We start from the raw sequence: 142,677 nt of genomic DNA, 5'->3' as shown, positions 1-142,677 counted from the left end.
TAAAAGAGGTGTGGTGTTCCTGGCACCTTGCAGCCCCTAATAGGGCACACGTGGAACAAAATCGAGTACGCTTCTGTCCTACGAAGTCTAAATCTACTTCAAGCTGTAACACGACACACGGAAGAACGTCTCTGCCCTAGGTCAGTCCGTTGGCTTCGCCACCTGGCCAACCACATACGGTTTTGAAAAGTTAAACTCTCTTCATACTCACTAGGTATTAAGAGTCACAGCTGGAACAGGAGATACAATGATAACTAGGATCAAAGCAGAGGGACTGGGTCCTAACGAACCGCTGCTGCGGTGTTCTGATATTGCACAAAGGGCTTCGGCACTCTCTCTGTGATGAGGACGTGATACCCCAGCTGCTAACCCACAGGTCAGATGACGGGGGGAGGGAGCAGAATCTGTGAATGGTACTGGGTACATTCAGCAATGATGCTGGGTACATCAGAGGGAAGTGAAGAAGTCCTTCAAGTGTGGTGTCAGGTCTGATGTGGCCATCATAACATCTGGGTAGATGTACTGGCTTTATTTATAACCCGAAACGCACCGTGCAAGACACTTCACCCATGAGTTCAAACTGAAGCCTTACGGATCGTGGAAGAGAAACATCATGGAAAGCTGCTTCCTGCAAAGGATTCTATCTGAGATCAAGACTGTCTGGCACAAAAGCCAAAAATAAAATATTTACCGTTCCTGAAAGGTAATGTCCTTTATGACATATTTGTGAAAGTCCCTCCACTGAAAGGGAGACAGCTCTGATCTCTTTCCTTTCCGCGGAAACGACCGACTAAGGAGGCGCCTCGGTGGCTCAGTCGGGTAAGCGTCCAACTTTGGCTCGGGTCATGATCTGGCAGTTTGTGAGTTCGAGCCCCACATCGGGCTCTGTGCTGTCAGCGCAGAGCCTGCTTTGGGTCCTCTGTCCCCCTCTCTTTCTGCCCCTCCCCTGCTTCTGCTCTCTCTCAAAAAAAAAAAATAAGTAAATAAAAACACTGAACGATAAAGAAATGCCCGACTAGGACTTGTGCTCATGGGAAGGTGCAGTAGCTGTACTTCTCTCCGTTCTTCCCACAAGTGCCAGGAAACCCCACACTGTGTGTCAGGGAAACAAGTGAAGACTCTGAAAGACTGGCTAGGGCCATGACAAGGGTCTTCCTGTTGTCTCGGGGACCTCGGCCTTGGAACTGAGGAAGCCAGAAGCCTGGACACACCAAGAATTCGGCAACAGGAGCCCCGGCAGAGCTGCTCTCTTGACCCAAGGACCAGGGAGGGGGAGCCCAGAAAGACAGAGCTTGAGGCAGAAGCTGCCAGTCACCTACGGAAAGGGCCGCGGCCACAACCCTGCCCCCCGCCCAGCCAAAGACGGGGAAGGACACCTGCAGGTGACAGAATCCACGGACCTCCAAGACTGGCAGAGAAACAGAGAAGACCCAAGTGACGGATACCAGGATGGAAGGGGGGTTCCATCCTGCACACATCCAGACGACAGGTAGCAGGAGAACACTGTGAGCACCTCTAGACACAGACATTCGACAGCTTCGAGAAACGGACCAATTCTTCAAAACACAGAATACCACACCTCAGCCAGTATGATAGAAGCATTTGAGTAGCCCTATCCGCTATTAAGGTAAATTGAAATCATAATTTAAAATCTCCCCCAAAAGAAGTCTCCAGGCTCAGATGGTTTCACTGGAGAATTCTACAAAATGTTTATAGAAGAATTAACACCAATCCCACGCAACGTTTCAGAAAATAGAAGAGGGAATTCTTCCTAATTCATTATATGAAGATAGTATTATCCTGGTGCAAAAATCAGACAAACAGTGCATAAAAAGAAAACTACACACCTACAGCCATGGATATAGGTGAAAATGTTTAAAATTATTGCTAGTTTAGTTTATTTAAATTCCATTTAGTTACCATACAGTGTAATATTAGTTTCAGATATACAGTGTGCAACTCAACACTTCCATACAACGTGCCCATCACAACAGGAGCATCCTTCACCCCCATCGCCTCCCCCCTCAACCTCCCCTCTGGTGACCCTCAGTGTGTTCTGTATAGTTGAGAGTCTGTTTCTTGGTTTGTCTCTCCTTTTGCCCTTTGTTTTGTTTTGTTTTGTTTTGTTTTGTTTCTTAACTTCCACGTATGAGTGAAATCATATGGTATTTGTCTTTCTCTGACTGACTTCACTTAGCATAATTCTCTCTAGCTCCATCCACATTGTTGCAAATATCAAGATTTCATTCTTTTTATGGCTGAGTAATATTCCATTGCATATATCTACACACATCGTCTTTATCCATTCATCAGTCTATGGACATTTGGGCTCTTTCCATAATTTGGCTATTGTTGATAACACGGCTATAAACACAGGGGTGCATATATCCTTTTGAATTAGTGTTTTGTATTCATTGGGTAAATACCTAGTAGTGCAATTGCTGGGTCATAGAGTTCTACTTTTTTTTTAAGTTTATTTATTTTTGAAAGAGAGAGGATGCACAAGAGGGGGGGGGGGGCAGAGAGGAGAGACAGAATCCCAAGCAGGCTCTGTGCCATCAGCGCAAAGCCCGTTGCAGGGCTGAAACTCACAAACTGTGAGATCATGACCTGGGCCAAGATTAAGAGTCGGATGCTTAACCAACTACACCACCCAGGTGCCCCTAGGGTAGTTCCATTCTTAACTTTTTGAGGAACTTCCATATTGTTCTCCAGAGTAGCTATATCAGTTTGCATTCCCACCAGCAGGGGGTTCTCCTATCTCTACATCCTCGCCTTGATTTTAGTCATTCTGACAAGTGTGAGATGGTATCTCATTGTGGTTTTGATTTGCATTTCCCTGATGACGGATGTTGAGCATCTTTTCATGTGTCTGTTAGCCATCTGGATGTCTTCTTCGGGAAAATGACTATTCATGTCTAATGCCCATTTTTAACTGGATTATTTGTTTTTGGGGTGTTGAATTTGATAAGTTCTTTAGATTTTGGATACTAACCCTTTATCAGAGATGTCATTTGCAAATATTGTCTCCCATTCCATAGGCTGCCTTTTAGTTTTGTTAATTGTTTCCTTTGCTGTGCAGAAGCTTTTTATCTTGATGAGGTCCCAGTGTTCATTTTTGCTTTTGTTTCCTTTGTCTCAGGAGACATATCTGGTAAGAAGTTGCTACCACTGATGTTAAAGAGGTTACTGCCTGCTTTTTCCTGCAGGATTTTGATGGCTTCCTGTCTGACATTAAGGTCTTTCATCCATTTTGAGTTTATTTTTGTGTATGGTGTAAGAAAGTGGTCCAGGTTCATTCTTCTGCACGTCGCTGTCCAGTTTTCCCAGCACCACTTGCTGAAGAGACTGTCTTTATTCCATGGGATATTCTTTCCTGCTTTGTCAAAGATTAGTTGGCCATACATTTGTGGGTCCATTTCTGGGTTCTCTATTCTGTTCCATTGATCTGAGTGTCTGTTCTTGTGCCAGTCCCATACCGTCTTGATGATGACGGCTTTGTAGTATAGCTTGAAGTCTGGGATTGTGATGCCTCCTGCTTTGGTTTTCTTTTTCAAGATTGCTTTGGCTATTCGGGGACTTTTCTGGTTCCATACAAATTTTAGGATTGTTTGTTCTAGCTCTGTGAAGAATGCTATTAGAATTTTGATAGGGATTACATTAATTCTGTAGATTGCTTTGGTTAGTGTAGGCATCTTAAAAATATTTGTTCTTTCAATCCATGATCATGGGATGTCTTCCCATTTCTTTGTGTCATTTTTTAAATTTCTTTAATTGTTTTTTAAATTTTTTTTATTTTTTAGTGAGAGAGTGAGAGAGCATGCACATATGGGGGAGGGGCAAAGGGAGAGAGAGGGAGGGAGGGAGAAGAGGGGAGAGAGAGAGAGAGAGAGAGAGAGAGAGAGAGAGAGAGAGAGAGAATCTTAAGCAGGCCCCATGCTCACCATGGAGCTCGAGCCCACGAACCTGGGATCATGACCCAAGCCAAAATCAAGAGTTGGATGCTCAACCAACTGAGCCACCCAGATGCCCCCTTTCATCATTGTTTTATGGTTTTCAGAGTATAGGTCTTTCACCTCTTTGGTTGGGTTTATTCCTAGATATTTTGTTATTTATGGTACAATTGTAAATGGGGTTGTTTTCTTCATTTCTCTTTCTGCTGTTTCATTATTGGTATATAGAAATGCAATAGATTTCTATATGTTGATTTTAAATCTTGTGACTTTGCTGAATTCATTTATCAGGAATAAATTGTGTATGTTTGTATGCATGTATGTATATTTGTATGTATTTTTTAGAGAGGGAGAGCAGAGAGAGGTGGAGGGAGAGAGGATCCCTAGCAGGCTCCATGCTATCAGTGCGGAGCCCAACACGGGGCTCAAACTCATGAACCCTGAGATCATGACTTGAGCCAAAATCAGGAGTCAGAGGCCTAACTGACTAAGCCACCCAGGTGCCCCAGACTTCATCAGAATTTTTAAACTTTTGCTACGTGAACGGTCTTGCTAAGAAGATGGGAAAACAAGCTACAACGTGGAAGAAAATATTCCCAAATCATGTTTCCAACAGAAGACTGGTGTCCAGAATATAGACAGGAAGCTGGCAGTTCAACAGGACAAATGAGTAGAACGGAAGAGAACTTCAGCAGAGGATCTACAGATGTGCCCCCTTGTTAGCCATGAGGGAACACAAATTACAACCACAGTGAGAGATTCCCTGTCAGAATAGCTAAGATAAACACCAGTGACAACCCCAGGGGCTGGGAGGATCAGGAGTCATCCTTCCACAGCTGGCGGGAACGTGAGGGGCGCAGACTCTGGAGAAACCAAACGTGCGGCTCCCCTGCACTCGAGCACCTGCCTGCCTTGCATTCTTCCCAGAAAAACGACGACTCCTGTGCTCACACAAACCCGCATGCGAATACTTACAGCGGCTTTATGCACAGATCCCATCCTGGGAACTGCACTGGAATCCTGAAGAAGGTAAAGGGCCAAACACACACAAACGTTCCTCGGAATCCCGCTCGCGGGACGGGGATTGAACACGATCCAGGCCACAGCCCAGATGAGTCTCCGGGCAATCGTGCTGAGTGAGTCACATTAGTCCCCAGAGGTTACAGAAAATGTGATTCTATTTATATAACATTCTTGAAATGATGAAACTGCGGAAGGGGAAGCCAGATGAGTCATCGTCAGGGCTGAGAAGGGTGTGGGGATACGAGGGCCACATGGAGGACACTTTGGTGGCAGACGTTCTGTGTCTGGGCCGTGGGCGTGTTCACGACCTCGTCAAGGCTGGACCACGCTCAATGAAGCACACACTGGACCATCTGTGTTACTTCTTTTTTTATTATTCTTAAATTTAAAAAATCTTTATTTGAGAGAGAGAGTGTGTGCACACGCACACACGAGTGAGGGAGGGGCAGAAAGAGAGGGAGAGAGAGAATCCCAAGCAGGGTCCGGGCTGTCAGCATGGAGCCCAACGTGGGGCTCAAACTCATGAACCATGAGATCACTGCCTGAGCCAAAATCAAGAGTCGGATACTTAACCAACTGAGCCACCCAGGCGCCCCTGTATTATTTCTAACCACTGCATGTGAATCTACAATCACCTCCAAAATTAAAACTTTAATTAAGACGCTAAATGGCCAGATCTCTATTTATGAAAACGTGTCTCACCTAATTCTGAAAGCAAGTAGGTCTACTGGAAACATCACCTACACTTCCTCTCTAGAATGTTATGTATATTTCTTTACTCTGAAGACCTTAAGGTGCTTTAGGGGTCAACACTGGGAACATCAGTTCTGATGCCATTTTTAAAATAATAAGTAATAATGACAATAATCCTGAGCTTCGTGCTGCGTCAGAACTCACATAAACGAGGCAGCCATATCCCCGGTGCCACGGAAGCTAGAAGATGCAGCAATCCATCTCTCCGTGGGCTCGTGTTTGTCACGGCGAACTGTAATGGATGGATGCATCTTTAAAACCCACACGCCATCCTCACCTGGAATGTGCTGGAAGGCAAAGCCATCTCAGAGGAGAGACACTGTCCCCAAGTGCACAAAGGGCCATCACAGAAAAGAGCCGCCTTCTTGCTGCAAATGGGGGGGGGGGGGTGGGGAGAGGCAGGGGGGCGGGGTTCACAGGAATGGAGATGTTTTCTTCTCCAAACAAGAAAGCTTGGCACAGCTAGAGCAGCAGCGGGGGACATGAGCTCACAGCGAGCGAGGCCAGGGCGATGGCGCTCTCACAGCCCCGCTGTCCCCGCTCCCCGGCCTACGCCTGTGCTTCTGGAAACCTCAGCAGCCAGGGCACTACTGTCCGTGGCCACGCTGAGAGCCCCAAGGGCAAGATCCGTGTCTGTCTGCGGGTCCGCCTCAGGCTCCTACACTGGGTGTGTAACTGGGCAAATGTTATTTCTGCCCCCGAGAGTCCTATGCAACACCCAAGTCATGGCCTCATGAGCACAGCTCCCCCCACCTGCTGGCCGGCTCCTCTCCCCTTTTTCCCGAAAGAGGAAGGCATTGTCCACGGGAGCATCTCTGAGCTGGTCTCGGGGGTCTGTCCCCCACCCTTAGTTCTCCACCACCCTCCCCAAGCGGCGCTCAGAGACACACGCCTTCCATCCAGCAAACACTGTCTTGCTGTTAGGGTGCACCCATGACGCCGTGTGGCAGTCAGGATGGCGAGGTCCGAGGGGCTGCTACACCAGGCCCCCAGTGCAGAGAGGTGGACAGTGTTCCGTGTGGCCCTGCAAGGAGACAGCGGGTGCGACCCCAGTGTTCTGCGTGTGCGGGTTCTGTTTGTCACGGGCGGATAACGCCCCACGTTCCTCATAGGATCAGGGGACGCGTCCAACGAGCTGACGCAGGTAAGGGTGTTTGGGACGAGACCCAGAGGGCAGGTGGGTTGTTGCGGTGCAGCCGGAGGACTCCACACGCACAGACCCTCGCCCGTGGGCTCTCGAGGTGACACAGTACAGAGGTAGCCACAGGCCACGCCGGAGGCCTCGTGCCGTGGTCGGAGAAAGCACCTGGCAGGACGGGGCACTGGGCGGTGATGCAGACAAGGGCTGAGCAGGGGCTGGACGTGTCGCTGCCGTCTTTCCGCTGTGCCAGGGCGGCGATCTCGTTACGAACGCTGGTGTCCATTGCCTTTCCGAGGAGAGGCTTCCAGAAGGCTCGTGTGACCGTGCTGGTAGACGATCGATTCAGGGCTGGACTTCATCCAGCTCTCCGTTCGCACCCCATCAGGCTTTGGTCAGAGCCCCCGTCAGGCACCTTGAGGGGAAACCAGCCAAACTCAGAGCCGGGCTGTTCAGACCGTGGGTCTTGCCTGGCGTTTCTGAAATACTAGACCGAACAGATGATACGAAAGCACAAGCACAGCTTGTGGTAGTTACGCCGGGTCTTGACGTGGGATGGTTTTCGTGGCGCGCTTCGCGACCAAGAGGGTTCGAAGCCACTGCTCCAGGCTCTGAGTGTTTATTTAGAGCGGTGTCTCTGTGGCTGGTGTTGGGAAACTGCCCGCCCGAGGGCCCATCCAGAGCTCCCGACGCCCTTGGAGCTGCGACAGGGATCAGGGTCACAGGGCTCCCCACCACTGAGGTCTCGAGTGGGTTCCCCGTCAGGGTCCCCGACCTTCCCAGTCCTCCTGTCCCTGCTCTCCTGGGTCCCGGGGGACAGCCCTCCTTCCATCCACAGGTGATGGAGAGGCTGTGGGGCTTTGAGGGACACGTCTCAGTAGAAACCTCGTGCCTCATGATGCAGCCTGGGGGGTGGGGGGCGAGGACAAAGTGCTTGTGGGGTGAAGTGGTCTGGATGCTCAACAAAAACCTGTCCTGTCGGTCTCTGCAGCTACAGCTTAAGTAAATGCCACCGCTTGTTCACCTGTGCATGGAGGGCTCCATCTAAGCCCTCCCCTTTCCTGCCCTCCCATGCCGCCTCCTGCCGAGCCCTGCCTCTGTCTCTTTGTCTCTGTGTGTCTTGCTGTGACCCCCTCAGAGCCCGGGGCAGGGCAGGGGACCTTCACCTCCGTAAGTGTCCCTGTGAGCCTGCCACGCGGCCCCTCCCGATGCCTCTGTGAACCTGCAGGGAGGGGGCCTCGGAGCACGTTCTCTCCTGCCTCATTCCCTCTGGGGGCACTGGGGGTGCCGTGTCTCCTTCCCTCAGAGCCAAGGTCGCAGAGGAGGCTGGCCAACTCGCAAGCCCCCCAGACAGCCTGGCCCTGTCCTCCCACAGGGCGCACTCTGCTGCTTTTTCTTCTTTACTTCATTTGCTCACTCAGTCGTTCAACAGACGCTCACCAGTCCACGCTGTGACACGCGCCCCGCTCTGGAGGACGCCACACGCTGGGGGAGTGGGCGCTCCTACGTGGACTCCGGTGGGATGTGGTGGTTGGGGAGGTGGGCGCAGACTCAGTCCCACAGGAGTGACTCCGGAAGACCCCAACCCCAGGCAGATGCTGGCAACCGTCAGGATGCGGTCTCCTCAATTCCCAGCCTCTTGAGCAGGGCTCACGGTGACACCGATGGTCCCCAAGCCCCCTCACTTTGCTAGGAATATGTGGCCCCTCTGGTTTTCCTGGACCCTCTCGGGGTCCCTGGCTGGGTCAGAAAGTTAAACGACAAACTCCCAGATCTCCCAGATCAACGGGAGAGAAGCGCCCAAATCTTATTCAGTTTGGACGTGTGCACGAGGACGGTCGGGGGGGGGGGGGGACGCGGCCCCGTAGGAGAGGCCTTCAGACAAACACACACTAAATCCGGGAACAAGTTATGAGCGGGGTTGGGGCTCAGCCTGGTCAGTGGTCGGTGGTCAGCTAGGAGGATGAGGGCCAGGTCAGCAAGGTGAGGCTCGGAGGTTTCTGGCCCCCATTTCCCCGTCTCCCTCCCCCTGGTCCAGGCTGGCACTTCCCCGGGGGTCATGACTGGTTTCCAGGTGGTGAGAGGCACTTCCCGCCTCTGTTTCCTCAAACTCCTCTAGCTTCCGACACTCGGTGGGTGTCCCAGGCGCCACGTCCTGAGCCCCTCAACCTCTCTGCCCCCTTCGCCACGTTCCACTTCCCCGTGTCCACTGACAAACGGCCAGCACAGGTGCCCCGTGGGGGTTTGCTGCCCTGGAAGGAGGAGGGCCCACGGGAGAGGAGGGAAGGCAGGCGGGGAGAGCTGGTTCGGGGGCGGGCACGACGGTAGATACATTTTGAAACATGAAAACAGAGAAAGAAGCATTTCTGGCCGCAAACAAGAGGTGCGTGGGTGATAGGAGAGGTGGTGCTGGCGGACGAGGCGGCCGGTAACCCGCCGGGGCCTTTCTGCAGCAGGTGGGTGGAGACTGCGGAGAGGAGGCAGGCCCGCCAGCGGGGGGTGTCCTCCCCAGAAGCCCCGCGAAGGACGTGGGCTGCGCCAGGTCAGAGGTGCGTGGGCTGTGCTGTTGGGAGGGGCCGCGGGTGCTCGGCGGGGGGACACTCCCTCCGTCCGTCGCTCTCCTTTGTGGTCCCGCGGGGGACGGGTGCAGTGAGGGCGACGTTGGCAGGACACTGACTTGCTGCCAGATGCGACCGACCCGGCCCCACGACCTCCAGCAATTCCCCAGGTGCGACCCCCCGCCAACGTGAAAACTTCCACGAGGTAGAAAGCAACGTGGCCCCACGCGTTACTCGTTTCTTAAGTAGAAGTTTGGGAAGTAACGACCACGATCCCGCACGGGCACTGGCCGCCGCCTCCGATTCCGGGGCGATGCCGAGCTGTTTCACACGTGCAAACCCAACCACGTGCTGCCACTTAAAGCACGACTGTTCGTGTCACGCTCCTTCAGGTAAGACTTCTGAAAGCCCGAGGGGAGCCCCAGGTTTATGATGAAAGATGGCTTCCTTATTGTCAGTGTCTGCTCCCCGCTATTTTAGCGGCTTCCCTCGGTTTGCTCCGCGAGGCTGAAGAACATGTGGCGTTTCGTGGTGTTTTCACGTGGACACCTCGCCTGCTGCTCTCCTGGGAGGGAGCGGAGAGGCCGTCTGCAGGGCGGGGTGTGGGCGAGCGGCGTGGACGCCCGTCTGCGAGCTGGTGGCCTGCACGCGCCCTTGACGGCTGGGCCCCAGATGCCTCCCCCACCCCGTTAGGACTGCTGCATTCTCCCTGTTTGCCCCACACTTGCCAACGGAAACCTGGGGCGCCCCTCCACAAAGCCGAGCCCTGGGGCCAGCTGGCGGCCCCCCTTCTCCTTGGAGTCACCCCAGGTGGTGGCCGCACCGCCTTCCTGGCGTCGTCCTCCCTCTGCTCGGAGCACATCCTGCGGCGTCGGAGGAAGGGCTTGTGTGACCCTGTCCCTCATCCCCAGACCCGCTGTCCAGATGCACGTTGTCCTCTGGCTCCCCGAGTTCCCACGTGCTGTGAGTGAAGACGACGTGGCACCTGTCGCCTGGGTCCCCACATTCGCGGGGCTGTGTGCCTCTGAGCTTGTGGCCGGCCGTTCTGCAACTTGGGTGTGGTTTCTGTGAGGTCCCCTCTGACTTCTGGGTTCTCTCCGTATTTCCCCCATGGCGGGTGCTGGACTGTCTGGGTGGATTCTGTTTCTTTTGTCTTTTCTCTCAAATTCTTCACGTATGTGTTTTTATGTCCAGGATATGTGAGCACTTCTTACGTCCAACGCTTGTGCTGAGTCATTGACTCCTGCTGGACCTTAACTCCCAGAGGTCTGCGAATGCAGTTTCGGTCTCTCCATTTGGTGAGACAGCTGCCGTTTCTGAGAACATTCTGGGTTTCTTTCTGCCCTCCGTGGACTCTGCCTCCTCCAGGTGTCTGGGTTCTGACTCGTGTTTGGACCTGTCCGGACCTCTGTCCTTTGTCCTTTGTCCTTTCACACGGACTTTCCCGGCTCCTGCCAGGGCCCCTGCAAGCCTCAGCGGGCTCCCCAGTGGGGCCAGGCTGGTGGGGAGGCCACTTAGGACCAGGGTCTGTCCGCATTGGTCTCCCCATGTGACAGCGTCCCTCGGCCGAGGACCAGCCCCCTGTATGCTGTCCCAAGTGTGTCACACGCATCCCCTTGGTTCAGGAGGTGGTATTGCCCGTGCAACCCCGACACTTTCCATCCTTAGTTCCTTTTCAATGACGGCTTTCACTGTTGTTCCTTATTCGCGGTTTCCCAAATTCACCTTGGCTCACCGTGGACACTTAAGACCAAGGCAGCGAGAGCCATTTGCAGGGCCTGGGGACTCACTTGCCAGCGGTCCTTCCCACGGAGTGATCCAGGTGACCCGATGCCCTTGTTGGAGACAATGTGTTTGGGATCTTCCCTCCGGGCCGGTTCTTCTCTGGCCCCACCTCAGGGGGGTCTCAGCACTCAGCAGGTGCCACCCCTCACCCCACCCGCGGCCCCTGGGGTCTCTAGGTTTCGGCCAGGGGCCCGGACTGACCTGGCTGCAGGGGCCAGGGGGCATCTCTGCACCCTTGTCAGGAAGCTCTCGTCTTCGTGCTACCCCTTAACCTGTTTGTGCCCGCCCTTCCTGACCCAGCTCGCTCCACCCTCCACCCTGTCCCTCGGGCAGGATAATCTGTCCTTCCCCCAAATCAGAGACTCAGCACCTAAAACGTGGGAGCAAAAAAGACTTGAGAGACAGTTTGGTCCCGTGGCCTTTAATGCAGACCCCACCCCAAAACTTGCCAGCGACCTCATGTTGGTGCGATGTGAGTCCCGTCCCGAGACGGAGGACAGATGTGAAGAACGAAAAGGTGAGGGAGACGGGCCGTGCTGGCTGGGTCTGGAGGGGGAGGGACCCCTGCCAAGATGTGTGTCTCGGGAAGACAGGCGGAAGAGGGCAGGGGAAGCAGGAGAGCGTGATGGCTAGTTTTTATTGGTGCCGTAAATATAATTTCCTCCTCAGATCTTGGGAGCGGATTCGGAAGAGCTTTACTTGGCCCTTCGTCTACGGGCCCTTCTCTTGTTACTGTTACTGTGTCCTCAGGGCTTACTCCTGTGCGCTCACAGACAGCCCGTAAACTGCCACTGGTTGCGTCTCAGGGCCTGGCGGGTGTAGCCCCTGCTCCTCTGACCCCCTCCGGACAGGGCCGACTGCTGTGGTGACCGCCACGCTCCGTTCCCCGATGGCCTCTCACGCTGGCTCACACCGAGCAATCCCATCCCGTGACAGGTGAGGGGAGGCGCACGATAAAACGCACTCGGCTACTCGGGTCAAAATACTGGGGACGCGGCAGAGACGCCTCACTTAGTATCTGGAACATTCTCTCCCCTCCGATGGAGATACAGCACAGAGAGGGCATGGGTAACGGTCATTTACAGCAAGATGTAAAAATTGCCAAGACCGTCTTGTGTGTTTTCTCTCTCCCCTTTCGTGATTTAAATAAACCAAGCTGTGGGAACGCAGCAGGCCAGGCTGTGGCACACTGATGGCTCCCCCAGGGACAGCTCATCGGTCCCGTTGTTCTGTGCATGGAGGTGGCCAAGGGTCTTTTCCAGCACGAGGGGTCCAGGACTCACGGAACACTCAGCTCTTGGACAGGGGTCGGTTCCTAGCAGTTGTGGGACTGGAGTCCCTGGCTCGTCACCAGCTGTCCCCCAGGGCCACTCTGCTCCTTGAGGACACCTGTGTCCCGTGTCACATGCCCCCCACTGCTACAGCCAGTAACGTATGCATCGTCCTCCTCATGCCCTTGGCCTCTGACCTCCCTTCTGCCCCCACCTGGGGACCCTCTGCTCTCAGGCTCCTGTGAGACCAAGCCCACCTGGACCATCTCCCTGCCACCATGTAACCACGGAGCACCACAGGGGGCACAGGGGACATCCTGACTCCCTCTTGTCACCGAAGCCATTACCATCCCTGAGCAGAGGAACAAGAGGGGAAGTGTGACTGCCCACAGCACGGGAGCTGCCATGCTCTCCCAGGACGGGCAGGGACCGGGCCCTGACCTTGCCTCCTGCCTTGCTGAACCCTGGAAATGCCGCCCTCGGGTCGGCCCCCTTGCAGTAACCATAATGAGGGAAGGACACGAGGGAAGGACAGGAGGGGGCAGGAGTGAGCAGCGCCCCCACCGCGGGTTTTATGCTGCCGTGAACACCAGCATCTCTGTCCTCCATCACTTCGGGGCGTCAGTGGCTCGTGTGAAGTGCCTGGTTGTTTCAATTGCATACCGTGCTGCCTCACCAAATTGTCCTATCGCTTGAGGCACTTTTTCAGCTGGTTCTTCCAGACTCTCCAGATTAGGAAAAGAAAATCGTCCTGGTTTTGTTATTGCCATTTTTGGTGGTAAAACGCACAAAACATAAAAGGTGTGATTAGTGGCATTTCGTACATTCACTACACTGTGCACACGTCACCCCATCTACTTCCAGGACTCTCGTGGCCCCGAGAGGAAGCCCTGAACCCATGAATCAGTGTCTCCCCGTCCCCAGCCCCTGGTAACCAGCAGTCTGCTTTCTGTCTCTGTGGTTCTGCCTGCTCTGCACGCTCCATAAAGTGGAATATTACGTGTCTTCCGTGTCTGGTTTCTCTCCCCTCTCATCATTATGTGTAAGGTTCCTCTGTGTGGAAGTCGTACCTTGTTCCTTCTGGGGTGAAACAATATTGCGCTGAATGTTGTACTGCCTTCTATGTGTCCTGTCATCAGCTGATGGACATTTAGGTTGTCTCCACCCTCTGACTATCGCAAACGGTGCGGTCGTGAATGTCCGTGTGCAAGTTTCTCTGAACGCCAGTTCTCAGTTCTCTGGGGAATGCACCCCAAAGTGGAACTTGGGGCCACCTGGCAGTGGTACATTCACTCACTGAGGGGTCATCCAAACTTTCCCACGGCAGGAGCTCACGTTTCCACTGGCAGCGGACGAGCATCCCTGGTTTGCCACGGCCTCGCCAACGCTTGTTACTTGCCTTTCTCAGAGAGCGAAGCCGCCATACTGGGTTTGGGGCAGAATCTGGAGCGGTCTGGATCCGCGCGTCCCTGAAGCCGAGTGATGCTGAGCAAATGTTCACATAATTGTTGGCCACCTGAGTGTCCTCTTTGGAGAGATGTCTGTTCAGATTGTTTACTTGGGTTGTTTGTCCTTTTGCTGTTGAGTAGTAAGAACTTTCATGTCTTCCAGATCCTAGACATAGTCTGTCAGATACGTAGTTTGCAAACATTTTCTCTGATTCTGTAGGTTGTCTGTCCTTTCACCACTCTGGTTCTGTCCTTTAATGCGTTGAGTGTTTTATTTCAGTGAGGTCTAATTCATCTACTGTTTGTTGTTGTTTGTGTTTGGATGTCACATCTAAGACCTTTACCAAATCCAAGGTCATGAAGATTTAGTCCTGTGTTTTCTTCTAAGAGTTTTATGGCTTTAGCTCTTTAGTTTTTGACTCATTTTTAAAATTTGATTTATTTAGAGAGAGTGAGCACAAGTGGGGGAGGGACAGAGAGAGGGAGAGAGAGGAGACAGAATCCCAAGCAGGCTCCACGCTGTCAGCAAAGAACCTTATGCAAGACTCTATCCCCAGAATTGTGAGATCATGACCTGAGCCAAAGTCAAGGGTTGGATGCTTAACCGACTGAGCCCCCCGGTGCCCCGAGAAAACTTCTGTTTATAAAGAGAATTTCCATTCATATAGGTTGTCACCTGCCTTACCCTGGACTCTGGACAACCCTTCTCGATGGGGAGACTCTGGCTGAAATCTGCCTGACAAACCCAGCTGAACACCCTTGTTCTCCTGCTGTTCTTGGTCACCTTCCCATAGCTGCCTCGGTTTCCTTTCTTTTGGCCCAAGGTGGTGCGTAAGCCCACGCTGTGATGACTGCTCTGGGTTACTCATCATGTGCGTGTGAACATGCGTGTTAACAGACTTCTTTTTTTCTTGCCACTCTGTCTCTTGCCAGCCTGACTTAAGGGTCCTCAGAAGGCAAGTTGAGTAGAGGGAAAAGACCTTTTTTCTGTGACTGAGATCTACGCACCGCATAGCGGTGCACGAGTCCCGTGGTGCATGCCATGTGCAAGCTGCCCAGCTCCCGGCGTCGGGGTGCGTGCAGGTCGGTGCCAGGGATCCTGCTCATGCCGGCATCGCTGTGTGATTGCCGCATTGCTCCCCACACAGGAGGGGGGGGGTTGGTCTTTGAAAACCCTAGTGAAACAAATCTGTCTTATTTGCAAAGTACTATATCTTATGTGAAGGAAAGTAGCTTTAAAAATGAAATCCCTGGGCGCCTGGGTGGCTCCGTCAGTTAAGCGGCCAACTTCAGCTCAGGTCATGATCTCACAGTTGGTGGGTTCGAGCTCCACGTCGGGCTCTGTGCTGACAGCTCGGAGCCTGGAGCCTGCTTGAGAGTCTGTGTCTCCCTCTCTCTCTGCCCCTCCCCTGCTCCCTCTGTCTCTCTCTTTCTCTCTCTCTCTCTCAAAAATAAATAAACATTTAAAAAATGAAATAAGATAAAAATTGAGTCCCAAAGTATCGAGACTAAGGAGAGTATCTGCACTTCTCAGGGTCCCAGACTTGAGCGCGCGTGCACAGCTATCACCTAGAGACTCTGGAGTTGCCGTAGGAAATCTTAGATGTTTTTCTGTCCCTGTTCACGGACTTATTCCAGGCCTTTAGCATAGCATGTAATATAAGCCGGGCACTTAATACCAGCTGAACAGTCTGCCAGTCCAGGTAGGGTAAAATGATGGGGACCAAAGGGACAGATTTTTGAGATGAGTGAGATCCACGGGGCGTCGGACATTGTGATGCCCGTGTGCTGTGAGAAGAAGCAGATTGCGGGAGAGGAGGGAGAAAACCCTGTGTTCAAGAGGAAGTGTGCAGTGCTCCCGTCAACCTCCCTCCCTTCCTGAGTGAGGAAGGGATCTTCTCAGAAGGTCCTCTGTGCCCCAAATCGCCTACAGAACAAGTCACAGTCCAGTGAAATTAGAGAAAAGGAGAACCGGGTAGAAGATAGGATTGAAAATAGGTGTGTGTGGCCTTCCCAGAGGAGATGGCAAGGTCATTGGTCAGGGGCGGGGCTCAAGGAGAGAGGGGGGCATTCGTGGAGTGTGTCGGGTGTGGGGGAGGTGGGTGGAAGAAATGGTAGAATGGAAGAATCGTCTGCAGTGGGCAGCGTGAGTTAGCAACAGAGAGAACCACCGCTGGGTACGGTCCTCCCACGCAATGGTGGCCACGGCACTGGAAGATGCCGGCGGGCCAGGGCCTGGCAGAAAGAGAGGGGTCACAGGAGTGTGGGGGTGCAGGAGCCCACGGGCAATCAGTGGGGCACGGACTTTGAAGGAAAACCTGACACGGGACCTTGTACGTGGCACCTCACTCGTGGAGGTGGGAGCCCAGGATGTGACTCCACTGGGGACGGCTTGCACACTCACAGCGCTCACACACTCACAGCACCCAGGGCATCCACACATTGCATAGGGACGGCTTGCACACTCACAGCGCCTGGCCGTCCACACGTCCTGTGGGAGAGCGGAAGACTGAGGTCGGGAGGAGCAGCTGGGGCTCTGTTCCGTGTTTTCCCGACCTCAGATGTGCTTCCTCTCAGGAAAAGATCCTGAGACCTCACTGGACCAGGCCTTAAACCCAAATTCTGTTCCCCTTAATCCTCATCAACTTTAATTTGTGTAGTTGCGACCTAGTGATAAATTTATTTTTAATAAAGTTGTAAAGTTGAAAAAAAATGTGTCGTTAGGTTTTGGTGGGGAGTTTCCAGACAACGGTTTTTTTCTCTCATCCTTGAGGCTTCCTGTCCCCTCCCAGCCACCACCAGAGCCATCTAAGCTGCCAGCAGTTCCCCACAGTGGCTTTCTGGGGACACTCCAGCTTACAGCCAGCCGTGGCACTGAGCAGGACCGCTCTTGCTGCCCCGGGCAGCCTGTGGTACCCGTGAGGCAGCGGGACGCACCTGCCACCAGCAAGGTGACAGACACCTGCCTCCATGTCCTGGGATGGCCTCATGTGTGACCCCTCCCTCTGAGTGCAGAAGGTCCACTAACTGGTGTGGAAACAGCCGGGACGCACCGCGGGAGGACCGGCAGGGGCTGCTGACTCAGAGCCTGCTGTCCCAGGGCCGTCAGCCGGCTCACCTGCCTCTGGAAGAAGGTCACGGGCAGGCACAGGAGCGGGGCCTCCGCCGGGGGGAGGGGGAGGAAGGTCCGTGTCCTGACGGAGGCTGTGGGCGCCGTGAAGTCGGGCCTGGGCAGGCCTGGAGCGTCGTCCTCAGAACTGGTTTGGGGAACGTGTTTGGCTTTCTGTGGTTGGTCCTAAGAGGGAAGCGGGGACAAAATCGGGGAAGCTGTCAGTTACTGATCAAGTTCTGGCTGTGGGGACAGCTGTCCCAGCATGATTGTTGGGCTTCCTGGATGGGTTGCTAGAGACAGAGGTCTGACTTCCTAGAGACACGTCTGGCTTCAGCAGGCTGGGCCCGCAGGGCTGGTGACCTCTGAGGACAGGGCTGGGCCCCCAGGGCTGGTGATCTCTGAGGACAAGCTGGGCCCCCAGGGCTGGTGACCTCGGAGGACAGGCTGGGTCCCCAGGGCTGGTGACCTCTGAGGACGGGCTGGGACCCCAGGGCTGGTGACCTCTGAGGATAGGGCTGGGCCCCCAGGGCTAGTGACCTCTGAGGACAGGCTGGGCCCCCAGGGCTGGTGACCTCTGAGGCCCGGCTGGGCCCCCAGGGCTGGTGACCTCTGAGGACAGGCTGGGCCCCCAGGGCTGGTGACCTCTGAGGACAGAGCTGGGCCCCCAGTGCTGGTGACCTCTGAGGACAGGCTGGGCCCCCAGGGCTGGTGACCTCTGAGGATAGGGCTGGGCCCCCAGGGCTGGTGACCTTGAAAGATGGGGTAGGCCTCTGGGCTGTGACCTCTGAGGACAGGACTGGGCGCCCAGGGCTGGTGACCTCTGAGGACAAGCTGGGCCCCCAGGGCTGGTGACCTCTGAGGACAGGCTGGGTCCGCAGGGCTGGTGACCTCTGAGGACGGGCTGGGCCCCCAGGGCTGGTGACCTCAGAGGACAGGGCTGGGCCCCCAGGGCTGGTGTCCTCTGAGGACAGAGCTGGGCCCCCAGGGCTGGTGACCTCCGAGGACAGGGCTGGACCCCCAGGGCTGGTGACCTTGAAAGATGGGGTAGGCCTCTGGGCTGTGACCTCTGAGGACAGGACTGGGCGCCCAGGGCTGGTGACCTCTGAGGACAAGCTGGGCCCCCAGGGCTGGTGACCTCTGAGGACAGGCTGGGTCCCCAGGGCTGGTGACCTCTGAGGACGGGCTGGGCCCCCAGGGCTGGTGACCTCAGAGGACAGGGCTGGGCCCCCAGGGCTGGTGTCCTCTGAGGACAGAGCTGGGCCCCCAGGGCTGGTGACCTCTGAGGACAGGCTGGGCCCCCAGGGCTGGTGACCTCAGAGGATAGGGCTGGTCCCCCAGGGCTGGTGACCTCTGAGGATGGGCTGGGCCCCCAAGGCTAGTGACCTCTGAGGACAGGCTGGGCCCCCAGGGCTGGTTAACTCTGAGGACAGGCTGGGTCCGCAGGGCTGGTGACCTCTGAGGACAGGCTGGGCCCCCAGGGCTGGTGACCTCCGAGGACAGGGCTGGGCCCCCAGGGCTGATGACCTTGAAAGATGGGCTAGGCCTCTGGGCTGTGACCTCTGAAGACAGGGCTGGGCCCCCAGGGCTGGTGACCTCTGAGGACAGGGCTGGGCCCCCAGGGCTGATGACCTTGAAAGATGGGCTAGGCCTCTGGGCTGTGACCTCTGAAGACAGGACTGGGCCCCCAGGGCTGGTGACCTCTGAGGACAGGCTGGGCCCCCAGGGCTGGTGACCTCAGAGGATAGGGCTGGTCCCCCAGGGCTGGTGACCTCTGAGGATGGGCTGGGCCCCCAAGGCTAGTGACCTCTGAGGACAGGCTGGGCCCCCAGGGCTGGTGACCTCTGAGGACAGGCTGGGCCCCCAGGGCTGGTGACCTCTGAGGACGGGCTGGGCCCCCAGGGCTGGTGACCTCTGAGGATGGGCTGGGCCCCCAAGGCTAGTGACCTCTGAGGACAGGCTGGGCCCCCAGGACTGGTGACCTCTGAGGACAGGCTGGGCCCCCAGGGCTGGTGACCTCTGAGGACAGGGCTTGGCCCTCAGGGCTGGTGACCTCTGAGGATGGGCTGGGTCCCCTGAGCTGGTCACCTTGGAGGATGGGCTGGACCCCCAGGGCTGGTGACCTCTGAGGACAGGGCTGGGTGACCTCTAAGAATGGTCTGGGCTCTCAGGGCTCATGACCTCAGAGGATGGGCTTGGCCCCCAGCTGATGATGTCATCCAAAACTGGGTTCTCCTCTTGGTGGATATCCAGCCAAAGAGAATAGGAAAAGGAGGGTTTTACTTGCAACCAGTAAAGGGGAACCCGGGGATCTTTCCAGAAGCAGCATCCCCCCAACAACAGACCTGGGGAAGCTATAAGCCAAGGGGCACACATACCCACAGAGAGGCTTGCTCAATGGGGAGTTCAGCGCCGAACTGGGGCAGAAGTCATTCTAAGGTGACTGCGTCCAGGTCAAAGTCAAGAGCCGCTGCTGGTGGGGGATCTGACTACTCAGAGGGGGTTAGATCTAGATCCTGCAGAGATCAGCAAGCTATGTGAGAGGCCAGTTGGCCCTTCTGAATACGGTTAGGTGTCTCCTGGCCTCATGGTGGCTGTTTGTTCTTAGACTTTCACAAGATGTCCAGAGGCCTGAAATGACTTTTGTTGTGTTAGGAAAGCTGTATCTATCTTTTTCCGGGGATCCCCCCAACTCTTTCTGCCTACGGTGACGGTGGGGGATGGACTGGCCCCCCAGGGCTAACTGGGGGCGGGGGAGATTCTCCCCAGCCCCCAAGGGCTGCGCAGTTCTACATCCTGTTCTCTTCCATGGTTCCCCGCCAGCCCCATGAGGTAAACTTTGTGGCCAGGGGGCCTCGAATCCGCAAAAGGACGTGCATGTGACCATGACGGTGCTGGAGGGAAAATGAAAATCAGGCCTGTTTGGAGTTCGCCGCATCCCAAACACTGCCTTTATGAATGAGAAATTCACCCACAGGTTTATAAAGTAACCCCAATCGCCTTACAGACCAAACAGCCCTCTTTCCTGTGCTCTGCAGGGAAGGCATTCCAGGAGTTTTTGCTGAGCGGTGGTGGAGGTGGCGGGGGGGGGGGGGGGGGGGGGGGGGGGGGGGGGGGGGGGTCCAAGCAAACCTTAATCTCCAGAGCTTTGCACTTCAGTGCTGTCTGAGGGTCCACATTCTGTGTCCTTCTAGAGAGGTGTCTTGTTTATGGGTAAGCCAAAGCATTTCTGAATGAAAAATAGTAATGTTTTCACACCAAATTAGCCATTCAAATGGTAATTTGAAAACCTCCCCAAAATTTGACCATGGATTTTTTTTTACTCACTCTGAGGCTACAAGTGTGTTTTCTGAAGGCTCAGAACTCGCTGTGTGATGGGGTCACTCGACTCAATGTGACAGATAACGAGGGAGACACACAGGCGGGCAGGTGCCCCCAAGGAGGTGGGTGGCAGCTGGCAGGAGTGAGGAGGGGAGGGCAGGGCCATCAGGGACCTCAGACCAGCTCGCCCATCAGAGGGTTTCAGTCCGGAAGGGTGAGATCCTGTCTCCATTGAAGGAAATGTAATTATTACCAAAGTCTTTGATGCCTGGATTCCCCAGACAAATAACCGTAGGGGGGATGCGGGGGGGGGGGGGGAGGTTAGAGAGAGGAAGTCATTTTGTGTTCAGATGGAAATCCTGCCTGGGAACAAGATCCAGGGCCGGGGTCCCCTCTGGCTGGACAGAGTCCTTGTCCTAGACCCTCCGGGACACAAGCCTCTCAGACGCGAAGCCTGTTTCCAAGCTCTGAGAAATAGCTCGTTTAGAGACAAGAACAGAGATTTAGGGAGGGCAATCAGGCCCAGTAGTCTTTCTAGAACAAGAACACAGCAAAGATGAATGTATTAAGGGCTAACAGTCCACCGCTGTCTGGTGCCCCGGCAAAAGCTGTGTTTATTTTCAAATGGGGACTTCCGTGCCACACCCAGATGTTTCTCTTTTACCGCAATAGGTAGGTAAACTGGGCCTCTGAGAGGTCAAATATTGTTTTTCACTTCCTTTCCTCATGTGAAAATCAAGAACTCTTGCTAACACGTCTATGTTGTAAAGCCCTGGTTGTACTTTGAGACACGGATCTTCTGCCAACCGCGGTCAGTAAACGGTCGTGACAAAAATGACTTCTGGTTTTCCTCCTTCTTGGGCCATGGCTCCTGTCACAGAAGAAGAATAATAAGAAATTATGTTTTTTATTTACTTTTTTCTAATTTTTTTTTAATGTCGATTTTTGAGAGAGAGAGAGAGAGCGCATGAGTAGGGGAGGGGCAGAAAGAGAGGGAGACCCAGAATCCAAAGCAGGCTTCAGGCTCCGAGCTGTCAGCACAGAGCCCAACACAGGGCTTGAACCCACGAGCCGTGAGATCATGACCTGAGCTGAAGTTGGACACTTAACCATCTGAGCCACCCAGGTGCCGCATTAGTTTTTTTTATTTTTATTTTTTTTAATTTATTTATTTTGAGAGAGAGAGAGAGAGTGGGGGAGGGCAGAGAGGGGGGAGGGGCTGAGAGAGAGACATCGGGAGGGAGAATCCCAAGCGAACTCCAAGCTGACACAGCACAGAGCCCGATGTAGGGCTCAAACCCATAAACCGTGAGATCATGACCTGCGCGGAAATGGAGAGTTGGACACTTAACCAACTTTCACCGTAATTCCTGCCTATTTTAAAATCTGTGGGCACCCAGCGGGCCACCCATTTGAAATCGTGGTTTTCGCTGCACTCATCATGTGGAATTACGGGCTCATCTATCTAGCGGGGTCAGCGCTAGGGACGTGTCTGCTCTGAAGATGCCCCTATAACTGGCCTGTCCTTCCCTCAGGTGGACCTTGATGTGGTTTAACCTCAGGACTGAATTAACTACAAAATCCACCGGGCAAATACATGCAGAACCAAGAGACAGGGAGACAGACAGGGAGGGAGAGACAGGGAGGGAAAGACATAGGGAGTGACAGTGAGGGAGAGACAGAGGAAGAGACAGGGAGAGACAGGGAGAGAGAAACAGAGGAAGAGACAGGGAGGGAGAGACACAGGGAGAAAGACAGAGGGAGAGACAGGGAAGGAGAGACAGGGAGAAAGAGATAGAGGGAGAGACAAGGAGGGAGAGACAGGGAGAGATGGAGAGGGGAGGCAGGGAGGGAGGGCTGCTGAGGTAGGGTCAGTCACCCACTAGTAAGATGCTCCTGAGTAAGGAGCCCCCTCCTGGAAGGGGTCTGCATGGCCTTGGCCAAGGGGCCAAGGGGCCCACGTGCTGCCCGATGTGGGCACAAGGTGATCGACAGGAGCTCCTGGCTCTGGAAAGAAGGAAGGACACACAAGGGCCCGGCTCAAGTCCGCCTGTTGGGGGTGGGAAGGGGGCTGGGAACCCCTGGACCCAGGGGGCCCTGAGGTGGGGGTCTGTGCAGGTACAGGGGCCACGGGGGAGGGATCGGAGCAGGCAGGGCCTTGGGGGAGGGGTGGCATTATGGTTTAAAACCGCAGCGCCCTGTTGGTCGTGCATTTCAAGTGCCGAGTCGCTGGGCATGATTGCTGAGCTATTGCAGATTGGATAATTGCAAAAGTCTCGTTACTCTGTGCTTTTCACTATTTACCAATTGTGAACGTGTGTTATTCTTGTAAGCAGAAAAGATACATATTTTTTTAAAAGTATTGAATATTTGCACATGAGTATAGCAAATATATTGCTGTTAAATTGAATGAGAAGGAACAGGCAAATTGTGTAAGAAGACTTTTAAAAATACAGTTTAGGGGCACCTGGTGGCTCAGTCCATTTAGCGACTGACTCCTGGTTTCCGTTCAGGTCAGGATCTCATGGTTTGTTGGATCGAGCCCCACGTCGGGCTCTGTGCTGACAGGCAGAGCCTGCTTGAGAGTCTCTCTCTCTCTCTCTCTCTCTCTCTCTCTCTCTCTCTCTGCCCCTCCCCCCATAAATAAATGAACAAATAGTACAGTTATAAAAAGAAGAACAAACCAAAGAAGAGAAGGCAAAGAGGGGAAGGAAAAGGAGAGTGTGGCATCATGACATGGTCCAGGCTCGGTGGGGGGGGTGTGGGCCGTGAGTGTCCCCCACCGCGAACACCTCCCTTCCTGGGACTGTGGGCCCAGGGCTTTCTGACCTGACCTCCCCCCGCCACCCGGTCAGTGCTTCACTCCTCTGGGTTTGGAGTTTGCACAGGGGGGAGGGGGGAGTCAGCAGTCCTCTCTCGAAGGCTGTAATTACTGTCCTGGTGTTTTTCTCCTTTAAAACATTTTTTTTTACATTTAACATCTTTAAAAAGTGACAGATCCGATGGTGAGTTGGGATTTACTCAAGGGTCAACGAAAGCTAATTATTCCCTCAAGTTCTTTGCTGGAGACCATCGGGTCTACCTGGTTCTCCTGCATAGGGCCTCGTGAGCACAGTGTAGACGGGCGGGTTTCCTGTACTTCCAGTGTGTGTGTGTGTGTGTGTGTGTGTGTGTGTGTGTGCACATGCACCCGTGCATGTGTGTGATGTGTGTGCGTGTGTGAGTCGAAATGGGCAGCCGGCCCTGTGTGCTGACACCCTGCCAGTGAGCCGGGCACCCAGTTGCCCCAAGACCGGACACTCCCCCAGCCCTGTCCCCAGGGGAGTCCTTACGGAAAGTTAACTGAAGGAGTTCAGGACACAGCACCCCAAAGTTGACGCTTGAGTCTATTGATTACTTTGAGCAGAGGACGATGGAGAACCAGCAGGTGCCTGGAGGGGCTTTCTGTGAATGCTCCCCATCTGCCTGCACATAGACGCCCCCCAGCCCCCCTCTGGCCCCCCCCCCACCCCCAAGGAAGCACTTGGTACCAATCCCATCCCTGGAGTCTGACCCACTGGGAGGATGGACGCTTGTCACAGGCCCCACCCCACACTGTTACACATGGCCACACCTCCCAAATGCCCCTCCAACGGCCCACATCCCCTGCAGTCATTACTCTCCCCGGGAAAAGGGGCAGGGGCCTCAGAACAGCAGTGTTCCCCGTTCAGGAACTCACACACATGATCTCCTGTTGTGTTTGTTTCTTGGGTCCAGCTCTGGAACCCAGGAGGGCAGAGGGGGGGACCCTGGAACCCAGGAGGGCACGGGTGGGGGGGCTTCCTCCCCTACAACCCCCCGAGACCCTGAGACCCCCAGGGAACTGGCCAGCCACAACTCTAACCCCTTCCCCCTAGGCAGCCTGGCCAGCATCTGTGTACTGGCTCAGGAGCAGGCGTTACTGCCCTGGTAGCGACAGTGGAACGCTCTCCGTCCTCCAGGTGTCATCCCCCCAGCCCTCCCACCCCCTGCAGCCTTTCTGCTGGAGCAACCCCAGGGCCCCTGATGCAGAAGCAGCTTCCCCGGGGTTCCAGTGGCCCAGTGGCAGGGGTCCGCGGGGACGGAGATCCGTGGGGACAGGGGTCGGGGGACGGGGTCCGTGGGGACAGGGGTCCGTGGGGACGGGGATCTGTGGAGACGGGGGTCAGGGGACGGGGGTCCATGGGGACGGGGATCCGCGGGGACAGGGGTCCGTGGGGACAGGGGTCTGTGGGGAGGGGGGTCCGCGGGGACAGGGCGCATGCATGGGGTCCAGGGCGCGGGGTCCACGGGGACAGGCCGCGGGGACAGTCTGTGGGGACAGGGGTCCGTAGGGACGGGAGTCCGCGGGGACGGGGGTCGGGGGTCCACGGGGGACGGCCCGTGGCTGAGGCCGTCCCAGCTCCATCTCTGGGTCATCCTCCTCTGGGCTTGGCTGCGGGCCTTCAGGGAGACAGTCTGCAGGTTCTCTGCACTAACTGCGCCCCAGGCACGACTTGAAGGTCCCCGAGGTACCACATGATATCACACCTGTCACTGCTCAGGCCTTACTTACCTGTGAGGGCGGGCCAGGCACAGAGAGGTGACGTGACTCAACGTCACAGAGGAGCAGCTGGGGAAGCTGTCCCTGGGTCGGCCGCTTGGGCTGGCCTCTGCTCTCCTGTCCCTGATAACAGGTTCTTTAAAAATGCATGTTTAGGGAGCCCTGTGGGGGCTCTGTCAGTTAAACATCCGACTCTTGGTTTCAGCTCAGGTCACGATCTCACAGTTCATGAGCTCAAGCCCTGCTAGGGTCTGTGCTAACTGCTTAGAGCCTGCCTGGGTTTCTCTCTCTGTCTCTCTCCTTTCTCCACACCCCTCCTCAAAACAAATAAACATTGAAAAATGCATATTTATGAGTTTCTGTTTCCATATTTCAAAAACGTATAGATATAACTATTTAAATATAGAAAGCCTTTTAAAATGACTGTAATTTAAAAAGGAATAAATACCGCCCTTGTTAACTAAGACACAGGAATGACTCAGACGAGACATCAGATACAAACTGCTTTAAAAATGAAGGATGGGTGGAGGGTGAGGGTGCTTCGTGGCCTTCTTGCCACTGTCTTGGATGATTGCACTCTTACCACCCCCTCGGGAGAAGTGGGGACTAAAAGGTGCTGGCCTTGGGTCTGGTGACGGCGGAGGGGCACTGGGTGGTTGGCTGACCCTCCAAGGTGGCCCTCAGTCAGGGACCAGCGGCAGGGAGGGGCTCGGAGGCAGGGTGGGGCTCACTGTTTCTGTGCCTTCACACTTAGTTTCAGGGTGTGAGGGGTGAATGCTGTTCTAATAAAGGCTGTGTCCCCACCCTTGGCACCTCTGTTTAAGAAAGGTTATTCTGACATGAGGGCTAACGGTGGAAAGGGGCTCCATCTGGCGACCAGTGGGTGGGGCCCAGTGGGTGGGGTGTGCACCCCAGAGCAGGTGGGGCGTGGAGGGACACCACTACGCAGAAGCATCAGGGGCTGGGGGTTCTTCCAGACGGGTTTCATGCTGAAGGCGGGCCAGGCGATCGGACTCACCTGGGGGGCGGTGAGGAGCCTAGTCAGACACAGAGCTGGGGGCTCCCTGAGACTGGGCGACACAGGCCCCACAGGGCCGGCACTAAAGGTCGGAGAGTGAGGGTCAGGGCCCTGGAGGAGCCTCCCTGGAGTTTGGTCAAGGGTAGCATTTCTGTCGCCTCACACAGGGCTTGTTAAGTGACCGAGTTCTGACTCAGGTCACAGAAGCAGGTGTTTTGCCATTTGTGTTGACCCAGAGCCCGCACCTGAGACCCAGAAACTGTGTTCCGGGGGGCTTTACAAGCGAGTGGGAGGTAGAGGAATCATGCTCAGGCTACAGATGGAAATCCAAGGCTCAGAGAGGGTAAGTAGCTCTCCCAAAGCCTCACAGCAAATGCACGTCGCATCTCGATGCGTCAGCAAGCCTTCCAGATTCCTCTTTCCTCCTCGGTTTCTTTCCTGTGAGGCATTCCCATTCCTACCCCACAGCGAGTTGTAGTGCAAAGGATGAAATGGCATTTGCCAAGGGATTTTTTAATCTGAAAAACAGAACAGTACCAGAACAGAAAACACATTTCACATGAATATGTACATGACTATTCATAATATATATGGTATACATTCGGTTTAATTGCAGGAATGTGAGTCTTTATGTATCATTATGTATGTGTTTGGATGCAGTCGCTGAGGTTATTGTAGGGTTTTTTTATGTGAAAAATAGGAAATAAATTAGAACAAATCAATTATTTGAGTTTGTTGTAAATTCCCTGTCTGTTGCAATGTGTGAACTGTTTATAGTTCACAAAGTAGATTTCTTTTTTTATTTTTTAAATTTAAAAAAAAATTTTTTTAATGTTTTATTTATTTTTGAGACAGAGAGAGAAAGAGCATGAACAGGGGAGGGGCAGAGAGAGAGGGAGACACAGAATCGGAAGCAGGCTCCAGGCTCTGAGCCATCAGCCCAGAGACCGACGCGGGGCTCGAACTCACGGACCGCGAGATCGTGACCTGAGCCGAAGTCGGACGCCCAACCGACTGAGCCACCCAGGCACCCCATTTTTTAAATTTTTTAAATGCTTATTTATATTTGAGAGAGAGAGAGAGCACGAGCAGAGGAGGGGCAGAGAGAGGGGAGACACAGAATCCGAAGGGCTCCAGGCTCTGAGCTGTCAGCACAGAGCCTGATGTGGGGCTTGAACTAACGAACTGTGAGATCATGACCTGAGCCGAGGTCAGACGCTTAACCGACTGAGCTACCCAGGCCCCCCTCACAAAGTAGATTTCTTAAAAAATCAAAAGAGCAAATACTTTTTGAACACTTTGCATACATAATTCATAGCAGATAAATAACACACGAGGCCCACACATGGTGCGTGACATATACAAATCTATGGTAACAACTTCTATAACTATATAAACCAAAGTGGAGTTTCCTCACTCTGCCCCCAGGCTTACTCCCCACGCATGACGAGCATGCATTTTGGTGAAACTCTCTCAGGTCTTGTTTTTTCTAAGTAGAGCTAGATTTCTAATCCAGGTCAATGGGCTTCAAATGCTGTGTTCCTTCCATTAAATGAGATAATGTGTATAAAATACAACCGCACGCCTCGTGTGCAGTAAGCACTCAGTAAATAGTAGCTGCAGTTTCCAGCATTATTTCTATGTGTGCTGTTGAGCTGAGAGAATGAGTGGATCGATTCGTGAATATTTATTTGGCCCACAGTTTGTTCTTGGCACTATGCTAGGAATGCACACGTGTGAGGGGTACCTGAGAAGCTCCGGAGAAGGTGTGATGGGTATAGAACGTTGTGTGGCTCTGTACCCACAGTGAAGGATCTGGAGCTCAGGCCGTTGGACACTGCCTCTGTGGCTCCCAGGCCGTGTGAGGAGTGAGTCCCAGACAGGAAACGCAGCTCACCTCCCTGGGAACTGTGGTCTCCAAGTCGGGAGGCGGGGGGAGGCATGCACGCTCTCCTGAGGCAGTTGCTTTAGTTTTCAAGTAATTTTGCTAGAAAGTTCTATGTGGTACCATAGGCCGTACTTTCATTTGAAATTAATTTTGCCAGGGTAAAATCTCACTAAGTTGAGCCTTCAGGCAGAAATGGCAGACTCGACCTTTAATAAGTAAAAAGTGTTTCTCCACTAGTGAATTTTCAGGGGCTCTAGGAGCCAGCAAGGGCAATTCAGGCTAAAGTAGCTTCCTCCTAAGGGCGGTGGGGCTCATGGAAGGTTTTTTAACCATGTCTTTCTGGACACAGAAACAAATTGTTATGTGTAAGGTTGTCTTTGTGACACCGAATCGTGTGCAGTGCACCACGTGTGAAGTTTAATTGCACGAGTTAATTTTATAAAAATCCTAAATGAGTGACTAAGTGATGGCAGGTCAGAGGCCTAGAGCACGTGGCGAGTGCTTCTCAGATTCCCAGAGGCCAGGGGCACCTGGGGGGCTCAGTCCGTTAGGCGTCAGACTCTCGGTTTGGCTCAGGTCATGATCTCTTGGTTTTGTGGGTTTGAGCCCCACATTGGGCTCTGTGCTGACAATGTGGAGCCTGCTTGGGGATTCTCTCTCTCTCTCTCTCTCTCTCTCTACTCCTCCCTTGCTCACACTGTCTCCGTCTCTCTCAAAAATAGATAAATAAAACTTTTTAAAAAGTATATAAAAAAAAGAATTCCAGAACCCTGAAGCCCCAAACAGGCTTCTCTCTGTTCCCGCCTGCATCAGGCTCATGCTGGGGCTGCTGCGTTTCACCTCCTCCGGTCCTAGATGTCCTTCCCTGCCGTGCTCTCCTAGAAATGACACGAATGCTGTTTAAAATAAACTGGAATTTAGCATTTTTTATTTAGCAAGTCTGGCCTTCTTTTCCAGACTGTCCTGGATTCGCAGGGGGTTACGGCTTAACTTAGAGTGAAGATTTTCAAAGCAAAGAAATGTGGCTCTAGCGCCGAAAGGAAGCCCCTGGTCTGAGCACAGACCCCTCTTGCATGAATATAAGGATCTGGGTTATTTGTTGAAGTGTTCTGACTTGGTTTTCCACGTTTTGTTTGTAGCGTCCTTGAAAGGACTGTGTTTGGATCCTGGCTTTGTTTTGTAACCTCTGCTTTGTGGTGTTTGACTTTTATCAGTGTTTGTGCTTGGAGTGTGTTTATTTTGACAGGACCCCATGGGACCTGGGGTATAGACTGACAGTGTGTTCACAGTTCATACCGTAAGCATTGCCACATTGTCTATGCATATTGCATTCTTCAGCCTTTCCAGTCCAAAGGCCGAGCTGGTTGGACCTGGTTTGAAGAAGCGTGTGTGTGTGTGTGTGTGTGTGTGTGTGTGTGTGTGTGTGTAAAATTTTAACATTCTTATTTGGTCAAGGAAGCAAGAGTTCCTAAATTTAATACCTACTGGTTAATCTGTAGTGGTCTGTTGTGTTACATGATTGAAATATTTGCGTGTGGTGGGTCTAGAGATCTTTTGGGGTGGGTATGGGTAGGTGCGAGTCTGTGTGTGACTATTTACCTCATGATCCTCGAGACTTATGGAGTATGTGAGGATTTGTGGGTTACCAGATGGTCTTGCTTTCCAGGTAGCTGGCTGCTATTTAAAATTTGGCTTATGCTGCTCAGCAACTGGGTCCCTTCAACACTAACCCTAACCCTTACCCCAACCCTAACATTAAAACTAACTCTTACCCCATCCCTACCCCTAACCCTAACATTAAACCTCACCTCAACCCAAACGCTAACCCTTACACAACCCTGACCCTTACCCCAACACTGACCCTAATGTTAACCATGACCCTGACCCTAATCCTAACCCTAAACCCTAATTCTTATCACAACCCTGACCCTGACCCCAAACCCAACCATAACCCTGGCCCTGACCCTTACCCCAACCCTGACCCCAACCCTTACCCCAAACCTGACCCTGACCCTAACCCCAACCCTAATCCTAACCCTTACCCCGACCCTGACCCTAACCCTGACCCTGACCCTAACCACTAACCATCACCGTAACCCTGATCCTGACCCTAGCCACTAACCCTGACCCTACCCTAACCACTAACCCCACAGGGGCCAGCATGCCTGTCTCCAGTGGGTCTGTTCTCAGGGCTCCTGCAGACCTTCCCCAAAGACAGATTCAGACCCTCTTTTCATTTAAAAGAATGCTGCGAATCACTTCTGAAAGAGCCAAAAGATGCCCTTGATTATATTATTATTTTTAGAGTAGTAAAGTTACAAAGCTTAAGATCGTGTTTACGGTTCTGGATTCCTTTTATGAAATATATTTGTAAATTATTCAAGGAATATATGAATGTATATTTAGTGTGAAAACACAAGCAATATAGAAGTATATAGAGTAAAAAGTTTCTCTATACAAGTTACTTTGCTGGGTAGGAGGGTATGCATATTAATATTTTATTTATTTATTTATTTATTTATTTATTTATTTATTTAATTTATTTTTTACTTAGGCTCCACACCCATTGTGGAGCCCAACACAGTGCTTGAACTCATGACCTTGAGATCAAGACCTGAGCTGAGACCAAGAGGCAGTGCTTAACCAACTGAGCCACCTAGGTGCCCCATTAAACTTTTGAGAGCTATTAGCAAATAGATCAAACTTGCCTTCTAAAATTTTGTACTGTCACTGCTGCCAGCAGCCCATGAGGGTTTCCCTACACTGTTCCCAACACTACATATGTCTTTATAAATGTTTGTTACACCCACTTTGATGGGTGGGTATCTTTTTAATTAAGTTTTTAATTTTAATTCCAGTATAATTAACATAGTGTTGTTAGTTTCAGGCTTATAATATTGAAATTGAATAACTGTGTACACTACTCAGTGCTCATCACGACAGGTGCATCCTTTGTCCGCATCACCTGTCTCCCCATCCCCACCCACCTGCTCTCTGGTGACCAGCAGTGTGTTCTCTGGAGTTAAGAATCCGTTTCTTGGTTTGTCTCTTTTCTTTGTTTTGTTTCTTAAATTCCACATGTGAGTGAGATCATAAGGTAACTGTCTTTCTCTGATGACTTATTTAGCATCATACTCTCTAGCTCGTTGACAGCTGGACATCTCAATTTGCACTTCTGTGATTGCAATGGAGTTGAGTATATTTTATTGTTTGACTCTTTGCAGAGACAGGAAATAAAAGTCATTTTGTACTTTGAGATGTGTGAAGTGTCTCTCCGATTTCTGACTTTATGGGAGGGGCAAGGACTCCTCAGCTTCAGATGGGTCCTCTGACTCTCCAGGTTGGGGTCCAGGCGGGTTCTGTCACACTCCTTATGACTGTGACTGTGACCTATCTTAGCTTAGAAAAAGTGTTACTTTTTAGACTGTCAAGATGCCTGTAAAAGTACCTTCAGGTGGTTGTCTGTAACCTGCACCCTGTCTGGCACATCCACACCTCTTGTTTGTCAATAGTCAGGAAACCCTGAAAATCATTTACACATTCTTTTGCCCCAGAACTGCAGCACTGACTAGTCAGGCTTCGTGAACGCGAGGGGCCAGTGTTGACGCAGGTCGGCTGAGGCCCAGAGCGCCGCTCCAAGGCCCGTGCGGGTTCCAAAGTGGCTAGGGGCTGTTTGACTCTGACCAGGCTACTAGACGTCTAGCTGACTCTGCTGCCTTTTTCCGGACCTCTCCCACCACGGATCCCTCTAAAGCCGCCCCCTCCTGTACCCTCCCGCGCCCGCACACAGCGGTCTGCTTCAGTTGGCTCTCAGACCCGGCTAGCCTGGCGGCGCGCACCTGCGGCCGCGCGCACCTGCCGGAGCCGGAATGGGGTGGGTGCGGGGGCAGGCAGGTCACTTGAGCCGCCGGGTGGGCCTGCGCGCGTGCCGAATCCTGGGCGCGGCCGCGCCCCGGGGCACCTGTGACCCCGGGGCTCCTAAGTCGACAGCAGTCGCCCGGGGGCCGAGTCCTCCCGCAGGGGTCACTGCCGCGCGCGCGCCGCCTTTCCTTTTGGGGGCGGAAGCCCGGCGGGCAGAGGGCAGTGGGCATGCGCACTGCGCCCGCCCCGCGTCCGGCGGCCGTTGCCTTGGTGACCGCGGGCCGGCCGCCGGGGCCCCGCCCCCGCGCCGCCGCCCGGCGGACCTGGCCGCGCCCCACGGCCGGGGTGAGGGGTCTGACTGGGTTGGGGTTCCGGGGACTAGGGGGTGGGCTCGGGGTGAAGGGGAGGCCCGGCGTGGGGGGGTCCTAGGGTAAGGGGGTCAACTCGGGGTGAGGGGTCGGCCCGGGGTGGGAGACGGGGTAGGGGTGAGGAGTGCGGGCTGTGAGGGGGGCCGAGATCAGGGGTGCGGGGAGGGGTGAGGAGGCCAGCCTGGGGTGGGGGACGGTCTGGCCAGGGGTGAGGGGGCCGGGGTGAAGGGGTCCCGGGTTGAGGGAGGACCCGGGTTGAGAAGGGACCGTGAGGGCTGGGGGGAGCCGGGATGAAACAGGGTGGTGAGGGGTCCCCGAAGTAAGAATGTCAACCCGGGGTGGGGGTGGGGGGTCGGACGAGGGTGGGAGTTAAGCGGGAGCGGCCCCAGATGAGTGGGGGCCAGGGGGAATGACCCCGGGATGAAGCTGGTCGTTTTGGGGGCGCCGGAGGTGAAGACCTCCGGGGGACGTAGGCTGCGAGGGGCGGGGTCTTGCGGAGGGGGCGGGGAGGGGGCGGGACCCTCGCTGGACTGAGGGGGAGCTAGGTCCTGGGGGTCTGAGCCCGGCCCCCGGGGGCGGGGCCCTCGGCCGGGGTGGGGGCGGTGACCTCCGGTTGGGGGGCTTTAAGGAGGGGTTGGAGGCCGGCGGGGGTAGGCGGGTAGCGGCCTGGTCAGGGGTGGGGGCGCCTGGTTGGGTGCGGGGAGCCCGGTGCCCAGTGGACCTGGGCCTGGCCCGGGGTGGGGGCGGGGGCTCAGGCGGCCCGGGGAGGGACGGGTCCCCGCGGGGTGGGCCGGGCCCCGCCGCCCGGCCCCGCCCTGCCCCACTCGCCGCGTCCCGGTCGTGCAGGAGCCGCAGCCCGAACGTCCGCGCGCTGCGGGCCGGCCGACGAGGGGCGCGCGTCGACGCACGCACCGCGGAGCCGCCTCGGAGCATGTGGAAGCTGAGCCGGAGCCGGGTGCTGCTGGACGAGCCCCCCGAAGACGAGGACGGCCTGCAAGGGGGGCCGCCGCCCGCCGCCGCCTCCGCGGCCTCCGCGCAGGTAGGGGAGGAGGCGGGGCGGGGGGGGGCCGGCGGCGGTGCGCGCGGGAGGCCGGAGCCGTGCGGAGCGAGAGCCGTGCGGCCCGTTCGGATCTGGGGCTCGTCCGGGGGCCCCGGTGCTGTGGTGCTCGCCGCCCGCCCACCCCCACCCCAGGGCAACACCCGGGCGGGAGGGCGCGGGGCGCGCACACCCCGGAGCACCCCGGTCCCGGCGCGCTGGCCTTCCTGCAGAGTGGAGGCTGCAGTCGCCGCGCTGGGCGGTGGGGGGCGGTGGGGGCCTGCCCCGGGGTCGCGGCGAAGTGGGTATTTCCTTCTCTTCAACCTTTGCCTGCCTGGAGGAAGAGGGCAGGTGTCCTTCATGCAGAAGATCGAAAGCCGCTGGCCTTACGAGTTCGGAGATATGCTTGGAATGTTTAGAATTTTTTAATTAAAAGGATCCCAGGTGGGGCCTGTGTGTGTGACACATATGTTCCCCTCCCCCCCCTTTCCAGTGCATAGTTCTCTTCCTTGTCTCATGAAATTTAGGTCAGAAATTCAGCTTTTTTTTTTTTGTTTTAATGACGTAGTCCTAAAATTTGTTGTTGTTGTTGTTGTTAAATGTTTGGAAACTCCTGCTGCTGTTAAAGCTGTTGTGGAAGTTCACGACGATCTGTATCTGTCTTCTGAGGACCTGGGAACGTTCTCGGGACTGTGTCTTCCTGGCCTGCGACCTGAAGGGGCTCGTGCCGGCGGCTGCTGGTGTCGGGTGCCCGCCCCCGCCCGGAGAGGGTCTCATGCAGCACCTGGCTCGCTTCCTAGTTAGCTGCTCTCGCATCATTTACTTTCTGGTCATGGAGCGCCCGCCCTCCGTCTGACTTTTTTCATTTCAAACTTTTACGGTTGCTCTAAGCAGCAACCCTCCTGAACATAACGATGAGAATTTACATGTTGCTTTAAGTGGCAGCAGAATTAGTTTATACTGGAAATAATTATTGCTGTATCGTTCTTTCTGGAGGAACTCAAAAACTTTAAGCTGACCTTGCTATGTTCTCTGCTCCCATTTCTCTTAATGAATCGTAAAACCCCTTTTCTTTCTTCTTGCAGAATTGTCACCTTAGCTAACAGTGTATTTTTTTTTTCTATTTCAGTAAACTTTATTCTTTAGGTACCCAGCAAAATTGAGTGGAAAAGACAGAGCTGGCATATACTCCCTGTCTCCACACACGCTCAGCCCTCCCCCACTCTCCGGTCCCTTTTGTTACAGTCAGTATCCAGCGCTGACGCCTGCGTGATCTGGTGATCTCGGAGTCCATGCTGTGCATTGGAGTTCACTCTGGCTGGGGTGCGTCCGATGGGTTTTGACGAATGTAACATGAAATACATCCGCCATTAGAGTACCGTGCACACTACCCTGAAAACCTCCCTGGTCTACTTATTCATCCCTCCCTTACAACCGCTGATCTTTTCTGTTGTGTCCGTGGCTTTGTCTTTTCCAGAATGTCATACAGTTAGAATCCTCCAGGGCGGAGCCTTTTCACACTGGCTTCTCTTATGTAGCCAAATGTGTTCAAGGCTCGTCCATGTCTGTTCGTGGCTTGGGAGCACATTTCTTTTTAGCCCTAGGTGATTTTCGTTGTGTGCTTGTATCGTTTATCTCTACCTACTGAAGGGTGCGCTGGTCACTTCCAACTTTGGGCGGTTATGAATAAAGATGCTTTGCTATAAATGCCTTGGTGCATGTTTTTGTGTGGATATAAAGTTTTACTTGGTTAAATACTGAAGAGTGGGATTGCTGTGTCGTAGGGTAAGACGTCCAGTTTTGTAAGAAACCACCAAACTGTCCTCCAGAGTGGCTGTGACACCCTGCATCACCTACAGCGGGAGAGGGACGGCTTCCGTCGCTCCGCGTCCTCGTTCGCCAGCACTTGGTGTGCTCAGTGCTCTGGGTTTGGGCTGTCTTCACAGGTGTGGGTGGCGTCTCCTTGTCTGAATTTGCGTTTCCCTGATGACACGGGGTGTGGTGCGTCTTGTCACGTGCCTTTGTCCACCGTACATCTTTGGTGAGGGGTCCGGTCTTCTGCCCCATTTCTTCACTGGGTTACTTGTTTCTTCCCGTTGGTGTTGAAGAGTTCTTTGTGTATTTTGGATAATGGTCCTTTATCAGAGATGTCTTTCTCCAGTATTTTCTCCTAGTCTGTGGTTTGTCGTCCTCTCTGGCCGATGTCTTTCACAGAGCAGAAATGTTTTATTTTATTTCATTGTGTTTAGAAGTTTTTGGTTTTAACGTAGTCCAGGTTGTCAGTTATTTTTCTCATGGATTGTGTCTTTCATGTAGCATCTCAGAAGTCACGGCCACACCCAGAGTCACCTGGGTCTTGTCCCGTGTCCTCTTCTAGGGGTGAGAGGTGACTGGACTGTTGCGTTACTTTATCAAGTGTATGTGTGGTTTGATGTGTGGAAACTCTGCTCTAGAAAACAGAGCCGTGTTTACTCGTGATGGGTTAGTCCCACTCCACAGTTAGTTCCTGCAGGAGGGTTTGTCCCAAAGCCAGCTCTTCTTAGAATGAAATGTGAAAATTGAAGGCCAGTCTACTGTAGAACTTCTGCCTCCAAACATGGGAATTCCCAGGCAGGAGGGACTGGGGGATCGTGGCGGGGGGGAGGGGGGGGGCCCGTTGGTGGCCTGGGGTCGGTGGCGCGGGCCGGGGATTGTGGACGGGGCGTCTCCCGAGCAGGAAGCTGGTGCAAGCTCTTCCCGGCTGCTGGGTGGCAGAGTGCCGGCTAGGAGTGCTGGCCTCACTCTAGAAGGTGTTAGCATTCCTCTCTGGAAAATCAGGTCATGCGGCTATAATCCGCGTTTTGTGTAAAAAGAAAACAATAGCTTAATGTTAAGTTTTAATAAGTTTGAGATTTGAGGCCTTCAAAATCAGTCCTTGGAGTCGAGTAAAGCCTGTTAGTTTTTACACCGTAGAAAAAAACTTTGAGCAGCTCTTTGCGCCTTGGCCTTTGTTGTCCTGAACACAGGCTGTTTTGCATCAGAATACAGTTAAGGTTTATAAAGCGAGTTCTTCAGTGCAGTCACTTAATAAGGAGAGACGAGTTTCTTTTTTTAATAATGTATTTTTTTTAACTTACATCCAAGTTAGCATATTGTGCAATAATGATTTCAGGAGTAGAATCCAGTGAGTGTCCCCTGCATATAGCACCCAGTGCTCATCCCGGCAAGAAGGAGAGACAAGCTTTGATGAGTCTAATGTTTATTTTTAAAAGCCTGCTATGCATATAGGGAGAGATTTCTGCACATTCCACGTTGGCTCTTCTTCCCACCTTCCCACAGGAAGTATCGTCACTTTTTTTTGTATGGCTATCCACGAGAAATATTTATGCACACACACAAACACATTTCCTACTGTAAACATCTTTCTGCATCTTCAATTGTTCCCTCAGTAATGTGTGTCTCAGGGAGCACTTCCTGTTTAGGTGCAGTGGCTGAAAACAATCTCATTTTTAAGGCTGCATTTTTTTCTTAGAGAGTGCATCAGCGGGGCAGAGGGGAAGAGAGAGAGAGAGAGAGAGAGGGAGGGAGGGAGGGAGGGAGGGAGGGAGAATCAATCCTAAGCAGGCTCCATGCCCAGAGTCGGGGCTTGACATGGGGCTCGATCTCAGGACCCTGGGATCATGACCTGAGCTGAAATCGAGAGTCGGACGCTTGACTGACCAAGCCACCCAGGCGCTCCTTATTGGACCTCTCCTGACGGACATGGAGGCTGAGCCTTTTCCGAAATCCCTGCCTGTCAGTTTTATGCAGTAGCAGAGGAGGGGCTCGGAGCGATACTACACTGTGGGAGTTTAGACCATTCTTGGGTTGCTTTGAGCTGGGCTGCAAAGCGATTTAGCTAGCTTTAAGTTAATGCCTTTATTTTATTTTAAAGGTTTTACTTTTAAAAAGTGTTTATTTTGGAGAGCAAGAGAGCAAGCGACCAAGCAGGGGAGGGGCAGAGAGAGAGGGGGACGGAGGATCTGAAGCAGGCTCCAGGCTCTGTGCTGACAGCAGAGATCCCGATGTAGGACTCAAACTCACGAACTGTGAGATCATGACCTGGGCCGAAGTCAGATGCTTAACCACCTAGACCGCCCAGTCGCCCCTGGCTATGTTGACTCTTAAGAAAGCAGTCCTCTGTAGATGACCTTTAGGAGGTGATTTCTAGTCCCTTTCTGTTACAACACGCAGCATGAGTCATTTCACGTGTCTGAGGTTACATTTCTAAAAGTGGGGCTACTGAGTCCGGGGGCATATACTTCTGTGATTTGATGGCTGTCTCTAAACTGCTCTCCCAAAGAGGCCGCACGGATGCATGTCGGCCGTGCGTGACCCAGCCTGTCACGAGAGGCGTGTCAGTACGGTATAGTGCAGTGTTTGCAAAGTTTTAGACCTGATGGGTGAAAAGTGGTATCTTTTTTTTTAAGTTTATTTATTTTGAAAGAGAGAAAGCGAGAGAGCGAGAGCGTGAGCAGGGGAGGAACAGAGAGTGGGGGAGAAAGGGAGAATCGCAAGCAGGCCGTGCACTGTCAGCGTGGACTCATGAACTGTGAGGTCGTGACGTGAACCGAGGATCCGACACTTAACTGACTGAGCCACCCGGGAGCCTAGAAAAGTGGTGTCTTAATTGGGTTTTAATATTTTTCTCATGGATAATATTAAAAAGCTTTTCATATGTTTACAAGCCTGAATAAGAGAGAACTTACTTAGCTTGTGAGAACTTCCTCACCAGTCCTGCCACCACATCATCAGATATGTTAAGCTATAGTCAGAGTAATTGCATTTCCGTGGAAATGTAGCCTGTTATTTCAGATTTGGACCCTGGTTTCTGACGTACTTTGCTTGAGTCTTCCTCTGCCGTTTGTTCGCCAGGTGACCTTGTACGAGCTACCTGACCTAGCCAAGCTCCAGTTTTGTTTTTCAACTGAAAAATTGGGACAAGGGTGCAGTAACACCAGCATTTGTCATCTGTCGTGTTAAGGCCTTGACAGGGGTAGTGCGAACGTTTGCCAGATGGAGAGGCCAGTCACAGCAGGAAGGTGATCTGGAAAGGCCATATAGCTGGTGGGTGGTGACAGAGATTCTCCATGCGGGGACTCCTGGCTGGCCGAGTCGGTTAAGCATCCTACTCCTGATTTCAGCTCAGGTCATGATCTCACAGTTCATGGGTTCTGGGATCGAGCCTCATGTCGGGCTCTGTGCTGACAGTGCAGAGCCTGCTTGAGATTCTCTCTCTCCCTCTCTCCCTGCCCCTGCCCTGCTTTCTCTCTCTCTGAAAATAAATAAATATTAAGAAAAAAAAAAAGACTCTTCTTGACTAAGCCTCAGTCAGGCTCATCTGAGCCCTGTCTCCAGGTCTGAGAACATTTGTTAGCACTCAGATGGGCTTGTGCACGTCAATTCAGCTGGTGGGGCGCAGCTTGACAGGGTGGGAAGGTGTGATTCTACATGCCAGGACAGCTGGCTTTGTGCTCACGATGGAGGCTTGTTGCATTTTACTTATTGTCTCCTAGAGCCCTCTAGAATCTAGACAGCACCTCCTCAGAGAAAGGACTTCATGTCTGCTGCTGTGTCCCTAATGCCAACAAGAGTGCCGGGCACCTAGCTGGTGTCGTCAGTCAGTACTTGTGAAATGAACGGTGTGGGCACAGGGTTTTCAAGGGACACCGCCACTGACAAATGCTGCTCAGAGAATGAAGTCGGGAGGGAATCCGAGAATAGGATGTGTGCTCACTGGACGTGGAAGGAGAAATAGGAGTCGCCCAGCCTCAGAAAATCTGATTCATTTTTATTTTTTAAATTTTTTTTAATGTTTATTTATCTTAGAGAGAGACAGAGCAAGAGCAGGGGAGGGGCAGAGACAGAGGGAGACACAGAATCCAAAAGACAGGCTCCGAGTTGTCAGCACAGAGCCTGATGTGGGGCTCGAACCCACGAACCATGAGATCATGACCTGAGCTCAAGTCGGCTGCTTAACAGACTGAGCCACCCAGGCGCCCCTGATTCATTTTTAGATACAGATTCATTTTGGGGGAAGCAGGTACTTCTTCGTAGGGTTGACATATTGGACACTCATATGAGCTAACTTTTGTCAAGTACAAGTAACTGAGAATTATGTGTGGGAAGGGGAAGAAAAGGCAGAGTTAGAAAAGAAGGAAGAGAAGAAAGATTGTAGGTAAAGCAGTCCCTCTCCCTGGATTCATTTGGTTAGCTCATTTTTTTAAATTTTTTTGAAGTTTATTTATTTTTGAGGTAGAGAGTGTGCACACAAGAGTGGGGGAAGGGCAGAGAAAGAGGGAGAGAGAGAATCCCAAGAGGTCTCTGCTCTGTGAGTGCAGAGCTCCATGTGGGACTCGAACCCAGAACCCACGAACTGTGAGATCATGACCTGAGCGGAAATCCAGAGGTGGGCGCTCAACTTACTGAAACACCCAGGTGCCCCTGAGTTAACCCATCTTAAAAAAAGAGTTGAGGATTCTTTCACTTTGGTGCTGCCTTAACAGAAATATAATGCAAAACTTTTCTAGTAACCATGTTAAAAAAGTTTTAAAAAAAGGTGAAATCAATTTCGGTGTAATTTTCAAAATTTGGTGTGTCTAAAATATTGATTGTATCAATATGTAAACAATATAAAAATTTGTGAATGAGATTTTTCTTTCCCATACTAAGTCTTTGAAATCTGATACGCATTTTATACTTACCAGCATGTTCAATTTGGATGCTAACTTTTCATCAGAAATACTTGATAAATATTTAGATACTATAAAATTCTAAGTTGAAAAAGTAAACCATTTATCCAGGTTGTTCCAAACACACTGAAAAGTTTTCCAATAGCTGAGTTGAGTATCTGTTTTTAAGCTGACATTTAGGGGCATCTGGGTCACTCAATTGATAAAACATCCTACTCTTGATTTCAGTTCAGTTTATGGGATCGAGCCCCACACAATGCAGAGCCTGCTTGGGATTCTCTCTCTCTCTCTCTCTCTCTCTCTCTCTCTCTCTCTCTCTCTCTCCCCCCCCCTCATTCCCCCTCTCACTCTGCCCCTCCCCTGTGTTCATGCTTTCTCTCTCTCTCAAAATAAACAAACATGACAAAAAACAGACCTTTGGATACTTACAAATGCAGTTCCTCAGCTGTGCTAGCCTGTGTCCGTCCTCCGCACCCTCACTGTGTTTAGCTGGGGTTTTGAAGGCACAGTGCAGCTCCAGAGCTCTCCCAGATTCAGGTGGGCTCATCCGAGAGGGTCTGTGGGTTCTTGTGCGTGCCTGGCCTGCCCGGCACGGGATGAGGCCCACGGCCCTGTCCTTCGGCACAGTGAGCGAGGTGAGGACAGAGCCGTGCATGCTCGATGTCTGTCTCTCCCCGGCCCCAGCACACTGCTGCATAATGTTCACCCGGAGATGCTAAGGTTAAGAATTTAGATGAAAATTGTTACTCCAGGAGTTTAATATCCTGATTGATAAGTTTACTTTCACTGGTTTTTACTAGAGCCTAAGGCAGCATGACTCGGAATATCCTGGAAAAATCGCCACTCCTTGTCACGTTTGCGTCGGACGGTGCGGGTTTCCGTGACAGACCGGAAGTCACTGAACAGAGTCCCGCTTACGTCTCCTGCTCTGAGGGCATCTCGCCTCACTGAGCCCTTCCTTGGTAGGTGACCCCACAAGGCCAGTGGTGAGGTATTTATCCTGCCTTTATTGGGTCATCTGGTGGGAAGCATGGCCTTCTTTGCCTTATGTGTGGGGTTGGGGTTTGGGGCTTGGGTGTACGAATAGGGGCTCATCAGCCCCGGTTATAGGATTAAAAGCCAAAGACCAAATGAAACTCAGGAGGGCCTTCACCTGTTATTTGAAAACCAATCAAGATCCAGACCAGGGACAGCGACGAGCGTTTCGTAGACTGTTGTTTCCCTGTCTGGTCATGCATCCCACACCGAGGGAGTTCTTCTTGGTCTGAGAGCTGTGGATGGTCAGATAACAGAGTTTCTTCTCCCAGAAGTCTAGTCTGAGGAAAGACTGGCTCTTCTCACTTCTGTGTATCTCGGAAATGGACGAGGGACCCCAGCAGGCAGGGTAGGAGGGGAGCAGGCAGCACCTGTCCCGTGGGGCCCTGATGTGGGCTTTTCACCTTGCGCGACGGTAACAGGTGTCTGTTAAGGGAAGAAAACTAACGGAGCAGACGGGAGTGCGTCATTCTGTGCAGAATTCTTTTTTTTTTTTTTTTTAATTTTTTTTTTTCAACATTTATTTATTTTTGGGACAGAGAGAGACAGAGCATGAACGGGGGAGGGGCAGAGAGAGAGGGAGACACAGAATCGGAAACAGGCTCCAGGCTCCGAGCTCTCAGCACAGAGCCTGACGCGGGGCTCAAACTCACGGACCGTGAGATCGTGACCTGGCTGAAGTCGGACGCCCAACCGACTGCGCCACCCAGGCGCCCCTCTGTGCAGAATTCTTATCGTCCGAACTGAGTGGCTGATATGAATCGGTTCTACTGTTTGAAAGATACTTTGAATCCTCTTGTGAGTGCTTGCTGTGATGTGTAGTAAGTGGGGTTCCTTCCTCAGTAGGGGTGGTTTCTAAAGTAACTGACCCTGTCTCGGTTCCCACCGTGTGCCGGACACTGCGGTGAGCACTTAACATGTGTCACTGCAGATCCTCACAGTGGCCCTGAGAAGTGGGCACACGCAGCCCTTGTTATTTGCAGACTCCCCTCCTCACCGAACTGTATTCGGGACCCCAGCGCCAGTCCTGGCTGTCACGGTCGTGTCCTGCGCACACGCAGAGGCTGACCGGGCGCTGCTCTGCCTTCTTGGTCCAGCTCTCGCACTGCTAACAGGTGTCCTTTCTGCAGTCTTTTTGGTGCCTCGTTTTAGTGGGTTTTTTTATTGGTGAGTTTGCTTGGCCCTAAAGTGCCGTCTGATGTTACTGAGGGCAAGAGGGCCGTGATGTGCCTTACAGAGAAAACACATGTGAAGTAAGCTTTTGCCCAGGCGTGGGTTACCGTGTGTGGGCTGTTAGCTCAGTGGTAATGAGTCAAGATATGTTAAATAAGAGGTCTTTATACAGAAACACATAAAACAAGGTTATGTAGTGATTGATCGATGGCGATGTGGCCAGAGGCTCACAGAAACCTGGCCCTGTCTTTCCCCCAAGAACAGGGATTTAGTAGCTGCTAACTCAGTGTTCAGGACCACTTTTACCGCAGCCCTACCTCAAATGATGACAATCCACAACACTTTACGTTTGAGGAAACTCGTGTGGAGTTATGTAGTCACTAACAGGAATTTGAGTGCTGATTCCTCTGTGTGTGTGTGTGTGTATACAGATATTTGTGTCCATGTATATGTATACGCATATGCATATATATACATGTATATATATATTTTTTGAGTAGGTTCCATGCTCAACATGGGGCTTGAACTCATGACCCTGAGATTCAGAGTTGCTTGCTGTACAGACTGAGCCTGCCAGGCACCCCAAGTTTATATTTTTTTGCTACACTGTTTCTCTTACCTTATTAGGATATCATAAACTCGTGATATCATTTTTCGTTTTGCAAATATTGATATATTTTTTCCCTTCCCCTCTCCCAAATATTGGTATTTTATATAAAGAAAAATTTTAGGACTTCAGAGATCAGTGCCTAGGAACGGATGAAATTGTGTTCTGGCTCAAATTCCAACGTGGCAAACCTCATAGTACAGTTTTGCTTTTTGCTGTCCTGATGTTTTGTAATAACGAGTGTACTGATAGAAGTGTTGTGTGGGGGTAAGCAGCCCTCTCTGGTGGAACGTGCTGGAACAGGGTGGGAAGAGAACTGTCGTAGACACCCACACTCTTCTGCATCCGCCCCTCTCCTCGCTTCGTTACTCACTGCGTTGTTTGAGTGGGAGGGTAGGAGTTCCTCTGGCCTGAGGGAACTGACCGAGGCCCCCCAGTGCCCGTTAGTTGGCACGGGAGGTGTGTACGAGGGAGGGAGGGTGGGAGGGCTGCGAAGCCTCGTGCAGGAGTTTAGACAAACAGTCACGACACTTTACAAAGAATACATGTCTCTGCAGGAGGGAGTGCGGGCGGGCGGGGTGCGGATGAAACAGGAAGGATCCCAGCGCAGCTGTTCAGAAGCGAAATCAGAGCCCGAATTTCAGATTGAAGGGGAGTGAGCTGGTCAGTGAGCCTGTGCCTTGGGAGGTGAGGGTCAAGGGCTGAAGGGCAGCTGGAGGGAGCAGGACAGAGCTGTCACCTGTGGCTTTGGGGGCGGTAGGGGGCACGTCTGACCTGAGACTGGAGAGTCTGGCAGGTGACGCGACGAGGGGCAGAGGCCCAGTGCTCATCTTCGGCCCCACTCTGGGAAGTCCGCGGCAGCGGCTCCGTTCAGAAGTCCGAGTTCCGTCGGTCCGTAAGTTGGAGCCAGGGAAAAGGGAGGGGGTAGCGAGGTGTGTTGACAAAGTCCCTGTCCAAGAGTGGGCAGGCAGATCTGGGTCCCAGGTGTCTCTAGAATTTTGTGACCTGAAGCAAATAGTCATTCTGTGTCCCGAACCCTCCCTTACTGTAAAGGGCACATAGGAAATGGTTTAAGCTTGTCCGTGGGCAAGATGGTCCGGGTCACTTCTCAGCTTTGCCCTTGCGGCAGACGGACAGCCATTGAACATGTAAACGAATGAGTGTGGGCGTTCCAGTGAAACTTTATGTATAAAAACCTGGGTTGGTCTGCGGGCCATTGTTTGCTAACCTCTATTTATATTTTATTGATGTGCAGTCGATATAAAATATTACACTAGTGTCTTGTGTACCATACACTGATTCAACATTTCTGTGCCTTGGGAAGTGACCCCCACTGTGAATCGAGCTCCCAGCTGTCACCGTGCGGAGTTGTTACAGTGTTACTGGCTGTATCCCCTGTGCTGTCCTCTTAATTAATCTGTAACTGGAAGTCTGTACCTTTTATGCCTTCCCCTGTTTTGCTCATGCCCCCCCACTCCCCCCCCCGCCCCCCGCAACCACCAGATAGTTCTTTGTATCTAGGAGTCTATTTTTGTTTTGTTTGTTCTTTTTTTTTTTTTTTTTTTTTTAGATTCCACATAGAGGTAAAACCATATGACATTTGTTCTCTATCTGACTTATCTCACTCAGTGTAATATGCTATAGTTCATCCATGTTGTTGGAGCTGGTGAGATTCCATTCTTTTTTTTTTTAAATAGCTGAATAATATTCCTGCGTATGTGTGTGTACATGCACGGTGTCTCCTTTATGTGTTCATCAACCAGTGGACACTTGGGCTGCTTCTGTAGCTTGACTATTGTGAGTAATGATGCAGTGAGGATACAGGTGCACGTGTCTTACTGTATTTACACTTAAGTAAGCTTATTCGCTCTTAGTCATTATTAGGGATAGAACTCAGGAACAAGCACAGGGAAGAGGTGCGCGGGCAGGGTGTGTGTATGTTGCAGGGGCGGTGGGGGGCGGGGGTCCAGAGCTACCTTGCCCCCTGTGGACAGGCCGGCCTCCTAGCACAGGAATGTGGTCACCACCCTGGAGTCTCCCAGAGCCCTGTCATTTAGGAGATTTTATGGAAGTTCTGTTGCTGGGGCCTGATCAATTAAATCACTGGCCAGTTTCCAGGGCTCTCCTACCCAGAGGTCAGGGGAAGGGAAGGGGGGGCTGCAAGTGCTGCAGGGGTTGGCTTTTCTGGTGGCCAGCCCCGCACCGGGGCTCCCTGGCCCCCTCTCCGGTCCTGCATCGGCATACAAAACGCTATAAAATTCCCAGGAAGCTTTGTGCCAGGAAACTGGGACAGAGACCAAATATTTTTTAGTCTACCACACCCAATATTTGATGTGTTATAAATACGCATGGATTTCAAATTAGACATTTTATCAAGATAGGTAAATGATTTCTTTAAGAACTTTGAAAGTGATAAAATCTCTGTATTTCTTTTGTTTTTTCCTTCTTGCTTTTATGCTTAGAAAGGCATTTCCTTCCTTGAAATCAGGTTTCTTCCAGTTCCTTTATGGCTTCATTTAAAAGGAGTAAGTCTTTCACCTCTGCGGACTTCATTTTCCTGTCTGTTGTATAAATAAGGATTGAACTCCCCCCCCCCCCAAAATAGATTACCGGTTGTTTTAAATCCATTAAAAATTTGTTCTTTCACCCTCTTTTCATGCCACTTACTCTCTACTGAAACTGATGAGGTCTTTTGGGGGTGAAGTGGGGTCTGTGGGGTCCGGAGCCAACGGCCAAGAAAGAATTCTCAAAGATGTTTTTGGTGCAGAAAGTGATTTTATGGAAGCCCAGGGGCAGGACCTGTGGGCAGGAAGAGCCGCCCTGGGACCCTGAGGAGAGACTGGTTATATACCCTGGGGCTGGGAGAGGTGAGGTCCAGGGGAGGTTTCCAGTGAGACTTTTCCCAGATACTGGAGGCCTGGCCTTAGTCAGGCTAAGGTTTTTCCCTCCAGCAAAGCATTAGCATTAGGACAGGAGGGAGACCTGGAGGAACTCTGCTCTGCCTCCAGTGTCTGTCAGTGGGCTGCAGGTCATGAGGACATTTCCTTCTACCTGCCACTTCCTTCTGCCTTTGTTCCCACGTCACATTGAGTGAGAGTTCCTGTTTCTGCACATCTTTGTCAGCACTTGGTGCTGTGAGAGTGTTTTGCGTTTTGGCCGTTGTGACGGCTGTATAATGGTGTCTCGCTGTCATTTCAGTTCCTTGATGACGTATGATATTGATCTTTTCCTGCGTTCACTCGCCATCTGTATATCTTTAGTTAATGCTTAGTTTTTTTACTGAAATCAACGTACCACGTATACCCCCTGCTTTGGATGAGCATAGACGGCTTCCCTAAGACCGGATGCCAGCTACAGCCACGTTCCACATTACCGTGTTTGCTCACGGAAGTGGAGAACAGGGGCTCCTGCGTGGCTCAGTGGGTTAAGCATCTGCCTCGATTTCAGCTCAGGTCATGATCTCACGTTTCTTGGGATCAGGCCCCATGTCGGGCTCCGTGCTGAGCGTGGAGCCTGCTTGGAATTCATCCTCTCTCTCTCTGTCTCTGTCTCTGTCTCTGTGTCTCCGTCTGCCCCTCTCCCCTGCTCATGCTTTCTCTTTCAAATAAATAAACAAAAAAAAAGTGGAAAACAGACCTGTTTTTGTATGACAAATAGGAATTCACCCCTTCGGTTTTAGTCTGTTTATTTTCTTTGATGAGATGTTTGTGTAAGTCTTTTGGACCCATTTTTAAATTCGGTTTTCATTTTCTTACTGTTGAGTTGTAAGAATTCTTTATATATTTTGGACAATGGTCCAAATCAGGTTTGTCTTTTGCAAATATTTGGGGGTATGGGTTTTCCTCTCATCCTCTTGAATTTTTATCTTTGTTCTTGTCTTCCACTCCCCTGAGGGCTGTGCCCTAGTGCGGCACCGACAGGAGCTCACTGTGTCTGGGGGGCCTTGGGGGAAAGTAGCTCACTTGGATCCGAGCCTTCAGAGGCCCGGATGACTTGGGACCTACAGCAGATCCCGTCCTCCGCCCCATGAGGAGAGCACCCTGCCAGACAAGTGGAGTAATGCAAGAAGAGAGGCGACTTCTAGGCATTTGCCATTCCAGTGATGATTTTATAACCCTCATTTATTCAAGTCTTCTTTTGAATATAGTTTACGAAGGCAACACGTAACTTTTTTTTCTGAATATTGCTAATGTTTTTGTCCTTGTGAATGGTTTTTTTTCTATTGTCTTTAACTGTAATAAAGCAATTTTTTTTATATTTAGCCATTTCCTTAGGTCTAATGGCTCATTTGATGCTTTGCCATTTTCTTGTTCTCTAGCCTAAATAATAATAAATATAATTTCCTTTCCAGTAGTTTTAACTCGTTTCTGTTTTATGCCTTGTATTGATTAGAACTTACAGAACGTTACTGAGTAATTGTGCTGGAGAGCTGCTGTGTGTTCTTGCTGACTGTGGTGGGCTTTGCCGGCTTGTTTGTTTTGATGGGACTTTAAACATGCTAATATACACAACATTTTATACTGGTTGTATTCAGAGAGACTTCATAGTATTACAGACACAATTTTGTTGTTTGTTGTTTGTTGTTTTGCTGTCCCAGAGATCGATAAATGAGCATTTAAAAGTCCTAGCTCAGAAAGATACTGGAAGTCAGTGTGAAGAAGGGAAGGGACTGTGATTAGTCAGAGGCCTTGCTGCCTGTCCCAGGCAATGAGGACTCAGGAGGCCCTACTAACGTCCTGCTCCGTGAGGCCCTGAAACCTGACCGAATCCCCGGTATTTATGAGCTTCACTCAGAGTTAGTAGCTAAAGCATAATAAATTCTGAATTGTAAAACTCTTCCTTTTATAGCTTTTTCTTTTTGGGTAAATTCCATCAAAGTTCAGTTCCTTCATCTTACCAAACGAGAAACTTAATTTTAAGGTAGCTCTTCAGGGGCTTCTGGGTTGTGCACTCGGGAAGCGTCTGACTCTTGATCTCGACTCATGTCATGAGCTCACAGTCTGAGGGTTCAGGCCCCACGCTGAGCTCTGCATTGATGGTGTAGAGCCTGCTTGGGATTTGGTCTCCTCTCTGCCCCTCACCCGCTTGTGCTCTCTTTCTCTCTCTCCAAATAAATAAACTTAAAAAAAATTTTTTTAAGGTAGCTCTTCCTCCTCAGGAACAAATACTATCCTGCCCATTGGTGTGAACCCTGGAGGGAGTGGGGATCAGGCTATGAGGGCGCATTACATTGGCTCACTTAGCATGTGTTCCCAGGTGCTGGTGGGGCCTCCTCTAGTAGAACTGGGAAGAGAAAACTTACATTTCTCATTGTGTTTGGGGGCAGCCAGACTCCCTATGCCCGAGTTACCCGGGAAAGAATTGAACTTGGAACGGAGTTGACCGGGGAGGGAGGAGGAGAGGGCTTGAGGTTCTGTTTCGCTGATGTGGCCTGTCAGTCATGGGCTGGCTTGGTTCTTGGTGCTGCCGCACGTACAGGTGACATGTTATCCTGGAGTCAACAGGTTTCTCAGAGGCATCCTGATCTCTGGACCGGGACGGAGAAGTTTGATCTAGAGCAATGCTGAGGACAGCACCCTCCAGTTCCTCTAGCGTGCTGGTTGTATGTGATTTACAGAAGCATTGAGGGTGGAGGTCTCTTATGGCTCCTGTGTGGTGGAGAGAAGCATGGAGGCCCGCCTCTCCTGCTGTCTTCACTTTCTTGATTGTGTCCTTTGAGGCACAGTTTTTAAAAATTAGCATGAGCTCCAGTTTATCTCTTGTTTTCCTTTGTTGTTCATGGTCTTGATATCTTCGCTAAGAATCCTTTTCCAAATCCAACCTCATAAAGATTTAACCCCTGTGTTTTCTTTTAAGAGTTTTATAGTTTTAGTTCCTACATTTAGATCTTTGATCCATTTTGAATTAATATTTGTATATGGTGTGAGGTAAGGGTCCAATTTCATTTTTTTGCTTGTGGCTATGTATTATTCACAGCATCATTTGTTGAAAAAGACTATTCTTTTCTTATTTCATGGTCTTAGCTCCCTTCAAAAAAACCAGTCGACCTTAGATGTATGGGTTCGTTTCTGGATTCTCTTCCATTCATCTATTTATTTATTCATGTGCCAGTGCCGCACTGTCTTGATTACCATTGCTTTGTAGTGAGTTCTTTTTAAAAATGTTTTTTTTATTTGAATGTCATTGACACATAATGTTATGTTAGTTTCAGGTGTATGACATTGTAGTTCAACTTCTTTATATATTATGCTGCACTCACCACAAGTGTATCTGCTCTCTGTCACCGTATAGCACTGTTACACCACCACTGACTGTATTCCCTCTGGTGTGTCTTTCATCCCCAGGACTTCCTCATCCTATACCTGGAAGCCTGTACCTCCCACTCCTCTTCATCCACTTTGCCTGTCACACTGTCCCTTTCCCTCTGGCACCTGTCAGTTTGTTCTTTGTGTGGGTGCTTTGTGGTAAGTTTTTTTGTGAGTGCTTCTACTTTTTTTTTTTTTTAAACATTGTTTTGACCATTTGGAATCTCTTGTGATTCCATATAAGTTTTAGAATAGCCTTATCATTTTCTACAAAGAAGTCAGGTAGGATTGTGATAAAGGATTGGATTGAACCTATAGCTCAGTTTGGGGACATTGCTATCTTGACAATGTTATGTCTTGTGATCCATGAACATGGTATGATTTTCCATTTATTCAAATATTTTAAAACTTTATTTTAGTAATATTTTGTAGTTTTCAGGAAATAAATTTTCATCTTTTATAAAATTTATTTCTAAGTATTCCTTTTGATGTGTTTTTAAATGGGATGGTTTTCTTAATTTCTTTTTTTGATCATTGCTGGTGTATAGGAACACAACTGATTTTTGTATATTGATCATGTGTTCTCTCAACTTGTTGAATTCTTTTATTAGTTGTAATAGGTTTTTGGTGGATTCCTTATGATTTTCTACGTAAAAGATGATGTTATTGCAAAGAGAGCTAGTTGTACCTCTTCCTTTCCAACCTGGATGCTTTTTATTTTATTTTTTCCTGTTGCCGTCTTGGCTCCTTCAACACAGTCTTAAATCGGAGCGGCACGATTGGCATCCTTGTTCGTTCTTGAGCTCAGGGGAAAAGCTTTTAATATTTAACTGTTTAGTATGATATTACCTGTGGGTTTTTCTTAGGTGCCTATTGTCAAATTGAGGAAGTCCTTTTTAAAAAAGAAAAAAAAACAAAGCAAACACTTAAAATTTATTGCTGCCATACTTAGAGACTACGGTGAGTTTTATTGTAATTATGTATGCAAATTGTACTTAAACTTGAATGGACTGCTTCCAGTTTATGTGTTTAACATTAGATAGTAGGTCAGAATAACAGACTTTGTGCTAATAATACATTAAAATGGGTCTTAAAAACACTTAAAAATAATTTATTCTTAGACAATTTTTAAAATTTATTTTTCTGAGAGAGAAAATGAGAGTGTGTGTGAGTAGAGGAGGGGCAAAGAGAGAGAATCCCAAGCAGGCTCCACACTGTCAGCACAGACCCCAGTACGGGTTTCAATCCCAGGAACTGCGAGATCGTAACCTGAGCTGAGATCAAGAGCTGCCCAGTCTTAAAATAATTTCTGATTAGAAAAGTTACATGTGTTTTAGGTAGGGCATTTATATAAAATATATACACACATATATAAGGAAAAAAGTAGAAATAGTCTATAGCCCTCTACCAGGGGAGAGCTGTTACTAGTTTATTGAATATTTTTATCATGAAAGGGTGTTTATTTTGTCCAGTGTTTTTTCTTCTCTATTGAGATGATTATGTAATTTTTGTTATTTATTTTCATGAAATGATTTTATTATATTATTGATTTTCAAATGTTGAACCAACCTTGCATTCCTGGGATAATTCCCACTGAGCTATGGTGCACAATGCTTTTTAATTTTTGCTGGATTTAGTTTGCTAGTATTCTGTTGATGATTTTTTTCTTTATACTTGTACGAGATATTGGTCTATTTCCTTTTCTTATGATGTATTTGTATGGTTTTGGTATAAGGGTAATATTTCTGTTAGAAAATGAGTTAGAATGGGAATGCAAGCTGGTGCAGCCACTCTGGAAAACAGTATGGAGGTTCCTCAAAAAACTAAAAATAGAACTACCCTATGACCCAGCAATTGCACTACTAGGCATTTATCCAAGGAATACAGGTGTGCTGTTTCGAAGGGACACATGCACCCCCATGTTTATAGCAGCACTATCAACAATAGCCAAAGTATGGAAAGAGCCTGAACGCCCATCGATGGATGAATGGATAAGGAAGATGTGGTAGATACATACAATGAGTATTACTTGGCAATCAAAAAGAATGAAATCTTGCCATTTGCAACTATGTGGATGGAACTGGAGGGTATTATGCTAAGTGAAATTAGTCAGAGAAAGACAAAAATCATATGACTTCACTCATATGAGGACTTTAAGAGACAAAACAGATGAACATAAGGGAAGGGAAACAAAAATAATATAAAAACAGGGAGGGAGACAAAACAGAAGAGACTCCTAAATATGGAGAACAAACTGAGGGTTACTGGAGGGGTTGTGGGAAGGGGGATGGGCCAAATGGGGAAGGGGCACTAAGGAATCTACTCCTTAAATCACTGTTGCACTAAATGCTAACTAATTTGGATGTAAATTTAAAAAAAATAAAAAATAAAAAAAAAAAAGAAAATGAGTTAGGAGGTGTTTCTTCCTCTTACATACTTTGGAAGAATTTGTGAATAAATGATATTTATTCTTTTAAGTGTTTGGTAGGATTCGGTGGTGAAGACATCTGAGCCTGTGCCTTTCTTTTAGGATAGCTTCTGGATTGTTGATTCAGTCTGTCCGATTGTTTCAGGTCTATTCAGATTTTTTGTTTTCTCAAGTCCATTTTGGTAGTGTGTCTATGTAGGAAGTTGATTTGTGCTATGTAATTTGTTGACATACAGTTGTTCAGAGTTCTTTATTCTCGTTTTTTAAGGTTTTTTTAAAAAAAATATTCATTTTGAGAGAGTGCACAAGAGACTGTGAATGGGGGAGGGGCGGAGACAGAGAGGGAGAGAGAGAACCCTAAGCAGGCTCTGCACTGTCAGCACAGAGCCTGACTCAGGGCTTGAACTCACAAACCCTGAGATCATGACCTGAGCTAAAATCAAGCCTCAACTTAACTGACTGAGCCCACCCAAGCATCCCTATTATCCTTATTTTTGTAAAGTCAATAATAATGTCTCCTCTTTCATTACTGATTCTAGTAATTTGAGTCTCCTCTCTTTTTCCTTTGGTCAGTCTAAAGATTTGTCAATTTTGTTGATCTTTTGAAAGAGCCAGCTTTTGTTTTTGTTAACTGTTATTTTCTTCTCTCTGATTGGTTTCTGCTTTCATCTTTTTTATTTCTTTCCTTCTGCTTTGTGTTAGGTTATTTGTTTTTCCAGTGTTAAGGTGGAAGTTTAGATTATTGATTTGAAATTCTTGTTCTTTATATAGACATTTAAAGGTAAACATTTTCCTGTAAGCACTGCTTAACTGAATCCCATGAGTTTGGGTAGGTTGTGTCTTGTCTGTAATTTATTTCGAACTATTTTTGGTTTCCCTTTTCAGTCCCTGTTTGACTCGGTGGTTGTTTAGGAATGTGTTGTTTAATTTCCAGTATTTGTGAGTTTTCTTGCTGTTGATTTCTGAACTCATACCACTGTTGTCAGAGAACCTACTCAGAAGGAGTTCATCCTGTTAACAAATATAAGGAGGTTTGTTCTGGGTCTGGTGTACATTCCCTCCTGTACCCTGCTCTTTTGCGCACTTCAGAGTGTGCTCTGTTGTTGGAGTGTTTTTGTTGCTCCTGTGGCTTATTGTATGTATAGGGGTGTTCGTGTTTGATAGTGGCACACCTTTCATTGTTGGCTTGTCTCATTCTCCCTTTATTTCTGTCTGGTTTTGCTTCCTTTTTATTTTACTTTTTTTTTTTAATTTTTTTTAATGTTTATTTATTTTTGAGACAGAGAGGGACAGAGCATGAACGGGGGAGGGGCAGAGAGAGAGGGAGACACAGAATCCGAAACAGGCTCCAGGCTCTGAGCTGTCAGCACAGAGCCCGACGCGGGGCTCGAACTCACGGACCGCGAGATCATGACCTGAGCCGAAGTCGGCCGCTTAACCGACTGAGCCACCCAGGCACCCCATTCTTTTTATTTTACTTTTAAAAATATGTTTTATTTTATTTTTGAGAGAGAGACAGAGTACAAGCAGGGGAGGGGCAGAGAGAGAGGGAGACACAGAATCCGGAGCAGGCTCCAGGCTCCGAGCTGTCAGCACAGAGCCCGACGCGAGGCTCAAACCCACAAACTGAGATCATGACCTGAGCTAAAGTCAGATGCTTAACTGACTGAGCCACCCAGGCGCCCCTATTTTTTTAAACTTTAAGTTTATTTATTTATTTTGACACACACACACACACACACACACACACACACACAAAGCAAGAATCCCAAGCAGGCTCTGCACTGTCAGCATACAGCCTGACACTAGGTTTGAACTCCTAAACCATGAGATCATGACCTGAGCCGAAATACAGTCAGACACCCAACTGATTGAGCTACCCAGGCGCCCCCGTTTTTCCTTTTGCATTTTGTTGTTAGTATGAGTCTGTATGTCTTTGTCATATCCATTTGTCATTATGAAATTTCTTTTTATCTTTAGCAACTTTTGAAATTTTAATGTTTATCTTATTCACTGATGGAACTGCTCCAGCTTTTTGTGTGTGTGCGCGCGCGTGTGTGTGTGTGGTTGCTTGTTTCTATGATCTCTCTTCCTTTTACTTTCAGTCTCCTGTATCTTTGAATTTAGGGTATGTTTCCTGTAGGCACCCTTTAGTAGGATCAGATTTTATAATTCAGTATGGCAGTCTCTGCCTTTGACTGATTATTTAATCCACTTACATGTAATAGTATCGCTGTGGTGGGGTTTACATCTGACATTTTACTTTTTGTTTTCTGTGTCCCAGGTTTTTTTGCTTCTCTATTTCTCTTCTGTTCCCTTTTGTGTTGTGTGTATTTTCTCACGTAACATTTTAGTTTATCACTTACTATCTGTAGTAATTAGTCCAGTACACTTTTCTTCCCACCCACATCCTTTATGCCATTACTGGCAAATACATTACACATGCATTATATTTGTAGGTGTTGTGGGCCCAACATTGTATTATATACATATTGTATTATATACTTTTTTAAGTTAATTATAAGAAGGCAAAAAAGGAGGCCGTATACTGTGTTTTATATGAAATGACCTCATCTCCTTACCATGTTCTTTGTGTTCCCTGCGGATCTGCTCACTGTTACTTGCTTTTAGCCCAAGGGGCTTCCTGTAGTGCTTCTTGTAAGGCAACACATTCTTTCAAACTTGTTTATCTAGGGAAGTCTTGATTTCATCTTTCTTTCTGAAAGATAGCTTTAATGGGTAAGGCTTTTTGTTTGACAGCAGTTGTTTGCTGGTGCTTTGGATGTGATACTCCACGGCCTCCTCGCCTCCACTGTTGTCTTGGGAGAGTCAGCTTTCAGTCTTCCTAGGGCTTCCTTGGTAAGTGACTAATCATTTTCTCTTGTAGTTTTCAAGATTCTCTCCTTGTCTTTGTGTGGTGTAGTAAAAAATGTATGTGGTCCTTGCTCCTGATACCTAGCACGGAAGCTCTAAAATCCTTGAGATTTCCTGAATGTGAAGAGCGTTTGTTTTGCTAACACAATGACTGAAGATGAGGATTCGTCACCAGAAGGACCAGGCCTGTGACGAGAGGCTTGAGATTTCCAGAAGGGAGAAGACTGAACGTTGAAATGTAGCTTCTGGCCAGTGATTTAGTCAGTCATGCTGCAGCATGAAACTCCAATAAAAACTTTGCACACGAAACTTAGTGGAGCTTTGTGGCTGGTGAGCACACAGAGGTGCAGGGGGTGGGGGGCGAAGAGCGGGCCGGCCCTGGAGGAGGGCGCCGAGGCCCTGCACGGCCTCCCCTGTGTGTCTCTTCATTCGGCCGTTGCCCGGCTGACACCTGTAGTCTTCGGTCTGGAGGTTTCCTTAGTTCTGTGAAGTTTTCTTTCAGTTCTGGTACCGGAACGGATCATGGGAGCCCTGCATTTCTCTCTCTTCCATCCGAAGTGGGGGTGTCCCGGGACGCCTGCAGTCCGGCTGCGGGCAGGTCAGTCCTGCAGGACAGAGACCACTCCTGGTGCTTCATGTCGGGACGGTGTCCCGTGAACCGGCGGCGGGTGGATTTTGGTGTGTGTGTGTTTGCGGGTGTGTGTTCACCCCATTTGTACTTCGTTAAGCTTTCCGGACATACTGGTTTTCGGTTTTCAGTGAAGCCAGGTAACGTTCTGTCGACTGTCCCTTCTCCTGGCGCTTTTGGTTGGGCGTGTGCCGCTGCCTCGTTTTTCTTCATTCTCGTTGTCCCTGGTTGTTGGCTTCGTAATCGATCTGTGCTGATCCTTCTTTGGGTTGGGGGGGGGGGTCTTTAGTCTCCAAATTAAGACCTGCTGAAACCTGCCAGTAAGTTTTTATTTCATTTATTGTACTTCCTGGTCTTCATGGTCACGTCTGTGTCTTTACTGATGTCTTTACTGCGTCTTTACTTTTATCTATCTATGTATCTGTTCTTTTATTACTCAGAGATCTGTATTGATTAAGGGATTTTCTTTATATTGAACCATTTGTTTAAAAAAAAAAGAGTGGCATTCCATACAATTAACCTCCACACTCAAAACGTGGTTTCTGAGAGAAATGCCAATTGTCATGTCAGTCCCTGAAATTGATTTTAAAAGTGAAGAATTCAGCTTTCTAATTGTAATTGGCATCCCTTCCAAGTGAGATCCAACAGCCTGGTTTAACAAAAACCCCACGTAAACAAAATCTAGATAGAAGAGGGGGGGGAATGAAATATGATCATTATCTTGGGGGTGCACACACAGGTCAGAAAACACGTGATGATAAATGACTCCTGTTTGATTGTTTTCATTACTTTTAAGAAGAGAGCATGGAAATAAAACCTTTATTTTCAGTTATTACCCCCCAAGAAATAAGACCAGGTTAGGTCCAGTTTTAGCTCTTGACACAAGGTGAACTAGGAGGCAGATTTACATCCGTCAGGTACAACTAATGGACCAACTTTTTCAAGTTCAGACTGCCTTGAAATCTGGCAGCCTACGGGATATCGCTCTGTTCTAGCCTACGGGGTATCTAGAAAGCCAGCAATGGCTGATGCTGAGCAGAGCTTGTGAATTGTTTTTAATAGGAGGTCAGCCCCTTTGGATAGAGAGTCTTTTGCTTCCAGAGCTGCAAATGCTGCCGCTGGCTCACAGCCAGCTCTCCGAGTCCCGCTCCCCCCCACCCCTGCCGCCGGCCGGTTACTGAAGCCGACGAGTGCCGACCACAGGTGCGCGTGGATTCCCACGGAGCAGTAATGTGTCCGGTGCCTGCTGGACGGGAGGGCACCTGTGCCCAGGAGGCCGCGCCAGGCCGCTCTGTGCCACAGACAGGCGTGCGTGCTGTTCGGTGTGAGATCGCCGAAGCCCTCCATGTGCTCTGATTAACACGTTTGTTTCCATCAGCGTTCAAGACTCCATGCAGTTACGGTTTGTGTAGACTGAACGTTAACTCGTCATTTAGGAAGGTTAATTTTCATTTCCACGAAATACTTTGTTAGGCGGCTGGGTGTGGGAAGTTCAAATGCCCTCTTCGCCGCTCCAGATTCTCCTTGCTCTAAATAAGTAGTCACCACTGTCAGTTTACCGTTTGGTTTTCAAACAGATATTGTGAAGGACATAAGGTAGAAATTTCTAGGGATGGGAAATGATTAAAAATGCCACTTAAAATCAGTTCTGAGTGGGTTTATTATTATTAACTTTGGGTTGCAGAATGTGCCCAAGCAAAGAACACAAGCTCGCTTGTCCGAGTGACTGTCTCGCCGCCGTCCTCGCTGGTTTTTGGCACATTGATTGGTCTGAAATGTAAATGCTAGCGTGTGAAGACGTGGGTTGACTGAGGGTGTGTGCCGGCCACACTTACAGGAATTGACAGGTCGCGTGCGGCTTACCCACCTCTTCCTGACAGTCTGTGGGTATTAAGTGCAGATGGTTTTACGGTGCTGGACTGAGTGTGCTGGTCCCGAGTCTCCGCAGTGCCCCCGACTTCCCTTCTCTGAGCATCTTGTAGACTTGATCCTCGCACTCACTCGGTAAACAAATTGATTAGGGACACTGCCTTCTGTCACTGTTTCCTGGCCTCGGGACTCTTAATTAGCACGTCACTGCTGCGTCCCAAGGTTAAAGAGACAAAGAAGACTAAAGAGAGAAAGGAACACGTTACCCCAAATGCAGCCAAATGCAGCGTCTCAGCTTTTCAGAGAAACCTGAGGAGCCCCTGTGGGCGCTGCCCCATCAGCCGAGCCATCCCCTCCTGGCAGGGATCACAACTGGGTCACAACCCGGGGCGGAATAGGAGAGCTATTTAAATGACAGCAGCTCAGCCGGCACCGAGAGCCTTTGTTCTTCCACCCGCATGGATACAGTGAACTTGCGGAGCTGACCTGAGGTGGCGAGGCCGAGACCCAGGTCTCCCAGGCGGCTCCCAGGTCACCATCTCTGGACACCATGTGTCCAGAGACTGGCTTTTCCTTTGTTGTGCCCATTTTTCTACTTGGCTGTTTTTCGTTTTATAAAATTCATGTTGAAGGCTGGATTTTTTAAAGTTTTTATCTTAATCCGGTGTAGTTAACACACAGTGTAATGTTAGTTCCAGGTGTGCAATACAGTGACCTTGCACGTCCACACCACACCCGGTGCCCTCACCACAAGTGTACCCTTTGTCCTCAACACCTGCTTCCCTCCCCCCACCCCCTCCCCTCTGGTGACCACCCATGTGTTCTCTGCAGTCGAGAGTCTCTTTTTTGGTTTGTCTCTCTCTTTCTCCTTTGCTGGTTTGTTTCCCAGATTCCACATCTGAGTGAAATCGTAAGTTGTCTTTCTCTCACTGATTTCTTTCACTTAGGCATTATCCTCTTCAGCTCCATCCACATCGTTGTTAATTCTTCTTAATGGCTGAGTGACATTCCGGTGTGTGTGTGTGCACGTGTGTCATCAGGCGATGGCCACTTGGGCTGCTTCCATAGTTTTTCTGTTGTAGATAATGCTGCTGTAAACAGCCAGGTGCGCGTATCCCTTTGAATTAGCATTTTTGCATTCTTTGGGCAAGAACCTAGTGCAGTTGCTGAATATCAGGTGGTTCTATTTTTAACTTTTTGAGGACCCTCAATATTGTGGCTGCACCAGGATGCATTCCTACCAACAGTGCGAGAGGGTTCTTTTCTCTCCACATCCTCGCTAACACTGGTTTCCTGTGTTGCTAATTTATTAGCCATTCTGACAGGTGTGAGGTGATCTCTCACCGTAGTTTTGATTTGCGTTTCCCTGATGATGAGTGACGTCAAGCATCTTTTCGTGTGTCTGTTGGCTTTCTGTACCTCGTCTTTGGAAAGTTCTCTGTTCATGTCTTCTTATAGTTTAATTGCTTTTCTGGATATCAAGTTTGAGAAGTTCTTTTTTTGTATTTACTTATTTATTTATTTATTGAGAGCAAGTGAGTGAGCAAGCTGAGGAGGGGCAGAGACAGAGAGAGGGAGAGAGAAATCCCAGGCAGGCTCTGCACTGTCAGCACAGGGCCTGATGCAGGGCTCAAACTCACTAACAGTGAGATAATGACCTGAGCCGACATCAAGACCTGGACACTTAACCGACTGAGCCACCCAGGCACCCTTGATAAATTTTTTATGCAGGTTGGGTACTAACTCCTTTTTGGCTACATCATTTGCAAAGCTGCCTTTAGTTTTGTTGTTTCCTTCACTGTGCAAAAGCTTTTTATTTTGATAGAGTCCCAGTAGTTTACTTTTGCTTTTGTTTCCCTTGCCTACAGAGACGTGTCTCATAAAGTTACTGTGGCCATTGTCAAAGAGGTAGCTGCCTGTGTTCTTGTCTAGGATTTTGATAGTTTCCTGCCTCATATTTAGGACTTTCGTTCATTTTGAATTTATTTTTGTGTATGGTGTTAAGAAAGTGGTCCAGTTTTTCATTCTTCTGCATGCCACCCTCCAGTTTTCCTAGCACCATTTGTTGAAGAGATGGTCTTTTTTTCCATCAGAAATTCTTTCCTGCTTTGTCGAAGATGAGTTGGCCATATAGTTGTGGGTCCATTTCTGGGTTTTCTATTCTGTTGTATTGATGTACTTCCTATTTCTGTGCCAGTACCATACTGTTTCTATCGCTATAGCTTTGTAATATAACTTGAAGTTGAATGGTGATGCCTCCAGCTTTACTTTTCTTTTTCAAGATTTCTTCGGCTATTTGCGGTCTTTTGTGGTTCCATACACATTTTAGGATTGTTTGTTCTAGCTCTGTGAAGAATGCTGTTGGTATTTTGATAGGGATTGCATTAATTCTGTAGATTGTTCTGGGTAGTATTGACATTTTAACAATATTTGTCCTTCCTATCCATGAGCATGGGATGTCCTTGTATTTCTTTGTGTCTTATTCAGTTTCTTTTATCAGTGTTTTATAGTTTCCAGAGTACAGATCTTTTACCTCTTTGGTTAGGTTTATTTCTGGGTATCTTACTATCTTTGGTGCATTTGTAAGTGGAATTATTTTCCTAATTTATGTTTTTGCTGCCTTATTATTGGTACATAGAAATGCAACAGATTTCTTTATGTTGATTTTGTATCCTGCCACTTTACTGAATTTATTTTATCAGTTGTAGCCATTTTTTGGTGGAGTCTTTCGGATTTTCTCCATAGAGTATCCTGTCATCTGCAAATAGTGAAAGTTTACTTCTTCCTTGTCAATCTGGATGCCCGTTATTTTTCTCTGTTGTCTGAGTGCCAGGCTGGGAGAGGTCACTGGATGTTATCATTATATATGCCAACCGTTCCTAGTGTTTTTCTTGTTTTTTATTTTTCCAATTAAAAAAGACCTATAAAGTTACAAGTGAAAGAAGCAGTTCCCAACTCGTTCCCTCTCCACCATAATTTTTGCTCTTCAGAATTTATCACTTTTAATGTTTTAAGCTATCCCTCAAGACACTGGGTTCCCCGCTTCCGAGTGCAGTGCTCACTCTGCAGTATATGGGCTAGGAGTTCTGTAGAGAGTGCATGCTGTGTGTGTGAACGGTGCCCTCCCTGTTGGGGCGATTTAGAGCGGAGCACTTGCAGGACGAGCTCCTCCGCATGAGAGACGCTTTCCACGGTCGGAGAGTGGCTCTTATTTCTTGTTGTGGTTTTTTGCTTTCACATGTCACCTGTGGCACAAAATTCTAGACGCAGTTATTGTCCCTTAGGACGTCTCCCTCCGGCCTCCACTGCTGCCCAGAGGCGTGCTGACAACATGGGCTCTTGCCACCCTCCTGGAACCGGTCTTTCTCAGCAGGTGTAAACGTGCGTGCTGTCCTTTGTCCCCACGTGTGTGCGTGTGGGCTTGAGAAGAGGTTTTGTTCTGTGCCGGGGGCACTGCTGCGGCTGGCGTTCCCCACCATCGTCTCGTGTTTCCTCGTGAAACTCGCATCTGGACGCAACAGCGTTTACATTTGTTCTGTCCTAAACCTTTCTCTCTTGCACGTGGTTCTTCTCCCATTTGACTTCGTATCTCTTCAGTAATGTCTGGTCTCCCTTTCGTGTCCTCATCTGCATTTTGATTTGCCCTGCCTGCCCACCCGCCCCAACCCCTGCCCTGTCTTCCCTGCTTTCCTGGTGAGCTGTGTTTACCTACGGACCAGGAGGACAGGCCACGTGGAGGGCTCTGCCTGTCTTTCACTTCCTGGGCCGCCTGAGTGTCGCTGTGTGGGGGGCACCGTGTGCCCTCTTTCCTGCCCCTTCCCACAGGTGGGAGGGGCTGAGAGGGGTTGCTGCGATGGGAGCCTGTGCCAGTCTGCTTATCTGGCAGGAGTTCAGATGTGATACAAGGTGAATTACTTCCTCTTCTGTGCAGCTAGGATGGGGTCAGGTCATAATCCCCGGAGAGAACTGAGAAAACAGTGACTCAGTTACTTGCTGCCTTTGTGGCTCAGAGGAGGAACACCGACTTACCAGGTCTTAGGACGGCAGCTCAAGACATATATGTTTTTGGTGGATTATATGTTCACTAGTGCTATGGGCTGTGTCTGTGTCCCCCTCGATTTCATTCGGTGAAACCTAACCCCCACGGTGACAGTTCAGAAGGGGGGCTTTGTGAGGAGAGGAGGTCGTGAGGGTGCAGCCTCCGTGATGGGGTTAGGGTCCTTACAGAGGAGACCCCACGGCGCTCTTGGCCCTTCCTCCTCCACACGGGGACACAGGGAAGACACTGTCTGTGCACCAGAAGGAGGTGGACCCTCACCCGACCCCAGATCTGCCCGTCCGGCCTCCAGCACTGGGAGGATTAAGTGTTGGGTGAGCCGCTCTGTCTGTGGTCTGTTACAACTGCCCAAACTAAGACACTCAAAGGGTGAACAAGGAGTCTCTTTTTAATTTGCCAGCCAACCAGTTCTTTCCTTGCTGTGCTGTTGGCATAGAAGATACACGTCTCAAAGACAGGCGTAAACACATAAAAACTTTAATACCCCATGCAGGGATGGCTCCATCAGGACATGTACGTGAACACGTACAGGTAACTGTATAAAGACTAGACATGGCTGCACCTGCACGCACAGGGGCACCACCCGGTAGGGAGTGGGGACTGTTGGCATTCTGCCTTTGTGATTCGTGTGCACATGCTGCTGGCAGTGTCGTGGTCGCGCCCGTGGGCCCTTCTAGCTGGGTGCAGACGCACCCTGCTGTCTCACTGAGCCCTCTGCTGACGGGCATGCGGTTTGGACCCCCTTTGGGACTACAGAGTGTGTTTTCTTGTTCGCTGGCCTTGTCCACACAAAGATGCGCTTTCCTCTGAATCCCAGGCTTCCGTCTTCGCTTCCACCCATGTGAACGGTTCCGAGCTGGCGTGGATGCTCGGGGTCTGTGAAAGAAGAGACGTGCACACACGTCTCATGGTCCTGAGTTCCTGTGTGTGTCCCGTCCGTGGGCACGGCCATGGGACTGTGCACCTCAGAGTGAGTGGCCGCGTGCGGCTCCTGCGCCCTGTGGTTACAAGTGCCTTTGACCCGCAGGCCCCCAGGGAGCACCTGTGCAGGACACGGTCGCTTACTGTGCTGGTCTCGGGACTGTGTGTGCCACTCACGCTTCACCCCAGCCTGACCGAGGGCCGTCAGCGGGCGCCCCTGGTGTCTCAGAAGACTGGCTCTCCAGCAGGGCGGCCGGTGGCCCCTTGTTTCGGGCGGAGGGCCGGCCCATCTCACTCTTACCCACCTCAAGGACCCCGGTTAGCCACACGCCCTCAGTGGAGGGAGGGATGCTTGTCACCATTGCCTTTGCGTCTGCGTGTACCCAAGACGTCTCTGTCATCCGGTCCTCCAGGTGGGACAGTGGGGACAAGCAGGGCTTGGGAACCGGGCTGCCCCTGTCGGCTTCACACTGGCCCAGTGCCTCCCTCTGCCAGGAAGGCCAGGTCTCTGCCTCCCTGGCGAGGCCTCCGAGCTTCTCTCCATGCCAGCGGAGTCAGACCACGTTGCTCTAAGGTATTTTCAGCGTGCGCTTCCTGTGGGCTGCTGAGTATCCCGGTCAGAATTGTCCCTGTGGCCCAACAGCTCTACAGAGCCGGGGATATGGATTCACAGTTTGACCTAGAGGCCTGAACTGGGTGGTGAAAGCATTTTCTCCAGGATTACCAGTGTGTCAGTAACCTCTGGGTGTGTAAACGTAAGATTATTGTGAGTTCTCAAGTTTAGAATGGTTTAGAAAAAGTCTTTGAAAATGACACCATAATTGGAACCCTTGGCCTGGCTGTGGCTCTCCATGTTCCTTGAGACACGGCAGCCCGTGCCCATTCCCACGTGGGCTGCTCGTAGCTTGGGAGCGAGGCTGTAGAGCAGGTGTCGTCTCCACGGCTTTCAGGCAGAGTGAGGACACGCTGGCTGATGCTGATGCCAAGGAGAGGCTCTGGGGAGGTTCCCGTGGCCCTGCCGCCAACACACACGACACGCCGTCACCTCCCTTCCCTGGGTGCAGAGTGCGACCCGGGAGCCCCGCATGCGATCCACCGTGGCTGGGAACGTGGTTCTCCGGTTCTTCTGCGTAGACACCAGGAGATGCGTTTAGCGTGCGAGCGATTCTGGGCATCAGAGCACTTGTGGGTTCATATACGTAAGTCTCTCGCACCAGGTCACACACCGCACACCTGGTGACTTACACACTGACCTTGAACTCTCACCATATAATTACTGACAACAGTGATCTCCTAATAAAATATTGACATGCCTGACCCAACGATTTTTAACTTTCTCCCCTAAAAATCCCCTGTGAACTCAAATACCTTGAAAAAGTACACACATTTAATTGCTTTTTTTAAAGTATTGACATTACGCAGGACATGGACGGAACCGGTGCCCACAGGTTACGTGGCATGTGTGGGACTTAACCAGTGTGCTGTGTCGTATTCTTCTTTGGGGTCCCTGCATTAGTTCCTGTTTTTCAGAGGTATTTTGGTATAATATTCCCTTTGTCCTCTCCAATGAAATGGTGTGGCTCATCCGTCACCATTCAGGGTTCTGTTTTTTTTTTTTTTAGGTTTATTTATTTTGAGAGAGTGTTTGCACATGCGAGCAGGGGAGGGACAGAGAGACAGAGAGAGAGAAAATCCCAAGCAGGCTCTGCACTGTCAGCACAGACCCTGACTCGGGGCTTCATGCCATGAACTGTGAGATGATGACCTGAGCCGAGATCAAGAGTCAGACACTTAGCTGACTGAGCCCCCCAGACGCCCCCATCACCATTCAGTGTTGGTGTAGTTTTTCCTGTTGTGGTAAAATCTGTGTATTGGTACATTTTGGACCAAGAGTTGCAGCAGGCCCCTGGGGACAGTAGCCGCTGCTTTCTAGTACCGTGAACAGGTGCTTCTGGGGTTGCTCATGATGCCAGGAATTAAAGAGTTTGCCCTTGCTACCTTGGGGTAACTAAAGCACTTCAGCCTAGCATTTTATTGCCTGAGGAGCAACCGAAGACAATGCAGATGACTCTCTATTTGGTTTTCAAGTAATTTGGGGACATCTTGTTGGAGATAATGAAGTGTGAGACTGAAGTTTGAAGGATGGCGTGGATAAGGGTCTGTATCCTGATCCAAGGAGGTGAAGTCTGCAGGTTCCCTTGTTTTATTTCTCATTTTATGGACGTGTCGCTGCAGACAGCCCCGCTGAGCACCAGACGTGCAGCACGGCGGCTGGAATTCTGGGCACAGCGACATCGTGTCACCTACATGAGAAGGAAAGATGTTTTTTCCTTTCATAGAACTTTCAGGACGTACGGACGGTTTCCAGTGTATCACAGACTCGGCCGTGTCCCCATGTCGTACGTTGCACCTCAGTACTTCCTTATCTTCTAGCTGGGAGTTTGTACCACTTGATCCCTTCCTCCAATTCCGCACCCCCTCACTGTGCCTCCAGTATCCACAAATCTGTTCGCTTTTTTCTTGAGTTTGTTTTTAAGACGCCATTAACAAGTGAGATCCCAGTATTTGTGTTTCTCTGATTTTTCGGTTGGTACAATCCCTTCGAGGTCCATCCATGTTGTCACAAACAGCGGGACTTCCTTCTCGTTTTATGGCTGAATGCTATTCCCTTGTGTGTGTACTACGTTTCCTTCATGCGCCAGTGGAAACTCAGGCTATTTCCTTATCTTGGCTCTTGTGAATAATGCTCATGCCGCTCTGAAAACGGGGTGCGGGTGCCCCTTCAGTGTCGGTTTTGCCTCCTTGGAGTGAAATGCTGGATCACATGGTACTTCCATTTTCAGTCGTTTGAGAAACCTCTGCACAGTTTTCCACAGTGGCTGCACCCAGGTACCTTCCCACCAGTGGTTTCTCCCCATCCTCGCCAGCACCTGCAGTTTCTAGTTTTTGAGTCCCGACATTGTGACAGAAGTGCCCCGTATCTCCCTGGTGACGGGTGACGTGGAGCACCTTAGTGTATACGTGGCCTTGGAAAAGTTCCTATTCAGACCTTTTCCCCATTTTAAAATAGGATTATTGTTTTGTTGTTACTAAGGTAGAGTTCTTTATATATTTCGGATATTACCACCTTATCAGCTACATGGTTTGCACATTTTTTCCTTATTCTGCAGGCTGGGGTGTTTTTTTGTTTGTTTTTTTTTTTCATTTTGCTGGTCATTTGTTCTGTGCAGACTCTGGTTTGGTCCCAGTTGTGTAGTCTTGCTTTCATTGCTTCTGCCTTCCTTAGGTGTCACACTCAAAAGGCATCACCACGACCCACGTCAAGGGGCTTTGTCCTGTTCTCTTCTAGGACTTCTGTGATTTTCCAGTCTCTTTTTCTTTCCTTCAAAAAATTTTTAAATGTTTATTTTTGAGAGAGAGAGAGACACACACACAGCGTGAGCAGGGGAGGGGCACAGAGAGAGGGAGACACAGAATCTGGAGCAGGCTCCAGGCTCTGAGTTGTCAGCACAGAGCCTGACACAGGGCTCGAACCCATGAACTGTGATCATGAGCTGAGCTGAAGTTGGATGCTTAACCAGCTGGGCCACCCAGGTGCCCCGTATGGTTTTCCAGTCTTCAATTTAAGTCTTTAATGCATTTCTAGCTAATTTTTGTGAGTGCTACAAGACAGTGGGCCAGTTTTCCCGAAAACTTTTACTGAGGAAACTTGTCTTTTCTACACTGAATGTTAATGGCTGTCATTAGGTACCAGGTGACTGTGTATAAGGGTTTATTTCTGGGCTGTTGGTTCTGTTCCCTGTGTGTCCTTGTGTCTTTGCCAGTGCCATGGGGTTTTATTATGCCAGCTTCGTAATCCAGGAGCGTGGAGCTTCCCACTTTTTCTTTCTTAGTGGTTTGGCTATCTGGGGTCTTTTGTGGTTCTGTACACATTTTTAGGATTGTTTGTCAAAAAAAAATACCATTGGAATCATTCAGGGATCACACTGAGTGTGTAGTCAGCTTTGGGAAGTATGGAGATTTGGGCAGTATCGCTGGAGTCCGTGAACAGAGGATACTCTCTCTCTATTTCTGTCCTCTTCACTTTTCTTTCGCCAGTGTCTTGTAGTTTTCAGTGTAGAGCTCTTTCACCGGTTGATTAAATTTATTGTTAAGTAGTTTATTGTTTCTGATGCTGTTGTAAAGGGGAGCATTTTATTTCCTTTTTAGAAAATTCACTGTTAACATAAAGAAAGGTTACTGAATTCTGAATGTTAATTTGCATGCTGCAGATGCACTGAAGTCGTGGATTAGACCTGACAGTGGTTTGCTGGAGTCTGTGGGGTTTTCTGTATATAAAATCATGTATTCTGCAAACAGAGACAGTTTCACATAATCCTTTCCAGTTCTGACGCCCCTTCCTCCTTTTCCTTGTCCAGTTGCCCTAGCTAGGACATCCATTGCTAGGTTGAACAGGGGTGAGCATCCTTGTTTCGTTTTTCATCTGAGAGAAGCTTTCAGCCTTTCACCATTGAGTGCGATGTTAGCTGTGGGCTTGTCATTTATTACCTTTACTCAGTTGTTCTGTTCCTTCTATACCGAATTTGTTGAGTTTTTAATCATGAGTGGGTGTTGCATTTTGTTAAATACTTTTTTTGCATCTACTGAGGTAAGAGTGTTTCCTTTGATTCTTTCATTTATGAAGGGGACTGTGTTTATCAACTTGCATATTTGAACCATTCTCACATCCCAGGGATAAATCTCACTTGACCACGGCGAGGGATTCTTACAACGTGCTGTGAAGTTGGGTCTGCTAGTATTTTATTGAGAATTTTTGCATCTATATTCATCAGGGGTACTGGCCCATATTTTTTTTTTTTTTTTTTTTTTTTTTTTTGCTTGAAGTGTCCTTTTCTGGCTTTGCTGTTAGGATAATGCGGGCCTTCCTTGTAAATGAGTTTGGGAGTGTTCCCTCCTCTTTTAGTTTCTGGAACAGTTTGAGAAGGATTAGTGTTAATTCTTTTAAAGTGTTCGGTAGAGTCACCAGTGAAGCCCACTGGTCCAGGGCTTTCCTTCCTTGGGAGACTTTTGATTACGGATTCAGTCTCCTTCGTAATAATGGTTTGTGCAGATTTTCTATTTCTTCCTACTTCAGTCTTGGTAGGTTGTATGTTTCTAAGAATTTATCCATTTTTTCGAGGTCATTTAGTTTGCTGGTGTATGTTGTTCATAGCTTCTTACCATCCTGTGGTCATGAGCTATCAGCTGTCATGTCTTCTGTCTTTTACATAAAATTTTGTTCACGTGGCTCCTGTTTTCCTTGGTGAGTCTAGCTAAAGATTTGTCGGTTTTATGTTCTGTCTTTCGCTTATTTCTCCTCTAAGCTTTACCGTTTCCTTCATTCCGCCAGCTTTGGGCTCAGTTTGTTCTTCTTTTTCTAGCACCTCGAGACACAGTATTGGCTGGTTTCTTGCAGTCTTTCTTGTTTCTGTACGAGCTTCCTCTTAGCACAGCTTTTGCTACATGCCCCGGGTTTCTGTATGTTGTTTTCCATTTTTGTTTGTCTCAAGATTTTTGTTTAAATTGCTCCTTTGATCCATTGGCTGTTCAGAAGAATGGTTTTCAATTTCCAGGTGTTCCTGAGTTTCTCGCTTTCCTCCTTTAATGTTGTCTAGTTTTCTACCACTGTGGTCAGAGCTCAGTCTGTGGCACGGGCGTCAGGCCCACAGAGCCGAGTGCCCAGCCGGCCGTGGCTGCACACGGTTCCACCCGCCCCACCGAGTCACACGGGCACTCACCGCCGGCTCCTCTGCTTTGTGGGCCTGCTGCCATCTATCATCTGTCCGTGTAGTTCCATGTGACTTCTGCCTCTTCCAGTGTCACCTGTCCGTAGAGACCCCCATCCTCACTGCCTGAACCCAGGTCTTCAACAGATCTGTGAACTAACAAGGATTTGATGTCCCACAGAATGAGCCCACGAACTCTGACCTTCCTGGTAAAAGAAGCTTTTGGCTTCTGGGGAGGGTGAGGAACGGCCGGGGCACACGGTAGAAAGACTGAAAAGTTACAAATGGAAATTTATTAACGTGCAGAAGTTGATACAGAGTCGACAGGGAAGCTGAGAACAAAGAGGACCCCGGGGCTGGACAGCACTGCTGTCCCCCCCCCCCCCCCGCCTGGTGACCGCAGCACGGGAGGACGTAGCCGTCTCCCCAGCTCATCTGCACGCTCTGAAAAGGCCTCCTCATCGAGAACAGTTCTCCCATGGGGCGGCTCTGACCAGCTCGCACCCAGGATTGGGCTCGCACTCAGGATTGGGCTGGACCCTCTCGGGGCTGCTGGGCCGTCGGGTCACCCAGCAGGTTCGTTAACGAGCCATTTTCTCTGTTCTCAGATACTGTCGGAAGCCGTGGCCATCATGCAGCCTCTTGGTCCAGTGTCCACAGTCACTTTATGTTACATATTTAACATGTCAAAGTATCCGAAAGCTCGGTCTGCCCCCTAGGAGTCCCCCTCTGTTCCCCTCCACTCCCTCACAAACAAGAGAAATCCAGGCCCAGCTCGGTGAGTTCATGCACAAGGCACCTGCTCAGGGGACCTGCCTTTTCCTCCATTCCGTATTAACACAGACCTTTGAGTCTGAGGTGCCAGGCATTGACTGAGACACATCTGGACTGGGACAGACTCAGTAAAGTGACCTCCTCTCCAACCCCCCCCCCCCCCCCAGCCTGGTACGGCTGTCCCAACATAGGACTGTTGGCCAGCCTGTTCCGGAGCATGGGGGAGTGACCCTGGCGGCCTGGACATGCTGGTGGCGGGTGCCGTGTGTGTGACCTCTGTGGTCACTTACAGCCAGGGGGAACTGCCCGTGTGCAGACACGGCGGAGGAAGGCAGGCCATGCTGGTTTCTTTTCTAACTTCAAGCTCCATCGTTACTATTTACTACCTCAGATTTTATCTTTTTCTAACCTCTTACTAGGTTCAGGGAGCAAGTTTCCGAGGCTGGAAGGAAGTGACTTCTCTGTTTAATAAAGACGATGAACAGCAACTGCTTGAAAGATGTAAATCCCCCAAGTCCAAAGGGTAAGTCTCCGTGGGTTCAAGTGCTATGGTCTCCAGGGAGGCAGGTGCCGCGGGTGACGTTACCTCAAAACTGTGGTCCGTCCCTCCGTCTCGCAGGCAGATAGGAGGGTTTCCTTCCCCAGGGAGTAGACAGAAGTGGGTTGTACTAGTTTTGACATTCAGGAGACAAAACGAGTAAAATGTTTTTCTGGGAGAAGGTCACAAGGGTGGCTAGAAGGACCTTTTGAGAGGTTATGGAAAAGTGGAAGAAGGCGTTTTCTCAGACGAGCTCTTGAACTCAGAATTGTAAGTGGAACGCGTTAGCCTTCCAGGGCCTGTAGCCGTGCTGGAGATATTCTAGCTTTAAAAAATCAAGGGAAAAAAGTTAAAAATGCAAAGGACTGGTGAACTGTAAAAGATTTTGGAAAATTGAATATATTTAAACTGACACATTGACGTTTACTGTAACTGAAATTCTAAAAAGTGTATTTAAACACGAAAATACCAAATTCAGCGACAGCTGAGTGGTATTGCCAATGGCATGTCTGACTGGAGGGGAGTTTCTGGAAGCCGGACCGCAGACCAGGTGCTCAGTTGAGGCCCAAGGACGCCTGGGTGGCACCGTGGCCGTGACCTCTCCGCACGCTCCCATGGCTGGACTGTGTGCACGGGCCCCTCGGTCCAGTCCGGCTGTGGGACCAGCCCCCAACGCACACATCCTGGTGCTCTGCGCCGCCCCCCCACCCCCCACCCCCCACCCCCCCGCCGCAGCGTCCTGTCTTCACGGGGCATGGTTTCCACGAGTTCCCCACTCAGCGCTTCAGCCAAGCCTGCTAAGTGTGATAAGCCTGCTGAAGACCGATTTGATAAGAGGAATGTCCATCCCGGTGTTTCTGAATTTGACCCCTCGTTTCTTGTTGCACTCAAAACACTCGAGTGTCTCCCTGGGAGCCGGCTCTCTGCCTGTGTGCCGCCTGGCACGTCTTCTTAAAATACGGCCTTTGGTTTCTCTGACGTGTAGGGACTAAGTTTTCTTTTCTTTCAAGTTTGACACTGTAGGTTTGTGTTCACCTTCTAAATGATTTAAAGTTTTCACCAAAGAATGTTCTGTGCATACAGCAGACCCTCCTTGAGGCCCTGAGGGCCGCGGCCACCGACACTTGCCCTCTTGTCTCCCGCAGAGCTAACTTACGGCTGAGGGAAGAGCTGAAGACAGAGAAGAAATCGGGATTTTGGGACAATTTGGGTTTAAAACAGAACATACAGTCGAAGAAGCCAGATGAGATCGAAGGCTGGGAGCCTCCCCGACTTGCTCTGGAGGACGTGAGCGCTGGGCCAGGCGACCCCGCGAGCGGCCGCCCGTCCGGGCCGGGCTGGGAGGAGGGCGCTGGCGGCTGCAGCAAATACACCAGCCTGGCCAGCTCGGGGAACAGCTCGCGCTGGAGCCTCCGGTCGGCCGGGAAGCTGGTTGGCATCCGACGGCAGAGCCGAGGCCACCTGACCGACGACTGGGAGGAGCTGGAGTGACCTGCGGGCACGCCGCCCCCCGGAGGGGCCCGCGCAGCCCCTCTGGTGGCGTGCGGGCTCTCGGTCTGGTGATTCCCGGTGTGTCTGTTTGCGTCGGGGCGTCCGGGCCTTTCGTGTGGACGGCAGGGGCTCTCCTCTGCGTGCCCACATTTGGACTGTCCCCCTCTGCGGGCTTGGCGGGGGCCCCCAGAGGGTGTGTGTGCGTCCGAGGCAGCCCCACGACAGCCCCCACAGCTTGGCGTCCGGCCGCGGAGCCGCCTCGTGCGGTCTTCATCATGTCCCCCGCCCCCCGCATGTGGCATCCGTGCGCCTCTGTGACTCTCGAGACCGTAGCAGCCGCGCCGTCCTCCCGTCAGCAGGAGTCTGTCATCCGGGCGCCAGACCAGTCTTCCCGAGGTCACGTTCAGTTGCATTTAACCCGGTTAACCCAGCAAGTTGAACTTCCTCTCATTTTAGATACCGGGAAAGCAGAGGCTACGTTTGGTCAAGCGTGAAATGCCACCACGTGCACACGTCTTCGTCTTGTGCCCTGGGAGGAGGGGTCGCGTGTGCGTGCTGGGTGGTGGCTGTGGTCTCGACCCGCGTGCACACTGGCTGGTGACCAAGCGTGCCTCTCACTGGTCCTGAACTTCATGGCTTGATCTTCACATTCTCTGATTGCAGGTTAAGGAACCATAACGTGTGGATCCGTTTAGCCACTGAGTTTAGACACTCTTGTGTCTGGCAAATCCGGACTTGCTGATGGAGTTTAAACTGTATAAAACACTGCAAGTGCCTCTCTGTGATGTCCAGGTGTTGGGTGTTCGAAGGGAGGCCACACAGGTCTCCACGGCAGGTGGCACTCCAGTCTGTCTTAGGTAACGTGGTTTGAAAGAAAAGGCATAGGGGTTGTTTGGGTTAAAAACAAAAACCTCCAGTTACACTGTGCATACCTCTCGTGAAAGACACTGTCCTCCTCCGTGCTGCTCGTTTAACCTTCTTGGGGGTCACCGCGCGGGCCTGACGGCAGGACTCCCAAGGGGGAACAGTGTCCGTCTGTCCTCTATCCGTGTAGCTGTCTTTCTCCCGTCTTGTGCTAACTGAACAAGGAGCTTACCTGACCAAGTCTGGAAAGGGGGGCACGTTTTAGCGGTGTTTAGTCCAGTTTGTGTCAGAACCTCGAAATGCCGGGGGTTTCGCGTTGCAGGGAAAGCTTGTTTCCTCAGGTAAATGGGTCAGTAGCTAGGCCGCCACCCCGCGTCCCCTCCAGCTATGCCCACGGTGGCGGGTTTATGCAAGGATTCTGCAGCGGGAGCCAGAGGCCCGGGGAAATAAACACTGTGTCCGAGGCTCTGCGAAGCTGCCTCGTTTGGGGGGGGGGGGGGGGGGGGGTCCCGGCAGGTGTGAGTCGTACCCTGTGGGCCGCTGCAGAGTCATGTGGGGATGCTAAGTGCCTGTCACTCACCGCTGTGGAAGTCTGTGACGTGGGGTTGGCAACCTCCTCCTTCATAATACTGTTTCTCAAATCTGAAGACAAAGCCAGATGGGAAGTGGAGCGTGCACTGTAAAGCATTTTTCCTGTCTGCAAAGATTAATGTAAAAATAAACTCTTCTGCTGCATCTGACGACATGAAAATAAGTATGTTTGTGGTTTTTAATATATTTATTGACGTGCTTTGGGAGAAAAGTATTTTTCCTTGCTAAGAATTTACCAAAGCAACTTTGTGGTTCACAGGTTAAAGAGAATGTGGTTTTGATGTGGGGTTTTGTTTGCAGCCTGTGAACACGCACCTTCACTGTGTAAAGAGCAAGTGTTCTGTGCTGCTCCTACTGTTGTTGGTTTTTTTAAAGGAAAGTGAGTGGCTTCAAAGAAAGTTAGAATCCATTCTTAATGCTGAGGTTTTTTAAAAAAGAAAATCAACTTCCTCTTTCATTATTAGTTTGCATGACTATTGGCGTCTACTCCAAGGTAAATGCTCCGGTGACTTTAACCACTATAAAGCTAATGGCACTTTTCTGGATACCTTAAACCTCATTTTAAAATGCAAACAGTACGTGTAGACTTTTTCATAAATAAATGCCAATTTCAACCTAAGTTTCCAAGATGTATCTTTTGCCTATCTGCCTTTTTCCGCCCTCGGTCTGTCAGGAGCCAGGTCGCAGCACCTGTGCGTGGGGGAGGGGTGTGCGTGCTCTGGGGCTTAAAGATAAAAGCGTCGTAATAAGCAGTCTTTCCCTTCATGTAGCGAAGCATCAGGAACACATCCGCAACAGTTTTACTTAATCACCTGTTTTTCAGAGAGAGTGGGGTGCGGGGTGGGGGGCCAGAGAAAGGGAGACACAGAATCTGAAGCAGGTTCCAGACTGAGCTGTCAGCACGGAGCCTGATATGGGGCTCAAACCCACGAACCGTGAGATCATGCCCTGAGTGGGACACCCAGCTGACTGAGCCACCCAGGTGCCCCAGCACCTTTATCTTTTAAAAAGATGACCATCCCTTAGACATAAGTCTTTGAGAAGGTGGCCCGTGTCAGAGGAGACAGGTACGTACCTCAAGAGCTGGGGAAGCACGTGGACAGACATCCGTGGGTCTCAGGGAGCAGGCACTTTGGGGGAGGCACGGGGGGTGGGGGGGGGGGGGGCACTGATTTCCTTCCCTATCCATGGGTGTCCTGAGTGGCGGTTGCGGCCTCTGGAGTTTCCCTTCCTTGTCTCAGTGGAGAGCCAGTCCGTGTCCCATCACCCTGGTCGTCCACACCCTGCCTCACCCGTGGGGCCACGTCCCAGCTGCCCCCCAAACCTGCCTGCAGTGCGGGGGTCCCCGTGCATCCTGGGAGCTTCCTCTGCCCGCTCTCTTCTCCTGCTTACTCCTGGTTTCCTGGTTTTTCTTATTCCTCAGTGGGTCTTTCTTTGCCTGTATAAAAGACCAGCAGGTGGCGCACTATTCAGTAAGCCACGAAGATTAATTGGCTAAGACCGCTTTTCTAATGATGGGATACTTTTCAATAAATGTTCACCACCGTCCCTCGGGTGAGGAGCTGAACCCCGGGGTGGGTTCTGTTGCAAAAGCAGTGCAAACCTCTGATGAGGCGGCGTCAGACATTCCCTGAGCGATTCAGTGGGCTCCTAGGGGCCGGGGAGCTGTCCCCGTCCACGCGTGGGTTGGCTGGCCGCAGAGGACTCGTCTGCTGTCAGGCTGGCCGTGGGCAGGTCCTTGCTGGTTCTAGACGTCGGTTCCCTGGAGCTGGGCTCCCACAGGATCCATTCACGGGCCCAGCCTGGGCCACACTGAGGCATTGTATCCTCAGTACAAGGGGTTCACAGGGGCTCCCACCTGGCCACGGCTCAGGTCCCAGGAGGGCTGGTCACAAGATGCTGGGCTCCCGGCCCAGGTAATTTATAAATTAGGCACAGTGATGATCATAACAACACGCTGTGGGAGGAGTCACGGGAGTGTCGTCTTTCTCAGAACACCCCCACTGTGCTGTGCTGACTCTGCTTTCTGTGACGACCAGACAGGGCAGTCGCAGTGAGGGCAGTGACGCGGCCTCAGGCCACTAATGGCCATCTGGTTGGGAGAACACAGGAGTGAAACTGTCATTTCTTTGCTCCTGGGAGTGTGGCTGCAGAGGCTATGACCTTGGGGTGACCGCAGGGCCGGCTTGGATACTGACTTCCATCGAGGGTCTTTTTAGTAACTGCCGTCAGGTGCCTGTGCAATCGGAGCCCCTCGGTGGGTGTCGGGAGCGCCTGGGCATCCCGGTGTCCCTCTACAGGGCACTTGGCAGGCCCTCCTAAACCCTCAGAGCTCCCCTATCTCGTCACCTCGTGCTGGCAGCTCCACTGTGCTTTGGTCGCACCAAGCTGGCCCTGGGAGCACAGGCTCTGGTTCCAGCACTGTGGTGGGGTCAGCAGCAGCAAGGCCTTCCTCCGGCACGTTGTGTCCAGATCAGGGTCTGCACCGTGTGCGGGTGGAACAAAGTCACAGTGGGCACAAGTGGCTGTGACCAGCCAGCTGCCCAGGCCCAGGGGTTGAAGCAGTGAGGTTGCGTGCGCTTGTATCTAGAGGTGAAAATATAGGCTCGTCAGGTGCGTCATCTGCCAGTAAGACTTTCAGTTCAAACCCTTTCTCTTCCGAGTATTCTTTGACTTTCTCAATAAAGCATTGGTGGCACCTTTCCGTAAGTAAGACGGCGGTCACCCACACAGCCCGGTTACATCCTTGGTTTTGAAGGCCTGCCCTACACCATCCGCCCCGCTGTGAACGCAGTTCCGTGCACATCTCCTTCCGGGGGAGCCGGGCTCCACCACAGCTGAGGACCTGCTGGGACGGAATCCGTTCTCCTCAACGGGCACCTTTGGCTCTGCTGCAAGCCTCCCCCACCTCCGGGTCTGCATCCTGGCCTCTCACCCACGGTCTCTGATTGAACCAGCACCACGTTCCTCCTCCACGGATCGAAGGCCATTCATGCGGCGATCTCGGGGACTTCCACCCTGGGCTCTTCCCTTTTCATGTAAAAAGGAAGCACTTTCTGCGACAGGCCATCTGACAGCCCGGCCAGCTACCAAGTCACTTTTCAACATTTAGAGAGCGATTCATTTAAGCATTTAGATGTAAACTACAGACATCATGACATTTCAATCCTAAATGCTGTCAGTATACACATCTAAAAATGATGTTCCCCTGAACCACCACTGTATCACAGGCACAACAAAATTATTCAAGTAGAGTTTTCCATGTGGCTGAAAAATGTCTTTTTAGCTTCTTTTTCCTCAAAACCAGGATATGGTGTATGAATCGTATCTGGCTTGGTAAAAACTCATAAATGTTAGACATGGTAAGTTAGGGTTAAGTTTCCCCAAGCAGTGGAGGCAGGTCTTCCATGCTGGAGGCTGTGTCCCTTTCCACCATCCTGGGTGGGCGCCATCATCAGGACGTACCCATGCAGGGGTCGGACACTCAGAGTCGTTCTCTGCTGTCGGCCAGGCTGCCTCCCACCTGTAGTCTGGTGGTGGGTCTCCAGAGGTTCCGATCATGTCGCCAGGCCCTTGTAACCTCCGTCTGTTGGCCCGGATTCTCAGGTCCACCTCGGTAGCAGCCGTGCTGCGCAAGAAGGATGTTCATTTGGATGGATAAACGTATGCAATTAGAAATGGTCTTAACATGGTTTCCCAGAATTGCAGAGGAGATATTTTCATTTGGTGATAAAGGCTGTGTATAATTTCAGCTTTCCAAACAACTCATTATTACTGATCTCTTTGGGATTACTTCTATTGACTGTGATTTCCTTACTAAGTCAAGATCAGTGTTAGAGTTTTAGGAAAATATTTATAGGATTTTAAAAAGTGCAAAGTTTATTTTCAAGAAAGCTGAACAAGTCTGGAAGTGGAAGGGGAATACCATTCACTCCAATGGAGTTTGGAGAAGTGGGTTCCCCCCACCCCCCAATCACTAGAATTTCAGAATTCTCCTCCCTGGAGACTTCAGAACTGGTCAGTAGGGTAAATGGAGAGACACCAAGAATTTCTGTTCTGAAAGAAATCTCCAAGCTCAACACATGAAAGCACATGAAGCCAACTTTCCCAGGAACCAGAGGAGAAACCATCCCTGTGGAGACACTCAACTCGATGCTCCAGGAGGGCACCACGTCCTCCTGTCTCCCTCACTTTATGTTTGGGAGCTTATGTGTCTTCAAAAGTAACATAAAAATATTGGGAAAATGTATCCAAATATGAATAATTACCTCAAGTAGAATTATGGGTAGCATTTAAAATTTTCTGTGGATTGGCTTTTTAAGAAAGCTTTTTACAGTGGACATATACTTTTTGAAATACCTGTTACCTGTTTTTTTTATTGCAAAAGTAAAATGGAAAATATCAAACATACTTTTCTCTTCTATAAGTAATGGGTTGGCAAACTACTGCCTACTAGCTAAATTTGGCCCACCACCTGTTTTTGCATGGCCCACAGGAATTATTTTTACATTTTTAAATGGTGAAAACACTTAAAAGAATCCTATATCACAACACATGGAAAGTCTATGAAATGCATGTTTCTGTGTCCACAAAGTCTGGCACGTGGCACAGTCACTCGTGGGGAGGCTGCCTGCATCGCGGTGTCGCAGCCAAGCCCTTGGGGGTAAGGCAGCATGTAGCCCACAAAGCCCAGAATGTCTACACAAGTCTGCTAAGCCTGGGTATAAAGTCCTGTGTGTACCCACCCATTCGACCAGTGATGACCCCATTTTGTTTTATCAAGGTGCCCCTGACTGACCAAAGACATTAAAGTCAATCACAGACATCCTATAATTTTATCATCTTCATGTTGTTTAAATAAAGAAAACAGTTGAGAATTCATCAAGAAGATCGATAATCACACCTGCAGCAAACAGTGATAGAATTGAAGGAGGACATTGGAAACTCCAGGGTACAGTGCAAAAAACATCAATCCCTCCACTTTCAGTAAGGGATAAAATCCACTGAGTGGTAAATCAATTTACCATACACGTTAACAGAGAGAAGGGAAAAACATGATCATTTCAACCAATGGAGAAAAGCCACTTGGTAAAAAAAAAAAAAAAAAATACTCAACTAAGATAGAATTCTGCCTGATCTTACAAAGGGACATTAAAAAAGCCCACAACTAACATCCTCCTTATTGACAAAAGACCAAGAGCTTTTCCTCTAAGATCCAGAGTGAGACAAGGACCCTCTCTCACCACTCCTTCTCCACATAGCACTGAAAGTCTTTGCCACGGCACTTAGACAAGAAATAAAAGGCATCCTAATTGGAGGAAGACGCAAAATTATGTTTATAGATAACATGATCTTATTTGTAGAAAACCCTAAAGATTCTTCCAAGACAAAAAAAAAAAAATGAAGAAAACCAAAAACCACCAAAAAGTGTAATAAACAAGCTCAGGAAAGTTGAAGGATAAAAAATCAGTATCAAAACAACAGATGCATCTATTTATACACACTAACAATGAGAAATCACAAAAGGCAATTAAGAATATTTCATTTATAAAAGGAACAAAGAATAAAATACTTAAGAATAAACGCAATGGCAGAGGCTAAGTATTGTACACCGAAAACTACAAAACGTGGCTTAAAGAAATTAGAGGAGACACAGATACATAGACCCCCCTGTGCTTGTGGGTGTAAGACTTCATATTAAGATGGTAGCACCACCAGATTGATCTATAGATTAAATGCAATCTCATCAAAATCCCATGGCATTTTTTTGCAGAAACAAAAAAGATGGTAAAATTTACATGGAATCTCAAGGGATCCCAAGTAGCCAAAACAATCCTGAAAAAGAACAAAGTTGGAGGACACACACATCCTGATTTCAAAACGCACTATGAAAGGGCACCTGGGTGGCTCGGTTGAGTGTCCAACTCTTGATTTCAGCTCAGGTTATGATTCCAGGATCTTGGGTTGTGGGATTGGGCCTCATGTCAGGCTCTGGGCTGAGCACGGAGCCTGCTTGGGATTCTTCCCTCCCTCTTGGGAGGGAGAGAGTGGGAGAGAGAGGGGCTCCCTCTGCCCCTCCCCTACTTGTATGCACTCTCTCTCTGTAAAATGCTACAGTAATGAAAATAGTTTGGTCCTGGCATAAGAACACATTTAGACCAATAGAGACCAATGAGTAGAACAGAGAGCCTGGGAAGAAACCCTCACACCATGATTTTAGACAAGGGTGCCAACACCATACAGGGACAGAAAGGGCAGTGTTTTCAACAAATGGTGCTCGGAAAACCGGATGTCCACACATGAAAGAATGAAGTCAGGCTCTTACCTTCCACCATACCTTTCACCAAATGCCTAAACACAAAAGCTAAATAAAACTAAAAGCCCTGGGCAAAAGCAGGGAGAGAGTTTCATGACCTTGGATTTGTCAGTGATCTCTACAGAGATGAAAAGGTCAGCCAACAACAGGAGAAAGAGAGAAATGGGCTCCATTAAATTGCCAAGTGTAAGCATCAAAGACATAACCATGAGAAGACAACCCGCACAGTGGGGCAGGATCTTCAAGTCACAGACCTGTAAGGAGTATCTAGAATATAGGTAGAACTCCTCCAACTAGACAACAAAAATACAACTTCACTAAAACGTGGGCAGAGGACTTGAATAGCCCTCTCTCCAAACACGACACACACATGCCAGCGGACACATGGAAAGGTGCTCAACATCACTCTTCATCAGGGACATGCGAATCCAAACCACCAAGACACCTCATGCCCGTTAGGGTGGTTACTGTACAGGAACGAACACCAACCTCAGAAGGTGACAAGTGTGGGAAGAATATGGAGAAGCCGGACCGCTTTGGCATTGTTGGCAGGGTATGAAATGGTACAGTGTCTGGGGAACACAGTACAGCACTTCCTCAAAACAGGATTAACACAATTAGCAACTGATCCAGCAGTTCTGTTTCTGGGTATTTATCCAAAGGAGTCAAAATAGAATCTTAAACTTTTTTTTAATATTACATATTTTTGAGAGAGACAGAGGATGAGCGGGGGAGGGGCAGAGAAAGAGGAAGACACAAAATCTGAAGCAGGAACGAGGCTCTGAGCTGTCGGCACAGAGCCTGACGTGGGGCTTGAACCCACAAACCATGAGATCATGACCTGAACAGAAGTCGGACGCTCAACTGAGCCACCCAGGGCGCCCTGTTTTTTTTTTTTTTAATTTACATCCAAATTAGATAGCATATAGTGCAACAATGATTTCAGGAGTAGATTCCTTAGTGCCCCTTACCCATTTAGTCCAGCCCCGCTCCCACAATCCCTCCAGTAACCCTCAGTTTGTTTTCCATATTTAGGAGTCTCTTCTGTTTTGTCCCCCTCCCTGTTTTTATATTATTTTTGTTTCCCTTCCCGTATGTTCATCTGTTTTGTCTCTTAAAGTCCTCATATGAGTGAAGTCATATGATTTTTGTCTTTCTCTAATTTCACTTAGCATAATACCCTCCAGTTCCATCCACGTAGTTGCAAATGGCAAGATTTCATTCTTTTTAATTGCCAAGTAATACTCCATTGTATATATGTATACCACACATCTCTTTATCCATTCATCCATCAATGGATGCTTGGGCTCTTTCCATACTTTGGCTGTTGTTGATAGTGCTGCTATAAACGTTGGGGTGAATGTGTCCCTTCGAAACAGCACATCTGTATCCCTTGGATAAATAAATACCTAGTAGTGCAACTGCTGGGTCGTAGGGTAGTTCTATTTTTAGTTTTTTGAGGAAGCTCCATACTGTTTTCCAGAGTGGCTGCACCAGCTTGCATTCCCACCAACAATGCAAAAGAGATCCTCTCTCTCCGCATCCTCGCCCGTATCTGTTGTGCCTGAGTTGTTAATGTTAGTCATTCTGACAGGTGTCAGATGGTATCTCCTTGTGGTTTTGATTTGTATTTCCCTGATGACGAGTCATGTTGAGCATTTTTTCATGTGTCGGTTGGCCATCTGGATGTCTTCTTTGGAGAAGTGTCTATTCATGTATTTTGCCCATTTCTTCCTTGGATTATTTGTTCTCTGGATGCTGAGTTTGATAAGTTCTTTGTAGATTTTGGATACTAACCCTTTATCTGATATGTCATTTGCAAATATCTTTTCCCATTCTGTCGGTTGCCTTTTAGTTTTGCTGATTGTTTCTTTCGCTGTGCAGAAGCTTTTTATTTTGATGAGGTCCCAGTAGTTCATTTTTGCTTTTGTTTCCCTTGCCTCTGGAGACGTGTTGAGTAAGGAGTTGCTGTGGCCAAGATCAAAGAGGTTTTTGCCTGCTGTCTCCTTGAGGATTTTGATGGCTCCCTGTCTGACATTGAGGTCTTTCATCCATTTTGAGTTTATTTTTGTGTATGGTGTAAGGAAGTGGTCCAGGTTCATTCTTCTGCATGTCGCTGTCCAGTGTTCCCAGCACCACTTGCTGAAGATACCATCTTTATTCCATTGGATATTCTTTCCTGCTTTGTCAAAGGTTAGTTGGCCATACGCTTGTGGGTCCATTTCTGGGTTCTCTATTCTGTTCCATTGATCTGAGTGTCTGTTCTTGTGCCAGTCCCATACTGTCTTGATGATGACGGCTTTGTAGTATAGCTTGAAGTCTGGGATTGTGATGCCTCCTGCTTTGGTTTTCTTTTTCAAGATTGCTTTGGCTATTTGGGGACTTTTCTGGTTCCATACAAATTTCAGGATTATTTGTTCTAGCTCTGTGAAAAATGCTGGTGTTACTTTGATGGGATTGCACTGAATATGTAGATTGCTTTGGGTAGTATCGACCCTTTAATGGTATTTGTTCTTCCTATCCAGGAGCATGGAATCTTTTTCCATTTTTTTGTGCCTTCAATTTCTTTCATAAGCTTTCTATAGTTTTCAGCGTATGGATTTTTCACCTCTTTGGTTGGATTTATTCCTAGGTATTTTATGGTTTTTTGTGCAACTGTAAATGGGATTCCTTGATTTCTCTGTCACTCCATTGTTGGCGTATAGGAATGCAACTGATTTCTGTGCATTGATTTTATATCCTGCAACTTTGCTGAATTCATGAATCAATTCTAGCAGTTTTTTGGTGGAATCTTTTGGGTTTTCCATATACAGTATCATGTCATCTGCAAAGAGTGAAAGTTTGACCTCCTCATGGCCAATTTGGATGCCCAGGTGCCCCATTCTTGAGGACATATTTACACACCCATGTTCACAGCAGTCAAAAAGTGTAAGCCACCAAGTGTCTGTCCACAGATGAACAAAACGACAGGATATTATTTAGCTTTAAAGAGTCAGGAAACTCTCACACCTACTACAACACAGATGGACCTTGAGGACATTATTTTAAGTGAAAAAGGCAGTCACAAAGGGACAGATGCTGTGTGAACCCAGGTATTGTATGTATCCAGGGTAGGTCATCCACGGAGACAGTAGATGGCAGTGCCAGGGGCTTGGGACCAGAAGTCAGCGTTTAATGGGGACAGAGTTTCAGTCTGGGAAGGTGGAAAGTTCTGGAAGGGGACAGTGGTGGTGGCTGTTCAATCTGAATGTACTTAATGCCCGTGGACACTTACCAGTGGTTAAGATTATGAATTTTGTGTGTACTTTACCATAATTAAAGTTTTAAAAATGACACTGAAATTTTTTGCATAAAGAGTAGAAAGGTGGTTGTATTTACCCGCGCAAATTCCTCAAAATGACTACCAAATAAAAGTGATTTTTTTCTTATTCCAAAAAAACAAAACACAACATGACGTGGCAGGTCGTATCCCAAACAGAAGAGCAGTGTTGGTCGGAGGAGTCCAGGTGCCTGGAGAGCTGCCTCCTGGCTCCTCTCTGGCCGAGGGCCACAAGCCAGTTCTTGGCTGCAGCACTTGCTGCAGGCCTGACCCTGGGTGAGAGGACAGGACAGCGAGGGACACACGGCGGGGTCACCCACCTCTTCCAACGCGGGTGGTCTGTGGGACAACACCTGCTGCCACGCCACCCTCGGGGCTCCAGAGACATCCACTCAGGTCAGTCACGGGGACACTGGTGTCTACATGCCAGGAACCTGTGCAGGACAACAGACGGGCAAGGCTGCACTGAGAACCGGGTGGAAACGGACACTGTCAGCCCGGAGGGTGCTGGCAGGCGGGCGCCCAGGGCGGGTAGGTCCTGACGGCCTTCCTCGTGTCTGTGCACACCCTCTGGTGGGTCACTGCGCAGTGTCTGATGGCATGCAAGGTGGGGAGGAGGGAGGAGGAGGGAGGAGGAGGGGTGGAGCATGATTTGCACACACAGTTCATGAAGGAAGTGATGTGATGTTTCATAAACCATGAGCGCTTTTGGGTTTTTGTTTTTTTACAAATTTTTAAAATTTATTCATTTTTTGAGAGAGTGCATGAGTGAGGAGGGGCAGAAAGAGGAAGACACAGAATCCGAAGGGCTCCAGGCTCCGAGCTGTCAGCACAGAACCGACGTGGGGCTTGAACTCACGAACTGTAAGATGATGACCTGAGCCGAAGTCAGATGCTCAACCGACTGAGCCACCCAGGCGCCCCGACCTTCTGCCTCTTCAAACTGGTTTTCAGAGGGCAGCACCCATCACTGGCAGTGACTGTGGAGAAAGCATTCTGGCCGTTGCTGAAGCGCAGGCTCCTCGGGAGAGGAGCTCCAAGCAGACACGCAGAACCGGGCAGCCTTATCCTCTGACAGGGAGCAGGTTTTCCGACAGGGAAGCTTCTCAGGAACCACGACTCACATGGAGTTCTACCCAATGTTTAAAGGAGAATTAACATGAGTCCTCCACACACCCTTCCACCAAAGGGTAGCTGGACCACTTCCAGGGCAAGGTCATTCTCGGAAGCCGTCTTCACCCTGGTGCCCAAACCAGGCAGCACGACAACGTGCAGACTGAGGCCTCTTACAAAAAACCCTGCACCTGACGCCGGAAGACCCAAACCCACAACCATGTACGCAGGGCCTCAGGTCACAGTGCAAGGGTGGTGCAACCTGCAGAGATCAAGGGATGTGGGCGCCTGGCGGGCTCAGCTGGTGCCCCACGCTGAGGGTAGGGATTAAAGATAAAATCTTAAATTAGCCAATGTGATACCCAAATAGGATGAAGGATGAAACCACATGATCTCAACAGATGCAGAAAAAACACTTGACAGAGTCCAATACTCATAATTTAAAAACTCCCCAAAAAGTAGAACTGGAAGCCTCACCCTCAACCTGATAGAGGCGTCTGCAGAAAGCACACAGCTGACCTCGCAGCCACCCTCACGAGAGAGACGACAGATATCTACACCCTGCTGTTAACCTGGCAGTTCCAGTCCGTATTCCCCGCTGCCGAGGATGGGGACGCGTGTCGCTGCTCGTAAGGAATCTACACAACTGCTCTGGGCCGAGTCAGGGGTTCAGCAAGGTCAGAGGACACAAGCGAACACATATTTTACACAGGTGTCTGCACAGCAGGACAATGGCAGCATTCACGCACGGCACACGTCAGACGCAGTCAGATCCTCGAATACGGTCTCACAGCAGACCTACTTCTCAGGACCAAGGCCTCAACAGTCAACAGTGCCACCTGCTGAACTGTGACAGGGACCACCTCAGTCCTCTGTGTCCACACCGGGTGAGAAACATCTTTCTGTGCCTTGAGACGGGCAAAGTGGGGCTGCGTCTGGATGGGCTTCCTGGGCTGGCAGTGCCCACAGGGCTCACCTCATGCACACCCCGTCTCGGGACCAAAGGCACATGAGGCTGACTGCAGGGTCTCCAGCTGTCCATGACCTCATGTCTCACCGTCCCATGCTCTGGAAGACTCTCCACAGACCGGAATTCCCAAGTACCTGCATTCCAGGGTGTGGATTTACGACCACTCTGCGTCTCACCCCATCCTGGAGGATGGATCTGTGCCTCCACGTGGCTGTTGCTGCCTTAGTCCGCGGCCTCAACTCCGTGTCTTCCTGGACACGGCTGAGATTGCCACTAGCTCGGGCCGGGCTCGTGTACGCACCTGGGCCTCGCGCATCCCAGGTCTGGGTCTGACTGCGTCCCCTGTGCAGAGACAGGCTGTGCTCCTGTCCCTGCGACACCATCACCATTGTTTGGGGAAAAGAGCCCAAACTTCAATATCCTCTTTAGAAGAAATTAATACAAAAGGCAACAGGCAAAAGGTACACGTTAGGTAACTGACCAAAAGCAGAAGCGAATGGCCGACAAAGAAAAGGAAATGTTGCCACGCCTCGTCCCCCTTAGGAAAAGCGCCGAGGGAACAGGACGTGGGGGTGGCCGTCCTTAGGGACTCAACACCGTTGTCTCCGGTTGTGACAACTTCTGTTCACAGGACAGTCTGAAAACATCCTTCGACACGTTTGTCTTGAGGAGGTACCAGCTGCACAGCCTGTGGGCCCTGACAACAAAGACCGGTCTGGATGGTGCTGAGCAACCAATGAAAACCATGCTTTCAAAATGCTGTTGAGAAAACGGTTGCTCATAAAGTGAAAACGGTAAACGGAGGCTTACGCTCCATGAGAAGCTCTCACACAAGACACAGACATCCTGGGCTCCACGGCCATTCCGCGGGAAGCGACTGTGCACCGCGTACAAGCTGTGCCCCCAGCATCAGGGCAATACAGGACAGGACACCGAAGGTGCAGAATCTTTACTTACAAGCACGCAAAACTGCAAACCATTCCAATACACTTGGCAGGAACAAACACTAAAGGACAAAGTAGAAATGATTCCGCGGGGGGGTGGGCGGGTGGTCCCTGACACTACTGAAAGATCGGAATCCACGATGTGTTTCTCTCCAACAGCGGGTGGGGGTGGCAACATCCTTTCTGGCAAGAGACAGCAGGCCCCTCCAGGGGCAGGATTATGGGGGATTTTTATATTCTTTTTTAACACCTTTATTTTCAAAATTATCTAAAATAGACGTGCATTATTTTAAAAATAAGGCAATCTTTTTTAAAAGTTTAAATAAATGATATCAAAATCACTCACGCTTTTCCAGAAAGATGCAAAACAGAAGCTCCATCGGTAGACAGACAAGATTTATTACTCTGTCTGTAAAAGGAGCTCCAGTACAGGGCAGTCGAGGCCGAGGGCTGTCCCTCCTCCTCCTTGCCGTGGCGCATGCTCCGTGGCCGGCTGCTGCCCGTGGTTCACCAGGAGCACCCCACCACCGCCTCTGCCGGCCACGAAGCTGTGCAGAGTTCACAGCCCGACCACCGAACACAGAGACACCACACGTCTCCCGAGGTTCAATGCGCAGAGGGTTCACTTGGACACAGCCAGTGCAGTTAACACACACGAAGAAAAATAAATACTCTGCACCCGGTATCTACAAGGCTCACTTACTCTGTCCCCTGCCTCTCATGACTACGAAATCAGGAAACTATCATTGGACAGTTAGGAAGAACAGCATTAGCTGTTAGTGTCAGCTCAGCACACAGTGTGGTGCTAAAAATCCAGAATCTGACTGAACCGTACTTATAAATCTGCAAAGTTGCCAATTTTAGTAGACTTGGATGAAAAGGACTTTCTAGAGGAGAGAGTAGAAATGCGTTTGCTTGGGTGCCCTGACCCCCTTTGAAACTGAAACCAGCCCCACAGCCCTGGCCACACGGGGGAGCGTTCTCCACGTCGTCCTCGTCCTCATGTCCCTATCCTCACCGCTGGCTGCTGCCTGGTGTGGGTGCCACCCGGTGTTGATGCCCCTCCCGCAGCGACGGCACCTTCAGAACCGGAACAGGTCGATGAAGTGCTGTGGAGACACAGGCATGAAGCAGCTGTCGGGGTCGGCGGCCGTGCAGGGGTGCCCCGAGTCCTGCGGGGGGAGGGAGAGGCGTCAGCACCCAGCAGCTGCCCCGTCACAACACGTGGGAAGTACACGGGCCACGGCAGTTTGTCAGAAGAGATAGGGGCCGGGGGTTTCTGCCTCCCTGGCCTGGCGCCACACGCTGTGTTCCCCCACAGCCGCTCTGCTCCCACCCTGCCCCGTGGGGTCAGGCCCACGCCCATCAGCTCGCAGGCAGCGTGCAGCTGGGGACCAGGGTCACACCTAACAGGACAGAGGACTAAGGACACAGGCTTTCTGTGGACTGAGAGCCCAGGCCGATGGGAGCCCTCGGCCACGCCAGGGCAGCACCTGCGCGGGAGGTCTAAGGACTAGTCTACGATTTCCTCTCCGGCTGAGCCTGCCGCTCGAGCGCTGGCCTGCAGGGTCTTCCCTGAACCCTGGTGGGGCCGGAGCGGGCAGGAGCCCACCGCTGGCCGCAGGCCCCACGCATGCTGGGAGCCCAGGCCAGCCGGTCGGTGGGGAGCATGCATGGGACGCGACACAGGCCTGGTCTAGCACGGAGGTACCTTGAACAACAAAGCAAGGCGGCAGTCCTTCGAGATCGTGGAGAAAGAACCGGGAGGAGTGCGGGCAGGGGCGGGAGAGAAAGGAAAACCAGCATTAGAGCGAGCGAGAGAGTGGGCTGCACTGAACACTGGCTCTGATAACAGGTGTTTGAGTGTTAACGGGAACCATCGGGTGATTAGACCAGGCCACACACGTATCGTTAAAGCGAGCGTGGGTGGCAGCACCGAGGACCCCCTGACTTGAAGATGGTCCTGTGGCAGCGACAAAGATGCCCGTTTCCACATCCACCTCCACTGACCACTCGGTGCCCAAGCTCTTCGGGACTGTTCACTAGAACACGCAAAGCAGAGCTGGTGTTTCCACGTACGTTTTGTACTGAAAGGTTTACAACAGGTTTAGGAAAGCCCTTTGTTCCTTCCCTCACAGCTGAGCGCCCGCTGCTGAATCAAGTGAACTAGATCCCACAGGTGCCAGGAGCCTCGTGGCCACCCGCCCACCACCCACTGGGGTCAAGAGGAAGACCACCACCCGCCCGGCACGTGTGGGCCTGGCTGCAGGGACCCGGGGCTGGATACCAGCGTATGGTCACTGCATCGTGGAGGCAGAGTGCACGAGGCGGCCCGGGAACCTCCTGCACACAGGCACAGCCGGCTGTAATCACTCCCACTCCCACCCAGAGCCCCAGACCTGCAGTGTCAGACACCCCAAGACAGGTGACATGGTCCCAGGCAGTACCTGGACTCTGTCTGGCTCCCAACAGCCCCCCCCCAACCTGACACCACTCTCCCTGGAGCTGCGGGGGGGGGGGGGGGGGGGTCCAGACACTCAGCTGCAGAACAGGCAGGAGGAAGGAGCAGGGCCCCCAGTGTAGGCACTGAGCAAGGGGCCCTGAGACCAGATCGCATGCAGGGACCCGCTCCAACGGCATCAGGGGACACACCGTGGTGGGTTGGCATCAGTGCTGGGACTGCAGACAGAGGTCAGTCTGGTCCTGTCAGGTGAGCCCCCAACACCTCTCTGTCCACAAGGACCTGCCGTGTGTGACACGCGGCCCCCATCACACTATTGTCTGTGCCCTTCGACTGGTGACCCAGGCCCCTCTGCCCCCACCTGGAGCCCCACTCATCCTCTGACAGACATGAGACCGAGGGAGGGATGGGCCTGCTCACAGACGCTCTGCTCTTGAACTGTGTTCTAGAGAACATGTTCTACAGGACAGCCACTGCAAGACCCATGACATGTCCTGTCTTTTCCGTTCTGAGAAGGAAGTCCTGCTAAAGTGTAAGCCAGCGAGTCAGAAACACGATCGCACGTAACTGGAGCAAGGAGGCATCAGGAAGGATCCGTGACGCTGCCCACCTTTCACAGAGTAAATAAACCTCCATTAAAATAATACAGCAAACAACATCATTACATTCACTGCCACGGATAACCTGAAAACCCAGAAGTGACACTACTGTAAATATAACGTGAAATGAGAAAAATCTCAAGCAGTCCTCTCTTTTCCGACAACCTAGGGCTTGCCATATGGTCCACCTAACAAATCACAGGTAGAAGTGAACAGATAGGGCTGGATCGGCCAGGTAGAAGCGGATGGCGGGAGAGCGCGAGAGGGCCATGCCGCACACGGGACGCGCACCGGGTCACCCTCAGCAGGGTCTGCTCCGCCCTCCCGTGGAAGTCTCACAACATAAACACACAGTCCCAGATGCAGAGTATCAGCAGGTGAGGAAGACGAGGGGCTGCCCAGGGCAGGTGTGCACGTGCTCACCTCCGCCTGGAGGGCCCAGGAGAGCCCCGGGTCTGCGTGGCAGGAGGTGACAGGGTGCCGGGCGCCCAGCACACTGGGTACTCGGGTTCAAGTGTGAGTCAGGAAACTCTGGTCCAGTTTCTCAGGTAAGTCGGGAAACCCCCTGTGTGTCTGGAAGGCTATGCCCTCCCTGCTGTGGGGGCTGGGCCTGGAGGGGGAGCCTGTGGAGGCACCTCCAAGGGGTCCCGGGACAGCTCCGAACGGGCTCCACACAGGTGTACAAAGGACAGTTCGCCCCTGCCCTCCAGTTGTGGGCCGGTAGGGCATCCAGAACCGCAGGCAGGAGATGCGGCAGGAAACCGGCACCGGCCCAGGACCAGGTGCCATGGGCCCCACCAACCCGGGGACACATCCTGCCAGTGAGTGCCCAGCAAAGGCAGAAACGCGTTCTGATTCAGACTCCAAGTTGTACGTTTTACTTCCGTGACTCGGTCCCCCTGCCGGGACGCTGAGGAAACTCCCATCTTCTTACTGTTGGGCCTACAGTGGACAGCCGTGTCCAGGATGCAGCCGCCCAGCCGCCTCACCTTCCAGAAGAGGATGCTGCAGTGCCGGCAGAAGTGCAGGGTGTCCCCGTACTGCTCCCGGGTTGGGTAGTGCTTCTCCAGCACAAAGTACATGAGCTTCCACTCCACGTGGCCCTTCTCCGAAACGATCAGGTGTCTACAAAACTGGACACACACAACTCTGTTCAGCACGTGGCTTTCACAGACGCTATCAGGTGCAGCTTGATTTCACAAGGCAGCAGAGTGCACGACACAGTTACCTGAAATCCAACTCCCCTGGATCAAATCAGATGGGACCAGGACAGGCAGCATCCCCACCCAGGAGACCTGTGCCCTCCTGGGGCTCTGCCACCGTCACAGAGACAGCGCCCAAGGCAAGTCCCACCTGCCGCCTCCATCCTGGAGAACCTTCTCTCTCCTTCCCTGGCTTGTCCCCCTGCTCCCTCCAAAGAATCCAACACCCCTCATCTATGCTGACCATAGAACCCCAGTCTTTCCTCGCAGCTGAAATTCATCCTGACTTCTCTGATTCTCCGACAGCAAATCCACCTTGACCATTTTCTCTGGGGTCACAGAGGCCTCCAACTAAACCCAATGGCCCTTTGCTTAGCTGACGGCCCAGGACCTCCAGCGCCAGGCCTGGTGGGTCCCTTACACCCTGGACTCCGTCTGGTCCCCAGGGCAGGTGGCCCGCTCACTTCCCTGTGCCACTCCAGTGCCAGCTCCTCCTCCAGGAGCTGTGCCACCCTCCTGGCCTCGGACGCATCCTCACGCTCTCCTGAACGTTCTTCCAGAGGACCAACAATCTCCCAGAAACTGCACTCTGCTCCCAGTGCTCTCGTGGATCCTCTCAGCCCGCTGGGGAAACCCCGGGACACGGCGTGGCTGCAGCACCCTCACGCACACCACAACCTGCCCTTTCTCAAGGACACCTGCCACCCTGTCCTCCGAGAGCACACATCCAAGGCTCTGTCTACTGCCCTCATCTGTCCCCACAGCAGCCACACCCGCCTCTGACAGGTGGCCTGGTTCCTGACCGTCCCACCTGCCCCTCACGTGCGTGAGACTCCAGCTCCGGTCCCGGAGGCACGACAACAAACCGGAACGGCCAGCAGGTCGCCGGTTCTCAGAACTGGGTCTGAAGGCACGGGCTGCGGGGAGGGGAGCACAGAGAGCCGTGTACAGCTGCTGGGCACAGGCTCGGGTTCAGGGGGCACAGCACCTACAGGGCATGCGGCGCGGCAGAGGCCGGCGGGCAACGAACAGATGCCCTGGTGCCGACCGGGGACCCGAAAGCCCTGCCTCACTCTGCCATCTGTGCTGGGTCACATCTGCCGTCACGGACCCTCCCCAACGTGGAAAATGAACTTCACAAGCTCCCGAGGAGAAATCACGGGGTCCTGCACAAGCTCTGAGGGGCCCCCACACTCACCTGCTTCTCCGCAAAGTGGTACTGACACAGCCGCTTCCACAGCTGCCGGTCCTCACTGAGCGCAGACAGGGTCGGGGTCACCTGGCCCAGTGTCACGATGTCCCAGCCATCGGAGAATCTGTACAGGATGTTGTTGAGCATGTGCAGTGGGAGGTCGCTGAGCGTGAGGCCGTCGTTCACCTGCTGGAAGGGACACGGACGGCGGTTCACTGCGCGCAGCACGAGAGGGCGCCAGGCCACAAGGAAGCCCAGCAGCCGAGCCTGAGCAGAAGCTCCGACCAACGCAGCCCAAATGCCACCGTCCCTCCTTCCTGGCAGTGGAGTCCTGTGCTGCCCCAGGCCCCGGGGGTCACACCCTCCCCCTGCGCAAGATTCACGTCTTCCACGTGACATGGACGTGGCTGGGGGCCAGGGGGTCCTGAGCAGGGAGGGGGGCGGCGGGGAGCCACTGGCTGATCGCAGAGGCCCCGGCAGCTCTGGGTATCCAGTTTCTAATGTAGAAGCTATGCCCTCCCCGCTCCCTCCCGAGGGTGCAGCTCCAGGGGATGGGGTGGAGCCTGTGCACATCCCATGGGGGGAGTGGAGGGGAGGTGGGGGAGGGGACCCGGATGGAGAGAGAGGCGACAGAGGGAGGGAGGCAGGCACCCTGTCAGCACCCCCACCTCCCGGCAAGAACCCCTCACTAGCACACGGGGAGCGCAGTGAGGGTTAAACAAGGGCGCAGAGTCCTGTGGGCTCGGGGACGCGTGCACACCCGTGCACACTCCTGACGTGGCTGAGTGGCTGAGAGACTGTCCTCGTCCCTGGCGGTCAGCCCCAGGGACGGCCGGCTCCCTCTGGTTTCTGTTCTCTTGGGCAGTCCAGTTCCCTAGGCACAGTCGGTGCCTGTGGGGGGAGCACTCCTCGAGCTTGGTCCCCAAATCCCCCGGCAGGTGCGGAGAGGGGCCAGGCCGCGCGCTCTCGGTCCACGTCGTCGCTGTGTCACTGCCCAGCAGCAGCCCCGATACAGGTGCATCGTGGCACTTTGCGGGGGCTGTGAGGAGGCTTCCCATGCCTCCGGGCGTGGTGACAGCTCAGGGCACATCTCTGAGGATGTTTCCCCTCGTCGGACCCCTAGCCACCAGCCTGGGAGACGTCACCCGGGCAGTGCTGCACAGGCGTGTCCCGTGTTCCTGCCATCGCACTGACAAACGTGTCCCCCGCCTCCGCTGGACAGCACGGCGCCCGCAGACACGAGCTGTCAGTGCTGCTGGCACACGGCAGAGGGCGCACGCGCGGGCCCACACACAACGCTCCGTGGGCACTACAGCAGGAACGTGACGGCTCCTTCTGCTCCTGTGCTCCTCCTTCCTCCTCCCCAGAGGAACCTGCGCATCACACCGGAGCTCATGAACACCTGCTGCCCTCACAAGGCGCAGGAAACGCCCTGATTGGCGAGGCCGGACGGTCCAGTGTGACTGAACCAGACGGCACCACAGAAAACACCAGCGTGGTTCATCACGACTTCTGACGGCGCAAACGTGAGGCGGCACAAAACCCCGGCTGGACCATCAGTTGGAAGCTGAAGCTGTGGTGCCTTCCACAAAGCTGCCCCCCCCCCCCCCCCCCCCCCCCCCCCCCGCTGAGCCATTTCCTGTTGAGCTCCGCAAGCAGGTCCCCAGGCGGGCAGGAACGCTGCTCCTCCCCTCCTGCTCTGGCCCTCCTGGCACATCACAGGCACCCGCTCCCACTCCTGTGGAAGCACACCCACCTTCGCTGCAGGCCCTCGAGCTGCCCTGGCTCCCACAGGACCCAGTGAGGACCCGCCTCCGCCCTCGACTTTCTCCCCTCACAGCAGGGCCCCCTGTCGTTGCCCTGGGGGAGTTTCTGCCACCTTTCAGCAGCAGCAGCAGCAACAGCAAGGGGTCTGCTCCCCGCAGGCAGGACCCCAGACTCAGGCACCATGACTCTCACACCCACGAGCTGGACTGACGTGCGGTCACGCACTGTCCCCTGCAGTCTCGCCCAGGCTGCCTGGGCTCCCAGCACACAATGACCGCCTGATGCAGATGCCCAACCTGGCCACACAGTTCTGGGAGGCCAGGAGCCTGCATTTAAGGGTCACCATGCGGACTTCTTTCCTGGAACTTGGAAGAGGAGGCCACCGCTGCCACCAGGGACACGGGACGCGGTGTCCGAGGCCGGCGGGGCTCAGCTCCAGGCGGTGCTCTTGGACCCACACCGTCCATGCCCCGGGCGCATGCTCAGCTGCCCTGCTCCACTGGCGTCTACACAAGCGTCCTCTGAATAATTGAAGGTGGAGCTCAAGGCTCACTGGCCTGTGGCCTCAGCCTGACGCCCTGAAGAGCTCCTGCCTCCGAGTTCCTGTAACCTTCCCACCCGTGAGCCTCCCCGCACTGCCTGCTGTGAGGGTACAAAGCCCAGGTCACGCGGGCAGAGAGGGAGTCCATGGTGCGATATCAGATATCAGGACCGGCGTGGACATGACCGTGTCACTTGACACACCAGTCTTTCCGTTTCCTCCCTGGTGTGAGTGACTGCGGGGACCATGCCCCAGGAAAGCCAGCTCCGAGCGCAGAGCGGGGCCCAGGTCAGGAGACAGTCCCTGCCACTGCCCTCCCTTGGGGCCTCCTCCAAGCTGCCGTGAACGACAGGAGGACCCACCAGGAGGCGGGTGCCTTCTCGGTCCTGCTAGCGGCCAAGGCCTCTGCCTGCCTTCCCCTCGTGATGCAACGTGCGCCAGCCCAACCGTGTGCTTTTCTGCCCTCCCGTGGGGGCTGCTGTCACCGCACATTTCTCTCTCCACGCTCCCTCCATGGGGGTCCTGCCCTCAGACCCCTGCTGGCCGCCCTCCCCCAGCTCACTAGTTCAGGTGGCACCTCCAGGCTGTCTGGCCACGCACGCAAGAGACAAGTGGGGCACAGGTGTGAGGTCTGGCCACTTGTGCAAGGCTTCCACACGGCGTGCGTGTCCCTCTCACAGGCGGACTTTCCAGTCACAGCCCTCAGCTGCGGGGGGGGGGGGGGGGGGGGGGGAGGGACACACCACATCCGCTGCACAGATGATGCTTCTGTCAAGTCTGTTGAGTGCTTACCAACACTGAACGTAAGAGAATCTGTTGTAACTTCAAGCCATAGTTAGGGAACCTCTACTCTTTCCGTAAATCCCATATTCAGATGGCAAATAAGTGGCCCGTAGTTAAGGTTTTCCAGATCACTTCTGAAAGCAGCTGCCTTTGTGTGGAGCCTCAGGCGCACTGACGGGAGGGGACCTCACCCCATCAGAAGGGCAATCTGGAGAATCCATCACCTGCTGGGCACCGCAGGCCATTCTGTCCACTCTTTCCCTTACAGAATCCTGGACGTGAATAGAATACCACCTGCAACACTGACTCAGTCAGCTGGGCGAACACTTTCAGTTCCTGGAATAAGCCCTTTCCGGACAAGTGACGGGATCTGCACCCTCTTCTGCCCAAGCGCGTTCTTGCAGAGCTCCAAGCAGATGCATGTGACAACAGGGACAGCAGGCTCGTGGGGCAAACGCGGACCCCTGGAGAAGCAGCACTGTGTGCACAGGAGTCGCTGGCAGTATAAGGCAGGTGGACTCACGGGGTGTTATTCTAGCCCCAAACCCCTAACTTCCTTTAGAGGCAAGTTAAAGCACGGCCTCACGATCCATCCTCTCAGTGATGGCCACCCCCACGGTCTTCTCAAAGGCAATGGAAGCCATCACGGGGCCATCTGGCCCGTATCATCTTCAAGCAGTAATTACAAACACACAAAGAAAAAACCCCTCCAAAAGCTGTACCAGCCGCTCGGGCCCTGTGGTCACCAGGAAGCATCCTGTGACGCGGACTCCCCGCACGCGGCTGTCGGGCCCACGAGCCCCTACCTTAGTCATCTGAAGGTTCTGCAGCTGCTGCTGCCAGGCAAGAACGGTCTCCAGACGGCACACCCAGATGTTGCTGTTCCCCACCAGCACGGACTTCCCGACCCCGCGGACAAGGATGCACAGGGTGGAGCTCAGGTCCTGGAGAAGATCCTTGATGAGGCGGGGGTTCTGGTGGTCGTCGAGCACTGGGTAGGACAAAACACAAGACTGTGGATCTGTACAAGTCAACCCCTCGTCCACCGACAGCATTCACAGACGCGCCACAGAGTGGAGCACTGCTCTGCCCCAACACGGGCGAACCCACGGGGTGGTGTCCCATAATGGGGAGGGAGGGGGGGCATCGCCAAGGGACAGACCGCATGTAGAGCCCGTTCTGAGACAAGGCGGGGTGGGCACCAGGGAGGGATCAGAGTCCACGGGGATGTTCCGGAGGCAGATGGAGGGGTGGTCACACAACCATGGGAATGTGCTTGAAAATGATTATGGTGGTGAATTTAGGTCATGTATATTCAACCAAAACAAAACACGATGACCTAATTTCACCACAACCCCAAACTGGCATCACTTCTGAGATACCAGAAACATGATAAAATTTAGAAAAACATGAAAATATTGCCTAATAGTAGAATTATGGTTGAGTCTATAATTTCACCTTTAAAATTGGCAGCCTCTATTTCCTTTATAATCATAAAGAGAATTGATATTTAAAAATGCCTTACACATAAAATCCTAAATTTACACGGGAGCATAAACTCATGGTGTGAAATTTAAACTCCATTTATTATTAGCCAGTAATTACTCAAGACAAGCGTTAAATTAAAAATAAAGCTCCAGGCTTGTTTGGTGCCTAAATGTTTACAACCTTGGTCATGGAAACATAAAGCAAGCACGACATGTACCTGGTTACTTGTGACAAAGTGAACTCTCTCTCTCGAAATTGGGGATTCCCTGTGACAAGGTGAACTCTCTCTCTAGAAATCGGGGATCACCCCTGACAAGGTGAACTCTCTCTCTCTAGAAATCGGGGATCGCCCCTGACAAGGAGAACTCTCTCTCTCTAGAACTTGGGGATCCCCCCTGACAAGGTGAACTCTCTAGAAATTGGGGATTCCCTGTGACAAGGTGAACTCTCTCTCTAGAAATCGGGGATCGCCCCTGACAAGGTGAACTCTCTCTCTCTAGAACTTGGGGATTCCCCCTGACAAGGTGAACACTCTCTCTCTAGAACTTGGAGATTCCCCCTGACAAGGTGAACTCTCTCTCTAGAAATTGGGGATTCCCCGTGACAAGGTGAACTCTCTCTCTAGAAATTGGGGATCGCCCCTGGCAAGGTGAACTCTCTCTCTAGAAATTGGGGATTCCCCTTGACAAGGTGAACTCTCTAAAACTCGGGGATCCCTCCTGACAAGGTGAACATTCTCTCTAGAAATTGGAGATCCTTCCTGACAAGGTCAACTCTCTAGAACTCGGGGACTCCCCCTGACAAGGTGAACTCTCTTCTCTCTAGTAATTGGGGATTCCCTGTGATAAGGTGAACTCTCTCTCTAAAACTCGGGCATCCCCATGACTAGATGACCTCTCTCTCTAGAACTTGGGGACTCCCCCTGACAAGGTGAACTCTCTCTCTCTCTAGTAATTGGGGATTCCCTGTGACAAGGTGAACTCTCTAAAACTCGGGGATCCCCGTGACTAGATGACCTCTCTCTCTAGAACTCGGGGATTCCCCGTGACAAGGTGACCTCTCTCTCTAGAAATCGGGGATCCCCCTGACAAGGTGACCTCTCTCTCTAGAACTCGGGGATTCCCCGTGACAAGGTGACCTCTCTCTCTAGAAATCGGGGATCCCCCTGACAAGGTGACCTCTCTCTCTAGAACTCGGGGATTCCTGTGACAAGGTGACCTCTCTCTCTAGAAATCGGGGATCCCCCTGACAAGGTGACCTCTCTCTCTAGAAATCGGGATCCCCCTGACAAGGTGAACTCTCTCTCTCTAGAAATTGGGGATTCCCCTTGACAAGGTGAACTCTCTAAAACTCGGGGATTCCTCCTGACAAGGTGAACGCTCTCTCTAGAAATCGGAGATCCCTCCTGACAAGGTCAACTCTCTAGAACTTGGGGACTCCCCCTGACAAGGTGAACTCTCTCTCTCTCTAGTAATTGGGGATTCCCCGTGACAAGGTGACCTCTCTCTCTAGAACTCGGGGATTCCTGTGACAAGGTGACCTCTCTCTCTAGAAATCGGGGATCCCCCTGACAAGGTGACCTCTCTCTCTAGAACTCGGGGATTCCCCCTGACAAGGTGACCTCTCTCTCTAGAAATCGGGATCCCCCTGACAAGGTGAACTCTCTCTCTCTAGAAATTGGGGATTCCCCTTGACAAGGTGAACTCTCTAAAACTCGGGGATCCCTGTGACTAGATGACCTCTCTCTCTAGAACTCGGGGATCCCCCTGACAAGGTGAACTCTCTCTCTAGAACTCAGGGATTCCCCATGACTAGATGACCTGTCTCTAGAACTCGGGGATTCCCAATGACAAGGTGAACTCTACCTCTAGAAATCGGAGATCCCCCTGACAAGGTGAACTCTCTAGAAATCAGGGATCCCCCTGACAAGGTGACCTCTCTCTCTAGAACTCGGGGATGCCCCGTGACAAGAGGAATTCTCTTTCTAGAACTCGGGGTAACAATCTTCCGTCTTATGCTCCTTTGTGTGCACAGCAACCTTCAGGAAAGGAAACCACAGGAACAGAAGGGTAGAACCACAGAGCCGAGTGTAGAGCCGGGTCTAGGAACTACCGCGTCATTGGACAGTGCGGTTCCTGACCACACTGGCGAGTAATAAAGAGGAATCCCGTTCCCGTCTCCTTATCTAGGTTATTAAGCACATCGGTCAGCAGCTCACCCTTCTGGACGATTTTGTCCAAAATGTTGAAGTAATTCTTCTGGGCGACGCCGCTCAGCGAGGTCAGCTGGGATTTCGCGATGAGCTGCAGGAGCTGCAACGGGAAAGGATGCATCAGCTGATGGGGAGGCAGGAGCCGCGCTGGCCCCTGGCCTGTCACCGTCCTCAGAGCAGTGATTTCCGAGGGTGGACGCGGACTCGAGGGGCGGATCCAAGGCGATTTTCACCTCAGGCAAGTCTCCTGAATGCGTCCTTACGGTGTGCCGGGCCGCACCTTTGGCCGCCACCAGCCCTCTCCCCTTTACGCGCTCTCTCCCTTTCATTCTTCCTCATCTGCCCGCTCCTGTCCCTCCGTCCATACCGGCGTCTCTCTGGCCCCTGGCCCGCCCACTGCCACCTCCCATGACAGCCCCTTCCGATTCCGGCACCGCCACGGGGGTCTGCCTGCACAGTCTCACTCCCACCGGCGGGGGGCGCCACAGGCTCTCCACGCCCCCCTCCGACTCTGTTCTGAGAGACGCGCACTCCCTCCTGCAGGGCCTGTTCGGCAGGGCCCCGCTCCTGCCGGCCCACAAACGGGATTCTCTGGGGGCCACAGCCAGGCCTCCCCGTCGCCGGCACGAGTGTCTGCTGGTGGCCCCCACACCTGCCCCCGACCCGCGGTCGGAACATGTCTGTTCCCGGCTTCCTGCACCGTCTCTGCCCAATCTCGGCTGCTTTCCGCAAGCGTGAAGCCGCCTCCGAGTGCGTGAACACCCGCCTCCTGTCTCCCGGAACGTGGATTTTCCACCCTCCCTCCCGTTCACCGTGCCGGTGTCCAGAGGGAGAAAAGGCATCCAGGGAGGCCGCGAAAGTGCAAACCAGGCGTTACAAGGATGACGACCCCGTGATCATCTTTGGGGGCAAATCATCCTCTCATCTCTAACATGCTTACACATGTGTGCTCCGCTGCCATGATCACAGACACACACACACACGTCAGGGCGGGGCCTACAGGTCCTAGCCGATCAAACCAGACGTGTCTGAGACGATCCAGCCCCTCGGCTCCTGCTCCTGATCTGATCACTGCTGAGCATCTTCCTAGTTTGAAAGTCCTCACAGCCAGCACCGTGGGGCTGAACAACACCCGCTTGCTCCTGAGTTTAGAACCACATTAGAATTCGGGCCAACTGGGAGGAAGGGATGGGCTCTGTTCCAGGAAGTGCTGCACCAGTGACAGGTCTCCAGCCACCGCGGCCTCCCAGACCTCGCGCCACGGCCCTGCAGACAACCTGCCCGTGTGGCATCGCTAATAAACACAGGTTCCCGCTGCCACAACACGGGGCCTCGGAGACACAGACCAGCCATGCAGACACACGTCTCTTCTGCTCCCCAGAGCACAGAGGGAGGAGGAGGGGAGCACCCCAGCCCAGCAGTCTGTCCATGTCCCTAAATGCCACTGTGAGGTTTCCAAGTCAGCCAGACTCCCGGGGTGCGTGATGAAGGGCTCCAGGGGCAGTTTGATGGGGTGCGGCCACAGACGCGAAGGAGGCTCGCAAAGGGAGTGCCGCCCACTCTTCACTTTTACACAGAGAAATAACAGCTATTTTTATCTCTACACAGTATCAACTGAGACAACTCCTGTAAGTGAAGTGTCTCCGGGGTCCTCAGCAACCTCAGAGCAGAGAACACGCTGAGGCCAAGCTGGAGGCCTCCTGCCCTCATGAGCGCTCCTTCCCTGTGGGGACCAGGGTCCATGGGGCTGCGTCTTCCCAAGCACCCCCCCCCCCACCACCACGGTTTTCCACTGTCATGTAAAATATCCACATGAGACAGACCGGGCCGTCACTCACAGGGGCTGGAGGATGGACGGACACTTGCCAGAGACCAGCACATGGGCCTGTGCAAACCCAAGGAAAACCAGAGCAGCCATGGTAACGGGTGACAAGTGACACTTCAGGCTGGAATGGTAATTAGGGGTGTCCGGGGGGCTCGGTCAGTTAAGCGTCCGACCCTTAGTTTTGGCTCAGGTCACGATCTCACGGTGAGTTCGAGCCTCTCATCACGCTCTGCACTGGCAGGGTGAAGCCTTCTTGGGATTCTCTCTCTCTGCACGTCTCCTGCTCATGTTCTGCCTCTCAAAATAAAACTTAAAATGGTAATTAAGATAAAAGGGCAAAAGACACAATTTACAAAGAAAATATGATGAAACAGCCTTTATTTAGTTAGATATACAAAGAAAATCTGTTGCAAATTTAATGAAAGTTTGGTGGGTTTTTTTTTTTAATGTTTATTATTTTTGAGAGAGAGACAGAGAGACAGACAGCAAGCAGGGGAGGGGGCAGAGAGAGAGGGAGACACAGAATCAGAAGCAGGCTCCAGGCTCTGAGCTGTCAGCACAGACCACAACCCACAGACCACAAGATCATGACCTGAGCTGAAGTCGGCCGTACAACCGACTGAGCCACCCAGGCGCCCCAATGAAAGTTTGTTACGGAGATTTGTATGTATCTCTTCAAATTTGAAAATTCAAAATGAGAAAGATTTGGAAGGATTAACATAACCACCAAATCTTGTTTAAATACAAGCCGAGAAAAATTACATCCTTCAAATAGAGAATGTGGATTTTTCTCATGGGTCAAGAGAACCCTTACAAAAATCAATTACGAAAATGGCCACAAAGGAAAATGCAACACATTTCAAAGCCACAGAGCACTTAGGGGTCCAACTCTGTCAGAATGTAACAAAACTAAAACTGAATTCAGCTAAATAAAGCGCCAGGGTGCACTCCTGATTAACCATGGCTCCGAGAGAAAGCTCAAGGCTCCACACATACAGGTATTTCTGAATGATCACAAGAGCACAGGGAGGTGCAGAAAGAGCAACAAAAAGGGCCAATAAGTTTCCTGTTTAAACGAAGTCTATTACAGACTTTTACGTGGGACACTCTTCATGGGCACAGCTAGGCCACTGCTCCACCAGCACGTTCACAATCACTGGAAAGAGAGTGATGACCACAGACGCTGTCTGTGGGGCCTGACGTCACTGGCCTCTTACCGCACCCTGGGGCGGGGGGGCATGACTGGGACCGTCCACAGAGATCAGGAAAGTGACATCACAGGGAGCAGAGCCAGGACCTGTGCACAGGCATCTTTCCAACCCAGGCCGTTGCCCCCAACTGCCAGGTTCAAACAGCCCTCAGTGACTTAGAATTTCATGATCTGATTTTTAGAAGTCTTCTCACTTTCACAGCATTTAACAATATAGGAGCATGGCCGAAACTCTGTGAGAGCAGAGAGTTCTCACCAGATGTCACAGGCAGGAGCAGAACCGTCACCCTAACCCTGGATGCGACAGAGCAGTCTGTGCAGAATCCCAGGGAGGGCGTCTGGCAGACGCGGCCAAGGCCTGGGACCCCGTCCCTCTGCTCAAGGGCCAATGGGCATCACAGTTGACACAGGCTGCATTAAAACCAAGCCTCCCATTTGGGAACCGGCTTGAGCAGATGGTTTGTGAGTCAGGATTTCTACTGCTTGCATTATCCCTTTTCTCCACTTTCCTTGGACTAATATCCCATGGACTCTCATCTTACTCACAGATTTCTCGAACCGGCAGAAAGAAAGACTGCTATTTCATCTATGTTATACTGTTACACAATTTATAATCTTCCTCATTAAAGGGAGCCTTGGCGGCTCTGATTCTCACACAGGTCATCTCACTGACAGGATCAGCGTGTGGACAGTTGAAGATTAAAGCCGAGGCCGCAGCCCATAGACCCAGGAGAACGACATTGCGGATTTCTAGGTGACGTGCATTCACTGGGAGGACTGTCTAAAGAACCAAGGCCTACGTTCCCAGTGCACTCCCATGACCATCAGTTTATGCTACATCGCTTTAAAATGTCAGAGCTACAAGGTCGAATTTAATTTTACTGAGAACAAAATGTCAAGCTAGTTGACGAGCGCTTCCTTCAACTGAAAGCGGGTGTCTCACAGGTGAAAGCAGGTGTCTCACAGAATACCGATATAAAACAGGAGTTTCTCAAAGTTATATGCTTTCTGATACTGTTTTAGCAATATACAATTTTAAACAAAAGACACAAACAATAAAACTACTTGCCAACAGTAAGAGAAGGATAAACAGGAAGGGTGTTGGGGACACAGCAGTGAGCAAAGCAGACCAAGTCCCCAAGCTCCTGGGGCTCCAGATGGGGACCTGGGCGGTGATGACTGAGGCTCAGAGGCTCTGAAGCAATGACCAGACGGGCACACACAGGCTGCCCACGCAGGAGCCAGACGCTGACCGGAGGGCAGGGACCAGCCACACTGAACTGGCCGGAAATGTGGCTTCACCACCAGAGAGCACAAGTGTTTACTGCACAGTGTGAATGGAATCTGCTTTACAAGAGTCTCTGAAATGCTGGTTTGGCGGGTTTCCAAATGTGTGCTTAATTTTCTTAAGTAGAATTCTCAAAATCCCACTAAATCTAAGTCTTTATCTTAAAGAAGGTAAGCTCATAAAACTGACCAGAAATGCATCTACTTATACATGATTTACAAATGGGATAAATGGAAACTGAGCTGGATTATGGACCAGGTATTAAGAACCGTTCACTCATCAGGGGTCAAATGTAAGCTGCATCTTGACTTGTCCTTATTTCTTCATCAATAAGGAAACTTCTCAGGCCATATTATGAAATAATAGCTGTGGACAGTCACTTAATGAGAGAAAAATTACTAGTAAGTGAAAACATTTCAGTTTGCATTGATTTTCTGGGAGTGAAGAAATTTAATAGCTCAATAAATTATGGTAAGGCTCTTTAGTAACAGGCCAGGACAATTTTCACAAACTATTAAAACAAGAAGAAGGTGTTTGTGGATTAGAGCCAGGATGTCAGAGCAGTCTGCCATCACCGATAACCAACCGGCTTGACACTGGCATACGGCAGCACCCTCATGACGAGAGAGCAGACAGTGGTGACGAAGGACCATGGTTTCTCAAGTATGCAAACAGCTGGGCGGTGCGGGAGGCGTGAGTGCTGGTGCACACGGGCGTCAGCCCAGAGTAGGAAGTGCTGTCCTGCTCCCCAGCTGCGTGGACAGTAAAGTCAAGACCTGCCCTGGTGCAGGAGGAGGGGGCCGACCCGTCCCGCACTTGGAGCCCTACGATACGCAGCCCATACCCGCTCACAGGTCTCCCTGGGGGCCCCACCAGCACGCGGGTGCAGAAGGGATGCTCAGCTCAGCCTCTGTTCCACGTCAGCCACAGGCGTTGGACACACACAGCACCTAAAGTTAATTTTTCTTCTCCTTCATAAAGTTGAGTGAATGAAGCTCAGATAAACAACACTTACTCCTCAAAATCAGACTGAAATTTTGAAAAATTATTAAAGTAATCTAGATATGAAAACATTTCAATTTTTTAAAATTTTTTTTAATGTTTATTTATTATCGAGAGACAGAGCATGAGCATGGGAGGGGCACAGAGAGGAGGAGACATGGAATCTGAAGCAGGCTCCAGGCTCTGAGCTGTTAGCACAGAGCCCGACGCCGGGCTCGAACTCACAGACCACGAACGAGATCATGACCTGAGCCGAAGTCAGACGCTTAACCGACTGAACCACCCAGGCACCCCTACATTTCAAATATTTCTTCACAGATAATCCCAAGAATGGCTTACCCCCGTTACCTACAGGACTGGAGAGGACAACTGAGTCTGAATTTGTTTTTTAGAGGATACTGAATTTTCATTCCTGCCAAGGTGAGAATGAAGGCTATACCCCCACTCCAACTGCTTACTTTCACTTTGGCAACAGAAACAGTCCATAATTGAACACAAAACTAACTTTTATTCAGAAGACGTGTAATAATTATTCATTAGTCTCAATTTAAATTTGCTAATTTTAGGGAAACAAAGGGATCTCATAGAATATCAAGAAGTACAAACTCTGAATTTCTTTTACAAATTTTCAAGGAAACCATCACTGAATGCCACTGGAAACCTAAGGAAACAATGAAGCATTTCACATCTGGTTTATTTTAACAACACTGACGAGGACGGACTGCTCAGCATCAATTACGGGAGATCACCCGACTGACAACTCCAAGACAATCCTCTTAGCTGCTGATGTAGGAAGCATTGCTACATACATTTAAAGCAGCACAGAAACAACAAGCAGTGGCTCCTGCGGGCAAAGCTGACTGTATCAGTGCAGGTCATGAAGCCCCACGAACCCCTCTCTGGGGCACACACACCCCATGAACGCCTTGGGGCACATGCACTCCTTGAGCCCCTCTCTGGGGCGCACACACGCACCCCGCGAGCCCCTCCCTGGGGCGCACGCACCCGCTGGGCAACAAGGAAAGCACCTCCCGGCCAAGCGTGTGGAGGCCCTGCATCTCCACGGAGAAGGTGGCAGCTAGCAGAATGGAGCTGGTGGGGTTGGTGGGAGCAGGGGAGGCGGGGGGAAGGGGGGGGGGTCCTGGGGTGAAAACCCAGACCGCAACTGGGAGAGGGCAGGAGAGCTGGCGTGGGCAGAAAAGGTGCCGGAGGGCCAGTTCTGTGCCTTTGCTTTTACTGGAAGGTGGGCATAAGCGAGGGGTCTTTGGAGGGGGATGTGAAGGGCAGGGGGGCAGGTGAGAAGGCAAGGATTCTCGCTGGGCAATGATGGAGCCGGGAGGCCCTGCGGGCAGGAGGAGCCACTGAGGCTGGGAGCACTGCCCCTGGGGGCCTCCCCCACCACCTCCCCAGGTCACCAGGTCCCTATGATACTGCCCCCGGGGGCAACAAGGACACACCCAGTACTGCCAACTGCATGAAACCACGGCAGTTGGCAGTGGACAGTACGTTTTAATTTTATACATATGCATTTTTTTTATGTGTTAGGGAGAAAATTCAGTTTCACAGGTTTACTGTTTAGGATGAGGCTAAAGTAGGTATTTTCATTTTCAGAAAGATGAAGGACGTGTGAAGAAAGGTTCTTGAGCAGATAAGAGTGCAGCATACAGAGAAAAAAGTTCATGAGGGGTTTGAGCAACGGAAATGCAGGCATCTGACCGCAGTCCACGGACCCTCCCCCGTCACGGCACCTGGCCCAGTTCTGGAAATGTCTGAGCCTGACCACACAGAGCCCTTTTCTCCCCCACCAACCCCCGTCTCTGCCTGGCTGCCAATTTCCAGTACCCCAGCACAAGTGAACTCTCTGGTCGGGGGCGGCGGGGGGGGGGGGGGGGTGTTAAGAATGGCTAGGACGAAACAACACAGCAGGATCCGAACTTTGGGAGACCACCATGAGGGGACACCTGGGTGGCTCAGTCGGTTAAGCGTCCGACTTCAGCTCAGGTCATGATCTCGCAGTTCGTGGGTTCGAGCCCCGCATCTATCTGGCTCTGTGCTGACAGCTCAGAGCCTGGAGTCTGCTTCAGATTCTGTGTCTCCCTCTCTCTGCCCTTCTTCCACTCATACTCTCTCAAAAATAAATAAATATTAAAAAAAAAAAAAAAAAAAGGGAGAGAGAGAGAGAGAGACAAAGAGCACCATGGGGAAATACCTACAGGAAAACAGACCCTTGTGCAGACGTATGGTTTTCCTGGACCCTGGATTCTTGCCACCGTGACAGGGCTGGGTCACATGCCAGCACCTCACCTGGAGAAGAGGTGAGCAGCAGCCATGCCCCCATGGCCAGTGTGTACACCTGGGTGACAACTCAGAACACACTCTGGCCCTGGTGCTGGAAACTCCCGGCCTTGGGGCCCCATGTGCTGGTCACTCTCGATGCCCTGGCCATCTGTGACCACGGCCAAACCAAGCAGGTACCATTACCTCAGGTGTCAAGTTATTTAATCCCCAACATTCTTGCCCTTGCACTCACGCTTTTAATTTCCTAAGAGCTGTTACTAGGGAAATATTTCCAATGTGTCACAGCCCTATTTAAAAACCCAAAATTAACAGCATCACAAACCATCGCTTACACTTTGCCTACAACATTACAGGTGATACGTGCTCTTTTTGAGCCAAGACAGAAACTCCTTCTACGAGTAACAATCCACACTCAAGGCCTCTGTGGAGATCTACTCTGATGAACCCCTTTCTCCTACCAGCTTGCTGCCTGTTGTCACACTTACGACAAACACCAAGTACAAAACGCATGTGACATCATCAGGTCAGAGTCTCACGAAAGACCTGCTCTTCCCTCTGTCCCTCTGACTGCAATGACCCCAACAGACCAGACTGCCCGGTGCGTGTGGCCCGTGAACCCACAGTGCAGGGCGGCCCAGAAGAAAGCATGTGGGACACGGGGCACCCAAAACCCCCGTTATTTCTGTTTTCTCCTCAATGCCTCCCCGTGCTCTCTGCTGCCATCTGCACCACTGCCAGACGTGCTTAGACACCTGTACACCCGTCACCTCAAAAACCAGGCAATAAAGTGTCATCAAAATGGCTTTTGAAACAGAAGACTTACCTTGACCACGTAATTGAACCTCCGAATATCCTGAATTGCACTGGAGAAGTCTAAGCGATTAAAAGCCTCTCCCAAAGTACAATAGCCGTGCCTCTGGAAACAGACACAGAACAGCTGAAATCCATAATTAGTCAATTAGTCAAAATCAACTCAGTTAATGTGAATGAGTCAGTGCAAATTTTTTTTGAACTTCGGCAAAGGGCATTCGTTTTTACGATTTATTCCATATTCGGATGAACGTGGAGCGAAACAGGAATGCTCAGTGGAAGCCATTTATACTCAAGACGTGACACGCCGCCATTTTATACCACTGTTGACACAAATATTACATATCTTGTTGATTTCTCCTGTTGGAACACGTGGGGGGCTGAAGTCACAATGCAATGTGTATCATGAAGCACCTACATCTGCCGGGCTGTCGTGAAGACCGGAGGGTTACAGAGGCCCGGGTTGAGGGGCCCAATCCCCCCGCAGCTCCAGAAGGCGTTCGGCCACACAGGACAGAGGACAAGGCCCAGGGCTGAGGGCACTACGTGTAATTTCCAAGTGGGGGCAGGGGATACGGGGCACCGAAACCCAGGAGCTGATCATCAGACCCACACGGCCCAGAGTACAAGGAAACAGGTGAAATACGGAATCGTTTTCAGTACTGAAAGCAGTGCCATGTAGCTCAGCTGTCTGCCCTTCACGACGCACCTGACACTCTACAGTCTGTACAGACCCGAACCGTGGGTTTCAGGAGTCAGTTTCACTCGATCTTCCGTGTCTCAAGTACCGAGAGTATAGATTTTTTCAATTCACAGTTGTGGGGTTAGATGAGCTGCTGATAACCCTAGAAACACGAGGTGGCACCCTCTCCCTCTCATCCTAACGAGGCAGGAAGGGGCTGGCAGAGCAGGATCTGATGGAAGATGCCCCGCAAAGGAGGATTTGGTTTTGCGCCCGAACCCCAAGCCCAGTCCTACTGTGTGCAGAACCCCAAGCCCAGTCCTACTGTGTGCAGAACCCCAAGCCCACTCCTACTGTGTGCAGAACCCCAAGCCCAGTCCTACTGTGTGCAGAACCCCAAGCCCACTCCTACTGTGTGCAGAACCCCAAGCCCACTCCTATTGTGTGCAGAACCCCAAGCACACTCCTACTGTGTGCAGAACCCCAAGCATAGTCCTACTGTGTGCAGAACCCCCAAGCACAGTCCTACTGTGTGCAGAACCCCAAGCACAGTCCTATTATGTTCACACACAATACTTGTTATTAAGGAACACAATACTCGTTGTTAAGGAGTATCTGCTACAGGCACAATATTTTCCTGGGAGTTGTGCAGGAAGCAAAGAGTAATTATAGATTATAATCTGAAATCAATCACTGCTGATACTTCCACGTTAATTCCTTTGTCTTCTCAATCAACACAGCTCTAAATGCCTATATGGCCTCAGACGCCTTTCCAGGTAGCCACCATGTCACAACAGCCTCTTCTATTCTGAGGAATTAAATCTGATTCACAGACTGCAGAACACAGTTTGGACCACGTGAGCCCACCCACCCGTGTGGGGGCCCAGAACCACACGCGGAGCCACAAACAGGCTGTGGGGCAGCCACAGCTGGCGCTAAATGTACAGATGCACGCCGCCGTGCAGGGAGAGGGGCTGGCTGTGAGTCACGACCCCACACCCTCCTGAGATGGCCTGTGTCCCTGCCACACCTCTGCAGACTCATGACAAACACCCCTGTTGTTTACGGATCCCAAACGGATGTGTGTTCTGTAGTCAGTGCGGTAATACAGAGCAAACGAAAAATTAAACAGCCTTTCAGAAGCTCACGCTACTCAGATTCTGCCACAGGCTCTTCTGATGGTGTCTCACTCAGAGTGGGTGTGAGCTGAGCACTGTCTCAGACCACATGTGACAGTATGAACCAGCACCCGATAGGGCCAATGGATCTTCTGTTTCAGAAGCCAACCTGGAAGCCTATCGGGAGCCGGGCTAGTTTCAGAACATCCACTAATAACACCTCTGGAACATTTAACTTAAATATATACTAAACATCTGCTCCCTAAATTATTCTCCCACCAGCGGCAGGATAAGGCAAATGCGGATTCTGAGAACGCAAAAGGAAGGAGGCTTCCCTGGATACTAAACAGACAAAACGGAAGCACAGTTGAAGTCAACTGTTTATGGCTCAAGGAAAAGCTGCAGCCAACTAGAGCACAGGAGGGGCGTGGCTCACCCTGCTCCCGAAGCTCAGACTTGACCACAATGTCCTGCTCGTACTCGACGGGGCGGTGCGCACCAAGGCTCCCACCAGCCACGGCACACGACAACAAGGATACACATCCCACCAGTACCACAGGTTCTCATCAACAGTTTCTGGGGAGTCACGGGGAAAAACGTCAAACTGTCTGAAGGTCCACACTTGTTCCGAAACAGCCCTTCTGCTGATTCAGATCTGTACTGGCACTAACCACACACCGCATGTGCACAGGTACATACGTGTGTGCACGCACACGCGAATCACCGCTTCAAAGATCCTATGTTTTCACCTACTAGAATGTGAACTGTAGATTCATACTGGAAAAGAAATTGTTTATTTAATAGGACATCATGTATTCAACAGAAACAATACCAAATATACTCTTACTTAAAACAGAATACTTACTTCTCTCGTGCTTTCTTTATGGACATAGATCCATTTCTCACGATAAAAACCTAGAATAAAAATTAACTTTGTTTTTAAAACCTGGCAAATCATTCAAAGTGAAGATTTTTAAGGAACTTCCAACAATTGCACATGCTAACAAAATTATGTGACTCATCACATAGATAAGAGATGCTTTCACCTGGTTAAACGTAAACAGAACTACTTTGTTTCCTAACATCAGTGTAAGAGATGCTGAAACACCTTTACATGAAAAATTATTTAAGACAGCACCACGTCTTAGTAACTTAGAAGAAAATAGCATCTTAACAACGGCAGTAATACCAAAACTTAAGACTATAAAAATGTGATTGTTAATTCTTATGTCTCCTAATAAAAATTCTTCTTTTATTGCCTTTTTCATATACCTCAAATCCCAGAGCTTCAAGGACCATGATGATGCTGGTATCTATAAGACCCTATCTTGGTCAGTAGCCTGATTACCCCCAAACTGTTCTCATGCCTCCCTCTGTGCTGCAGAGCAGAGCGGCGTCTGTCAGCCTGTCACGTAGGTGAGGTACTGCCACCAGGCTCCCAGATCCATCCCCCCCGCCCCCAGCCTACACACTTCTGGGTGTTCCTGATCCACCTCTGCCTGGGGTCTCCTGGACACAAGCCCACACTCAAGACATCCTGCGGTCTGGCCTCCTTGTGTGGGAGCGAGCTGGTGCACTGAACCACGAACATGCTCAGGCATTCAGACGTATGAGCTGTTCTGTGGGCTTTGTTATCTTTTGTTGTTGCAAAGCTTACTAAAGAAATGGTTAAGCTATGAACAGTCTGATGACTAAGTGGGCAACACTGGATATAGTGGTCATTTGCATATCACCTCTTATTTCTTAAGACAGCACTGTCAAAACAATGTAGTATATCAGTAATAGTAAACATGTAAAAAGTCATAAAATTATTAATAAAAGTGATCTTACATTGAGTATTTGTATCGTTTCTAAAATGATCCTTTTTCCTCTTTTTGGATGTGTATTCCTGCTCTTCATTACTGAATATTTCTTCATCGTCACTATTTAAGATACTGAAATAAAGACACATTTTATTAGACACTTTTACAGGGATTATCTTCATTTGACTTTTCTTTTATTAAAAAAAAAGATAATATTGGCTTGCAATTCAGGAGACCAAAATAAAGATTGTGTTAAATTCTGAAAGCAACCAGTAACTTTCAAAAGCAGCATATCACAGGTTTGAAATTACAAGGCTAATGCCTCGTGTATTTTTTGATTTGAGAAATCTGAGACTTCTCCTGGTTCTTTTGAAAATGTGTTACCAGGAAGGACCAAATATGTTTCAGACTCCCTCTGGCTCAACCAAGGTGGTTTCAGACTTCAGAGCACTTTACTACAACACAGAGATCATAAACGCTCTGGAGAAATGGTAACGGGGGAACATGATGGCCAGCACTGACGTGATTTGCCATTTCCCTGCTCTGGTGTTGAGGACACACACTCAACATGTCTGTTGGCCTCCCACATGTTCCAAGACTTCCCCAGAACCACTACCGCACAGGAGCATTTTCTTAGCATCAACCAAATAACGCTGTTAGGGCACCTAACTGAAGCCAGGGGAATGAAAATGTTCCTTTCTCCACTTCAAATACATCTAATTAAGAGCTTCCCAATTTTTCTTTTCTTTTTGGCTAAAACACGGAAACAAAATTTAAAGAGGTAACCTAACAACCTGAACACACTTTCTTTCAAAAGATAATTTATAGTTATAAAAATAACATAAAATAGCTTAAAACGCCTCAAGAGTAAAGACGCACACAATTTTTATTTTCAACACACTGGCGTTGGGTTGATTTGGTCTGCAATCAGGGAAAGGCTGGCTGGCGGAGGTCCCGGCCCAATGCCCAAGCTGAGGACTAATACCACTGCTTCCCCAGCTCGCTCAACAAGAAGGCTGCATGAGGCTCCTTTCACTAACCAGCTGCATGTGCCAAGGGAATCCATTCATCACAGTCAAAACAGACTTAAACCTCACTGCGGATAGTTGTAAATCATCAAGATGAGCACAAGTGTGTTTACAAAAACATGTAAAAGCTTTCCATTCAGCGCGGGCGTTAAATAACACCAACTCGTCGAAGCTGGTTGGTCCTTGTGTCGCATCTTTGATCTTACACTGGCTGGTTGTCATTGATTCAGATCCTGAACACAGAAGCTTTCAAAGCTGTGCAGCTTGGCTTTTCTAACTACAATCTCGACCGCACCAAGGAAAAGCATACAGCTGCTCTTCTCCACAAAGTATGCCCCAGGAACGACAGAGGCAGCACAGGGGGAGCAGAGGAGGCAGGCCTGGGTGGCACCCCAGACTCTGCCCTGGAGGGTGGCCCCCAGATCCTCCTACACCTGTAGGGAGGAATGGTCCCCTTTCATTCGTGGGACACATGGGCAGGACTGGTTGCATGAGCCATGTCCTTCCAGCAGGTGGACCACAGGTGGTGTGGACTGGGGACCCTGGGCTCCCCACACTGGAGTACACAGAACACGGAGTCAACCTGCTTGGCTGTGTGGGCAGTGAAGGAGCCCAGCAGACCTCGGTCAGGCCCCCGGGATCTGCACCAGACACGGCACCACCCCGCCACGTCTCACACCTAGTAGGACAGCTACTATAAACCAACCCAGAAAGTAACAAGTGTTGACAAGGACACAGAGAAACCAGAGCCCGCTGTGCTGGTGGGAATGAAAAAGGGCAGCCTCTTTAGAAAACACATATTCGCAGCGATTCCTCGAGAAAGTAAGCACAGATTCACGGGACGGCCCAGCAGTCCCACTGCACAGCGTGTGCCTGAACGATGTGAGTCTCCAGGACATGTCTGCACGCCCACACTCACGGCGGCTGGAAGATGAAAGCACCTCACGCCTGTGCACAGGCAGATGGACAAGCCAAACGAAACATGGTCCACACACACAGTGCAGCATTATTCGGCTTAAAGCAGAAGGAAATCCTGGCACACCCTAGATGGTGGGTGAGCCCTGAGGACGTCATAGGAGGTGAAGGAGGCTGGTCATAAAAGGACAAACCCCGAGTGATTCCGAGTCTCTGAGGGACACAGGGCCATGGAACGCGCAGAGTCAGAAAGCAGAGTGCACCTGCTGGGCTGGGGAGGGGGTTGGGATTCACTTACTAGGAACCCAGCCTCTATCCTTGAGGGTGAGCAGGGAGGGAGTAGGGACAGCTGCAAAGCCACAGGAACACGAGGCCACCACACATCGACCCTCTCTTCACCTACTGCTCAGCCCCCTCACCCACCTCCGATTAAACGGTGTAAACCCCAGTGGGACATGATCTCAGGAGCAAGCAGGCCAGGACGATACCCAGTCCCACTGTGACTGGCGTCCTCACGGAGGAGCTCCGGCCAGCCACCTGGCACGTCCCCGTGTGCACACCGCTGCCGGCGGCCCCTGCTGCTCCCATCGCCTGGACAAGTCATTCGTCCAACCCAGCAGCCCATCTGGAACTGTATCTGCATCACCAGCTCCCTGCCCCTTCTGATTCGCCCAGTCTTCCCCCCACCAGCACCCTACAGACCTACAGCGATCGACCACGCGCACCGCCCCCTTCCCCCCCCACCCAGTGTGCCGCACATCTCCAGTGTGCACCCCTTTGCCTCCCGCCAAGGGTGCTGCAGATCTCCGGTGTTCACCCCATCTTCCCTGATCATGCTACAGATCTCCTGTGCGCACCCCGTCTTCCTCCCAGCACACGACAGATCTCTGGTGTGCACCCAGTATTCCCCCCAGAGCACCACAAATCTCCCGTGAGCACCCAGTCTTCCCCCCAGAGCACCACAAATCTCCCGTGAGCACCCGGTCTTCCCTCCAGTGCACCACAGATCTCCAGTGTGTGCCCTGTTTTCCCTTGAGTACAATACAGACTTACAGAATTCAAGGTGACGTGTACCTTTTCTCATTCCTAGGACTTTCCTTAGGAACTGTAGCACCTGCTCTAATCCCACTGCCTGAAATGAGAACCTTATATAAACCAGGTGTGTCCACTATTGCACTGGGTTGATTAGAGGCCCTCCAGAACATGTCCAAGTGCTGACCCCGGCCTCTGCGGTTGTGACCCTAACTGTCCTCATGAAGGTTCTGTGCCCCTTGCTCCAGCTCTTCTTCCTCTAGTGAGAACATTCGTTTGCTTGATGTTGTTCAAGAGACCCCTTAACCTAACCTCATTTTTGAAAACCACCTGGGTGTTTTCCATTCCCGTCTTCCATGTCGCGGTGTTCTTCTGCAACCGCTCCCCTGGTGTGGAGTCCCTCCGTTCCTGTACTCTTCAGCTCTGACTGGTTCTTGTTTTATATTTTTTGCCTCTGCTGAAGGTCTCACCGAGTTCATCCACCCTTCTCTCCAGCTGAGTGAGCACATTTACGGCTGTTACCTTCAACTCTTCATCAGACACACTGCTTACCACTGTTTCATTTAGTCCTTTCACCAAGGTTTTGTCTTGTTCCTTCTTTTGGAACATATTCCTCACTCTCCCCCTTTTGCTTGACTTTGTGTTTTCCTGAATTAGGCTCACTGTCCTAAACTTGAGGGAAAGGTTCTGTGTATGATCACCCCCTGGGTAGACTAGGTGTCTGGTGATGCTGGCTGACTGGACGGAGCTCTGGCCGGTGTGAGCTAGGGTCACGGGGCCCTCTAAGCAGGGGCTCCCTGGCAGCATGGCCAGAAATGGCAGTGGGCTGTGACAGCCCTGAGGCTCCCCGTGCAGCAGGGACTCTGGCAGGATGGCTGAAGTGGGCGTCAACCAGGGTGCCCCAGGCTGTGTACAGCCGGCAGGGTACCCCGGCAGAGCGGCCAGGGTCGGGGGAGTGCAGATGGAGGGCCCTGGGGACTGCAAGAGCAGAAGTGGGCACTGGCTGGGGTGGTCCCTGGGCTCTCCACACAGAGGGCATCGTGACAAGACAGGTGAAGGTGCTGTGGGTGCAGGCTGGTGCTTGGTGCAGGGGGTGCCCCAGTAGGGGGTCTGGAGCCAAAGCGAGCATCAGCTGGGGGGCCCTGGAGCAGCCCAGCCAGCATCAGAAGCCAAAGTGATGCGGGTCTGGAGCCTCCTGGGGCACACTATGCAGGAGGAGGGCTGCTGGTGTGGGCTAGTGGCCAGTGAGGACTTCTGGACCCAACCCCCACCCACACTCTCCAGGTCGGGGGAACATAAACCATAGGACTCACAGCTCCTCAGACCCAGAGAGTTCCAGCAGCTCGCCACCGTTGGGTGAAATTTTAAGGATGGCTCTTTTATAAACTAGCTCATCTTTTAAACTGCACCTTTTTTCTGAGCTCAAAACAGACAAATGTGCTACAGGTCCCTCAGCACTGTCCCTGCCCACTACGGCCCACAGCCTGGGGGTGGGGTCCCTTCCCTGTACAGTCTCTATCTTCCGTGGTGCAGAAGTTGTTCAGTCAGCCCTCAGCTCTTCCTCAGCAGGAATTGCTGGGTTAAGAGCGGTGGGTTTGGGGTGTCCTGGAGGAGGTGAAGTCAGGGTCTCCCTATGTTGCCATCGTGGCCCAGGACCAATCCCGATCACAACCTAATTTGGAAAAAGGATCCCTGGTGATGTATTCAAGTGAAGGACCCCGAGATAAAAATCATCCTGGATTAACCACGTGGGCCCTAAATCCAATGGCTGGTGCCCTCATAAGAAGAGGAGAGGCCACAGGGAGACAGACAGGGACAAGGCTGTGTGACAGTGGAGACAGCAGCTGGAGTGATGTGGCCACAAGCCAAGAGATGTCAAGATTGCTGCCAAATGCCACAACCTGGAGAGCCCCGCCCCCCCCCCCCCCAAAGCCTGTAGACACCTGCACTTTGGACTTCTGGCTTCCAAAACCATTAAAATCTCTGTTGTCTTGTCTTAGGCTGCTGATTTCACGGTTATGGCAGCCACAGAAAATGAGGGCAGTTACCAATCTTTTAAAATTAGTTCAGGTTGATATTAACCTTGAAAACACATATGTGCTATCAATTCTACTATTAAATACAGAAGACACTGGGAGAGAAAAACTCTGCAGACACTGCCTCATGAGAAACATTTTATAAACCAAAGCAAACATCACATACAAAATGTGGCCATTTTTACCCAAGCAAAACACAGTGAAGCCCTCGTGCACAGTCACTAATACATGGTCCCCAGGTGGGCCTCCTTTGGCATCTCTTTCAGAATCCCAGCAGGAACTGGACGGCATGTCAGCTCCTGTCCCCGATGTACCACACTCTGCTCTAACAGCTGCTAATTACTGTTTTCCCTTACACATCGATTCATCAGAGGTTGCCTATTAAACTCAGCTTTTTATCCACACATTTTCCAAAACAGATCAAGGGTTATAGTATCTTCTCCTGCTAGCCAAACACCCACATTTACTCATCTATCTATTTAAAGTCACTTTATTACATCAGATTATTAGTCTGTCTTACAAAAAGAGATTTTAAAAGAAAAAGTTCAATTTATTTAAGAAATGATGAAAAGCTGGGGCGCCTGGGTGGCTCAGTCGGTTAAGCCTCTGACTCTTGATTTCAGCTCAGGTCATGATCTCACGGTTTGTGAGTTCAAGCCCCACGTCAGGCTCTGCGCTGACAGCTCAAAGCCTGCTTGGGATTCACACTTTCTCCCTCTCTCTGCCCCTCCTCTGCTCAGGCGCTCTCTTTCTCTCAAAATAAATAAATAAACATTTAAAAAAACAAAAAGAAATGATGAAAAACTGTTTTCAGTTTTTAGCAACAATATTGCTAAATCTCGCACCCAACACCCTCAAGGACTGTTGAGGAAGGCGTGTTCCGTGGAGCACACTGGGCAGGCGGGAGCCTTTCAGCCTCACGGTTCGCCCAGCAAGGAGAAGCCCCAGCCTGCACACACCACGTGCTCTTGCGAAGGAAACACGGTCTCTCAGAAGTTCAGAGTGGAGCTCCCTGAGCAGGGTGCTCAGGCAGTCCAGCTCCCGCGGCTGCAATGTGGGTGGGGCAGTGCCCTCTGGCCCTGACACCTGCACACAGCGCTGACCATCACCTCCTGCCTGCTGTCCACCTGACAGACAGACTCACCAACACTGGTGGTGATATCCATACAGCTACGAACCCAATCAATTCCTCTCCACTTAAGTTCAGAACGTGTGTCCATAACACATGATGCAGAGATGACAGCAATTCTGTGCCAAGGGAGCACATCCCTGGAACAGGTTCAGGAGACAAACTCAGTGAGCCACACACCTATTATCTAGGTAAACCGACTCTCAGGGTCAAGGCCACAGTGAAATTTATGAACGTGCACCAACACAGGAAATAGTGGGCCCAGAAGCTTAGTGAGGAATCCACTACAGAATCCAGTACAGAGTGGATTGTTAGAGACCAACAGGACCAGAGAGGCAGAGGCAAACAGCTGTTGAGCAAATTAGATGTATTTATGTGTAGAACTACAGCACAGCGTGTATGGTTATCTCAGTGTAGACAGAGAACCACCACGAAAAGTGTGGCAGAGGGGACAGGGAGCCGGGACAGAGGTCAGTAGCTAACTGCAGTTATCAGTTACCGTAGGAGCCAACAGTCAGCATTCAGAACAGAAGGAACCAAGGGTACAATATAAAGGTGTTACTGTAAAGGTGAAAATGAGGGGGAAAAACCTTCCCCAATACTGAAAGAGTAAAGGCGACACGAGATGACAGGCTCTTTGTTGTGTGTGTAGGGAAGACTGTACACAGGCACCGAGATACACACACAGTTACATCTGAAACACTGAGAACTTAAACCAGACAGCAGGAAGTGTGCAGGGCGCAGCCATCAGAAGGACGAGAGCTCTGGATCGGCCCACAGAACAAAATCAAATGCAAATACTGAATACGAGAAACACATCTATGAAAAGATGGTGAAAAACAGAATTTATGGGTCCCAAGAAAAACAACTGTCAAGGGAAATTATAGCATTAAATACAGATATTGATAAAAAAAAAAAAAACTTAATGAGAGTAAATAATTGGAACGTACAATTCAAAAAGCTAGGAAAAGAATTACTAAAGATAAAAGCAAATACCAGTAAGTAGAAAAAATGGTGGCACTAAAAAATAAATCCAAAGCTAGTTCTCTAGAGAAGACAATCAGCAAGATATACCACAAGATAGCTTATCAGAAAAATAAGAGTACAAATACTTAAATTACAGAATGAGAAGAAAATTACAAATGCAAACAGAAAATTTTAAAACCTGTGAAGGACTATTTTATAAAACACTGTAAATTAGTTACAAGAAATAAAACTGATTTTTTTTTATTGGTGTCTTACTAAACTTATATTTTTAAAAAACTATCAGATTTTTTTCCCTTAGAAGTAGGGCAGGTAATTATATGGGGCGCCTGGGTGGCTCAGTAGGTTAAGCGTCCGACTTCGGCTCAGGTCACGATCTCGCGGTATGTGAGTTCGAGCCCCGCGTCGGGCTCTGTGCTGACTGCTCAGAGCCTGGAGCCTGTTTCAGATTCTGTGTCTCCCTCTCTCTCTGACCCTCCCCCGTTCATGCTCTGTCTCTCTGTCTCAAAAATAAATAAATGTTAAAAAAAAAATTAAAAAAAAAAAAAGAAGTAGGGCAGGTAATTATAAAGTCTACTTAAGAAGCAGCAGCAAGGAAGAAAAAGAAGACAATTGGGAACAAGAATAGTAACAAGGGAGAGCATCTCATCCTGATACTAAAACCCATCATAAAACCTCATGAAAACTGCCTCTGGTCTAGTTCAAGATGGCAACACAGGAGGACTCTGAACTCAATGCCTCCCTTGGATATATCGAATCTGTGACACAGAGAACAATTTCCCCTGGGGGGGTGGGGGGGGGAAGGCTGAGTAACTCTCAACACATGGAATGAACGAGAAAAAACCTATATGGAAGCAGGTGGGCGAGGCTGAGATACGTCACTGTAAACCCCACCCCCAGCACAGGGACACACAATGAGGAGGGAACTCACAACCCTAAGCCTGTCCTGAGGAGGAAAGGATTTGAAACTGACATTGGGAACCCCAATTTTTACAGCCTGCACCTGAGAGACAAGCCCTCAAAATGTCTAGCTTTGAATGCCAACAGGGCTCAATCCATGGACACAAGGTTGTAGCTAACAGAGGAATGGCTCTCAAAGAGCTCCAACGTGCAGACTCTCCCACCCTGGGGCCCAGCACAGGCGCAGCTGGCTAGAAAGTGCCCAGACTTTCTGTGAACGAGGCTCATGTGCTTTTTTATAAGGCACTGGCCTGGGGGGGGGCAGGGACATAACTTAACACACATCTCGAGGCCTACTGATCCACTCTCCAGAGACAGAAGCTGGCGGGCGACATCTCTGTGCTCTCCTGCCTCACGTTAGGTCTGGAAAGGAGCCTGTACACTCATCAGACATGCTATTTGCTGTGCTCCCGCCCCAGAGGCACCCCTAGATCTTCTGGCTCTGAGTAGCCAGCATGGCTCAAGCTGGGGGCTCACAGGACCAGATATACTTGCCTACTCTACAAACTGCTGCCCAAGGGGCTGGCCTCCCATCGATCAGAATCAATGTGCTGGTTGAGATCCTCCCCTTTGGAACAATGACTGGTCTTGACGCACTCAACTACTGGGAGCCATTAAGAATAAAGCAGGCTGGCTGCCTGCACAATCACAAAGATGTGAGAGGTGATCAAGACTGAGGGCAGGGTTGACCGAGAAGCTGCAACTCCTACATAAGACCAACCCTTCCAGCCTGGGAGAGGTGGCGGTTTCCTCTAATGCATAAAACTCACACAGAGAGTCCAGCAAAATGAAGCAACAGAGTTATATGTTTGAAACCAAAGAACAAGATAAAACCTAAGGAAATCTTAGTACCACAAAGATAAGTAACTTACCTGATACAAGAGTTCAAAATAATGGTCATAAAGATTCTCCCTGAGCTTGGAGGAAAAATGAAGAAAGAATCTCAAGAAAGAAACAGAAATATACAAAAGTACTTAGAAATCCAGAGCTAAAGAACACAATAACTGAATGGAAAAATACAGCAGACTAAAGGAAAGCAGAAGAAAGAATGAGTGAACTCTGAAGACAGGGCAACAGAACTCCCCCAATCAAAGAAGCAAAAAAGGTAAAAGAATGAAAAAGAATTAAGAGAGCTTAAGGGAAGTGGACCAACATTCTCATTACAGGGAGAACAGAGAGAAAAAGGGCAAAAAAGTTAAGGAAACAATGGCTAGGGGTACCAGGTAGCTCAGTTGGTTAAATGTCCAACTCGATCTCAGCTCAGGTCTTGATCTCAGGGTCATGAGTTCAAGCCCCACATTGGGATCCGTGCTAGGCGTGGAGCCTACTTAAAAAAAAAAGAAAAAGAAAAAGAAACAATGGCTGAAAACCTCCTTACTCTGGGAACAGAAACAGACATCCAGACCCAGGAAGCCCAGAGAGTTCCAGTAAGATGAATTCAAAGAGATCCATACTGAGACACATTGTAATTCAATTGTCAAAACTAAAGGACAGGGCAAGAATTTTAAAAACAGCAAGAGAAAAACAACTGGTTGTATATAAGAAAACCCTGTAAGACTCCCACAGACTTTTCAGTGGAAACTTCGCAGGCTGGAAGGAGGGGCATGATGTATTCAAAGTGCTGGAAGAAAAAAACGCCAACTGAGATTACCGTACCCTGCACAGCTGTCCTGTAGAACTGAGGCAAGATGGTTTCCTAGGCAAGCAGGACTTACAGGAGCTCATCACACTAGATGAGCCTTACAAGAAGTGCCTGAGGGACTTCTTCAAAATAGGGGGAGGGGGAGAGGGGGAGAGGGAGAGGGAGACACAAAGGAATGATTCCAAACTCCGTTTTAGAGGTTAGCAGTGCTTTCATACCAAATTGGACACAAACAGCATGAGAGAAGAAACTTACAGGTTCATATCCCTGATGAATATAGATGCAAAACCCTTAATCAAATATTAGCAAAGCAAATCAACATAACATTAGAAGCATTATACACTATGATCAAATGGGTTTATTCCAGGCATTCAAAGACGGTTCAACATCTGCACATCAATGTGATATACTACATTAACAAAAGGAAGAATAAAAATCATATGATCAACATAACAGATGCACAAAAATAATTTGACAAAATTCGACAAACATTTAGGACAAAAACTCTCAGGAGGGTACAGATGAACCTACCTCAACATAATAAAGGTCATATATGACAAGCCCACAGCTAACATCATACTCAATGAAGAGCTTAAAGCTTCTCCTCTAAGACCAGGAGCAAGACAAGGATAGCCACCACTTCTGCCACTTTTAGTCAACATTAGACTGGAAGTCCTTTCTAATTTTGCAAGAAAAGAAATAGAAAGCATTCAAATTGTCAAGAAAGAAGTAAAACCATCATTATTTCCTGGTGACATGATCTTCTACATAGAAAACCCTGAAGACTCCATCAAAAGACCATTAGAATAAATGAGGTCAGAAAAATGTAGGATACAAATATGTAAAAATCTATGTTTTCTAACACTAATAAGGAACTCTCAAGAAGATAAATTTAAAAATTCAGTAAACAGCTTCATTTACAATTAATTGTGCCAAAAAGAATAAAATACCTAGACATAAATTTAACCTAGGAGATTAAAGACTTGTACACAGAAAACCACAAGACATTGATGAAATAAGCTGGAGATGACATATAAATGGAAAGATATTCCATGTTCATGGACAGGTACAATTAATATTGTTAAAATGTCCATACCTGAAAGCAATCTACAGAATTAATATAATCCCTATAGAAATTCCAATGACATTTCTCAAAGAAATAAACAATCCTAACATTTATATATAACCACAAAAGACCCCAAATATCCAAACCAATCTTAAGAAGTACAAAGCTGGAAGCATCATGCTCCCTGATTTCATACTATGTTATAAAACTATACTAATCAGAACAAAATAGTATAAGTAAATAAAGATGGTCATGGGTCAATGGAACAGAACAGAGAGTGTAGAAAAAACCCACACATACATGGTCAATAAATTTAAGACAAAGGAGCCAAGAATATCCAATGGGGAAAGGACAGTCCCTTCAGTAAATGGTGCTGGGAAAACTGGACAGCAACATGCAAGGAAGAGGAAGCTGGACCACTTTCTCACCCCATTCACAAAAATTAACCCAAAACGTATTGAAGAATCAAATGTAAGACCTGAAACTATAAAACTTCTAGAAGAAAACAACAGGCAGTAAACTCCTTGACAGTCATCTTGGAAATGATTTTTTTGGGTTTGACACCAAAAAGCAAAAGTAAACCAGTGGGTCATATCAAAACAAAAAGCTTCTGCAGAGAAAACCATCAACAAAATAAAAAGACAACCTTCCAAATGGGAGAAAATATTTGCAAATCATGTATCTGATAAGAGGTTAATATAAAAAAGCGTCTTTAAAAACTCATTCAGTAAAAGAAAAGAAAAAAGAAAAAAAGAGAAAAGAAAGAAAGAAAAAGAAAAAAAGGCCAAACAATCCAATTTAAAAAGGAGCAGAGAATGGGGATGGACATTCTTCCAAAGAAGACACACAGATGCCAACAGACATATTACAAGGTGCTCAGTACAGCAGTAATCGGGGAAATTCCGCTCAAAACCACAATCAGAGACCACCGCACACCTGTCAGATCGTCTAGTATCAAAAAGGCAAATAGCAAGTGTTGGCGAGGACCCGGAGAAAAGAGCCTTCATGCACTGTTGGTGGAGGTGCGAACTGGCGCAGCCACTGTGGAAAACAGTGTGGACACTTCTCAAAATATTAAAAATAGATACCCTATGATCCAGCAATTCCACTTCTGGTTTTGTTTCCAAGAAAACACCAATTTGAAGAGACGTGTGCACCCGTATATTCAGTGCAGCATTACTTACAACAGCCAAGACATGGAAGCAGCCCGAGTGTCCACTGACTGAAGATGATGTGTGCACGTGTACACATATACACGTACATACATGCACATATGCACGTACACACTGGAATGTCATTCAGCCATAAAAAAGAAATCCGGCCATTTGTGACAACAAAAAAATAAAAAATAAAGTCCTGCTCCAACGAAACCAAACTCAGGTATTGTGGAGCCTGAAGCTTATAAAAATTTAGGAATCTTAAGAAAAAGAAAATATTTATGTTAAATTTTAAAAACATAATCACAAAATACACATTCTGAAAAGGTCACAAATACTACAAAACAAACACAAAAACAAAACACATTCCAACTACATCCGCTAGATTAAATGATAAAAACCAAACTCCAGCTGGCGTTCACCAAAGGGGAACCTTCTTACTGTCAGAAGCAGGAAAACGTAGGCCTGATCCTACTGAGGGCTCACACAAGGTCACAAGGACCTGTCTTTCAGCTCCGCTGCCAGCGGGGACAGCTCTGCTCCCCAACTCCACGGGGTCGCCAACTCCTAGCAGCTCGGCTCCCATCATCACAATGCTGAGTCTAGCAAGTGGGGGTTGGGACTTCACCAAGAGCTCAAACAGTCCAGAACCCACACCTTCTGGCTGTACCTGGCTGAAGCCAGTCACTATGCCAGGACACAGTATGTGCTGGCTGCTCAGCCGTGCTCACCTAATCCACAATATACAAACATCTGTTGTGTTTCCATATATTAATAACAAGATACCAAAAGGAAAAATTAAGACAGCAATCCCAATTATAATTGCACCGAAAAGAATATCTAAGAACAAATTTAATCGAGGAGGTCAAAGACACGTATGCTGAAAACTAAAGGACACTAAAAAAAAAAAAAAAAAAAAAACCAAAAACTGAAGACGACACAAATAAATGGAAAGACATGCTGTGTTCACAGACTGAAAGAACTAATATTGTTAGCATGCCCACACTACCCAAAACAATCTACAGATTCAACGCAATCCCTATCGAAAGTCCAAAGGCACATTTCACAGAAGCAGAACAAATAACCTTAACATATATGGAACCATAAAAGATTGTGAATAGCCAAAGCTATCCTGAGAAAGAAAAACAAAGCTGGGGGCATCATGTACCCTGATTTCAAACTATATCACAAAGCTGCAATACTCAATACAGCGTTGGCATAAAAGGCATGCAAATGAACAGAACAGAGTATGCAGAAATGGATCCTCATATATGTGGTCAATTAATTCAGAATGATGGAGTCAAGAGTGGGGAAAGAAGAGGCTCCTTAGTAAATGGTGTTGGGGAAGTGGACGCCTTCATGCAAAAGAAGGGTACTGGATCACTACCTTACCCCAAGATTAGGTCACAATGGACTAAAGACTTGAACGTAAGACCCGAAACCATAAAACTCCTGGAAGAAAACATAGGGGTGAGCTTCTGGATATTCACTGGTCTGGGTGACAATTTTTAATCTGACACCAAAAGCACGGGCAACAAAAGCAAAAATAAACAAGTGGAACACATCAAACTAAAAAGCTGTACATACGGGTGCCCAGGAGGCTCAGTCAGTTGAGCGTCTGACTCTTGATTTTGGCTCAAGTCATGATCTCTCAGTCATGGGATCGAGTGTGCAACCTGCTTAAGATTCTTTCCCTGGGGCGCCTGGTGGCTCAGTTGGTTAAGTATGACTTCAAGCACCAGAGGATCTCCTGAATTCTCTATCCATCTTCGTGATCAGAGACCCATTTGGCATTCTCGTAGGGGAACCAAAAATATGGCCTCTTTCCTTTTTCCTTGGCAGGGGACCCACAACTGAACTGGTATTTTCAGTAGAGTTGACAATACTTTCTGTGGAGCCCCAAATTTACGATGCCCGCCACTGCTATGTCCACTGAGAAGCAAATGACCAAAATAAACCTTAAATTATCGAAACTGAGATTTGAAACAACGTTCAATGAGATGTCAATAAAAATAATGCAATGAAAAGGTTTAATAAACTAAACGCAAAGGGAGAAGATGCTAGAAATGTCACTGTTAAGGCAGAGCTAAGCCCCACATAGCTGCCACCCACCCCCACCCCACCCCCCCCCCCCCCCCCGCCACCACCACCCTTCAGCCTCACAGGAGCGCTGCCTTCTCTCAGAGGCCTCCTCAAAGCCTGCAGCTACTAAGCACGGTGCAATCTGATGGGAAAGGCTACCAATTCTCAAAGACACAGTATCCGGACCCTCCTCTGCGATACCTTCCTTTGCAAAAATCCTACAAGATCTGTCACCAAATGTCACACTGAGTAGCAACAACACCCTGGTGGGGGGACCGAGCCAGATGAGGACTTAGTATGGTTCTCCCCAAGCCAAAGGCTCACGGTGTATCTGGGGGCTGCTCCCTTTTCTCCTCATCCAGTCTGTTGCCTACTATCTCGTTGACCATGTTCCCCACCATCCGACTGCATGGACACTGCCCTGGGCACATGCGCATCCTCCCTCCACTAGAATCCCAAACTGGGTATCCCGTCATCACTGTGTGGCCCAGCCCACCCACCCTCTCTTGTGCATCTACAGGGGAGTGAAGAAACCTCCCCAGGAGGGTGCAAGATGAAGTACCCACGTATCAATCAGTGCTCTGCCGTACAAGACTCTGTACGCTCCACACATCTTTTAAGGGAAGAATGAGGCATGCAAAATAGAGGTGAATGTTCACTCCATCATCAACCTCCACAGTATCACGAATGTTGCTTGAAAAAGCAGCTTAGTCAGGATTCAAAGTATGAACGGGTCAGCCCTACCTGAATTAACCCTGTTGAACCAAGTAATTTCTTACCTACATGCTCAACTTTTAATCCTAAAATGAGGCAAAAAGAGAGCAAGGGGATATTTAAAGGTCTTGTATCCTCATGCCCATTATAAAACATTTTACAAAGCTGGTTAGAATCTTGAGTGTGTAAATTATTTTTACTAGCTTTAGAAAGCCCATCTTCAACCAAAGAATTGGGAATGCTGTTTCTCACAGACATTCAGAGGAAGAGGTAATTTTCCTCAGCAATTTGAAATGGTGGTTACATATGGTTTTATTTTCTGCAAATTTTAGTTCAAAGTTAAATTGCTTTTTCTTCCAGGGTAAGAAAAATATCAGACACTGGCTATATAGTTCTGGGTCATCTGTGGCCTCTCCCCACAGGTTAGGATATGCATTTTTGTGGAAATGGGCAAAAGGAGGAGAACAAAGAAAAAAAGAGTAGGAAAAAGGGCAACCAGAAGGTGTAAAGGACAGACAGTTAACTCATTCCGCCTTCACTTCACCCAACGAATAAAGCCGTCTCAATAAGCACAGCTGGATAGGTTTCGATGGCGCAGAGAAGCATCGGTCAGCAAAGCTTACTATTTCAAAGGATTTTTAAATGAAGTTTGAATGGGAGTGGGTGAGGGGAGAGTTTACAGGGAAGAGGGTGAGGGAGACAGGTGGAAACGGAGTTTATCACGTAAAGAAACATAGCTTGAGTGGATTTTCGCTAACTTTGTGTGTATACAGAAAAATGTGTGGGAATGTGTGGGGAAAAATACACAAGGAAGAAAAGACAAACTCATGCAAATTCCTTAGAGTAGAAGTGGCAGTAACATCGTATTTCACACCTGACAGCTTTTTCAGTCTGACATTTCCCAGACTCTTTACCCATCCTAAAATGGTGACTTCTGGAGTCTCCACGTTTAACAGTAGGTCATGAGGAGTCCATGCAAACATCAACCATTTCCACATGTATTCAACCAACCTTGAATTTAAATAATTTGCTACGAAAACTGGAAGACAAAAAAATAACTTAAAATTCACAGCTGTGTGACATTATCTAATACTGATAGCATGCATAATTACCAATCTTATATAAAATTTACATTCATCAAGATTAAATAAAATTCAGAATGGAACAGAAATGCCACAATATATACATGTTACCTTTACTATAATTATAATCTGAAATATATCCTATAATTTGAACATAGTCAAATACTGCAAACCAGTCTCTAATCTAAAGCACTACATATCTGTCAGAAAATCAGACAGGCTGAAGTGAAAAATAAACTATTGGGACTACATCAAAATAAAAAGCTTCTCTACGGCAAAGGAAACAATCAGCAAAACTAAAAGACAACATACAGAATAGGAAAAGATATTTGCAAATGACATATCCGATAAAGGGTTAGTATCCAAAATACATAAAGAACTTATACAACTCAATACCCCAAAAAACAATTAAAAAATGGGCAGAAAACGTTTCTCCAAAGAAAGCATACAAATGACCCACAGACACATGAAAAGATGCTCAACATCGCTCATCATCAGAAAAATGCAAATCAAAACCACAATGAGATATCACCTCACACACCTGTCAGAACAGTTAAAATCAACAACACCAGAAAGAACAAGCGCTGGTTAAGGACGCAGAGAAAGGGGAACCCTCGTGCACTGCTGGTGGGAATGAAAACTGGTGCAGCCACTCTGGAAAACGGTATGGAGGTTCCTCAAAAAGTTAAAAAGAGAACTACCCTACAACCCAGCAATTGCATTACTGGGTATTTACCCAAAAAATGTAAAAGCACTAACTCACAGGGATACATACACCCTTTGTTTGTTGTAGCATTAGTTACAAGAGCCAAGATATGGAAGCAGCCCAAGTGTCCACTGACCAATGAACGGATGAAGGAGAAGTGGTGTATACACAACGGAATATCACTCAGCCATAAAAAGAATGAAATCTTGCCATTTTCAATGACGTGGATGGAGCTAGAGCACATTATGCTGAGCAAAATAAGTCAAAGACAAATACCAAATGACTTCATTCACATGTGGAATTTAAGAAACAAAGATGAGCAAGGGGAAAAAAAAGTGGCAAAGCTAAGAAACAGACTCTTAACTATAAAGAACAAACTCATGGTCACCAGAGGGGGAGATAGGTGGGCAATGGGTGAAATAGGGGATAGGGATTGAGTACACGTCTCATGATGAAAAAAATAATAAAATGATTTCTTGAAAATGAAAATCAGATGTCCTCCCTGTTAAAAATACAGAGTTGGTAATCATGCAAATGCAAAATTAAAACATACAGTGAAACTGAGGTGGCTGGGTGACTCAGTTGGTTGAGTGCCCGAATTCAGCTCAGGTCATGATCTTGCGGTTTGTGGGTTCGAGCCCGGCATCGGGCTCTGTGCTGACATCTCAGAGCCTGGAGCCTGCTTTGGATTGTGTCTCCCTCTCTCCCTGCCCCTCCCCCACTCACGCTCTGTCTCTCTCTCTCTCTCTCAAAAACAAACATTAAAAACAATTTTTAAAAAATATATACCGTAAAATCAATTACTAGATCCATAACACCTTGAAGAAAGAAGCCCTGAGATCTTCCTAATCCTTCGGATGTTCAAATTGCATTTGTGGTAGAGACTGCCGGTCACCATCCCCGCTTCTGTGTTCACACCATCTCTGAGGTTTATCTGAACACACAGCTGTGCATCAGAGAGACCACGCCCCCTAGTTCCCATGCATCTCATGCTCCAGCCAAGATGTGAGCAAATGTGACACACGCGTCCTGCTCCTCTCCTGCCCTGCTGACTGGACCATAGGTGCTGTGGGCGATACGCCCTCTTCGACTGTGCAGAAGGGCCAGCAGAGCACCAGCACAGAATGTCTTTCCATCCCTGAGCAGAGTCACTACACCAACTCAGGATTTCCAGGGAGAGAAACAGACTTCCTGTCTTGTGCAAGCCACTGTCATCGGGAGTCTCAGATACATGCTGCCAAGACCGTATCTTCATTTCCTGAGCTCCTCAGCTATGACGTGGGGTCGATAGTAATCCTGTTTCCTCAGATTACTGTAAAGGTTACCTGTTTTACATAGAAGAGAGCAGCATCTGTCGGTGGGCACTACACAGTCTACTGTGTGTCTGGGCAAACTCAGCCAGAGTACAAGTTATGGAGCTTTTCTGGGACTTCAAAAATAGAAACCATAAATGTTAGGCAGGCAGATGGCGTGGTTCTGGTATAACTTACATGCTGTGACTCAGGTTGCGCTGGTTATTCTCTCTCTCAAGTTCCCGACTCCAGGATTCACATCTCTTCCATCCATCTTCTGTTTTAATCCAGCTCCATCCAGGAGATCTCCAGTCCTGACCCAAAAATGGCATAGTTCCCCTGCAAAAGAATTTATGTTAAGAATTTATGTAATTAGCAAGTTTCCTTTCATTCAGAACGTTTTAATGTTTATTTTTGAGAAAGAGAACATGTGCGCGCACACGTGCACACAAGTGGGGGAGGGGCAGAGAGCGAGAGAGACAGAATCAGAGGCAGGATCCAGGCTCTGAGCTGTCAATGCAGGGTTCGAACCCACGAACTGTGAGATCATGACCTGAAGCTGAAGTCAGATGCTCAACTAACTGAGTCACCCAGGTGCCCCTCATTTTTAAAAAATGTTTATTTTGAAAGAGCAGAGGGGAGGGACAGAGAGAGAGAGAGAGAGAGAGAGAGAGAATCCCAAGCAGGCTTTGTGCTGTGTAACACAGGGCTTGATGTCACAAATCAAAGATCATGACTTGAGTTGATATGAAGAGTCAGGATGCTTGACCAACTTGAGCCACCCAGGCGCCCCGAGAACATTCATTGATTCTAAAGAATAAAGCTCTTAATATTTAAATGTCTGCATGTGCCTTAAATGCTGGCTAGACACAGGGGAGCAAAGAGGACACAGTACCTCAGTGGCACCAAAACGATAAGAAGGGCTACGTATTGGTGGACGCACTAGCCCAACACTGCATCTGTCAGGAAAGGTTTACCTGAGGGGCCATCTCAGCTGGGACCTGGAGAACAAGTAGGGGTCAAGGAGTGAGGAAGAACGGGAGCATTACAGCAAACAGAAAAACCCTCTGCACCAGAAATTAGAAGCAACGGAACACGAGACATATTTGTGTCCAGCGCTGTATGTGCGTCAACCTGGTTGCGGCTCACAGTAGGACAGCAAGCATAGGGAGCTGTGAGAAGGGAGACTGGAGCAGTGCCCAAGTCAGAGGACTGGACTTTCCTGCAAGGGCAGCGAGGGGCCAAGAAAGGAACTTCCGCAGGTACACGATTCGATTAGACCCAAGTGTTACAAAAGCCTCAGGGTCCCACTGTGAGGACGGAGGTCGGGGGACACGTGGCGGGAAGAAGAGTTAGGACTGGCAGCTATGGAATACAAGCCTTTACGAGGTGCAAGAGGAGGGCTGCAGAAGACACAGATGCTAGAAGCACTTAGGAGGCAGGGTCACCAGCAATCAAGGCCTTGTTTGTCTTGCTCTCTGACACTAAGGGGACCAGCTACCACACGCTCAGCTATGCCCGGGAGAGGCCCGTGGGGCACGGAGCAACCCCAGGCTGGCTGCACGTGTCAGGGGAAGTCAGAGAGACAGATTTGAGTTTGTTGAACCTGCCTCTGAGATAAGGAATAAAGAAAGAAGAGACATTAATTCCAGTTTTGGACAGGCCTGTCAGATCTACTGAGTCCGTGGCGACAGGACAGCACTATACTAGAATCCGCGTATAAGGACCCAAGTATAAAAATCATGACCTTCAGGGCACCTCGGTGGCTCAGTCGGTTAAGTGTCCGACTCCTGGTTTCGGCTCAGGTCATGATTCCACAGTTCATAAGTTTGAGCCCCACATTGGGCTCTATGCTGACAGCATGGAGCCTGCTTGGGGTTCCTCTTTCTGCCCCTCCCCTGCTGGCTCTCTCAAAATAAATAACTTTATAACTTGGTGACAAAAAGAGCTCAAATACTAGCTCTTCCATTGCCCAGACTTGCCTTCCCGTGGCTCAGTGCTTCTCAACCCTCACTGTGCGTTAACCTGTCTAACAGTCTTAGAAGCTTTTAGAAAATACAAGTGCTTGGCTTCATTCCAGACAATTAAATACAAGTATTTGTGTGTGACAGGTACGTGCATTTTTTTTTAACAATGCCAGGCATGCAAGGGAGCTCAACAAACATTGAATGGATGCATATACAGATCCATCGCTCAGAAGAGAGAATAAGGCTGGAGAACACAATAGGAAAACCGTCAGCATTCAGGGAGTCACCAAAGCCATAGGAATGATACCTATGGAATGATACCTACGGATGTTTCCCCCACAGAGAGTAACAGTGGGAAAAAAACAGAGGCAAGGGAAAAACTCTAAGGGACAATGACATTTAAGAGACAAGCAGATAAAGATGAGCCAAGAAAGGAAATTGAAAAGGAAGAGCCTAAGAGGTAGGCGGTAGGGAGCAGGAAGACAAGAGAAGAATGTATTTCAAATGATTGGCAGAAAGGAAAACATTATTAACAAGCTAGTATGGTAAAAATTCAAAAGTGTATGTTGAATTTAGCTACAAAAACATAACTGATAGCTCAACCAAAGATAGTTTCAATAGAATAATGTATTATGTTAATCTCAAGTCCAAAGTAGACTTGGAGCATTTCTCTAATGTACAGTGTTTCTAACACAGAGTACCTGAGTGATAAAAGTTTTTCAAATATAATCTCCCAACTATATTATAACTAACAAAAAATAGGCTACTAGATAGACTTCGATACTGGCTTAGAAGAGACAAAAAAAGGAAAGTCCAAGTCTTCAGCAACATTGCTGGGTCAATTCTACATGCTCATTTCCCTAAATGGCATATGAGATGTTCTTGTATACCAAGAGGATCTCAAAACCCCACTCAACTTGAGCTTCCAGCAAGAACACATCTTTTATAGTCCCACATTCATTCACTTAAATTCTTACTTTAGAAAGTACTTAAATATCCCTGTTTAAATACCAGCACTATTTTGGTAAGCATCATCTTGCAGACTTGTTTCAAGCTACCAACTACCCTAAAATGCAAAAGCTACCACCCATGTCTAGTCAATTCAGTTAACTAGAATCGTCTCCAATAGTATACAATGATTTTCTAAATTTTCATGAAGCTTCAGATATAGTCCAGAGAACACTCCTAACCCAAGAAGGCAAGATGCTCTGAAACAGTTTAGTCTCATAAAACACACACGAGGGAACAATGTGTAACGAGGACCATCTCTGAGATCTCTCGTTATCACAGATTTGGAAAAATCCGTGTTTAAAAAAACTAGCAACCATGCAGAATACTGCTAAACAGACCAAATATAGGGGTGCCTGGGTGGCTCAGTCGGCTCAGGTCATGATCTCACAGTTTGTGAGTTCAAGCCCCACATCAGGCTCTGTGCACAGAGCCTGCTTCAGATCCTCTGTCCCCCACCCCCTCTCTGCCCTTACCCCACTCTTTCTTTCAAAAGTAAACATTTAAAAAAATAAATAAATGGGGCACCTGGGTCCTGCTTCAGATTCCAGGTCCTGCTTCAGATCCTGTGTCTCCCTCTCTCTTGCCCCTTCCCCACTCACATGCACACGCTCTCTCTCTCTTAAAAACAAATAAACATTAAAAAATAAAAAGAAAAGTGAGAAAACACAAATAATGTATGGAAATATATTTTAAAAACATAAAAAAATGTGTATGTATGTACTGAGTGAGAGAATAACTAAAAGAAATTCAAAGTAAAAATCCAGCCATCTAGGACCTCTGAAGAAAAACTAGGACGTGATCTTGGCCTTAAAGCCCATGGTTAGATCTTAAGTGGAGAGACTAGGGAAAAATACCAATCCCAGAAATGGTGGGCAAAAAGAAACGAAGATGGGAATACAAGTGACACCTTTCAGAATAGTGAACAGAACAGGTCGGCTAGGAGAGAAATCTTTGGGAAGGCTGGTAGGCAGGGTGGAAAGGTGTTCAGAAGCCTTGAACATCAAAGGTGTCCAGACTTTATTCTCCAAATAAAAGTTTTTGGGCAACGTGGTGATGTGAGCAGTGCTGTTCTGAGAATGATCTGCCTGGGTCTGTGGAGAAGACGGAACGGGAGGGTGGAGGCGGAAAGCACAAGTAATCAAGCAAGAGAAAGCTCTGCCGACACCACCACTAACACACTTTCTTAAAAGATGATGACGCACGTTGTACTTGTCTAGTTAGGCACTAGGCCCACTCACCACTTAATACACGTCTATTCAGGCCTCAAAAGCAACTTCTATCACGTTTAACCAAAGTTTTCACTGTGAAGAGTCAGCTTAGTATTCCAAGTAAGATAATCAACTCTTTTGCAACTACCTCTGCGAGCAATGAATGGTTAGCCTGAATATTTCACACGTAGGTGTTTGTACTTACAGGGATTGGAAGGAATGAAATGCAGCTACATAAAAAACGGTACATTTCTGGGGCGCCTGGGTGGCTCAGTCGGTTGAGCGGCAGACTTCGGCTCACATCATGATCTCGTGGTTCGTGAGTTCAAGCCCTACATCGGGCTCACTGCTGACAGTGTGAAGCCTGCTTCAGATTCCCTGTCCCTCTCTCTGCCCCTCCTCCACGGGTGCCCTCTCAAAAATAAAACATTTTTAAAAAATAGTACATTTCCAAGGTTTTTATTTTCAACACCGAGGAAAAGATTTGTTCCGCTGTAGACATGAGGATTCCAGAGATTTGACATATTATCTTCTTTGGGTCACAATGAAGCTTCATTTTAAGGTGTAATCCTATACAGTTCATGAACTAAAGCATACTCTGGAAGAAGACTTATTAGAAACAACAAAAAGCCATCAGGGAAAAAGCAAGAAGCAAAATGGACAAGAAGCAATGTGAAAGGTCTGGTACCAAATTTTCAAAAATACTCCCAACTTGAGCCATCTAAATTTGCAGATCAGAGCTACTACTAAACTTCTGGAATGATGAACCCATCACTTTTGACGGAAATATATTTATCTGTCTTGCTAAAGACCTGAATTGCTACACCTCAATAAATTTTAACTAAAATCACATTTGTTTTAAAAATTTCAAACACAAAAATAAAAGCAAAACTTACTCCTGAAAATTATTAAGCATGTAAGAGCAGCTACTCAGAGGCGGCTACTCTGTCGTGAAGTAGCTGGTACAATTTGCAATTTTATGCACAGGTCATGCTAACGGATGTCAGAGAGCATAGGGGCTGAACTCTCAAAAATCTTCACTTCATCTCTATTGCACACAGCAGGGCATGGGGGTGGAAACTCCCAACATGGGAGGCAGGTCAAACCCAGAAAGGTCTTCCTCCAAGCATTTTCCTTTTCTTAACTAATGATACAATAGCAATGTGTATTAGATCTTAGTATGAGTTAGGCATTCCTATGATCAACTTACCTGTATTACCTCAGCCCTCACACTGCTATCACACTTCTATCTCACACTTCTATCTAAAAGCTAGAAAATGTTGCCATCCCCCTTTCTACAGGCTTAATTCTCCATTTTACAGATGAAGAAACTGAGGCACAACATCTGGCGGAGCTGGGAGTTACATTCCTACAGTTTCATTCCATGGTCTATGCTCTATGCCTGCATGTTTATAAAAAAAATTTTTTTAATGTTTATTTTTGAGAGAGAGAAAGAGAACGCGTGCACGTGCGCGAGCGGGGGAGGGACAGAGAGAGAGAGGAAGACACAGACTCCAAAGCAGGCTCCAGGCTCTGAGCCGTCAGCACAGAGCCCAACGCAGGGCTCGAACTCACAAACCATGAGATCATGACCTGAGCCGAAGCCGGACACTCAACCGACTGAGCCACCAGGCACCCCATATGCCTGCATGTTTGTGACAGCAATTCATGAGCACCCTGTGAAAACAAAGGTCATAAAACTGTGGTTTGTTGTTGGTTTTTTTTTTTTTTTTTTTTTTTACTGTTACCTTATATAGATCATATCTGGCGCTGTATGCAAAAGTAATGAGTGATCTAAATATAAAAACACTCAGGAAAACATACCAGCCTTGTAAAAGGCTACATGTACCTCACTGTTTGTCTTAAGTTAGGTGAAAAGGAACCACAGGAACGGGTACTCACAGCCCTTATTAAGTTCATCCCCCAGACAGTGAAAGCTGTCCTGTGCAGAGCTCAAGGCAATGCTACACATACTATACTCAGGTAAGAAAATCACAGACAATAGCAAAGCAGTTCCACAGTCAAGGAAAATAGCTGGCAAGCGAGTTTCTTTTCCCCTTATTTCTTATGTCTTAACATAAATTTTGAGTAAACTTCCATTGTTCCGCATCAAGAAAGACTGGTCATCAATTTCACAAGCACTTGATCTCTTTCACTACTTTCTTATCCTTACAAGATTTCCAAATAATTTAGAGCCAAACATGAACACGGCTTATAAGCATGGAAGAACTTGATGCCGAAAGAACATCAAGAGATGGTGAGCGGTGGATTGAGAATCAGAAATGGGATTTACTGTAACAAGGCCTGAGTGAGGATCACAGAGGCTTCCAAGAAACAGAGACCAGGAAATAAAGAGGGAAACTAAAAAGGAAGAGGAGTATGAATTCTTAGGTAAGAATGCGAAAACGTGTATTCTGATTAGGGATAGAGGTTACAGATTTGGAAAAGGCAAGAAATGAGGGTTTCCAGAGAAAAGAACAGATTCTTAAGAACATCCTACTAAAGAATGAATGGGCGAACCAAGAAGTTAAAGAGGAAATTAAAAAGTATATGGCAGTCAATGAAACTGATAACACCACAACCCAAAAGCTCTGGGACACAGCAAAGGTGGTCATAAGAGTAAAGTATATAGTAATCCAGGCCTTCCTAAAGAAGGAAGAAAAATCTCAGATACACAAACTAACCTTATGCCTTAAGGAGCTAGAAAAAGAATAGCAAATAAAACCCAAAACCAGCAGAAGACAGGAAATAATAAAGATTAGAGCAGAAATTAATGCTATCGAAGCCAAAAAAAAAAAAGAAAAACCAAAACAAAACAGTAGAACAGATCAATGAAACCAGAAGCTAGTTCTTTGAAAGAATTAACAAAATTGATAAACCACTAGCCACTTTGATCAAGAAGAAAAAAGAAAAGACCCAAATAAATAAAATCAAGAATGAAAGAGGAGAGATCACAACCAACACAGCAGAAATAAAAACAATAATAAGAGAATATTATGAGCAATTATATGCCAATAAAATGGGCAATCTGGAAGAAACAGACAAATTCCCAGAAACATATACACTACCAAAACTGAAACAGGAAGAAATAGAAAATTTGAACAGACCCATAACCAGTAAGGAAATCAAATTAGTAATCAAAAATCTGCCAAAAAAAACAAGAGTCCAGGGCCAGATGGCTTTCCAGGGGAATTCTACCAAACATTTAAGGAAGAGTTAACATCTATTCTCTTGAAGGTGTTCCAAAAAATAGAAATGGAAGGAAAACTTCCAAACTCTTTCTATGAAGCCAGCATTACCTTGATTCCAAACCAGACAGAGACCCCACTAAAAAGGAGGACAACAGACCAATTTCCCTGATGAACATGGATGCAAAAATCCTCAACAAGATATTAGCCAACCAGATCCAATAATACACTAAAAAAAATATTTCACCACAACCAAGTGGGATTTCTACCTGGGATGCAGGGCTGGTTCAATATCTGCAAAACAACGCAATTCATCACATCAATAAAAGAAAAGACAAGAACCATATGATCCTCTCAATAGATGCAAAGAAAGCATTTGACAAAATACAGCATCCTTTCTTGATAAAAACCCTCAAGAAAGTAGGGATAGAAGGAGCATACCTTGAGATCACAAAAGCCATACATGAACAACCCAACACTAATATCATCCTCAGTGGGGAAAAACAGAGCTTTCCCCCTAAGGTTCCCCCCCTAAGAAACAAGACAGGGATGTCTACTCTCGCCACTGTTATTCAACATAGTATTGGAAGTCTTAGCCTCTGCAATCAGACAACACAAAGAAATAAAAGGCATCCAAATCAGCCAGAAGGAAGTCAAACTTGCACTCTTCACAGATGACATGGTACTCTATATGGAAAACCCAAAAGGTTCCACCAAAAACCTGCTAGAATTGATTCACGAATTCAGCAAAGTTGCAGGATATAAAATCAACACACAGAAATCAGTTACATTCCTATACACCAACAATGAAGTGACAGAAAGAGAAATCAAGGAATGGATCCCATTTACAGTTGCACAAAAAACCATAAAATACCTGGGAATAAATCTAACCAAAGAGGTGAAAAATCCGTACGCTGAAAACTATAGAAAGCTTATGAAAGAAATTAAAGAGGACACAAAAAAATGGAAAAAGATTCCATGCTCCTGGATAGGAAGAACAAATATTGTTAAAGGGTCGATACTATCCAAGGCAATCTACATATTCAATGCAATCCCTATCAAAATAATAACAGCATTCTTCATAGAGCTAGAACAAATAATCCTAAAATTTGTATGGAACCAGAAAAGTCCCCAAATAGCCAAAGCAATCTTGAAAAAGAAAAGCAAAGCAGGAGGCATCACAATCCCAGACTTCAAGCTATACTACAAAGCCGTCACCATCAAGACAGTATGGGACTGGCACAAGAACAGACACTCAGATCAATGGAACAGAATAGAGAACCCAGAAATGGACCCACAAGCGTATGGCCAACTAATCTTTGACAAAGCAGGAAAGAATATCCAATGGAATAAAGACAGTCTCTTCAGCAAGTGGTGCTGGGAAAACTGGACAGCAACATGCAGAAGAACGAACCTGGACCACTTCCTTACATCATACACAAAAATAAACTCAAAATGGATGAAAGACCTCAATGTCAGACAGGAAGCCATCAAAATCCTCAAGGAGAAATCAGGCAAAAACCTCTTTGATCTTGGCCACAGCAACTTCTTACTCAACACGTCTCCAGAGGCAAGGGAAACAAAAGCAAAAATGAACTACTGGGACCTCATCAAAATAGCTTCTGCACAGCGAAGGAAACAATCAGCAAAACTAAAAGGCAACTGACAGAATGGGAAGAGATTTTGCAAATGACATATCAGATAAAGGGTTAGTATCCAAAATCTACAAAGAACTTATCAAACTCAGCATCCAGAGAACAATCCAGGGAAGAAATGGGCAAAGTACATGAATAGACACTTCTCCAAAGAAGACATCCAGATGGCCAACCGACACATGAAAAAAATGCTCAACATCACTCATCAGGGAAATACAAATCAAAACCACAAGGAGATACCAGCTGACACCTGTCAGAATGGCTAACATTAACAACTCAGGCACAACAGATATGGGCGAGGATGCGGAGAGAGAGGATCTCTTTTGCATTGTTGGTGGGAATGCAAGCTGGTGCAGCCACTCTGGAAAACAGTATGGAGCTTCCTCAAAAAACTAAAAATAGAGGGGCGCCTGGGTGGCTCAGTCGGTTAAGCGTCCGACTTCGGCTCAGGTCATGATCTCACAGTCCATGAGTTCAAGCCCCGCGTCGGGCTCTGTGCCGACAGCTCAGAGCCTGGAGCCTGCTTTGGATTCTGTGTCTCCCTCTCTCTCTGACCCTCCCCCGTTCATGCTCTGTCTCAAAAATAAATAAATATTTTAAAAAAAAATTTTTTTAAAAACTAAAGATAGAACTACCCTACGACCCAGCAATTGCACTACTAGGCATTTATCCAAGGGATCCAGGTTTCAAAGGGACACATGCACCCCCCATGTTTATAGCAGCACTATCAACAATAGCCAAAGTATGGAAAGAGCCCAGATGTCCACTGATGGATGAATGGATAAAGAAGATGTGGTAGGTATATACAATGGAGTATTACCCGGCAATCAAAAAGAATGAAATCTTGTCATTTGCAACTACGTCAATGGAACTGGAAGGTATTATGCTAAGTGAAATTAGTCAGAGAAAGACAAAAATCATAGGACTTCACTCATATGGACTTTAAGAGACAAAACAGATGAACACAAGGGAAAGGAAAAAAAACAGGGAGGGGGAGAAAACAGAAGAGACTCATAAATATGGAGAACAAATTGAGGGCTGCTGGAAGGGTCGTGGAGGGGGGATGGGCTAAATGGGTAAGGGGCACTACGGAATCTACTCCTGAAGTCATTGTTGCACTATATGCTAACTCATTTAGATGTAGTTTTTAAAAAATAAAAAAATAAAACAAGTTAAAAAAAAAAAAAAGGAAAGAACGGATTCTTCAGATGCGTGAGTTTTCAGAGTGAGTCTGAATAGGCCCACAGAGAGCAGTGGAATACAGCAGGAAGGGTCCAAACGGAGTTCACAGTGAAGAGGAGGACGCAAAGCCCAGGCGTCAGCTGAGAGCGCAGGGAGTCAGGCACTGAGAGGATGCCAGCGCCACGGACGAGGACAGGGGACCGAGGACCGCGCAGCAGGTGAGGCGCGGTGTAGACGAGGGCAGGGGACCCAAGACCGCGCAGCAGGTGCGGTGCGGATAAGGAGCGCAGGGAGCAGGGGGTATCTCTGGAAGTAGAGGCTCGGGGCACGGGGCCACCGGCTCCAAGACACGAAGGAACCCCGGGAACAGCTGAGAAGGCGGGGACGCGGCAGGGGACGCGCAGACCCCGAGGGAGGCGCCCCCAGCGGGGGAGCGCTGGGCGCGGCGGAATCGCGGGCGTGCGGGGTGGGCGGCGGGCAAGGGAGGCCGCGCCGCGCAACGGAGGACCGCCTCTGTTCCCCACCCGGCGCGCCGAGGGTCCCCAACCCTACCTGGCGCGGGGCGGGCTGGGGGGAGGGGGATCGCCGTCCCCACCTGGAGCGCAGACGCCCTCGGTCCCCACCTGACGGCCGAGCGGAGGTTTATTGCCGGAAGTCGTCCACCGCCTACTGGGGAGCGCTGACAAGAAGCCCCGCCCCGGGCCGCGCTGATTGGCAGGTGCGGCTCCGCGTGGCCGTGTTGCTACCCGGCTCCCCGAGGCCGAGCCGCGCGCGTGCGCAGTGGGCACCGCCGCCGCCTTTCTGCGCGTGCTCAGTGGGTGCAGCTGGTCTGCAGACCCCCGCGGGCGTGGCGCGGCGTCCCCGCGTGGGAGGGCGCGCGTGCTTCCTGTGCGCGCTCCTGAGGGTGCAGCGCAGAGGGGCTGGCAGAACCTGCTCGCGGAGGGTACCCGGGACCTACCCGCCGTCTGCTCCAGTTTCCAACCGCTGCTCTCCCGGAAACGCCTCAATGTCAGAAATGCACTTTACATTTGCCCCCAGCCTCTGGCGCGCCAGTTACCTTTTGTACTTAAGTTTAAGGCTCAAGCATTTTCCGTTTATAGACGATTTACGGTATTGAGATCTTTCAGGAAGGGTGGAGACGCCCCGGAGGGCCTTCTTGCACCTGTGGGCTTTTCCAATCACTAACCAAGAACGTTGGTGTCGGTGGAAGGGGAGGAAAGAGGAAGGCCGGCGAGTCAGGTGGCTGAGCTGGGTCCCAGCCAGACTTCGGAGGCTTGCAGGCGGGAATGGCTAGTGATGAGCTGTGGCAATAAATAAGGCTTCACCACCCTGTGCCTCATTTTCCCAGAAATAAAACAAGAATTAAATGACTTAATAGAAAACACTTGAAACCATGCCTGGCATACAGTGAGCAATAAATAGGTACTTGATTTTAGTATTTGCCTTTATAAAATGTTTTTATATTTGGAACACATTGCAGCAAGCATATACTAGGTATTCAGATCTTGGAAAAATACTTTTGTAAATTATTTGATGTGCTTGTTACAGTAGCATTCTTTGACTATGCAGTTTTAAAATAATGTAAAAGTGATTATGGCCCTGGGCGCCTGGGTGGCTCAGTCAGTTAAGCTTTGGACTCTTGGTTTCTACTCAGTTCCTGAGTTCCAGACCCGCATCAGGCTCTGGACCGATAGTGTGGAGCCTGCTTGGGATTCATTCTCTCTCTCTCTCTCTCTCTCTCCCTCTCCCTCCCTCTCTCTCCCCCCCCCTCCACCTTCTCTCTCTCTCAATAAACAAACTTTAAGAAGTGAGTATGGACCAAAGACCGCAGTATTGCCCATATGTCCATGGTTCAGAACTGTCACCCTCCTTCCCATTTCCCTCTCCTGACCCCTCCCTCACTCCCTCCCTTTCACAGCTGCAAGTTATTCCATTACCTGGGTATAGCATAGTTTAAATCTTCTACATGGATGGGCATTAGGTTTTCCAATATTTTGCCATTAGAAATAATACCCAATTAATAACTGTATGGTTTTTCTGTTTATTTTAAAACTTGTAGAGGCATATTTGCAAGTAAATTACTGTAATTAGGATTGTTGCATCAGGGATAACTGGATATAAAATTTTGGTAGATATTGCCAGGCCAAAACCCATTACCACCATGGAGGCCATAAGAACAGTATTAAGTTTAGCCTAATTTGCCAACACCCACAAAACTCCTTGTGAAGGAATCCCACTGGTGGGCTGACAGGAGGCAAAGTAACTGGAATCCACAGCGTACAAGGTGGAGTCCCCACACAGTAACAGCAGGAGAGGCCACAGAGAAGTTCAGATTCATTCATTCTGGTCCACAGATATCTCTGACAGCACACTTTGCTCCCATCATTTACTCTATGCTCACAGAAGATAAGCATGTGCACTGCCCTCTGGAAAGTCCACCAGTGGAGAAGAAAACAGGAGAAGGGCAAGGAATATTGCTTCTATGAAGTTGAGGTGTGGCTGGGGATCGTGGAAGAGTCACCCAGGGGGTGGAAGCTCAGCGTGGGGAAATCGTACCCTGAGAAGAGGTGCCTACTTCCCCAAGACTGCACAGGCATTCAATTTATCCAACAAGTTTATCTATTTGGGTGAGGGAAAACATCAAATTTCTCTTCTTTAAAATAACCCAATTCTGATAACATGGAAGGATTTGGGAACATTTAAGCTCATTGCTGTTCCTCCCCAAAGTTGGGGTCTCTCCTAGCAGAGAGCTGGGGCAGCCACTGGTCACGGGCAGTGCTGGGTGCCTCCATACCTCACTGGGCAGTGGGGTGATGGGCCAACACACTGACGCCCCTGCTTCTGGAAGTACACTACACAGCCATCTCCCTGACCTCCCCAAATGCTGCTCAGAACAGGCTGAGCATCCCTGATCTTCTTGGCACAAGCTTGACTTAGTCCCCGCAAGGCTCAGGGAATGGTCTTCTTGTTCTACCCTCTTGGGAACACTCATTTTGTGGAGTCTTCATGCAACATATAGAGACTAATTCAGCTTTCTACAGTATACCGAGGGAAGGTACACCAAACCAAATCACCAAAACAAAACCCGCTAACGTTGATAGAGAACCGGTAGGGTAAAATATAAATTAGTGTCTCCACTGTGTGGTCACGCAGGCTACATGCTAGGTGCCGTGAGAGATGCTGCGAATACAAATGAAATCAGTTGTCAAGAGCTCACAACTTAATGCAGATATAGGGGTGGCAAATACACAGAAAATGGAGGATGAGGGCTACAAGGAGGTACAAAATGACAAGGACACCCAGGGGCAAGAACAACCCCCTCTGACAGAGATGCATCCAGGAAGGCACTGGAAGGTCACACGGACTGTGAACTTCAGAAGCCAATGGGCAGCAGCAGTGAGGCGGGAGACAGGGTCAGGCAATCTTTTTGTTTGCGTATTTGTTTCAAATTTCCTCTTGGTGTTGAGTCTCCCTATACTTCAGATAGGGGTTAGAGTAGAATTTTAGGGTTGTAAACTACGTTGGTGGCCAGGAATGCATGGGACAGGTGAGACATCAGAACGGGGAGGCTCATGTGAAGAAAACAGAGCCACTCACGGGGGTCTCCTCCACCGACTTCTGAAACTCTACTTGACCAACAAAACGTATCTCCAGCAGGATTCATCCTGATAGTAGCCAGCTTGCAGCCCCACAACACAGTGTTCAGCTCTGAAAACTTTTCTGTTCAGCCCAGCACGAAGCCACAGCCGGGCTGACCCCACTGCCAACTGAGCATCATAGCAGAACTGGAACACATACTTTGGAGTTCAACAGACTTGGGACAATCGTGTGGACGCCTAGATATGCAATTTGGGGCAAGCAACTTAACCTCCGGAGCCTTGGTTTCTCACCTGGAAATGAAGGTACTGGTATCTACCTCTCAGGCTATTAGGAATGTTAAATGTATTAATATTCGTCTCCATTCATCCAGCAAACTTTACTTCCCTCTACCTTTCCTGCACGTGTTAGGCAGTGCACCAATCTACATGTAAAAGGTCAGGCTACCAAGACCGCATATTTATCCATATATTTACATTAATACATATGGCCCAGCACATCCTACTCCTAGACATTTATCAAAGATAAAACAGGTTCACAAGAAGCACATGCAGTGTTAGCACCATAGTCACAGCCGTAGTCAGTGGAATGTCCTAGAGATCCATCCACAGGAGAGTGTATTAACTGTGGTGTATTCAAACAATGGAATACTACACCCCAATATAAAAAACAATGTAATACTGATAGATGCAACAAAACAGGTGATTAGCAAGAATATTATCTTAGTGATAAGAATACAGACACAAAAAAGTATATACTGTATGCTTTACAGGATTCATTCACATGAAATTCTAGAATAGGCAGAAGTAACCTGTGAGGATAGAAATCCCATCAGCAGTGACTTTGGGACTAAGGGAAGTGACAGAGGCAGCTTTCTGGGACTATGGAAATGTTTGGTGTCGTTTGGGGCAAGAATATGAATATGTTAAATCTGATTTCCCATTTCACTCTGGTATACCTCAACAGACCAGTATGTATTTTTTTACTTTGGGAAGAACATTTCTAACCTATTCCTAGTCAAATCTTACCCAACATATTGAATAAAAAAAAAAAAAAATCAAACCAACAACTGCATTGAGTGCTTACTCCATACCCAGAATCTTATTAAGAGTTGTGGGAAATGCAGAAAATGTGGAGACCTTCCATGACCTCTGGGAGCTTATGTTCTGTGATTTGTGAGGCAGGAAGTATATTTGAGAACGATTAAAGAGCAATACCAAGATGTCAAACCCAAGGAGGGGTCAAAGCAGTTGCACAAATAGGGAAAAATGTTGATAGGGGGTCATATGTACAAAGAAATCCTGGTAACTGAGGAGAGTCCAAAGAGGATACTAAAATTCACTTCGGTAGGTGAGAGATGAAAAACAATTTCATAGCTGAGTATGGAATCCAACAGGGCAATGTTTTTTGTAATGTCTCTTGGAGACACTCACTTTCCTCTAATGGTAAATCCTGGAGAGCAGTTACTCCAACCTAGAAATAAGAATGCAGATCTCTAAGTACCTCCCAGTTCTGGGAACTTGAAACTTTATCCACAGCTTGAAGGGCACATCTGCACGGGGTCCCACATGGTTCTTGGCTTGTTTACGTGACCCTGTTCCAAGAGACTTGGATCAGCTCCCACGTCTTTTTGTAGCAACAACACTGATAATGACGCTATTAGTGGTTAAAATTTACTTAGCACTCACTACACACCCGGCTCTGTGCCAAATGCTCTGCTTGACGTAGACTCAAAATAACCTGCAAGGTCAATCCTATTACTATCATTTCTTGGAGAGGAGACTCCTGAAGCTTCCAGAAAGCTAAGCACGTGGTCAGGACCCTACAGGGAGGCTGAAGTGGATCCAGGGTTGGATTCTGGCTCGTCTAATCTAGTAACTGCTTTTCCACCATCCCTGGGAAGGACCTTCCCAAGCAGGCCCCGGGTACATATTATCCTTACCATTCACTAGACAACCATAGTATCTTGTAACTTCCTTCAGTTACTTAAGTCCCAAGCCAGCCCTGCCTCAGACTTAAAAAACAACCAAAAAAACCTCAGTTATTCATCAAGACCATAAGCTCTCTGAAGACAAGGACTCAAGTCTCCCATGCTTGTTGGAAGCCTGCAAATCTCACCATCTGCAGAGAGGGGAGACAGAAGAGTAACAGACTGGCTACCAGTCACAGCTGGAATTCTTCAATCTAAACAAGGCCACCATTGCTGAAACACTAGAACAGTCCAGCCTTCAGAGTCACTCCAAACGTTGTAGTGATGTTCCCTGGTCATCTTTATTTCCACAGCAGCCTGTGCTGGTTTTGGCTCCATATTGCTCTACGTGAGATCCAAACAATGAAAAAAATGAACAACACATTGCTAAAATGGAGAGACACCTTGGCCA

At 49.5% G+C, this 142,677-nt stretch overlaps 2 protein-coding genes and 1 long non-coding RNA gene across 14 annotated transcripts; 2 read left to right on the top strand and 1 right to left on the bottom strand.

The window, feature by feature from the left end:
* Positions 1–31,939: 31,939 nt before the first annotated feature.
* Positions 31,940–72,340, top strand: TDRP (testis development related protein). Of its 2 annotated transcripts, XM_053900744.1 has the most exons (4): positions 31,940–32,032; positions 32,902–33,094; positions 68,657–68,760; positions 69,921–72,340. In XM_053900744.1, exons 2-4 carry the CDS (start codon positions 32,987–32,989, stop codon positions 70,264–70,266), a joined length of 558 nt encoding a protein of 185 aa, XP_053756719.1. In that variant the 5' UTR covers positions 31,940–32,032; positions 32,902–32,986; the 3' UTR covers positions 70,267–72,340. The 2 variants fall into 2 exon arrangements, with proteins under 2 accessions (XP_053756719.1, XP_053756718.1); XM_053900743.1 differs by lacking the exon at positions 31,940–32,032 and having other exon boundaries at positions 32,748–33,094.
* On the top strand, positions 33,102–34,798 carry LOC109254242 (uncharacterized). Its single transcript, XR_002074711.2, has 2 exons — positions 33,102–33,535; positions 33,720–34,798. It is a non-coding gene; the product is annotated as an uncharacterized LOC109254242 (long non-coding RNA).
* Positions 72,341–84,373: 12,033 nt separating the features above from the next.
* FBXO25 (F-box protein 25) lies at positions 84,374–137,386 on the bottom strand. Of its 11 annotated transcripts, none has more exons than XM_019427984.2 (11): positions 137,252–137,386; positions 126,687–126,827; positions 108,692–108,795; positions 107,727–107,776; positions 105,075–105,188; positions 96,635–96,728; positions 93,735–93,919; positions 89,844–90,026; positions 88,433–88,576; positions 86,095–86,121; positions 84,374–85,555 (listed from the first exon to the last, which is right to left on the bottom strand). In XM_019427984.2, the coding sequence occupies exons 2-11, from the start codon at positions 126,818–126,820 to the stop codon at positions 85,466–85,468; spliced, it is 1,125 nt and encodes a 374-aa protein (XP_019283529.1). In that variant the 5' UTR covers positions 126,821–126,827; positions 137,252–137,386; the 3' UTR covers positions 84,374–85,465. The 11 variants fall into 11 exon arrangements, with proteins under 11 accessions (XP_019283529.1, XP_019283536.1, XP_019283531.1 ...); XM_019427991.2 differs by having other exon boundaries at positions 84,374–85,492; positions 137,252–137,358; XM_019427986.2 differs by having other exon boundaries at positions 89,844–90,023; positions 137,252–137,358.
* Positions 137,387–142,677: the final 5,291 nt, after the last annotated feature.

The sequence above is a fragment of the Panthera pardus genome, unplaced genomic scaffold, assembly GCF_024362965.1.
Source record: "Panthera pardus isolate Hobbes unplaced genomic scaffold, ASM2436296v1 HiC_scaffold_13, whole genome shotgun sequence".
NCBI lineage: Eukaryota > Metazoa > Chordata > Mammalia > Carnivora > Felidae > Panthera > Panthera pardus.
This window is presented reverse-complemented; position numbering and strand designations above follow the sequence as displayed.

What these genes read in the sequence shown, in the direction of transcription:
- TDRP (XM_053900744.1), top strand. Translation starts at nt 32,987, where the DNA reads ATGTGGAAGCTGAGCCGGAGCCGGGTGCTGCTGGACGAGCCCCCCGAA. An exon ending in CCTCCGCGGCCTCCGCGCAG is followed by an intron (nt 33,095 to 68,656) that starts GTAGGGGAGGAG and finishes ACCTCTTACTAG; the next exon opens with GTTCAGGGAGCAAGTTTCCG. An exon ending in AAATCCCCCAAGTCCAAAGG is followed by an intron (nt 68,761 to 69,920) that starts GTAAGTCTCCGT and finishes TGTCTCCCGCAG; the next exon opens with AGCTAACTTACGGCTGAGGG.
- FBXO25 (XM_019427984.2), bottom strand. Translation starts at nt 126,820, where the DNA reads ATGCCATTTTTGGGTCAGGACTGGAGATCTCCTGGATGGAGCTGGATT. An exon ending in GGTTCAATTACGTGGTCAAG is followed by an intron (nt 96,729 to 105,074) that starts GTAAGTCTTCTG and finishes TTCCCGTTGCAG; the next exon opens with CTCCTGCAGCTCATCGCGAA. An exon ending in GCAGCATCCTCTTCTGGAAG is followed by an intron (nt 86,122 to 88,432) that starts GTGAGGCGGCTG and finishes ACGATCTCGAAG; the next exon opens with GACTGCCGCCTTGCTTTGTT.